This window comes from Sus scrofa, chromosome 7 (genome assembly GCF_054392235.1).
Source record: "Sus scrofa isolate SSC_HxYL_T2T_F1_AM1 chromosome 7, Sscrofa_HxYL_maternal_Yorkshire_Landrace_v2.0, whole genome shotgun sequence".
Classification (NCBI taxonomy): domain Eukaryota; kingdom Metazoa; phylum Chordata; class Mammalia; order Artiodactyla; family Suidae; genus Sus; species Sus scrofa.
This window is the reverse complement of record NC_139389.1, coordinates 115,303,509-115,447,687: the sequence shown is the minus strand read 5'-3', so window position 1 is coordinate 115,447,687 and position 144,179 is coordinate 115,303,509. Positions and strand designations below refer to the sequence as shown.

General features: G+C 39.9%; 1 protein-coding gene across 1 annotated transcript; it reads left to right on the top strand.

The window, feature by feature from the left end:
- Positions 1–79,052: 79,052 nt before the first annotated feature.
- SEL1L (SEL1L adaptor subunit of ERAD E3 ubiquitin ligase) lies at positions 79,053–143,492 on the top strand. The gene is made up of 21 exons (XM_021099584.2): positions 79,053–79,233; positions 84,667–84,704; positions 86,286–86,517; positions 105,932–106,099; positions 107,828–107,933; positions 109,009–109,171; positions 111,590–111,643; positions 111,733–111,792; positions 113,967–114,048; positions 114,954–115,108; positions 119,260–119,316; positions 121,705–121,773; positions 123,737–123,814; positions 126,568–126,630; positions 128,181–128,268; positions 128,590–128,738; positions 129,957–130,122; positions 130,850–130,924; positions 131,657–131,829; positions 136,110–136,238; positions 139,280–143,492. Exons 1-21 carry the CDS (start codon positions 79,164–79,166, stop codon positions 139,487–139,489), a joined length of 2,385 nt encoding a protein of 794 aa, XP_020955243.1. The 5' UTR covers positions 79,053–79,163; the 3' UTR covers positions 139,490–143,492.
- The last annotated feature ends 687 nt before the right edge of the window (positions 143,493–144,179 follow it).

The window sequence follows — 144,179 nt, the reverse complement described above, 5'->3', positions numbered from 1 at the left end:
GAGCAGAAAAAGGAGAATTCTTTGAGTACCCTTCCACCACAGGGACACCCTTCAGCTGCACTTTGTTGGCGATCCCTCCCCTCCCCCACAAAGTCTAGGATCTGCCACTGTTCACTTCTAGCTCAGCAACATGTATTGTAGGGTAAATGGTCTTTTCTTCACTGAATGCTGAGTATGAATATGAAAATTCATCCCAGGCACATCCAGCATCATCCTACAAAATGAAGATTTAATATTCATCTACTTATCTGAGTCTAATTCAGCATCAAACATACCCCAATCTAACGGCAAAGTCTAGACCCACTAATGTACCACACGGAACCTCCTGAGTCTTGTTTTTTTTTCCTTCAGCAGTCACTACAGCAATAAAAGTTTGGAGGGGAGTATAAATATTTAAGGGCAAAAATAAATCTTTAAATGTTGAATAAGGGGTTATGTGACGGGTAAACTGGAGACTGGTCTTGCAATGGCAGCTCCTCGAATAATGATAGAAAGAGCAAACCCTTGTCCATTCCTCTCCTATCAGTACAGCATTAGTGGATGTCAGGTCTGTAATAGTTTAACTGGCTAGAGCAGCAGATGGTGTTTTTATGGCCCTATATAAACAGTATTAAGTCATTTTAACTCTTTCTCCATAACTCAGGTTTCCAATGTAGGTTGCACTTGTCCCCCTCTTTCGCCCTCTGAGATGCATGTGAGGAAGAATACTAACATTTATTAAGCACCCATTATGCACAAGACACTTCTCATAGGAATTTATTAACCTCATTCTACAGAGAACAACCACTGGGGCAGAGCCAAGGTTTGAACTGATTGTTTGATTTCATGGCTGTGGCTCCTCCCACCATTATCCTCTCATTTTGAACCTCTATTTTCATTGATTACATGCAGCACAGCAGAGATAGGGGCGGGGGCTGGGGGGTGGACAGCCGAAAACTGTTTGCTGAATGATTATCCTCATAGTCCATGACTAAAGACACGCACAATAGCATGGTTTGTGCATATTTGAAATTATCACTCCTTTGGGTTTCTCACAGGATATTTGATATAGCAGTTATTCTATTTTACACTTGCAAGAAATATTGTCTCTTTAGATATGAAACTTTATCATTGATTTCTTCAATCCAATTAATTTAACCATGCATTGATTAAACTCCTATTTAAGCACTTCAGCATTTGGAAACAGTTTTAAAATAGGTAAAAATATGACTTTTATTCAAAATCATATATGTCAAAGATATTATGCAACTCATTGATTAATGAGAGAACATTAATTATTTATTAAATTGGATATATATATTTAATAAATTTGTATTATTAAATATAAAATTTAATAATATAAATAAATGTTAAGACACGTTTGCTGGGTTACATACAAAATTGACTGTTTCCTTATAGGGCAATAACCCATAACCTCTGGGGTTACCCCTTCCAATAGACAGGTATTATTTGCATTTCTACTGGACAAAAATTGACAGGTATATGCCCATATGGAGTTGTAAAATAGAACAGTCAATAGGAAATCAAGCCCAGGTCTGGGCTTAAAAACATTGTGATATCATTTGCTTACTTCCAAATGTTTGATGACTTTTCTGACAATGCTTGAGACACTGAAGTAGAAATATGTATATACAGTGACTAGAAAGATATAATCATTGTCTGCAAGGCCCTACAGGGGTTCGAAACTTGGATGCATTCATAACTTGAAAGGCATCTATACGTAATGTAATGTAAGTTGTACACATTTGTGCTAAAATAAATCAAAGTTAGGGAAAGATTATTGTAAGCTGAGTTAATTAAGAAAGGAAGGCATCTTGGAAAAGGAAAGCCTCTTTTGAGAAGAGCTTGATAGATATTGTAGGATGTGGTTTAACGAAGACGAAAAAACAGAGTAACCCAGATCAGCATTAGAGTAAAAGTAAGCTCAGAGATGAATCCCTTCAACCTTGGTTCACAGCCTTGGCAGCACAGGCGCGCACGCGCGCGCACACACACACACACACACACACAAACATTGGTTTTTTTTCTGGGTCTCAAGCCTTCTGGCCTTTAGACTGGAACTAGACCATCAGCTCTCCTGGGTCCCCAGATTGCTTACTGCAGATCTTAGGACTTGTCAGCCTCCACAGTCACACAATCCAAACCCTTATAATAAGTCATATCTGTAAAATATATTGGTTCTGTTTCTCTGAAGAAGTCTAATACACTGGGTAAACATTGTGTTCAGTTTTAGAAACAGTGGTTGATTATTAAAAGCAAATGTGGAAATAAATGAAGACTAATCAACTGTGATAGAGGTTATTTACTCAGAGCTTGCTCTAACAAAGGAGTCAGCCACCATCACTTGCATTTGGCAGAGACCTAAGATAGAGATGTAGGAAAGAATGAGAAGACTTAAGGTATGCCCTCAATGAAGGGTGTTAGCATGCGGAGGCAGAGGTTCTTCTAACTAGAAGCAGGGTATCCAGATGATTGATCTGAGAAGCATATTTGTCTCTCTTATGTTGGTTCCAAGTTGGAGACAGAGGCAAAAATTAAGGAAGCTAACAGTCCTGACAGTTCTGGGCTAAATGATGCAGAGCCTGTGGGTCAGAGATCAATTGTCAAATACAGTCTGGTCCTTGTCCATTTATATATTCACTTTCTCATATGTTAAATGAACACACTACTATTATCAGGTCCCCACTTCCCAGACTTTTTTTTTAAATGAACTTGTTTATCTAGTTCAACAGATTCAATACTATTTGGCCACATCCCCATGCACAGTTACACATTTACATCATTCTAGGAGTTAATCTTATCAAGACTTTGAAAAAAGGGAAGTGTTTCCAAATGTAGGCTTTATTATTATCTGTTGGCAAGACCAACAAATCAGGAGACAACTGTCATTGAAAAGGCAAATTGTTATACTCACAGATTCCGAAAGATGGGGCCACGATATTCCATGGGGGCTGGGGAGCAGGGTTGTGCTACACAGGAAAGCATGGGAGTTGGTCAAGAGGTTCAGGCATGGGCAGACCTGGGCAAGAGCCTTTATTGTGGCTTCTCCAGGAAGCAACAGGAAAATTAGAGTAAAGCAGTTTAGAATTAGCTAGTTTAAATAATTTCAGGAGACTCTGGACTATAGGGACTGTCATTAGGTACACAGTACCTGGCCCTGAGGTGATTAGGGCAGAAGAATAGCAGCCCTGAGTATGAGAGCCTGATAGAGGAGGTGGTTGGTCTACATTGAAAAGGTGTACTTGAAGGAGAGTGGTTTACTGTGTCCGGGAGCTGGCTAGCCCTGGAAAGGGCAGTTCCTCCAGCATCAGCAAGTCCCCAGATAGCAAAGCATCAAATGCAAAAAAATTAAAACATGGTTAATGCAGGAAACATAATTAGAAGTAGAAATTCAGAGCCCCCATTCTCCATAAACTGCTAACATCACAACAGTTATGATAGCAACTAGAAATATTTAACATGACACTGCAAACTACAAGAGCATTTGACACCACCGTGAATCACCAGGGCTTTGTGCCCAGGGCATTAGCAGCGATACTGAGACACAAAAGCCAGAAGCCCCATCTAGTAAGGCTTCGGTTCAAAGTCTTTCTGAGCTTTCTCCCTTTCAGAATAAACAATGGACAGACCTCTGTTTTCCCTGGCAGCTGGGACACTTGAGAGCTGATTAGACCCTTGCCTGTCCATCATATTCTTTTCCATGGCCCTGAAGGTGGTGGAAACAGTGTATGGCACTGTTTCTGCAACACCTCCGGGATTTTCCATTAAGACAACACTTCCCTTGGTCCTTTCTAAGTGAGAGTCAGGGTCAGCACACAGCTCATTTACCTGATGCTTATTTTTTTTTATTTCTTTGATGCTTAGGAGATTTGCATTCCTTTTAGGAGATGTTTAGAAAAGCTCCCTATAAAAGGGCAATGAATTCATCCCTGCAATGGGATGGAGGACACAGAGCAGACTCTTGGATTCAGATAGGTTTGGATTTGGCTGCTAATTCTGGGCAGCCCATGGCCTGACTGCTCTTTATGTAGCCAAGCATAAAAACCCTGTTTTCTTTTCTAAAATCACTAATTATTTTATAGTATAGTAGACTGTATTTGCCTGATCCCTCCCATCAGTTAAAAATCTGCTTCAAAGTACAGATTAGATCTTAAATTCATTTTTTTATCCCCTAGCTTAACTTTAAAGAATATTTGCTATTTGCGGTGCACGATACAACCCAGCTACCTCTGGAATACTTAAAAATGGTTCTTCTGGGAGTTCCCATCGTGGCGGAGCGTAAACAAATCCAACTAGGAACCATGAGGTTGCAGGTTCAATTAAGGATCTGGCGTTGCTGTGGCTGTGGTGTGGGCCAGCACTTGTAGCTCCAATTCAACCCCTAGCCTAGGAAACTCCATATGCCTAAAAACAAACAAAAAAAAATTGTTCTTCTGGCTAAGGTGCCTTGCTCCCCAGCAAATAGGAAATAAGAGAAAGAAATACTCAACCTCAGGAAAGAGACATTCCAGCACTCTGGACAGAGTGAAGAAAAGGAACCAATACTAGCAACAGCAACAACTTTTATTAGGTTTGATGTGTGCCAGGCATGGTTCTTGGCCCTTGATATGGATTAAGCACCATCAATGAACCTCCCCAGAAACAAATCTTCCAGTCACCCCTGTGGACCATACTTAAGTTTGAACCAGAACTCTTTTCTTGCTCATTTCTAGGTTTCCTTGTATATTGTAATTCCTTTCTCAGAAGTCCCTTTGAAGAAAATGCAATCATGCCTAAACAAACAAACAAAAAACAAGTCTTTGTTTGCTCCTTGTTTTCCACCTGACATGGATGAAGAGAGATGAAGAGCCAAAATGATTCTGAAGCCTGAGGGTGGGTTGGAGACAAGGAGAAGGGAGTAGTTCCCTGCAAAGAAGTACCTCCAGGGCGGGACTGCCCTCAAGCTTCATCCTCGCCTCCCAGATCCAGCAGGTGGTAACGACGCCTTTGCTTATAAAATGCCTGGCCCCTTGCTCTCGATGCCAATGTTCTTCCCATTCCTAAACTGGAACATAGCACAGAGAAGGAAAATAATCTTTTAAGAGCAGGGTGCAGATGTGAGCTAAACAATTCAGCCTCTCTTCAGTGCTTTGCTCTGAGCAGGTACATGTTTTGCAAACAATGCCTGGTTCAGCCTTGCTGCAGCATCCTAAGGCAAGTGTGTAGTATGATTCTGCTTAACAAAATGGAAAGCAGAGGGGCTTGTGGCAACCTGAACGATTCCACCAAGGTCACAGGCACGGCCTGAGTGTCTGAGGTGGAAACAGGGCCTTGGGAGTCTTATATCTGTGTTTGAATCCCCTATACATGGGAATGTGCATTTAGTATTGAATATTGTACCTGCCAGCTGAAGTTCTTTAAAATCAGTACAATGTAAATCTGAAGAAAAGAGCTCATATTTGTCATTTCACACACGGATACAACCTTTATGTAGACTTTCCACCAAGAAGTATCCACCAGTACCTCTCGGTCAGTGTCATGTGACAAGTCTTAATATTCAGCACCTTCACCCATCCTCCTCCATAACTCCTTCTTTAGAGGAGGTTAATTGACACAAAGCTGGTCACAGTATGGAATATTTAATGTGACAGATATTTCTCCTATCACTGGATTCCCTTGCTGCCTCTCCTGGTGCTATGGTTAACCCCAGCCGGCCCCTTCAATAAAGCATGTCAGTGGCACAAGAAGAATCTAGGTTAATAGCTGAAAATTTGCACCTGTTTTTCCACACACACCAACAGTCCTCCATAGGCCGCAAAGAAATCCTTTAACCTATTATGAAAACTCAGTCAACAGAAGCAAATGGTAGCCTTTTGACAGAACCCAGCATGGAACAGAAAATTGCATTCCCAATACCTAGAGATTTCGCTGATGCAAAACACAGTATTCAGGAATGAGGTGACAAGTAGAACACTGGTGTTTGACAAGAGACATAAATGGTCTGTGTTCTCTCTGAGGCAATAAAAGCTGTTTAATTCTGATCCGCTAGAGCTACAGACTTTCCCTATTTGCAAATCATCATCACCATCTTTTTTTAGGGCCACACCTGTGGCATATGGCAATTCCTGGGATAGGGGTCAAAATGGAGCTGCATCTGTGACCTACACCACAGCAACACCAGATCTGAGCTGCATCTGTGACCTATGCCATAGCTTATGGCAATGCTGGATCCTTAACCTACCGAGTGAGGCCAGGGATCGAACCCACATCCTCACAGAGACAAGGTCAGGTCCTTAAGCCACTGACCCATAACAGGAACACCATTGCCATTCTTAACATCACTCTCACCAGAAGTCATCTGCTTTCTGTGTAGGACACTGAAAGAAGGATCTGGGTCCCAATTTTGTTGGATCTTACCATCTTAGCTTGGCTGTACTGACACCAAGAGACTTAAAAGTACATCAAGCAGGAAAACCTGGAACAGCATACACAATTACAGGAATACAAATTTAGGATCAAAAGACTTGAGTGATGGATGATGAAGACAGAATTGAGAAATTCTCTCTATTTTCAGACTAATAATACTGCACAGCACCAAATGTACAGAATGAATACTGAAATCCAGTTGATTATCCAGTGTTGCCATATATTCAGAAGAGTGGCATCAAAACATCTGAATGATAGACACAAAGATGTCAGAACAGTAGAATTCATCCAAACATGTCACTTTGAAAATCAGGTTTTCAAAAAGATTATGTTTCAGGAGTTCTTCAAAGGCTAGAAAGAAGAAATGATTAAGACTAACGCCCACAAAGCAATAGTATAAAGACACATCCTGGGCTGTCTGATAAGGAATCCGTAGGAATTCATCCATAGGAATGAATTTAGGGGGAGAGGGCTAGGGTAGGGGCTCTAGGCTCAGAAATGTCAGGACATAGGATGTTTGCAAACTGTGGTCAAGTTTTCAGATTAATCAATGTTTATATCAGTGCAAGTAAGAAAGCTAGTTCTATTCCCTGCCCAAGGGCACTATTGTCCTTAATGACCAAAGGAAAACAGAAGGGCCAGAGGTGCATCCAGCTGCACCTTGCCCAGCTAGGGCTACCTACTGAGATGGACAGGTAATAATGGCCCATTGAGGAGGGGAGAGGTAGAGAAGGGAGCATGGCAGAAGCACAGTCCTAGTCCAGGATGCATCCCCAGCTATTACCGGGACAATGTAATCTAGTCACCCTTCTGTCAGAACATTCTCTATGTGCATCCACACATATACACATACTTTACAAACCAGACACTTTAAATTTCTGGGTTTCAGTCCCAAGCAAAAACAGCTGAGTGGAAAGGAGTGACTCTGTGGACATTTTTAATTTTTTGGGCTGCCCATATTCCAGGCCCTTCACTTCCTAATATACTTAAAGGATGTACACCCAAGGCCCCTGTGGTGTCATAGACACTACCCCCCACTACAGAAGCCGAAGGAACTAGACCCTCCCTCCTTCCCATCCCTGCACACCTTAAGGTGGACAAATAACGTGGGTCCATCTCCCAAAACATAGCCTCTTGAGTGGTTGTCACAAAGATGTCATAAAAGTAGAAGTCATTTTTTATGACAAAAGTAGTAGCAAGAAGCAGACTAGCTTGTTCTTCCAGCTGGATCAGGAGCTCCCTTCCTGTCCTCCCAAGCTCATTCTGTTCCTCCCCATTTTCCAAACCCGCTCTTTGAGTCTCTCCTCTCAAATCTGAAAGACGCAGCTAACCTTCCAATAAATGTCCTTACAGCTTATATTAGCCAGAGCTCATTTCTGCTACTTGCAGCTAAGAATTCTGACAGCACTGCAGATTCTACGATCCCCCACACATACCCCTCTGACCCTTGCCCAGCCTGGCAAAACCACTCCTGATAGCAGCCTCTGAGCCAGGGCTCCCAGCTGAGTGGGAGCAACATCACAGCAAGTGCAGGCTCCCTAAGGTCTCCTCCACAGTTCTTTGCCTTCCAATTCCTTTTCTGCTGTACTTAATGCCTGAGCGATTTCTCTCAACTCTACCCCTTGCTCCAAACATCCCTGCAGCACAGAAGTCTTAGGGAATGATCTTTAGGAGGCACTAAGGAGTTTATCACTGGACCAAATGCAAACTTTTTCTTCCGACGCTTTAAATTCAGTGCATTCTCATCATGTACCAGAGCTATTTCATCTAGTTAGGGTTTCAGGGAGTCCAGCTTCTATTTGTCAGGTTTACTGTGTGGAGGCTTCCTTCTCTCACTGAGGTGTTCAGAGTCTTAATTAGAGAGCGAGAGTAAAGTGCTTTGACAGCATCAGATGAAAAGGGCTAGAGAAATCCCTAGGGAATGTCTTCATTTTGGCTCAAAAGACACAAGAAAATTAGAAAGCTTTAACAAGCAAGCTAAGGTTTCCAAGTAAACTTTTGGGTGTTGTTTTTTTAAAGCATCTGTATGTGGTATGGAACAAAGATCAAACGTTCTTTGTTTTCATTTTTATTCTCCTAACTATAAATAAAAAGCCATGTTGAACCCCTCTGCAGGATACATTAAGATCTCCATGATGAGTCCACAGGATGTAAAAAACTCAATTATTGTCTGTGGATCTAGAATCTTTTGAGCAAAGAGGAAACCTGCCCAGACTCATATATTTAGTTAACACTTCTACAGGGATATCTGGGATCCAAATTTTAGCAGAGTTATGAAAGGAAATGCCTCCTAAAATACGCATCTCTGGAATAAGGGGTCCCCTCTCTGAGATGGAGACAATATTCATTTGTTTCTTCAGGTTTGGACAATGAGTTAATTGAATTACTTCTCAGGAAGCCAAAGCCTCTGCTTTGAGGCAGACAAACAATGGTTGAGTAAACCAGCAGTATGCCTGGATCAAAAGACTCTTCAGTTAGAATGAAAGGATACGTGTAGATGGGGCCCTCACCACTGGGCCCAATACCACAAACAGTGACTCACGGACTTGCCTGGGGCTTGGGGTCGGAGGGGGGCAGATATTGACCCAGGAGTTGTGTGCCAGCAGCAGACTGGTGTGCTTGCACTGAGGGTAAGGCCAGACTAGAGTGAAGAGAACCCCAGCAGTCCAGCAGCTCTGCCCAAGATCTGAACCTCTGCCACAGCCATTTTTCTAGGGAGGCTTTTTAAAATGCAAAACTCACCCAGTCTCTCCTTACTACCCAAACTGTTCACAACTATCATTTTTCCATTTCTTATCTTGTGATAAGGTTGGCTTTAAAAAAAAAAAAAAAAAAATCTTTGGAGTTCCCTGATGGCTCAGCAGGTTAAGGATCCGGCGTTATCACTGCTGTGCCTCAAGTTACTGTTGTGGCACGGGTTCAACCCCTGGCCTGAGACCTCCCCAGTGCCACAGATATGGCCAAAACAAGAACAAAAAACAAACCAGCAAACAGTAACAACAAAAAATCTCTTATTCCATACTTGAAAACAATCCCAAAGAACTCACTTAGGGAAATTGGAAACACATTTGTGCAGCAGTATACATTTGGGAAAGGATATGTTGGTCTCCTTTAAATATTGCTATATATCTTCACAAGAAAAACAAATATTTATTCATTCTATCTAAAAAGATGTCATTTCAAATCCGTGAGGGAAAGACAGAGCTGGGACAACTGGCTAATATTTTGGATAAAATAAATCTGGATCCCTATAGGATTCTTTGTACCAAAATACATTCCAGATGGATCAAATATTTCAATATAGTCACTAGCATATATCTGTTTTAAAAAAAAGGAAAGAAAGAAAGAGGAGGAAAAAAAGTAAATTTTGTTTATAATCTTGAATGGCAAAATCCTTTCTTGGCATGACTCAGATTCGGAAGTATAAAGGAAAAGATTAGTAAATTTAACTACATAAAACGTTAAAATTCTTTATGACAAAAATATCATAAAGTTAAAAGATGTGACAAATTTTGACAATTTTTAACACATGAGACAAAGAGGTAATGTCATGAGAAAATTTAGCTTCCTTACAAATGCATAAAGAGAGAGAGAGAGGAGTTCCCATCATGGTGCAGCAGGAATGAATCCAACTAGGAACCTTGGAGTTCCCGTCGTGGCGCAGTGGTTAACGAATTCAACTAGGAACCATGAGGTCGCAGGTTCGGTCCCTGCCCTTGCTCAGTGGGTTAAACGATCCGGCGTTGCCGTGAGCTGTGGTGTAGGTTGCAGACGCGGCTCGGATCCCGCATTGCTGTGGCTCTGGCGTAGGCCGGTGTCTACAGCTCCGATTCAACCCCTAGCCTGGGAACCTCCATATGCCGCGGAAGCGGCCCAAGAGAGAGCAACAACAACAACAACAAAAGACCAAAAAAAAAAAAAAAAAAAAAAAAGACAAAAGCCAACTAGGAACCTTGAGGTTTCGCGTTCGATCCCTGGTCTCACTCAGTGGGTTAAGGATCCGGCATTGCCATGAGCTGTGGTGTAGGTTACAGATGCGGCTCGGATCTGGCATTGCTGTGGCTGTGGCATAGACTGGCAGCTACAGCTCCGATTAGACCCCCAGCCTGGGAATCTCCATATGCCGCAGGTGCGGCTCTAAAAAGACAAAAGAAAAAAAAAGAGAGAGCGTGAGAGAGAGAAACAATCCAATAAAAAAATCAGTAAAGGACCTGAACAAGTAGTTCACAGAAAATAAAATGAAACAGCCCTAAATTTGGAAAAGGTTGACACTTGCTCATAAACAGAGATACAAATTGAAAAAAAAAAATTCATTTCTCCCACTATCCTACCAAAAATGAAAGCATTTGCTAATCCTCAGTGCTACCAAGAATGTGAAGAAATGCACACTCACATACAGTACTGATGAGACTGGGAATTGGTGCAATTTTTGAAAGGTAACTGGCAAGATCTAATAAACTTAGACCTCTAGAAACCGACCCCACAGATATACAAATATAAACATAAGGAGACATTTGCTACAGTATTATTTGTAATAATCAAGATTCTAGCAACATCTATATGCCCATCATTAAGGAATTGGTCATATAAATTATGGAAAATCTATACAATAGACTGCAGCCATTATAAAGACTAGGGTAGATCTATACGCACTACTATAAAGATACTCAAGACAGACGTTAACTACACAAAGGCCAGTTGCAGAAATGTGGGTGTGTATGACCTCACTTGTGAAAATAAAAAATGCGCTTGAGATGAAAGTTCACTGGACATTTCTAGAAAGAGGCACAGGAAACTTCCAGTGGTGATTTTTTTGTCTGCATTGTGGAAATTTCACCCTTTACTCCTTTTCACTCCTCATTCTTACCATGGACTTGCTTGATTTTTTACCATAAAAATCTAGTTTCCAAAATAAAAATAAATGGGGGCTCATCTGCCACTTAAAATTAATGAAATTGAGACTTTTATTCAATGAATAGATTCTGAGAGTGGACTATCCATCAGACTCTAAAGACTCAAAGATGTCTACAATGTCAGCCTTGCCCTTCAGGAACTTGCCTCAGGTCTAGAAAGGTAGAGAAAGAGCCAGGCACCCAAATAAGTAACTGCCCACCTAGATGAGTGTGGTAAGACCACCTCATCCTTTGAGATACCCAATACCTTCTCAAGCAGGACTCCACAGAAGCCGACACTGGACTCACTCGCACAAACCACAGCCTTTCTTGTGATCCAGACACCAGCATAAAAACCCCAGGAACTGGAGTCTTCACAGCTCCCCCAGGAACTGGAATACAGCCATCCTTTGTAAGGCCTTTGTCAGTCACTCCAAATATTAGCCTTTGGAACTCCTCTCTCAGACGGCTTGGGTCAAGGGCTCCAGCTCTCAAATGTAAGCCCACTCTCCACAGGAACTGTAGGTCTATTAAGCCTTTAGCTATGGGGCAATTACAAGGAAAAGGGATAGTGAACACCTGAGGCTTTCATGATAGCCAAGGGGTCTGGGCTACAGCTGCGTAACAAGGGTTAACCGCAAAGCGTCATTGACCCTTCCTCCAACCCCGCTTTAGTGCTAACACCCGGCTTGTCAGAAAGGCTTGTTTGATAGTAAGGAAATCGCTCAGAAGTAGAGTGATTCCCTAGCTCCCCACACTTCCGAATGGCAGGACTCTAAAGTCTGCGTTCCTCCCCACACAGCCCAGTTGTCAGAGGGAAAGACTGGGGTCAAGGAACCATCCAACATATAAAAACCAACCCAGCCCTTCAGAGCTTTGGGGCCCTGGCAGGCCTTCCACTCACAGCTCCTGGTGAGCACACACTCTGCTGTGAAGATCAGAAAATGGGACTAATGAGGGGCTGTGGTCTGACCCAGCTGGGACCATGCCTTATGCAGAGATTCACATCAAAAGATTTCACGTATTGGCACAGCAATTAAAGATGTGCAAAGTTCTGCTAGGTTGGGCAGAGGAAAATGGCAGCATGCAGCATCCCAAGTGAGCCCAGCTTTCAGAAACACCCCTGGACTCCTTCCCTTCCTTCTCTGTTATCTCAACAGGACTCCGGAGGGGGGCCTCTGTACGTGAATGGCATGGAATAGCCCCCCGCCTACAAAACCGCTACCCAGAGAGCCACACAGAAATACTATGAATGCCACAAATCAAGGGGGAAGTATCGGCAGAGTTCTCATTATTGTCCACCACCAGCACAGCAAAAACCCCTCGGCAGGTCAGGACAGAGGGCTGGAGAGAGGGAGTCAGAGGAATGGTATTCTGAACCAATGTGGCCAGACCCTGGACAAAGCCCAGTCTCTCTCGAACACAGTCACCTAATCTGCAAAATACTGCCTGCCTTACAAACTATCAGGGTAAACTGAGGCAACATCGGTCATGAGCTTCGTGAAGGGAGTTCATAGAGCCCAGGCAGCTGACACACACATTCCCTACCCTGGGAAATAGGAGCAAACCTCTCTCGGCTATCATTGCTTCATTGTCCAGAAGAAGGGAAATGCAGGGTGGTGAATTCCTGCAGAATTGCTGTGCAGATTTTATATATGTTTTTAACTTGTGGGGAGGCTCAGCAAATAATAAGAGACTTAATTTACATCTGTCCTCACAAAGAGCTTAATTCAACCTCACAATTATTATTTTATTTTTCAAGAGAAAATACAGAGTGAGAGGAGAGAGATGTGGTACCATGACAGGCATGGCGGTAAGAGCCTCGGGAAGTCACTGTACCACCCAGGGCCTCAGCTTCCTCACTCGTAGTAATTTCTACTTCTCGGTCTACAGGAAGCAGGTAGACAATGCCAAGCACCTAGGATGCACTTGTACCTGCTCCATTACCAATGGCCCCATTTTGTGTTGGGAAAAATGAGGAGAGATGATAACTTCCTCTTTCAGGAACAAGAAAGTGGAGCAGTTTCCAGAGAATGGCTGATTCCCCAGTCTCTCTCAAACCTTCTCCTTTTTCTTCATTTTCTACCGCGCAGGGACATAACCTCCCTCCTGATCTCCCTCCCTTCTTGTCCTGCTCCTGTCCTTCCTTACTGTTTTTATCACATCTCTCTACTTCAAAAAGACCAGGTCAAATGTTACATTTTTCAAAATGTCCTTCACTTCCACTTAGCATTTACACACTCAGTTAGGTCCCACCCCTCAAGCTACCTCCATTCTCAGGGCCCACCCACCCTAGCCCCCTCCTACTATTAGGCTCCACTCGTCCTCCAGCCCCTCCCACTTGGGAATAACTCCCACACATAGAAGTTCCTACTCTCGGAGTTCCCGTCGTGGCGCAGTGGTTAACGAATCCGACTAGGAACCATGAGGTTGCGGGTTCGGTCCCTGCCCTTGCTCAGTGGGTTAACAATCCAGCGTTACCGTGAGCTGTGGTGTAGGTTGCAGACGCAGCTCGGATCCCGCATTGCTGTGGCTCTGGCGTAGGCCGGTGTCTACAGCTCCGATTCAACCCCTAGCCTGGGAACCTCCATATGCCACGAGAGCGGCCCAAAGAAATAGCAACAACAAAAGACAAAAAAAAAAAAGTTCCTACTCTTTCATGGGTCTGAGTCAAGACAATTACAAATTTTACCTTCAATAGGCCGTGATGGAAAATAATATTTTTTAAAAAGAATTTAAGTGTATGACTGAGTCACTTTGTTGCACAGCAGAAATTAGCACTCTGTAAATCAACTATACTTTAATAAATAAAGAAAAATCTAAAAAAAAAAAAGTATCATTTTCCACAACATGTTGGAGATCAGGATGTAATATTTAACATGATTTTACTCTAGGTTCAGTGACAAATAAAAACATCAGATATATGGAAAAACTTATAACTCCTAGATATGGCTATCTGTAGGAGTCCAAGCCTAGCCCAGTCTCAGAAATCCCCCCTGGGACTTCTCTCCTCAGTGGGCTATCTTCCCTTTACCTTCTAGAGTGTTCCCAAAATGTGGCTAGTCCATGACCAGGACCAAAGAACAAATATCCAGAGATACCCCAGTCAAAGGCCCACCATCTAAGTATTTATCTCCTGCTATTACTCAGGACCATTGAAAATGGAACAACTTCCTCTCTCCAAAGGAAATCCGTCTCTACCCAATAGGACAGACATGACCCTCAGTCACCAACTGGAAGACTGTTCCAGACGTGAGTCTGAGGAACATGCAGCATTAAAGGTACAGTCCAGGAGTTCTCATCATGGCACAGTGGTTAACGAATCTGACTAGGAACCATGAGGTTGCGAGTTCACTCCCTGGCCTTGCTCAGTGGGTTAGGGATCCGGTGTTGCCGTGAGCTGTAGTGTAGGTCGCAGACGTGGCTCAGATCCCCGCATTGCTGTGGCTGTGGCATAGGCTGGCAGTTGTAGCTCCGATTAGACCCCTACCCTGGGAATCTCCATATGCCGTGGGTGCGACCCAAGAAATGGCAAAAAAAAAAAAAAAAGGTACAGTCCAGGAGGCACTTCCCCATCTCAGTCCAGCAATTTTTTTTATTGCACCAGTGCAATGTAAAGATCACTCTTCCTGTCCTTCCTTCCACCTTCTAGTTTATGTACCTTCACAAGAACAAGTAGCACTCTTTAGCCACAGTCCATTCTAAATCAGTACACAGAAAAGAAGCATGTTTCTAGAAGAACAAATCTTCAGAGATGCAAGAAACCAACAATATAAACATGCATTTAGTTCCTTTAAGTCACAGTTTCTCAAACACATTTTTAACTGCGGTGTGCATTACATTTGTCAAATAAAAGTATGTATTTAGTTTCTTCCCAGAACAAAGAAACAGGCTTCCTTCGAAAGTATACTCCAGTCTTTATTTTGTGTGCGAGAGAAAATTGCTCAGAGCTTTGAAATGCAGGTTTATCCACTTCTTTCACTCCCCTCTAGGTTTTGAGAATCTTAGGGTCAGATTTCAGCCGAGAATCAGACTCACAGCTTCTCATCTTGCCAGAATCCTCTGCTAAACAGAAGCACAGAGCTTAGGAATGATGACTCAGACTTGACATTATTGCAGCAGAATATCTATTTTCCTCCCCACGACTTGCTCTGTAGATTATTGCCTTTTCGCTCTGCAATCAACAACTGAGCTTTCTGGCAAACCCATGCTTAACCTCTTCAGCTGGAACTGCCCATCTTACCTTATATAGGGATTCAGAACAAGCCTCCTAAAATGTGTCACTTCTGTATGACAATTATTTTTGAGTTAAAGGCAATTGAGATCCTGTAGGTTCAAGAGAAACCACTGCCCCTTCCTTAACTACCCAGAACTTAAATTGGGGGTTTTTCCCAGAAAAGAGTTATTACTGAAGGTAACTTTTATCTAAGTGGCCCCATCTATACGGCAGGGAAAACAAGTAAATAGACAACATCTACTTTTCTTCTTATCATCCTGTGAATGGCCTTTCTATCCTTGAAAGTCCCAGGCCCCTATCCCATTCCTTAGCTCAGTAACGGCATATATGCATCCCTCATTTTATCTGTCTTTCAACCCTTTCATGTTTCATGAGGTCTCTGACCCTCTCATGTCTGTGGGAGTCCCATATGGATGGAATTAAATTTGATTGTCTCCTATACTCTGTCTCAGGTGCATTTCATTCTTAGGCCAGGCAGAATAACCCAGAAGGGTTCCTTCCCTAGAAAGGAAAGTTTTCTCCCTCCCCAACACCTCCTTCCGAGCCCAGGAAGTGTCTGATGACACCAGCCTTTGACATTTCCAGACATAGGAAGGACAAAGTCTTCCTATCCTCCTACACAAAATATCTTATAGAAATGTCCAGGGAGTTCCCGTCGTGGTGCAGTGGTTAACGAATCCGACTAAGAACCATGAGGTTGCGGGTTCGATCCCTGCCCTTGCTCAGTGGGTTAAGGACCCGGCGTTGCCGTGAGCTGTGGTGTAGGTCGCAGATGCAGCTCGGATCCCGAGTTGCTGTGGCTCTGGCATAGGCTGGCGGCTACAGCTCCGATTAGATCCCCAGCTTGGGAACCTCCATATGCCGCGGGAGTAGCCCAAGAAATGGCAAAAAGACAAAAAAAAAAAAAAGAAATGTCCAATCTCTCTCCCAGCAAAGTGCTTATTTTGAAACAAATTATATGGAAGGAGAAGGGGAAGGTCTCGAAAAACAAATGAGCAACTTTTTTCAAAGCTTTCAGAATCAAATGTAGAATTCATTAAGAAAAGTAATGGAAATTTTATGGCTGGTGCACAGATAAATTCATTGCTGCCTCTTAATTCATCAAGCACACATACAAGAGTGTATACCAAATTAATTGGAACTAACAGCCTCTTAGAAAGTCTAACCAGCTGCAGATTCAGGGTAAACTAGTTGGAACAAAACAAAGAACTCTTCCTCCCCCTCCCCTTCTTCTCCCAGGTGCTGACTGAATTCAAGGCTAAGTTTGCTCAACTCTAAAAATGTTGAACAACTTTGTTCTTCCATGACTGCCAAGATCTCAGCTGCTGTTCAGGCCCAAGCAGAGTCAGAACTATCATAAGGGAGTTTCTTTGGATGTTAGGGAACCCAGTTCTATTTCACCACAGCTGTAAGGGCAAAATTGAAGAATTCTTAAAAAGGAAGATGTTCTACCACACAATGTGAAATATTATTCTGATCCAGGTGCACAAGTTAGGGGAAGTTGAATATTCACTTTGTTACTTTCTAGGATAACTTGGAAAGAAAGTTCTTAACCTCTTTCTTCAAATTGGTGCTTTAGTTCTGGGACATGGTTTCTAAACAGGCCATTCAGCAAATCCAGTAAGAAAACCAAAGGAAATTATTTGTTTAAAAAAAAAATAGGGGAGTTCCCCTCATGGCTCAGTGATTAACAAATCCGTCTAGGAACCATGAGGTTGTGGGTTCGATCCCTAGCCTTGCTCAGTGGGTTAAGGATCCAGCATTGCCGTGAGCTGTGATGTAGGTCGAGGATGCAGCTCTGATCCCCAGTTGCTATGGCTGTGGCATAGACCAGCAGATGTAGCTCTGAATGGATCCCAAGCCTGGGAACCTCCATATGTCGCAAGTATGGCCCCTAAAGAGCAAAAAAATAAAAAACTTGGTAGGCTACATCCTCCCGAAAAAAAGTCAGCACTTCCTACCTTAACCTAAAATAAATTCTTGTCAGTCGAAAATATTATTTTATTAGTAAATATTAACTATTCATAATTTAACAATTTATAATATTTATTTTAAGGTTTAGTTTATACAAGGTGCTTACTAAGTCTTATACATGTACTACCTCATTTAACCACCATAACAACCTGATGAGATCAATAATATAATTTAATTCCCTTTTTTTTTTGTCTTTTTGCCTTTTCTAGGGCCGCACCCGTGGCATATGGAGGTTCCCAGGCTAGGGGTCCAATTGGAGCTGTAGCCACCGGCCTACGCCAGAGCCACAGCAACGTGGGATCCAAGCCACGTCTGCGACCTACACCACAGCTCACAGCAACGCCGGGTCCTTAACCCACTGAGCAAGGGCAGGGATCGAACCCGCAACCTCATGGTTCCTAGTCGGATTCAATTCCTCTGTGCTACAGCAGGAACTCCATGCCTTTTCTTTTTATCTCTCCCCCTCCATAGGAAGGTCTCAGGCATCTTCCAGAAGACATCTTTGGGATAGCAACATCCTGGGCCAATTTTGTCCATGGACTGGGGCAGCCTGTTAAAAGTTCGAGTAAGCTTTCCCAAAAAGGGATAAAAATGAACAAATCCTGTATAAGAAGTTATGTTTATTTGCATGATTTTATTAGTTTATCAATATGATAAACACTTGTTGATTGCTTTCTAAACGTCAGGCTCAAGGGAAGATCTGGAAACCCAAAGATGAGCAACCTTAAGTGATTTTTTTTCTCCTTCAAATGAAGAGAGTGACGACTTGAATAGGAAATTATAGTCATTTTAAATAAGGGGTTTCTGGGCTGGAATATAAAGGTAAATGATTTGATTAGTCTATACCTTTTCAAAGATATATCCAATTAGGTCTCTGGAGAATTGATAACTTCAGACTTGCAGTGCTTTGTGTATTTGTTTGTTTTAATTGTCTTTCTCACTGCTAAATTAGCCACTTGTTGGGGGGGGGCAAGAAGGCAAATGCATACTGAGTTTATTTCATTGGTGATTTTGGCAGGGCCTCTGTATCAGACATAAATTCATTTTTATGGAGGTATAAGTGGGTAGGCAATGAGATCCAGCTGTATAGCACAGGGAACTATACCTAGTCACTTGTAATGGAACATGATTGGAGGATAATGTGAGAAAAAGAATATATATATGTAAGACTGGGTCACTTTGCTGTAAGCAGAAATTGACAAAACAATGTAAATCAACTATAATACATAAAATAAAAGCCTAAAAAAATCTAATTAACAGAGGCTTAAACATATAAGGTATTTGTCTCACGTGACAAGAAATCTGAAAGCACTTCCAGAGCCAAGAAGCTCAAAATTGCCATCAGATACCAAATCTTCTATCTTTGTCTCTACCATGCTCAGCATATTGGCTTCATCCTCATGCCAAGTGCCTCCATGCTACCAAAGGGCTACTACATTGCCAACTATCACAACTGAGTTCCAGAACAGAATGAGGAAGACACCCGATTTTAGCTCACAACTCATTGGCCAACTTTAACACACAGCTGCCCACTGACTTCAAAGATTATAAAATTAATGTTTGTTTTTGTTGTCTTAACTCCATGGTTGTTGTCTTTAATAGGGTCAGAAACAAAAAGAGAAAGAGATTAGAAAGATTAGTCAATTAAGAGTATCTGGTCTCTTTCTTTTATGTGCCACAGTCCTTCTGCAAATCCTGCCTTCATTATCCACCCACAGTCCAACCATTCCTGCCACATCCATATTATCGCCTTAAATCAAAGTGCCATCAGCTCTCACCTGGATCATTGCAAAGGCCTCTGAGGGGTTCCATTCTTGCCCACCCACTCCCCTGTTCCCCCAACTCCAGCTCTCCATAGCACTCCTCTTTTCAAAAACTTTGTTTCCTAACACGTCTGGAGTTGACTAGCTTTTTACTTATTCAAGGATCATTTGTTCTTGAGTATTTACTATGCGCCAGGTACTGCTCTCAACACTGGAGATAAACAGTGAACAAACACCTCTGCATTCCCAAGTTGACACTCTCGCAGAAAGAAGAGAATAAACCAACATATAAGTAAAATATACAAAAAGAAAAAAAAAAGAGTATATGTCACTCCTCTCATCTATAAAGAGGGCCCATTTTTTAGAGCTCCCACATGTGTTTTACAGAAAGAAATACCAAAAAGGGGGGAAGTTGCAAGAAATGTAGCATAGTTTAAATGTATATATTATTTTCACTATCTAACAAGTAAGCTCTCTTTTCAAGGCAGTAACTCTAGGTATAATCTCATTTGGCAGTACCAGCTTTGAAAGGCCAGGCCAAATGGTGCCCTGGCTTGCCAATGCTCCCCCAGACCTCCATGGTGAGCCCTGGCCAAGGGCCCCATGAGCTGTCAACAATAATCAGTGTTGTCAAGAAAACTTCATCATGACAGCCTGTGCCGCACAAATCAGAAGAAGGGAATCTGACATCAAAAGGACAGAAAAAGTTCCCCAAACGGTCCGTAAATTATAAAGGGAGATCATTTAATAATGTTCACAAAATAAGAAAGGACAAGCCTAAAATATTTGGAGGGGATTTTGACTACAATGCTATTTTGAAGAAAGTCACAGATGTTTGCTTTACGCCATTTTCAAATGAGTGTCCTTCTTATATTCATTTGGGGAATTAAAGAAAACATTGTAAAAGTTAGTTTCCCCTATTTGCTTTGACTTGGTAAGTTTAGCTAATAGAAAATATAAAATTACATATGTGGCTCCTAGTTGTGTCTTACATTACACTTCTCCTGTATGGTGCTGGTGTAGAAGGATATCTTACAAAAATCAATCTGTAATAGATGCTGTTGACGTCCTGCCCCGTGTCCCCTTGGCCCATGTGAGTTCACCAGCAGCCTCCAACGACTGTTACATGCAGGCCAACAGGGCCTCAATACCCCGCTCAAGGACATGTCTCTCCACTTTTCTGACTGAAGGCCTTTGCTAGGGCCTGGGAGCTTGCTCCGGGCAGCTGAAAAGGAGCAACCCTCCACCAAGAGGAGATGATAGATAAAGCCATCTTCAGCAGTCCCTCTGCGGGTCTATCCTGAAGTGTATCCTATCTCTCAGGGGGGCCGCAGCAAGACTGAGCCCCCAGTGCCCACAGCAACAGCTTGCTCTTTAACACCGATTTTATTGGTCTTCTCATTTCCTACCTTTCTTTCCTTCCCTCACTCATGCTTCCTGGGATCACCTCCCAAATAAACCCCCTGCCCCCCAGTGTGTGTCTCAGCTCGACTTCAAGGGGCTCCAACCAAGAGAACAATTTACACATTTTTCACAACCCCTCCTCATAGGACCCCATGCCAAGTATCCTCTGACTTAACAACCCATGCTGAGTTTTTCTTCCTGGGCTATTATCAGAGCTGTCTTTAATTACTATTGTTTTCCATCCATTCATTTAGGATTCCATTGTTAATGGCTTTTTCAAAAAACAAACAAACAAAAAAAGAAATTCTGCTCTAATTAACCAAATAGCGAATCATTTGAAAGAGTTTGCTTATTTTTTTCTTTCCAAGTAATCTGCTTACATTTAAACTGTGCCTATGCAATGCTATCCAATCATTAAGGACATTGATGGGGCCCTTTGAAACATTTCCTTCTGCTCTAGGACAAGGGCAGTTTCTTTATCTGACCGAATCAAACTCCACAAGACTATCAAACACACGTCTCATCTGATCTGCAAAGAAAGTTATGAGCAGTAGGACAGCAGTGCTCGTAAGGCACAGCCACCATTCCCTGGGCTCTGTGAACAACAAACAGTAGGTACATCTGTAGGGTATTCTGGATTCCCTGACCTGCAACACAAGCAGCTCTTATTGTCCAATCCCTTGCTGCTTTGACAACATGGCAGTTTTTTTAAAAAAAGGCTTTAGATTCCAATGCGTCAGGTTCAATCCTGTCTCCCCACTTACTATTGTGACCTTCTTCAAATCACTCATTGTTTCTAAGCCTCAGTTTCCCTATCAATAGTATGGGGGCTATTGCGGAGTGAGCATGAGCAGCATTTAGGCAACATTTAAAAGAGTCTTTAGGAGTTCCCGTTGTGGGTCAGTGGTTAACGCATCCGACTAGCGACCATGAGGTTGAGGGTTTGATCCCTGGCCTTGCTTAGGGGATTAAGGATCCAGCATTGCTGTGAGCTGTGTTGTAGGTCGCAGGTGCAGCTCGGATTCCACGTTGCTGTGGCTGTGGTGTAAGCTGGTGGCTACAGCTCCAATTGGACCCCTAGCCTGGAAACCTCCATATGCTGCAGGTGTGACCCCAGGAAAAGAAAAAAAAAAAAAAAACACAAATAAAAGAGTCTTTAAAAAAATTTTTTTAATTTTAAGAAGGAGTTCTCACTGTGGCTCAGTGGCTTAAGAACCTGACATAGTGTCTGTGAAGATGAAGGTTTGATCCCTTGCTTCACTCAGTGGAATAAGGATCCGGTGTTGCTGTGGCTGTTGTGTCAGCCTCAGCTGCAGCTCTGATTTGACCCCTAGCCCAGAAACTTCCATATACCTCAGATGCAGCTGTAAAAAGAAAAAATAATTTTAAAAATCTCACACACACTCCAGATCCTTAACCCGCTGAGCCACCAGGGAACTTCAAAACACCTACATTTTAATATACTTTCCTGAATTTCTTCAGCCATTTACACTAGCAGCCTTGGATGTATCCTGGACCTCTCTTGACCCAGTCCATGATGAGAATGACAGTTCCTATATGCCCAACAGTCCTTTTTGTCGAATCACAGGAAGCATTAGAAAACATGAGACTTGTTCCAAGCCATCTGCCTTTCTTTCCTTCCTCTCCACATGCACCTGTTCCCAGCACGTTCCCATTGTGGCCTTTCTGCAGTCCCTGGAGGCTCCCTACCCCCACCCTCACTCTGCCTTTTCTGTCTGGCTCTCAAGTGGGGTGTTCATGCTCAGCAGTGAATACTTGGTGCAGCCTCAGGATGTTCTCCCTCTTGAATTTACCGAAAGCCCTGCCAGTCTCTTACCAAATTCCTGAGCTAGACCCTGGGCTCTCTGTATCACTTAGATAAAGTATCCAGCAAAGCCCTTGGCATGCAGCACTCAATCACTGCTAGGCTTTCCTTCCTCTACTTAATACTTTTCTTCTGGTTGAAATCTTCTAGGGAAACTGGGACTTGATTCAATGTTTCACTTAATTAGGAACAATTGTTCAGTGCCTACAAAGTGCAGAGCACTTTGCTAGATTCTGAAATAAGGAAGAAAAAAAAGAGCTGCAAAGAAGTTGAAAATGTAGCCCCATGTCCTTCTAAACAAGTAAGATCTAGTTGACTCTAGTGCAGAGAAACCTATTAGGTCCCCAATAAATCTTGTTAAATGAATAACAGACGTATACACAAGGAAAAGTTTAAAAATTATCAGGGTTTCAATGAAGCTTAAAATGCTCTTGTCAAAGGCACCAAGTAATGCCCAAACCTGCCAGCCTTCCTTCAACATCTTGAGATCCCTCACACAAGGGACAATGACAAATGGGAATTGAAGAACTGTGCTATTTTTAACTACCGGAAATTATGCTCTACACTCCTAGGAGGAGTTGGTTGAAAGCCTGAAGGGCACACACGTTCTACCGAATGTCAAATGAACTTTTGCCCTCTTTGCAACACAAACCCACGTCTTGGGATTTCACCACGCTCTGGCAAGAGCCATTGTGCAGGGCAGGCCCACACTGAGAGAGGAAAGAGAGGGTAAAGCTGGCTGGATCTGTCCAGGGCTGCCTCTCCAAGGGCTAGTTCAGTTATGAGGTCACTGAAGGGATGCAGCAGCTGAGACCTTTTCTTTTTTGCTTTTTTTTTTTTTTCTTTCTAGGGCTGCACCCACAGCATATGGAAGTTCCTAGACTAAGGGTCGAATCAGAACTGTAGCTGCTGGCCTGCACCACAGCCACAGCAACTCAGGATCAAAGCCGTGTCTGCAACCTACACCACAGCTCACGGCCACGCCAGATCCTTAACCCCCTGAGCGAGGCCAGGGATCAAACCTGTATCCACATGGATCCTAGTCAGGTTTGTTAATGGCTGAGCCACGAAGGGCACTCCCCAGCAGCTGAAACTTTTTAACACACAGTTCCCCTGACCTTAGGAAACACAGCCTTGTTGGTGGGCAGAAATTTCACCCCCAATTCCCCAGTTGCTGATATATCAATGATTGATAAGAAAATGGCAGACAGAAAACACTATAAAACTCAAAGAGGAGTGAATTCACTTTGGGCCAGAATAATAAAAGAGGTGATAGGATATTATTTGACTGTGTTGCTTTTGTTTTAAACGTAGGAGAGTTTTTCACATCAAGGAAGGCTAAAGACCAACATGTTCATTCTCTTCTCCCCCTGAACTTCAGCATTCTCACAAGGGGGCTTGCTGTGCCCTTCTTTTCACCCTGTACTATCTCAATAAACACTTGCTCAATGAACAGCCCAATTCTGTGGTCATTACCAGCAAGACCACAAGCTGGTCCTTCTTTCAGACATGCATGTGAGAGGAGAGCTACTTGGCTACTTAATGAAATTCTTTTCACAACTCTTTCCTGGGTATTTTCCATAATTGAATTGTCTACAGACAAAACAAGGATTGCAGCTTCTAATAGCATGTGGCATTTCGCAGGCACCTTTAAATGAAATGTAACGAAGCACTTTAAGCAAATATTCATTAGCTGTGTAGTTCTCTTTGAGGACAACGCAAGTCTAATTTAAGCAATCTAAGCACACTGAGAGTACTGAATAATACCTGTTCACGAAATATCATGGAAAATAGCATCTTTTGAGACATTAAATTTTAAAATGTTGATCTCTTTTTAAATTTTATTTGATTAATGTATGTATACATTTCACATTAGCTATAGGAAAGGCCTTAAAATTTTTGGGACCCCAACCCCCTTAATCGATTCTATCCGATTCTTTTATTTGCATGTCTTTCGACCCCTCAGCCCAGGTCCACAGCCCAAGTATGCTTTGCTCCCGCATCTCTGTCTTCATGGACTTGGAAACAGTGGTAAATGTCATGCAAGCTGTGAACCTACCTATTCCACAGTCATCCAACTACTTCTTGAGTAGTTGGGTCACACCATCAAGAGTCTTTGGTCTTGAAACTTTGGCCAGGGTGGTTAAAAAAAAAAAAAAGAAAGAAAAAAAGGCCATAAAAACAAAAATGAAAAGTCATCTACACGTGACATGTATTTGTATCTATCAATATTTTTGCTATTCCATTATATTGTCTTCTGATTTCAAAAGAAGTACATTGTATAAGAAATGGAGAGGGGGAGTTCCCATTGTGGCTCAATGGGTTATGAACCCAGCTAGTATATGTGAGGATGCGGCCTGGCCTCGCTCAGTGGGTTAAGGATCTGGTGTTGCTGTGAGCTGTGGTGTATGTCACAGACACAGCTTGGATCTGGCACAGCTGTGGCTGTGGTATAGGCCATCAGCTGCTGCCCCAATTTAACCCCTAGCCTGGGAACTTCCATACGCTGTGGGTGCAGCCCTAAAAAGCAAAAAGCAAAAAAAAAAAAAAAAAAAAAACTAAAGAAAAGGAGAGAAAGGGCATTGAGCCACTGGAAAACTCAGGTGCTCCAGATGGCGTCAGCTTTTAATTCCTACCTATGGAATTTGGGGAGATAACCCAAAGTACATGTATTACTTTTCATTTTTTTATATCCAAAAAGATTCTGAAGAATTTTGATATTTATATATTTAAAGCACGGGAGGTCCCATCGTGGCTCAGTGGTTAACGAATCCGACTAGGAACCACAAGGTTGCAGGTTCGATCCCTGGCCTTGCTCAGTGGGTTAAGGATCCATCCAGTGGTGCTGTGAGCTGTGTGGTGGGTCGCAGACATGGCTCGGATCCCACCTTGCTGTGGCTGTGGTGTAGGCCAGTGGCTACAGCTCTGATTAGACCCCTAGCCTGGGAACCTCCCTATGCCACGGGAGCAGCCCTAGAAAAGGCAAAAAGACCAACAAATAAATAAAGAAATAATTTTTAAAAATTAAAGTACCACACTTTGATGTCCCCCAAAACTGGCAGGTATATTATACAAATCTTTGCCAGTGATATATTGATTAGGACTCTAGTCTTGGAAAGCTAGTTAGGCTAACAATTGATAAATATGCAGTCCAATGACTCCCATATTTTACCCCAATATTTGACTCATTGGCTGGTACAGTAGAAACTTAAAGTGGGCAGCTTAAGTAGTTATCACATACTAAAAAAAATAATAATAACACTGTCCTATTAGATTATAGGGAGCAGGAAGTGAGAGGAAGGAGACAAAAATGTTTAACCTTAATAATCCAGACCATCTATCGAGATCAAATGCACTAGATGATTATTCAACTTACTAATTTGCTTGCTGCTATGATATGCTAAATAGATGGACAAAATCAACAGCAGGCATGATGCTAGATTCTAGGATTCAAAGATAAATTAATTAAAGCACCGGTTCTTCACAAGGTCAGAACACAGTGGGGACAACCATGGAAGGAAGGAATGGGGGAGGAATGAGGGAGATAGAGAAATGAAAGGGGAGAGGACATGATTCTACCGGGGGCAGGTAGGTATGCTTAAGGAAAGAGGAGATGATGTTTAAACAGGCTCTAGAAATATTTGTCAGCATTCATCAGAAGACAAGATGATAAAGGTATTCCGGGCCATGGGAACACTTGGGCAAGATATTTGCATTTTCTGTTCTGTAAAATAGAGCTTGCAATCTGCATCTACTTTCCGAGTAATGAGAAGAAGAAAGACTGTAAAATTAGTACGAACATTCCTCAAAAACAAAAAATACATTTTAGCAATTGCCTTTTTAAATAATCTGGAACAGTAGTTTGCAAAGTGTGATTTCCAGGCCAGCAGCATGAACATCACCTAAGAACTTGTTAGAAACACAGATTCTTGCCCTCCACCCACGCACTGACTCAGAAACTCCAGGGCTGGAGCAGCAATGTGCTTTAAGATGCTTTCTAGGGGATGCTCATTCTGAATTGTGAGAATAGCTGCCGCAGATCAAGTAACTTCAAATCACCCTGTGATATGCTTTCTGTATCTTACCAGTGGGGGGAAAAAAAAAAAAAAAGAAAGAAAACTTTCTTATTCATAGAAATGCATCACATTGCTTGTTCCTAAACTTCTGTCCATGTACAGCATCAATACCCATCTTGACAAAATTTTTCACTGATCCTGAACAAAATGAAATAAGTGAAATAACCAAAAGTTTTTGATGAAGCTAATTTTTTTATTCATTGAATAGTTTGAAAGACATTTCTCGGAGTTCCCGTCATGGCGCAGTGGTTAACGAATCTGACTAGGAACCATGAGGTTGCAGGTTCGATCCCTGGCCTTGCTCAGTGGGTTAAGGATCCGGCGTTGCTGTGAGCTGTGGTATAGTTGGCAGACGCGGCTCGGATCCCACGTTGCTGTGGCTGTGGTGTAGGCTCTGGCGTAGGCCAGTGGCTACAGCTCCGATTCGACCCCTTGCCTGGGAACCTCCATATGCCGTAGGAAGCAGCCCTAGAAAAGGCAAAAAGACAAAAAATAAATAAATAAATAGATGAAAGACATTTCTCATGAGATTATATCCTTCTCATAGTTTTACCATTAAATCTTCACTCTTTTATGGAATAATAGTAGTAAAAGATTAGTGACTTTTTTTCTCAAATAAATTTAACAGGCAAAACAGACTGCAGTCCTCTGTTGGGCCTCAAAAGATTTATTTAATGTATTAGTCCAAAAATCCAGACAATATAAACCACTGAAATTAACAGGATAAGCATGCCTTTGCCATGAAAAAAAAGCCATAGAAATGTATTTTTCTAACTGAGAGTCAATAATGTCTTACTGAGAATTGCATCTATTTGTTTTCCCAAAACATCTACATTATGTTTGAGATTCATAAAACCAAGTTTTGGTGTATATAAATTTAATAAATGTCCATCATCTCTAATGAATTTTATTCTAGGATTACGCACTTTTCTTTATGCACTGTCATTTGGAAGATTTCTTATTTGTGATATAATACATATTATATCTGCCATGTATATGAGTGTGTGCAGGTGTATTTGGTAGCTTTTTTGATATCCCCAAGCACCTTGCTGGGAGAATAGAAAGGGTGAGTAGAGACAGTATCATAAATAAACTATTATTATTTATAATGTACATTCTTCATTCTCATGCACTAATGCACAATGTTATTTATTAGTTTAATCACGGTTGTGAGAATTGTTATTATTATTTCCTGACATAAAACTGAAAATGGAAATTGGAAAAGAGGAAAGAGAAAAATACATTCTACCTTAAAGACATGAAGATTTACTTTGCCTAATCTGTACATTGACAAACCATATTCATTTCTATTACAATACCTTATTCATCAGTATGTGAAATTGCCTTCCACTCCAGTAACCACTTGAGCATTAGTGACCACTGAAACACAAACCTCATTTCTTCTTATCATCTCCCATGTCCTTCCCTTCTTATAGTCTTACTACAACCATCCTAGTCCCAGACTTTACACCTCAAGCCTGAGATTACTGCCAGGCAAAGTAGCTGCTTCTGCACATCCTGAGGGTTCAGAAGGTTCTGGGGATTAAACAATTTTCAGTGAATCAATTGAGACATGCCCATCCCAAGTCTCAGAGTCCTCTTTCCTCCCAGTCAAGGTCATGACCTAGTAAGGTGCACCTGCTAGGCTGTGAGTCAACCTTCTCAGGAGATATGCCGTTTTTGTAATTAAGCACTGAACCTGCTCCTTAGCTTTAAAGAATATTTATATCTACCATTAAGGCTTTCACTAGTCAGTGGCCTTAAATGGGCCATTCATCATCCTCAGTCTTTTGCCAGTGCATAGATAGCCCCCAGCAAGGGCAGTTGAGTTAGCAGTCCTTACAATGACCACTTCCCCCAAACCTTCCCTGAGCCTAAGCTATTGAACCCACCAGTGTGCTCTCTTTCACTGGTATCCCATCCCAGTTCACCACTGGTGAAAGTTTAATGATGGCACCATTACTGCACACCAAGGACTAGCATTACTCAACCTGCCACCAGCAAGGGGTTTTCATTGCAAGCACCTTTCTTAAAAGTCTGCTTTCTAGAATAACTTCTATCTCAGCTGGCCTAGGGCAGGTTCCCAAGAAACAGATATTGAGACAGTAAATTTGCATGCAGAAAATGTACTGGGGAGTGCTCTCCTGAAGCACACCTGCAAGAAAGTGAGGAGCAGAATTGGGCAGAGGGAGACCATGAACTGAGGCAGAGATCTTGGAAGCTCAAGAAGTCAACACCGCTCTTAAGATTTGGCCCACCTTAGGGCAAAAGGACTTTTGTAGCAATACCCCCATCAACTAGTCATTGGCTAGAGGGCAGAACCTTGAATGAGAACACTCCCTTCCTGGGGATGGACTCAGACATGAGCCCTCAGCAGGCAACACTCCTGGTAGCTGGCAGAACACATGTTTGGTCTCAAAGGAGGCACCTAGGCAGTGTACACATCACAGCATCCACTTAATCCCTGAGAACCAAGAATGCGAATGATAACAATGGTTAGTGCTTCCCAGCCCGGCATTCTCTGGCTTCTCCAACCTCTTCTACTACAGCACCTCTCCTCAGGCTTCTTTAGCCAGCTAGTCTCCCAGATAGATATTCCCTAAATCAACCACAAACACCTTGTTGCTCAGCCTTGGCTCACGGCTGGCCTCCGGCCTGGGATACCCTGGTCCCCCACCTCTTCTCACTGATTCTCACTCAATCCAAACCCCACCTTTTCCAGGAATTCTTACCACCCCCAACACTGAACACCCCATACTAATCATGGGACACGGAAGATACCCTGCATCCACCAGTTCACTATTCTTACATGCAATTTTCTTGACTTCACCCAGACTTTCAGTTCTGCTACTTGCTAGGATGCAACATTGGAAAGAGGGAGGAGGTCCCTGAGCCTCAGCTTCTCCATTTGTGTTAAACGTAGAACCTAGTTACTTATTGAAGAGAATCTGAGCACCTACTATGTGTCAGGCCTAACAACCATCCCTTTCTTCAAGAGTTGGGGGTGAGGGATGGCAGGGTGATCTTGTTGATGGAATTTTCAGCTCAGAATATAAAAGCCATGGAGACCAAAGGACTTGCCACAGCCTCAGGAGGAGGACAAAAGGAGAACAAATTAAGGGAAAGGGAAATTCTGGAGAAAATGGACCTGGAGATAAACAAACACAGTTCCATACCCACTTTTTCCATCTGTGAGAAACCTTCTCTGAGAGTCACTACTAAACCAATGACTATAACTACTAGTTTTAACCCAATTCTCCCAAATCCCCAAGAACAGGCTCCTCTCTCTCTCTCTAAACATAACAAGTTCAGAAAAAAAAAACAGCAAAAATAGAAAATTAAAGTCAGTGGGGAGAAAAGAGTAACTTTGAGAGTTTATCTTTAAATCTGTGCTAATTCCTTTAGATTTTAGGGCCCCAAAGCAATGAGCATTTTTAATTCCTACTTTACTTTAAGCATCCAGCTCCTTCACAGGTGTCTGTCTCATCAGCTTTAAAACTGTGCCCTTCAAATGAACTTCTCTGGGGCTGGAGTAAATAAGCATGCCCCTTCTATGAGATCATGTCTCCTTTTCATAAGGTATCTTTGTTCCATTCTCCTGGAATTTCTAAATGTGTGCTTTCTTGATTTTGCAAGTAGGAAGAGCCTGAAGAAAGAAAAAGATTCAGGAGAGAAGGGGGCAGGTGGGCCTGAAGATTAAAAAAAATGCAGCAAACCACATATCTCAGCCCAGTGCTATCAGAGCGTCTGCCAGGGCCTTGTCTCAAAAGAAGAACAAACTTCCAAAACAGAGACTTCCAGTCCTACAGGAGGGAATCGCCATCTGCCAAATCCACCTACTGCAAACTAAAGACCCACATCTAAGAAGGTGGAAGAGGCAGTAATTCCTGCCAGCCCCTAAGCTTCCATGGACCAACCATTTATTCCCTGCACTACCTCATCACTGACCCTCTCCCTCCTGCGGTCTTAAAATAAACCCACAAGTGACACTTCAACAGTTATGTACAGGGATCCACCCTGTTTCTGACTGTGCTGCCCCCAATTCCCTCACTGCCAATCCCACCCTGCCCTTGGCTCCTTGCTTCGGTGTCCAGGAGCACTCCTGGTGCCAACTCTGGCTTTGTTCCTCTACACGGTCTTCTTAAACCTCAGGATTGCTCAAGTTCATGACTATTCCATAGACACATTACGGGGAACAGTTATTGACCCATGGAATTGGACAATGTGCTGATCAGCAGGTGAACTGAGGAGAGGGGAAAAGATGGCAGTGCTTCCTGGCAACAAGAAAATCACCATTTTACCACAAGGACACATGTGCTGGTGGAATTACAGCATCCTCGTGGATAGCCCACAGGCTATGACAGGGGTGTGCAGGGTCAACTCTTTTTCCCCAGTATAGTTAGTTTCTAAGCGTCTGTGCTTCAGAGATAAGCCAGTCCTCCTATTCAAAGTCCCCTGCTGGCCCAAAGTAGAGTTATTTATTCTAAGTCAGGATATTGAGTTTGGGGGGCTTTTTTTTTTTGGTTTTTTTGGCTGCAACCATGGCATATAAGTTCCCAGGCCAGTGATCAAACCTACACCACAGCAACCCAAGTTGTTGCAGTGACAATGCCAGATCCTTAACCTGGTGCACCACTAGGGGACTCCCTGTTTAGTTCTTTTATTGAAACACTTCTACTAATTAGTAATAGGTGAAGGCAAGCTTTCTCCCCTCTGGGTCTCAGTCTCTTTATCTAGGAAGTGAGGATGCTGAACCAGCTCATCTCTGCACTCCCTCCAGCTCTTGGTACCCAAGATAACACATGGGCTTCACACACATGGTCTTCTCTTACGGCATTACAGCTATCAGCTAGAATATCCCACCTCTCCCTCTGAATAAACTTTAATTCATGTTTAATTTTGCAGGTCGCCCAGTGGACTCCATGCAATCAACTTTGAAATAAAGAGAGAGTGTACCTTTCAGGTAACAGCTAGTTAATGGACATTCCAGAGAAGAGGAAGAGGTTTGCCCTGGTTATCAACATGCTGCAATTGCAGTCACCTCCCTTGAACAACACATCACTCTTTACACATGGTTCATAGAATCAAACCTGACAATGTTGGTCATAGGATCTCCACTTCCTAGAGAAGGAAACTATAGGTAGAAGAGTGGGAACCTGATTTTAAACGCTCTTTTGACTTTGCCATGCATACCTGTCTTAGAGCACCAAGGGAGGCATCAGATCAGCATGGTTTACAGACATTATAAATTGCACATTTTACCTATTGTTTGGGTATCATATCCTCTTCCTATTAATATAGCAAAAGCTACTCCTATTTTTGGTAGAAAACTTTTATTTTTTCATTGATATATTTCTCTCTGTGATGAATGCTTAATAAGTAGAATAAAATTCCATTACAAAGTCAATGAAAAAATTAACACTTGTGAGTGTTCCCAGACTTTACTAGGTGTTATGCTTCAAGGGGAAAATTGAGTCATGCCATATTTAAGTGTATGCAATGATGAATAGGTCTGACTGTTCTCTTGAAATTTCTATGATTCTCCCAATACCTTGAAAGACATTCCTAGTACCCAGACACGGTCACCTTTCTACTGGACCACCCAAGAGTGGCCATGTGCCACACCAGCCCGTCATCTGGGGCTTAGTGTGAAAGATCCTACAACCCATTCTGGCCAGCCAGTCCAATCAACCCGTCCTAGAATGTCTTAAGCAGCCCATAAATGACACTAGCATGATTGTTATTCAGTTGATATAAAGCAGATATTCTTAACTTATCCTTCTTTTTATCTTTATCTCTACAAATTTTTTGAAAATTAAAAAAAATGCAGAAGAGTACAAAGAAAAATCTAATAATCATCCAATTTCTGCCCACCTAGAGTTAACCACTGTTAATACAGCAATATTGATTTCCACTCTTTTCTTTGATTTTTAAATTGAAAAATCTCTCATTTTAATAAAAGTGGTACATACCTATTAGAAAAAAATGTAAAAAATGTGGAAAAATCACAAAGCCAAAGTTAAAAAAAAATCCAAATACCACAGCTGGGAATAAGTGTTCATACTAAGTTAAAATGATCACATATTTCTTTCTAGTTATAAATACAGAAAGAAGGAAAGATAGATAGAGAAAGAGAAAGAGGGAAATGTATTTTTTAAAATGAGCTTATTCTTAAATATAAATTTTTCCATTAAAAAGTATTAGTTTTTTGTTAGAATAGGAAAATCTACTCAATAGCTTGTAATAACGTAATAGGGGAAAAAATGGATTTATTTATACTTATGAGTGATTCACTTTCCTGTACCCTGAAAATAATACAACATTGTAAGTCAACTATACTCCAATAAAATTAAATTTTAAAAAACGTTTAAAAACAAAAAATCAACTTTTTAAAAAAGTATTAGTTTCAAACTTAACTTTGATTTTACAAAGGTAAAAGAAACTACAGTGAAATAGAAGGAACTCTTGAATATCAAACAAATGTTTTCTCACTTTAAAAAAAAAAGTTGTAAAAAGATCTCTCTGAGGTTAAGAAATAAGTTTATTAAAAACATCAGAGGGAGTTCCCGTCGTGGCTCAGTGGTTAACGAATCCGACTAGGAACCGTGAGGTTGCGGGTTCAATCCCTGGCCTTGCTCAGTCGGTTAAGGATCTGGCGTTGCTGTGAGCTGTGGTGTAGGTCGCAGACGTGGCTTGGATCCTGTGTTGCTCTGTGGCTCTGGTGTAGGCTGGAGGCTACAGCTCCGATTGGACTCCTAGCCTGGGAACCTCCATATGCCATAGGAAGCAGCCCTAGAAAAAGGCAAAAAGACAAAAAAAAAAAAAAAATCTGAGACTTGCAGTTTTTTAAGGCTGCCTATTTCAGCAGAGTTACTGTTCATTCTGCTGTTTGCTCTGAAAGATAAAGACCTTCACATTTTCACATTTCTTCCTCTTCTTGTTATTTGCTATTTATTATTATTTTTACATTGTTCTTTATAACATTCACATTTTGTCCTCCACCTATATTCCCCGTAGTTGTTTAATAATAATTCTACATTTAAATGAAGTCAGTTTCACCAGTGTTTACCAGGGCTTCTAACATTCCTACATTCTCTTGATTCACGCATTAAGTAGCTGGTTTTACTTGCATGCAATTTTTTCCAAGACATTCCAACAGGTGCTATTAAGCTCTTTCGTGCTTCAAAAACCCTTTGCACCTTAACGTCATCTTAGACAGGTAAAAAAGACCAAGGTCAAATATTTTCTCATCAGGATTTTAGGAGCTCTGGATCCATTGCCTTCTGACATTAAGTATTGTTGTAGGGAAATCTGAGACCACCCTGGTGTTTTTTTTCTCCTTATAGAGGACTTGCTTTTTCTCTCCATATTCCTAAATAATTATTTCTTTAGCACCGAATTTCAGCAGCTTCTCATCTAAAATATGTCTTAGTGTTGAACTTTTGCTTCTAATTTTTCTAGAACATAGTATGCCCTTTGGATGTCTTCACTTCAGAGAACAGTTTCTTCAATATTTCCCTGAATACTTCTTCAGAGATATCCAACCCCTTTATGTTGAATTTTTTGGCATTTTATTTCTATTGGTTTCAATTTAATTGATTTGATTTTTGTTTTCTTAATTACATTTATCAGGATTGTCTAAGGCCTTTCTTCTATGTTAATAATTCAAAGTTTCAGGAGTTCCCGTTGTGGTGCAGAGGAAATGAATCCGACTAGGAACCATGAGGTTGTGGGTTTGATCCCTGGCCCTGCTCAGTGGGTTAAGGAGCCGGTGTTGCTGTGAGCTGTGGTATAGTTCGCAGACACAGCTTAGATCTGGCGTTGCTGTGGCTGTGGTGTAGGCTGGCAGCTACTGCTCTGATTAGACCCCCTAGCCTGGGAACCTCCATATGTCACAGGTGTGACCCTAAAAAAAAGATCCAAAAAAAAATTCAAATTTTAGCAATGTTCAAGTTTTGTTTCTTTGTTGTTACCAACTATTGTGACCATAGTGACATCATTTACTTCTTGGATTTAATTTCACAGCTCTTCCATAACTCTTTGATTTTACTTTCTTGTTTTATTATCAAGTTATAATTATCATTATATTATAGTACATAATGGTTCTAATATAATTATTATTATATTATAGTATATAATTATAATTATCATTGATTATATTTATTTTCTTATAACAAATAGTTCTATAATATAAAATGACTGCAGAGAATTTTCTTTGTTTCTTGAGTTATTTTTTTTTCTAAAATGGAGTCTGTGTAATATACTTCTTGCTTGCTTGCTTTGGTTCATGGTTTGGTTGTGTTTCTTTTGCTGTAGTAGGTTTGCATTGCTGCCATGCTATTTATACTTTGCTCATACTTGACAGCCCTGAGTAGACCTTCCATCTGACCCAGACACAGTGGGCTAACCACTTTTTGCACTGTATCTGAGACCAATTTAGTTTCCTGTCCAACACTCAGATGGAAGAACTCGCCTGAGATGCTGGGAAGAGTGGATCTGGCTGGGAAAAAAAATCTTGCTCTCTTCCACTATTTGACATCTGTATTGCATGAAGGACTACCCCACCTGAATTTGTGCAAATGGCAATGTTGTACCAAACTCCCATGGCTAGGTTATCTTGGGCTTCAGCAGATGACCTTGGGCTTCAGCAGGATTCTCCAATTATATGCCTAACCATACAGCTACCTCCACTCAACACTTTCTTTCAGTATCCACTCCCACTATTCCTCAAATGAAGAAATATAAAGGTCAGTTTGCTTCTCTTCAAATTTGGGGCTATTAGTGAGAATTCTCAGAATTTTATTGTCTCACCAGTCTAGCTTCAGAGGGTCCAGGTAAGTATTCTACTCTGTTCCAGCATCTTCTATCTTCCATAGAGGATAGTTTTTAAGTTTATTGTATCTTACATCTATAAGTCCATAACTAGATAGGCAGATAGACATAAAGATATTAGATAAATAATAGATAGATAGATAGATAGATAGAGAGATAGATATTGTCTATCTATAGAGAGATGGGGTATTACATATCTATAATCTTACAACTATATTATACCTCTTTCCCCTTTGGTTACTTTTTTTTCTTCTTTTACTATTTTTTGCCTTGCTTCATTAGGTTTTGGGTAAAAGATGCAGTTTGAGTCTTCTATATTAACCCAAAGTCCTCAAATTTTTCTAGAAGATGTGAAATCGCACAATACACACCCACCTGCACTCAGAGTTGTGAGAAAGTTCTGGCACACTAGCTGTACCTCTCATTTTTCCTACTCAAGAAGGCATGTAGGGAAAGCAAGTGAGAGCCACCCAGTGGTTCAGGAAACACTGGCTGAGCAACTGCTCTGTGGTGTACACTGACCTGACACTAAACAGCAATGCGGACAACAGGGCACAGTCTAAGTCTCATAGAGCCTAGAGCCTCCTGGAGCACACAGATATTAACCAGAGAATCACAGAAATGACTTAAAACCACTTTGGTTTTGTAAAATGAAAAGAATTCTGTGGATGGGTTGGTAGTGATGGGGGCACATGAACATGAGTGAACTGTACACTTAAAAATGGTTAAGGTGGCAAATTTCATTATGTGTACTTTGCCATATTTTTTAAAAATGAGAATAAGTATTAAGAGAAGGAGAAAAATAGTGCTATAAAAGTATAGATGAGGGCAGGTCAGAAGACACTTCCCTGAGGAAGAAATAATTGAGCTGAAATCCAAAGGAACAAGAGGGTGGCAGTTATTATAGGATAACCTTGAAACCACTTCAATCTATAAAAAAGATAAATCATTCACAAATGTGGGTGCTTTATTATTGGTGTGGCAGGGTAATGTATTTGAAATATTAACCAATATTTTTCCCCTGTATTTCCTTTCACCTTTCTATCCTTCTCCTCATGCCCACACCTAAGCAGCAAGTTTAGCCTGTGCTTATTTTGTGGGGAGAAGGAGAGCAGAGAGACACAGCCAAGAGAAAATCCAATAGCCTTTAAGACTTATTCTAGATTTGGGTTTTTCCACAAGACTAGGAATTTAAGGTAAAAAAAGAGAGAGAGAGAGAGAATTGGGGGTGTCAGGGTTTTGTTTTGTTTTGTTTTTCTTTATGGACACACACTTGGAATATACATGGAAGTTCCCAGGCTAAGGGTTGAATTGGAGGTGCAGCTGCCGGCCTACAGCTTCAGTTGCTACTGATATTTTTAGATAACTTGGTCTTAATCTTTACGACTCAAAAATTCACAGCCACAGCAATGCCAGATCTGAGCTGCATCTGGGACCTATGCTGCAACTTGTGGCAATCTTGGATCCTTAACGCACTGAGCAAAGCCAGGGATCGAACTTGAATCCTCAGGGATACTAGTCAGGTTCTTAACCCACTGAACTACAATGGGAACTCTTGGGTATCCATTTTTAGAGAAGAATCATGGATAAAAGAGCAAGGATTTCCCCGGTCCTAGATTTAAAAGAACTTTTCAAGCTTGAGAGAGTGTAAGAGGAAGCAATGGGATCACAGAAGCCAGGGATGCTGAGGAACAGGCACTTTGGACTGACCTGAGGGAGGCACTAAAATCCCCGGGCAGGCATGAGATGAGGCATCTGGGAGCAGGAAAGAGGATTTCCCGTTCTTGGAAAAGAGTTTTGGGAGGAGGCAGCAAGATCCAAAGAAGAAATAGACTACCTGGTGTTTCTGGGACAGCTAGACAGGGCCACGGTGGCCTCACAAAGTGTGACAGAGCAATTCCTGTGCCCCTAGGGCACAGGAGGCAGTAGAATGAGCTAATGAGTCTGAAACTTATGGGAGATGATAGATGTCTCCTTGGCAACCAGAGTGAATGGATAACCAAGAACCAGATGAGTAATGGACCTCTCTGCAAAAGCCTCTGTCCACAATGACATTGAGGACTCAAAGAACTGCCCCCACACACTCACAGGTTTCTTCACACCACCCCCTGCTGCACCAGGCACCCCAAATTAGAGACAGGGCTGACCCTAACAGAATCAGGGAACAAAACAAAATTAGAATGACTCAGAGGAGGATAAAGCAAGCTACAGTTTTTGCTACCTGATTTCCAGGCTGAAATTCATTGTGATGGCAAATCTCCCTTCAAGTACTCTTGACCGTTCTCTGTGATACATCTGTGTGCTGTGGCAAAAAGGTTTAGAATCACTAATACAAATGTCCCCTGCTGGGATGTCACATTGTCAAAGTCCAGCCCCTCAGCCCTGGGCAAGGGCCACTTCCACAAAGGGATCTACAATGTTCCCAGGCCAGGGGGTGAGACCAGGCATCCCTGCCCTATTGTTCCATCACACTGTGCAGCTTCTTCCTTATTTGTTACTTTCATTTAGGAATTTGATAAATCTCATATATTGCTGATGGACCATGATGATGTCTTCATTTGTCTTTTTCTTTAAGCTCCTGCTGAGTATTCAACATCTAAAACAGCATCTGGCACATAGTAGGTCCGCAGTAATTATCTGTTGAATGAAAGATTGTCCTATGCAGAGTAAAGAATTTATACAAACTTCAAATGAGTGCCAGGAGGCCCGGGTTGAACAACTGGGCCTACTCTCCATAGAAATTCTGTATATACCCACAGACAACCTGATGCTTTTAGATAACTTGGCCTTAATTTTTAAGCCTCAAACATTCAGTTCCAGCAGAGTCTTAACTGCAAAAATATTCTCAACATCTGGAACGTGGAATACTTAATTGATCATTCCTATCGATACCCAGTTGAATAGAAGCCTGGAGGTTAGAACCTGCCACTGTTAAAATATTATACTAAGCTGTTTAGGCCTTTAAATGTTGCATTAAACGCACAGTACGAGAATAACTGTGTTCAGTGCTGAGAGCCATCTGTGTGGCGAGAAAGGCGAGTTCCAAACAGCGTGCCTATGCCGCCCTCTCGTGGTGAAATGCCATAGCTTCTGAAACATTGCTGTGGAAAAACTGCCTACACCGACCACATTCTGTGACTCTGTACACTCAACAGATTTTATTTACTTCATTTGATCTTCCTAACAATCCTACTTTCAAGGATGCTGCTAATATCCCCACACCACAGATGAGAAAACTGAGGCTCAGAGCAGTCAGCACGCCCAAGTTCGCTTGGAAGGTAGTAAGTAAAAGAGCTGGGATGCAAACCCAGGTATGTTGAAAGCCCACATGCTTTCCACTATAACATATAAATGATTATTGTTTGTAGTTGTAGCTCCAGTATCCTACATACAGTGGATAATCACAAAATATTTGTTTGGTTGAATGAATAAGAGTAGCAGCAGTTGTAGCTTGGCAATAGCAGTTATATATAATGTGTATATATAATTACATATCATGTATTGAGTGCCTGCCATGCACACATATCATTTGACTATGCTCAAGCAGAGCAAAGTTGACTTGCTCTGATATATTTTTTAGCTTGTTATTTACAGACATTTGGTGGGGGAGGGATGGACTCGGGGGTTGGGATTCATTATGCACACTGCGGTATATGGAAATATTGGCCAACCTATGGTTGGTATAGCACAGAAAACTCTACCCAATATTCTGTGATAATCTACATGGGAGAAGAATCTGGAAGAGAATGGATGTGTACATGTATGGTTGAATCACTTTGTTGTACAGCCAAAATAATCACAACACTGTAAATCAACTATACTTCAATAAAACTTTTTTAAACATGAGAAAAAATTTAAATAAAAGCATTTAAGCACCTGCTTTTTATACATTCACCGTTCACCAAGTATCTGTTAAGAACCTACTACGTGCCAAACAGAGTTCAAATGGCATTGATGCTTGGGTGCTATGCCTTGAGCCTCATAGTCAACTGACAGCTTCCACCTCATTTCTCTAAGAGCTGGAACTGGACCACAATTCTGCATCAATTTGTTGTTTCGGAGCATCCTAGATTACCTAATTTACTTAATAGTTTGAGCATATAATAGCTTTTCAGAAGGGGAAAGGATGTGGGGAGACGTGCATTGTATTTTTTAATTGCACTCATCAGAACAGCCCTGGCAAAATTATCCCTATTTGTAAATCTGAACCTCAGGCAGTTTTTGTAGCTGTCAAGGGCTCCCACATCCCCCCACCCCCTTCAGAAATCAGGAGCCCAGGGCAAGATTTAGAATTAAAGCATAAAGACCCCAAAGCCACAGCCTGCTTCCCAACTTAATGAGCCACTCGACAGCCTGACATTCAGCAAGCTTCAGCAAGGAATGGGAAATTTGAACGAAGAGCTGTTTGGGTATCTATCCAATAGCTATTGTATTCAATTCAAAAATGAAGCTATTTGAGTATACAGTGTTGAACCAAGGTTCAGACAGCGAGAAATTCAAGTCATTAAATCCCTATTTGTAAAACAACAAGGAAACCGAATAATCACTATGATCCTTTTCATCTCCAAAATATTCTGATTGAAATTAGAGGAAAATTGCCTTTCTGTTTTCTTTCCTCTGAGATCAGAGAATCAGCGTTAAACATACCCCCACCGTGTTCTGAAATCGCAATCTTTTTTTTCACCTGCAAATGTATTTTCAATCAACCAAGATCTGTTGAATAATGCCAGCTGAACATAGCTGTGGGGTGGGGTTTGATAGGGAAGTAAAGCTGATATCATTGCTTCGTACTCTCTCCTCAGTATCACTCCTGGATGTATTTTTCTCTCCTACTTAAGGGGAGGGAGGGTGCACAGTAGGTAAGCAGCTTTCTGAGGCTGAAAGGCCTCTAAAGTGTGGCAGAGAGGGAATAAGGTAGGTGGCGTTGATAGTAAGTTCCACCCTGCAAAGACCAATCCTGCCTGAAGAGTGGTCATGAGAAGGGGACAGGGGAGGAGGTCAGTCTTGCAGATTCAGCTGAGCAATTGTAGGACACACTGACCTTCACCTTCTCAAATCGGACATCCCAGCCTCTGAAGGTGAATCCTCCCTTTTCCCCAGTGTCACTGCACACAAGTGACAATTCCTGAGAGACTGCATGCAAATGACACTTCCTGAGAGATTGCTAAGGAAAGAGAATAACACTCAAGCCTGCGTGTTCTCCTGGCTAGTTGGCCACGCAGTGGTGGTCAGAAGTACATAGGCAGTTCATCCTCTTTTCCAAGTCACCCCAGGGGTATCAGGGAAGCAGGGGACTCCCGCAAGACCCACACATGGGGACAAGCAGGTGGAAGGATTTAAGGGCACCCTCAGGAGATCCTGCTACCCAGCATGTCACATACACCCCACAGATTCCCCAATTTCCAGTCTTATCTGAGCATGGCCAGCTCTTGTTTGATTGCTAGCAAGGTCTTATTATCTTACCTTCAGATGGCCAGCTCTTGTTTGATTGCTAGCAAGGTCTTATTATCTAACTTTAACCCTGCTATCTTTTCTAAAATAAGAAGGTAGAATTCGATAATATCATGGGACCAATCTAGCCCTAAACATTCCTCTTAAGAAAGTGAAAGTAAACTGCCATCCTAGTTTGCCCCTAAGTCTTCAAAAGCGAACTTTCAGAAGCTGCAGATTTGCAAATACACTCCATCCTCTTACCTGCTTCCTTGTAAAACTGCCCAAGACATGTAAAATTTGCTTGGCTACTACCTACATTTTTGAAGGCCACTTTGTCCCTTTGAAAATGGTCAGATTTATTAGATCTCCTACAATAGCCTAGTAAAAGCAGAATCTAACATAAATAGAATCTAGATAAATAAATAAGGAATAGCTGATGTGTACAGACTGGCTTACATAGATATCCACTGCCTGAGCCTTATATAGATCATTTTGCTTTGTGTGCAGAGATGTCTTCTTTTACATAAACCCTATTGAGCATTCACTCAAAACTCCACAGAACCTTGAAATCGAACTAGTGTTGCTTAAAGTTTAAACACACCCAATACTCTTCTGCAGGGCAGCCTGCAGAAACTGGTGAGTTCTGTAAATTTTTTTTTAATCTTTTTAGGGCTGCACCTGAGGTACATAGAGGTTCCGAGGCTAAGGATCAAATCGGAGCTGTAACTGCCAGCCTACACCATAGCCACAGCCTCACAGGATCCGAGCTGCGTCTGTACCCTACACCACAGCTCACGGCAACGTCGGATCCTTAAACCACTGGGCAAGGCTTTACATTCTTTTAGCAGTGGCTTTTTACCCAGCTCCCCTCAGAGAACAAGCTGTTAGTTTTTGCCCCTAGCAGCAACCCTTCAGGTGAGCTGCAGCATCACAAGCTTCACCAATTTCATTAGAGGTAATGGCATTTTTATTTCATTTAGAGAAGGGACAGGGACTCTAGATATGTATTCCATATGTCTTCTATCTCCTCTACCTTCCACGACCAGGTTCACCTCCACCCGGTTCCCTCCCAGGCCCAGCCAGGTCTGATCCTTCCCTGTCCACAGCCTCACTCCAAGCATCAATCTGACTTTGCTTACTCACCTTCGACAAATATGTAAAGTTTCTGCCCTGTCTGCACATTCACTCTGAGCTACCCTCATTTAATTCTACTGGCTCCCTTCTTATCTCCCTCCCAGTTCAGGGTCCCAGTTACCTTATACAACCTTACTAACTCACTAACTCTTTCAAGCCGTCTTTTCAAGAGGCGCAAGAATTGCAGGCTCTTATTTAAACCGGAGACTCTAGGACGCCTGCAGACTCAGAATTTTGAATCTTGGTGGTTCCCCCACCCCCACACCATTCCCCTTCCACCCTAAATATCCATCTCCATCACCCGGAGTCCAACACGCTGAGAAAGAAGGGCCCAACTGTTGGAGGAGGTAACTGAGAAGACTTGACCACTGGCAGACCCACCAACTGGACCCAGACAATCAGATTCCCACTCCCTCCCCGGTACCTGCTACCCTCTGGTCCCACCATGGAAGCGGTTTTTAAGGATACGGCCTTGAGAGAGTTAAGGTGTTGCTGAGGGCATCTGGACAGAGCACAGGGCCGAACCTTGTGAAGAGGCCTCTAAATACACAAAGATTCTGGAGGGTGGTCATGGGGCTGCCCAAGACCTGCCTCCTAGGTAAGTTCCCTTGCTTATTAAACCTGCCACCTACATGTCTGGAGTTGCAGTGTCTCCATATCCTCCTGGTAAGAGCCGGGGGCAATTTCAGATTTCACCCGGAGAACTTGCCAGGTTGTGAACTAACATCAGCAAACACCTTGCTAAAACCCGTATTTACAGCTTCCACATTCGAGCAGGTGCCCTGCACTCCCTTGCATTCGTGCACAGCATCCCTTCCCCAATCCTGTCCTGCTGCTGCTGCAGCAATCCTAGGACCTTCCTCTTGCAATCCTACTCCCAGCCAGCCAAATGCCTTTTTTGTTGTTGTTAAAAGAGATTTGCAATTAATTTTTTATGTGATTTTTATTTTTTCCATTACAGTTGACTTGCAGGGTTCTGCCAATTTCTACGGTACAGCAAAGTGACCCAGTTTTATATATATATTCTTTTTCTCACATTATCCTCCATCATGTTCCATGATAAGTGTTGAGATACAGTCCCTATGCTATAAAGCAGAATCTCATTGCTTATACAATCCAAATGCAATAGTTTGCATCTATTAACCCCAAACTCCCAGTCCATCCCACTCCCTTCCCCTTGGCCACCACAAGTCTGTTAGCCAAGTCCATGAGTTTCTTTTCTGTGGAAAGGTTCATTTGTGCAGTATATTAGATTTCAAATGTAAGTGATATCATACAGTATTTGTCTTTCTCTTCCTGACTTCACTTAGTATGAGAATCTCTAGTTCCATCCATATTGCTGCAAGTGGCATTATTTTGTTCTTTTTATGGCTGAGTAGTATTCCATTGTGTATATATACCACATCTTCTTAATTCATTCATCTGTCGATGAACATTTAAGTTGTTTCCATGTCTTGGCTATTGTGAATAGTGCTGCAATGAACATACGGGTGCATGTATCTTTTTCAATGAAAGTTTTGTCTGGATATATGCCCAAGAGTAGGATTTCTGGGTCATATGGTAGTTCTATATTTAGTTTTCTGAGGTATCTCCATACTATTTTCCATAATGGTTGTTCAATTTACATTCCCACCAGCAGTTCAGGAGGGTTCCCTTTTCTCCACACCCTCTTCAGCATTTGTTATTTGTTGACAGGTTAATTATGGCTGTTCTGACTGGTGTGAGGTAGTACCTCATAGTAGTTTTGATTTGTATTTCTCTGATAATGAGTGATGTTGAGCATTTTTTTCATGTGTTTGTTGGCCATCTGTATATCTTCTTTGCAGAAATTATTCAGGTCTTTTGCCCATTTTTCAATTGGGTTGTTGGTTTTTTGGCTGTTGAGCTGCATAAGTTGTTTGTATATTTTAGCGATTAAGCCCTTGTCAGTTGCATTGTTTGAAACTATTTTCTCCCATTCCATAGGTTGTCTTTTTGGGGTTTTTTTGTTTTGTTTTTTTGTTTTGTTTTGTTTTTTAATGGTCTCCTTTGCTATACAAAAGCTTGTCAGTTCAGTTAGATCCCATTGGTTTATTTTTGCTTTTATTTCCGTAGCCTTGGAGACTGACCTAAGAAAACATTTGTAAGGTTGATGTCAGAGAATGTTTTGCTTATGTTCTCTTCTAGGAGTTTGATGGTGTCTTGTCTTACGTTTAAGTCTTTAAGCCATTTTGAGTTTATTTTTGTCCTTAGTGTGAGGGTGTGTTCCAGTTTCATTGATTTACATGCAGCTGTCCAACTTTCCCAGCTCCACTTGCTGAAAAGACTTTCTTTCTCCAATTTTATATTCTTGGCTTCTTAGTCGAAGATTAATTGACCATAGGTGTCTAGGTTTATTTCTGGGTTCTCTATTCTGTTCCATTGGTCTTTATGTCTGTTTTGGTACCAGTACCACACTGTTTTGATTACTGTAGCTTTGTAATACTTTCTGAAGTCTAGGAGAGTTATGTCTCCTGCTTGGTTTTTGTTCTTCAGGATTGCTTTGGCAATTCTGGGTCTTTTGTGGTTCCATGTAAATTTTTGGATTGTTTGTTGTAGTTCTGTGAAAAATATCATGGGTAAGTTGATAGTGATTGCATTGAATCTGTAGACTGCTTTGGGTAATATGGCCAATTTTATGGTGTTAATTCTTCCAATACAAGAGCATGGAATATTTTTCCATTTCTTTTTTTGGCTTTTTATGGCTGCACCCTTGGCATATGGAGGTTCCCAGGCTAGGGGTTGAATCGGAGCTGTAGCTGCCAGCCTATTGCACAGCCACAGCAACATAGGATCCAAACCACATCTGTGACCAACACTACAGCTCATAGCAATGTCAGATCCTTAACCACTGAGTGAGGCCAGGGATCAAACCTGAGTCCTCATGGAGCATAGTCAAGTTCATTAACTGCTGAGCCATGATGGAAATACCTTTTTCCATTCCTTTGAATCCTCTTTAATTTCCTTGATTTGTGTTTTATAGTTCTCAACATATAAGTCTTTCACCTCTTGGTCAAGTTTATTCCTAGGTTTTTAATTTTGGGGGGTGTGATTTTAAAAGGTATTGTATTTTTATATTCCTTTTCAAATATTTCATTGTTAGTATACAGAAATGCTACTGGTTTCTGAATGTTAATCTTGTACCCTGCTACTTTCCTGAATTCATTGATCAATTCAAGTATTTTTTGGGTTGAGCCCTTAGGGTATTCCATACACAGTATTATGTCATCTGGATACAGTTACAGTTTTACCTCTTCTCTTCCAGTTTGGATACCTTTTATTTCTTTTGTTTTTCTGACTGCTGTGGCTAGGACTTCTAACACTATGTTGAATAAAAGTGGTGAGAGTGGACATCCTTGTCTTGTTCCAGATTTTAGCAGGAAGACTTTCAGCTTTTCTCCATTGAGTATTATATTTGGTGGGTTTTGTCATAAAATGGCTTTTGTTATGTTATGTTAAGGTATACCCACTTTGGTAAGAGTTTTTACCGTGAATAGATATTGGACTTTGTCAAATGCTTTTTCTGCATCTATTGAGATGACCATGTGGTTTTTTATTTTTCTTTTGTTAATGTGGTGTATGATATTGATTGATTGCATATGTTTTACCATCCTCGTGAACCTGGGATGAATCCCACTTGGTCATGGTGTATGTTCTTTTATATATGTTGTTGGATTCAGTTGGCTAAAATTTTGTTGAGAATTTTTGCATCTATATTCATCAAATATATCAGCTTATAGTTTTCTTTTTTGGTGGTATCTTTGTCTGGTTTTGGTATTAGAGTGATGGTGGCTTCATAGAATGTCTTTGGGAGTGTGCCTTCTTCTTCAACTTTTTGGAAAGCTTTAAGAAGGATGGGTATAATTTTTCTTTGTATGTTTGATAGAATTTGCCTGTGAAGCCATCTGGTCCTGGACTTTTGTTTGTAGGGATTGTTTTTATTACATATTCAATTTCATTTCTGGTCTGTTCAGTTGATCTACTTCTTCTTGATTCAGTTTTGGCAGGTTGTAAGTCTCCAGAAAGTTGTCCATTTCTTCTAGGTTGTCACACTTGTTGCTATATAATTGTTCATAGTATTCTCTTATGGTTTTTTGTATTTCTACAGTTTCTATTGAGGTTTATCCTTTTTCATTTCTTATTTTGTTTATTTGGGTTCTTTCTCTCCTCTTCTTGTGAGTCTGGCCAGAGGTTTGTCAATTTTGTTCCTCCTTTCAAAGAACAAGCTCTTGGTTTTATTGATTTTTTCTATTATTTTTTAATCTCTATTTTATTGATTTCCTCTCTGATTTTTTTTTATTTTCTTCCTTCTGCTGACTTTAGGGTGTAGTTTTTTTGTTGGTTTGTTTTCTTTTGTTTTTTGTTCTTTTTCTAATTCATTTAAGTGGTGGGTTAAGTTGCCTATTTGAGATTTTTCTTCTTTTGAGGAAGGCCTGTCTTACTATGAACTTCCTCTAAGCACTGCTTTTGTGGCAGCCCATAGATTTCGAATGGTTTTGATTTAATTATCCTTTGTCTCAAGGTATTTTTAATTTCCTTTTTGATTTCCTCATTGGCCCAGTGGTTTTTTTAGTAGCGTGTTGTTTAGTCTCCATGTAGTCAGTTTTTTTCTCACATCTTTTCCTGTGGTTGATTTCTAGTTTCATGCCATTGTGGTCAAAGAATGAAATAATTTCTATATTCTTAAATTTGTTGAGGTTAGTTTTGTGCCCCAGTATGCGGTCAATCCTTGAGAATATTCCATGTGTGCTTGAAAAGAATGTATATTCTGATTTTTTTTTGGATGTAATGTCCTGAAAATGTTGATTAACATTTCTATTGTGTTATTTAGGATCTCTGTTGCTTTATTGATTTTCTGTCTAGAGGATCTGTCCATTGATGTGAGTGGGGTATTAAAGTCTCCTACTATTATTGTATTCACATCAATTTCTCCTTTTATGTTTATTAGCATTTGTTGTATGTATCTGAGTGTTCCTATATTAGAGGCATATGTCTTGACAATTATAATATCCCCCTCTTGAATGGATCCTTTTATCATTAAATAGTGCCTTTCTTTGTCTTTCTTTATGGACTTTATTTTAAAGTCTATTTTGTCTGATAGGAATATTGCAACTCCTGCTTTCCTGTCTTTTCCATTGACATGAATTATCTTTTCCATGCCCTCTTTATATGTGTCCTTTGGCCTAAGATGAGTCTCTTGTAGACAGCTTATTGTAGGCTCTGGCTATTTTATGCAATCTTCCACTCTATGTCTTTTTATCGGAGCATTCAGTCCATTGACATTTAAGATAATTATTGATAAATGTGTATTTATTGCCATTTTAAACCTTATTTTCCAGTTGATTCTATGTTTCTCCTTTGTTCCTTTCTTTTCTTTTCTTTTCTTTTTTTTTTTCCCTGCTTTTTAAGGCTGTACTCTCTGCATATGGAAGTTCCCAGGCTAGGGGTCAAATCAAAGCTACAGCTACCAGCCTACACCATAGCCACAGCAACACCGGATCTGAGCCATGTCTGCAATCTACACCACAGCTCACAGCAACGCATTATCCTTAACCCACTGAGCAAGGCCAAAGATCAAACCCACGTCCTCATGGATACTAGTTGGATTCATTTCTACGGACCTACAATGGAACTCCCTTTTCTTTTCTTTTTTTTTTTTTTTTTTGTTGTTGTTGTTGGGTGATTTCCTTTTATTTTATGTTTGTGTCCTTTTCTTTTTAGTTTTTGTGAATGTAATGTTTGGTTTTGATTTGTGGTTGCCCTGTTTTTCAAGTATGTTAACCCCTTCCTATATCTGCTTACTTTAGCTGATAGTCATATAGGTTCAAGAACATTCTTTTAAAAAGGAATCTAGATTGTCTTACTTTCCTTCCCCACATTTTATGATTTTGAAGTCCTTTTTTAATATCTTCATGTTTGTCCTTTTGCTGTTCCTTGTGATTATTGTCACTTTTACAACAGTTTTTGTTTTCCTTTTAGATGTGTATACTGGCTTATTTAAGTGATTGTTTTCCAATCATGATTTTCTCCATCCTGTTTCTTCTTATTTCTGTTTTATTTAGAGAAACCCTCTCAGTATTTCTTTTAGAATGGGTTTAGTATTGCTGTACTCTTTCAGTTTTTGTTTGTTGGAGAAATTGTTTATTTCTCTCTCTGTTTTAAATGATATACTTGGGAGAGTATTCTAGGCTGCAAAATTTTTCCCTTTTAGAACTTTGAATTTATCTTGCTACTCTCTTCTGGCCTGTAGTGTTTCTGTAGAGAAATCAGCTGATAGCCTTATGGGGGTTCCCTTATAATTAACACTTTGCATTTCTCTTGCTGCTCTTAGAATCCTCTCTTTAACTTTTGCCATTTTTATTATGCCTTGGTGTGGGCCTATTTGGGTTCAAATTGTTCAGAGTCCTCTGTGCTTCTTGTATCTTGATATGTTTCCTTTGGATTTGGAAGGTTTTCAGACATAATTTCTTCAAATATATTTTCAATCCCCTTTTCTTTTTCTTCTCCTTGTGGAATCCCTATTATGCATAGATTGGCCCATTTTCTATTATACTGTAGATCTCCTATTGCTTTCATATTTTTTCATTTTGTTTTCTACCTGCTGTCCTGATTGTGTGATTTCCATTATTCTATTTTCCAAGTCACTAATTTGTTCCTCTGCATTATTCATTCTGCTCTTTAGTGCCTTTAACTCAGTTTGCATCTCTGCAAATGAATTTTCTAATTTTTCTTGGCTCCTCCTTATATTTTCTAGTTCCTTTCTAAAGTATTACTGTTTATATCTGCTTGTTATTTCTTCATATTCACCCTTAATTCCTTCAGTATTTTCACTATCTCCTTTTTGAACTTGCGTCTATTAGATTGCAGAGGTCTGTTTCATTGTTTGCTGCTTCAGGAGGATTCTCCTGTTCTTTTACGAGGGAATGGTTCCCGAGCTTCTTCATTTTGCTTATATTTTTCTTTTTCTGTGAGTTTAGGGAAACCAATTTCTGTAGTTTTAAAGGACTATTTCTATGCAAGAGCACCCCTTTTATTTTGTGAGGAGTTACTGTTTATTTGTGGCATGGGAGTTTGGATATTTGCTCTCTTTTTCTTCAGTGTGAGCTGTTATTCCCTTGATAGGGTGCTGAGAGTGTTTTCAGGGAGAAAAAGGCAATGGGCAGTGCTAGTAGTCAGTGCCTGGCTGCCGGGCTCTTGAAAGTAGCAAGGACCTGCAGGAAGGTGGGGTAGGCTACTCCTAGTTTGCAGGGCCCTGGGAAGTGGTAATGAGCCTCAGGCAGATTTAGGTGGTCCCCAGAGCATTTGGCAGTGGCAGTGGCAGGGTGAGTGAGTTCCCAGGGGAGTCAAAGCAACAATAGTTGTGGTTTGGTCACAACGCCCTTCTCTGTGGTGACCTCTGAGGTGATTGGGGCCAAAAGTGGCTCCTGCTCATGGACCCCTAGTGGTGGTGGGCTACGCCCACCTCTGGAGTCAGAGATAAGTGGGGTGGTTTGCCCCCCACCACCTGTAGACCATGCAAGAAGCACCCCATCCCACTTAGCCCACTCAGGAGGTGCTGCACAGGCTGCTCCTAGTTGCAGGGTCCTGGGAAGTGACAGTGATCAGGCATGTGCAGGTGCTGCCCAGAGCGTTTGGCAGTGGCAACATCAGGGCAGGTGTGTTCCCAGGGGAGTGAAAGCAACAATTGATGGTGCTCAGTTGCCATGCCCTCTCTTTTGCCGACCTCTGAGGTGACTGGGGCCACAGGTGGAAACTTTTCTCAGATCCCTAGTGGTGGCAGGCCATCCTCCCCTCTGGTTTCTGAGATGATTGCTGTGGTTTGTCCCTGCCACCTGTAGATCATGCAAGATCATGCAAGAGGTGCTGCATTGCACTTAGCCCCCAACTACCCTTAGGCCACACAAGAGGTGCCTGCCACTCATAGCCCACACAAGAGCCACCCAGTCTCCCATAGCCCAAGCTAGTGGCCTCTCACCACCCATAGTCTACACCAGATATTCCCTGCCCTCTGAGAGCCCACATCAGCACAGGGGAAGAGATTCATACAGTGGTCTGCACCTCCTCCTCTTACCCTCTCCAACCAGGCCTTGCTTCTCCTGTGGGCCCAGACCACCTCCCAAGTTCCCTCAGCTATGGCATTCTGCTCCCCAGCCTTTGTCATACCACTCCCTAGCCACTCTTGCCATATGCACACAACCAAACCTAGTCCTCTCCCTGGAAGTGACCTCCCAAGCCTGATTCTCAGCACCCAGCTGCCACCTGAGGGTCTCAGACTGTGGTGTCCAGGGCAGTGGTGCAGATGATCTATGCAGGTATCACTCTGCTTTGCTTTCCTCAGTCTAGCTGCTGCACTTTCCTCGGTGACTTTGAGGTCCCTCCATCTCAGCTGATCTCCCCATCAGTTAGGTGTCTTCCCAGGGTGTGGGTTCCTTTTCTCTTTCATGTTTCCCTCTCAGAGTGTTAGTCCCATCCTGATTCTTCTTCTCTCTCTCTTTCTTTCTTCTTTTTTCCTACCCAGTTATGTGGAGGGTTTCTTGCCCTTTTTGGAGGTTTAAGTTCTTCTGCCAGTGTTCAGTAGATGTTCTGTGAGAATCGTTCTACATGTAGATGTGCTTTTTTGATGTGTTTGTGGGAGAAGGTGAGTACCACATTTTACTCCTCTGCCATCTTGATCCTTCTGCAATTAATTTTTTTTTTCTTTTTAGGGCTGCACCCATGGCATATGGAGGTTCCCGGGCTAGGGGTTGAATTGGAGCTGTAGGTGCCAGCATACACCACAATCACAGGAATGCCATATCCGAGCTGCATCCGCAACATACACCACAGCTCACAGCAATGCCAGATCCTTAACTCACTGAGTGAGGTCAGGGATCAAGCCTGCATCCTCACGGATGCTAGTCAGATTCATTTCCAATGAGCCACAACAGGAGCTCCCACAATTAATTTTTTAAATCTTAGAAATGTTTACAATTTCTCCTGAAAGAAGTGGGAAATGGGGAGTTGTGATTATGGTATAGATCCTCCAAGGACACATTTGAACTTGCGAAAATTCAGACATCGCTCTTTGAATGAGTCGTAATCATCAGCAGGAAGTGAGATTGTCAGGGCAGTGTCATCAGTTACAAGGCTAACTTTTTTTGGTTTTGTTTTTTGCTTTTTGTCTTTAAGACCTCACCCACGGCATATGGAAGATCCCTGGCCGGGGACTGAATCTCAGCCACAACTGTGACCACAGCCACAGCTGTGGCAATGCCAAATCCTTTAACCCACTGCATCATTAGTGGGGGATCAAACCTGAGCTACTTTAGTAAGATTCTTAACCCACTGCACAAGGCTGATGTTTTTAATCTCTGACTTCGGTGTTTTATTTCTTAATGATTCTGAACCCAGAGAAGAAAGAAAGTGAATTTATTATCTTTCTCCAACTCCAAAAAGGAAAACGATTATATATTAAACAGTTAATATAAAAATTAAAAATTAATTATACATTGAGATAAGTGCCATGGAGTATAACAGAGTATATAGGAAATATCTCAAATGTAAAACGGTACAACCACTCTGTAAAATAATTTAGAAGCTTCTTTAAAATTAAACATATATCTACAACATGATCCAACCATTCCATTCCTATTTGCCCATAAGAAAAGTAAATAAATGTCCATACAAAAACTTATACCACAAATGTTCATAGCACTTGTTAGCCCTAAAATGTAAACCCAAGTGTCTTTCAAGGGGTAAAGTATATCCACCCTATGGAACACTACTCAGCACTAAAAACAAATGAAATACTGATACATGAATGAATCTCAGAATAGTAATGTTGAGTGAAAACTAGAGCAAAAACAAGAAATGTACAGTTTGAATCCACTTACAGAAAATCCTAGAAAATGCAAACTAATCTTGTAGCAACAGAAAGCAGATTAGCAGTTGCTCTGGGACAGGAGGTGGGGAGGGGATGGGATGGGACAGAAGGATTAAAAAGGGAACAAGGAAATTTTGGGGGGTGATGGACATATTTATTATCTTGATTGTGGTGATTGTTTCATATAAGGTGTCAAAAATTATCAAATTATAACCTTTAAGCATGTACAGCTTATACTACATCAATTATTCCTCAATAAAGCTGTTGAACAAAAAAACAAAAACCTCTTTTCCTGTGTTTTTCCTTTGTTCTCACATGACCATATTCACAACACTTCTGACACCAGATGGGCAGGGGATTTTTTCCCACACCACACAATTCCCTGACATCCACTGGGTTCTTACAATTTAACTCAATTCGGACACTCTCTACCTGGAGATGGTGTCAGATTCTGCAGGTTGAGGGCTCAGTCCCATAAGACTGCCTCCCCATCTAAGTCAGATGCCAACCTCAAGACCAGGTGGTCACCTGTGCTTTTGACCCATCAGCTACAAGTCAGAGGCTCCCTCGACTCACTCCTCAGGTTTAATTAATTTTCTAAAGCAGCTCACAGAACTCAGAAAAACTGTTTACTTACTGTTAATGAGTTTATTATAAAAGGATATGATAAATGATACAGATGAGCACTCCAATGGAAGAGAGACACAGGGCAAGGAATGGGGGAGGGGCACAGAGCTTCCATGCCCTCTCCAGACCCCACTCTCCCAGCACCTCCACCAGCTCACCAACCTGGAAGCTCCCTGATCCTGTCCTTTGGGGGTTTTTTTGGAAGCTTCGTCATATAGATATGGTCAATGATCTCAGTTTCTAGCCCCTCTCCCACCTCTAGAGAAGGAAATATCGAGCTTCTAATCATGGCTTGGTCTTCCTGGCGATCAGCCTCCATCTGAGAGCCCACAAGAGTCACCTCATTAGAACAAAAGAACTTCCTATCACCCAGGAAATTAATTACAAGCATTTCAGGAGGCCTGTGTCAGGAATCAGGGGCAAAGATGAATTTTTTTTCCTCTATTATTGCACACAGGGAGACCACAGCCTGTTGATCTTTATGCACAAGCTCCTTTTCACTTTAGGATGAATCATTTTGAATTACGTGTGCACTTGGAGCTAGGAAAAAAAGTTGAGCGGCCTGGGAGGGAGATATATGGTCATTTATTTCTTTTTTTTTTTTTTTTTGCCTTTTTGCCTTTTTGCCTTTGTCTAGAGCCTCACCTGTGGCATATGAAGGTTTCCAGGCTAGGGGTCCAATCGGAGTTACAGATGCCAGCCTGTGCCACAGCCACAGCAACTCAGGATCCAGGCCTCATCTGCGACCTGCACCACAGCTCATGGCAACGCCGGATCCTTAACCCACTGAGCAAGGCCAGGGATTGAACCCTCAACCTCATGGCTCCTATTCAGATTCGTTAACCACTGAGCCACAACGGGAACTCCCATATGATCATTTATTTCTTGACAAAAATTTATAGAATGTTTTAGAGTTTTCTGGTGGGGTTTTTTTTGGGAGGGGGTTAGTTTAGTTCTGTGATTGTTTTTGGCCTATTTCTTTATGAGAATTTAAGACCATCTTTGTATTTAACTAACAATATTTTAATTTTTTAAAAAAGATAAAATGAATTCTTAATTCTGAATCTATATTTCTACCTACACTGCTCTCATTTCTGATGTCAGTACTACACTGATTTGAGCAAAAAGAAAACTGCCCTGGACCCTATGTCTTAGGGTATACACACACATGCACACACATACACATGCACACACGCACACTCACATACACTCACACACACCCTCACATACAGAGGCACGTGCAAGTACCAGGAATGCACTCGGGCTCAGAGCAACCTGAAACATAGACATCATTCACAACTACCACCACCTGTGCTGGAGAAATGATTCTACATATCTCCTGCTCTCAGCCCTTGAAACAGAAGGCAATTGTGTCCAGACATTCTAAAAGGCTTTGTGTTGCTCTGCTGCCGATGTTGGAAATGTAGACACATTTTGGAAAGAGACCACAAACATATCCCTCTCAGCATACATGTAATAGATTCTGCTGTGGTCTGAAAATTTGTGTTCCCCCAAAATTCATGCTTTGAAATCCTAAGTCCCAAGGTGACAGTATTAGGAGGTGAGGCCTTTGGCAGGTGATGAGGTTGTGGGGGTGGAGCCTCTTGATGGGATTAGGGTCCTTAGAAAAGAAGCCCAAGAAAGCTTTCTGGTCCCTTCCTGTCAGAGGACACAAGGAGAATCCAGCCGTCTGCAACCCATGAGACGGTTCTTAGCAGAACCCAACCATGTGGACACCTTGACCTTGGACTTCCAGCCTCCAGAACTATAGGCAGTAGATTTCTGCTGTTTATAAGCCACTCAAAGAATAGTATTTTGCCATAGCAGCCCAAAGGGACTAAGATTCTTTCACATACACTATCTTTTCCCAGTATTGCCAAATATCTACTTTCCTGATGTATTTCTTTTTTTTTTTTTTTTTTTTTTTCCGTCTTTTGTCTTTTTGTTGTTGTTGTTGCTATTTCTTGGGCCGCTCCCGCGGCATATGGAGGTTCCCAGGCTAGGGGTCCAGTCGGAGCTGTAGCTGCCAGCCTACGCCAGAGCCACAGCAACGCGGGATCCGAGCCGCGTCTGCAACCTACACCACAGCTCACGGCAACGCCGGATCGTTAACCCACTGAGCAAGGGCAGGAACCGAACCCGCGACCTCATGGTTCCTAGTCGGATTCGTTAACCACTGCGCCACGACGGGAACTCCCTGATGTATTTCCTATTCCAATTCACAATTCTGGAGAGTCTCATGAATTTCATGATGTTCGTTGCAGTCATAAATGGCAATGAAGGGACATTTTGCAATTTTCAATAATTGATATTCCTCTTAAATTTGTAGAAATAGGTTTAGCTGCAACAGGTATGAAGTTTGATACTGATTCTTTACATTGGCAAATGTATGGATATTGAATGCTGGAATTGCAAATAGTTTTATACTTATAAAATATTTAATGTGAATTAATTAAATTTTAATAAAAATTATATTAAAATATTTTAACTTTCATTTTTTTTCTTGTCTTTTTGTCTTTTTATGGCTGAACCCACAGCATATGGAGGTTCCCAGGCTAGGGGTCCAATCAGAGCTACAGCTGCAGGCCTACACCACAGGCACAGCAACACCAGATCTGAGCCATGTCTGGACCTACACCACCGCTCATGGCAACATTGGATCCTTAATCCACTGAGTGAGACCAGGGATTGAACCCGCAACCTCATGGTTCCTAGTTGGATTTGTTTCCACTCCGCCATGACGGACACTCCTAACTTTCATTTTTTAAGTTTAAATTCATAAATTGTAATTTATACATCATCTTAATTTTGAATACTTCAAAAGAAAAATAATTTTTGAAAATATACATAAAATTTTAATGTTTTATTTTTAAATTTATTTACATTTAAATTACATGTATTTATTTACATGTATTTTAGATGAAAATGTGCCTAAATTATATACACTTTGAGTTCTATTGCCTAATGCTTAAGATCATTGAGATCATGATTTTAAAAAATACAAAAGTGGAACTCAGCATATTGCTTAAATATTTTTAAACTGGAAACCAAAAAAAGTGAGCAAATTTCTGTTAAGCATGACTCACATAAAATTCCTGACCAATTTATTATGTATTTTCTACTTAATGAAAATTTATCTTAAAAAATGAAAATGAGCAAATTTTTCTCTATGAATATTTCAGATGAAGTTTCTATAATCTCATATTCTTCACCAAATGAAGATATAATTAAATATCACAAAAAGTATTTTGCACACAGAAAAAAATACAAATTCAATTATAGCACTGAAAAAAGGGATGAATAAAGAGCAATAAATAATATTCAATGAACATAAGTGAATGCCAGCTGAGACCCTTACTGTGATATTCTTAAAAGGATGACATTATGTACCCAAAATTTGCCAAGCATAATGATGCTTTTTGGCTCACAAAAAGCACAATATCTATAGAAAACAATGGGAATGTTTAAAATTGGTATAAATGGCTTTCAATTTTTGGTGCTAAAATAAACAAAAATATGATGCAGATAAACATAAAAAAGCAAATGATCCCTTGCAAGGACAGAAAATTCAAAATGAGGATGCTAATTTCATAAGTAATAAAATGAAGAAAGAAAAAAAATCCAGAAAGAATAAACACTTGTCATAACTCAGTTTAGTCAGGTTGTACAAGCATCAAAATTCATATTAAAAATTTATATTCCGGGGGAAAAAACTGTAACTGCAATGTATACATCTAAGGATGACCTGACCCCCTTGCTGTACAGTGGGAAAATAATAAAAAAAAATAAAAAATAAAAAATAAAAATTTATATTCCAAGTTCCCTGGTAGCCTAAGGGTTAAGGACTCAGCATTGTCACTACCATGGCTCAGGTTACTGCTGTGGATCTGGTTTGATCCCTGGCCCAGGAACTTCCACATGCTGTGGGTGTGGCCAAAAAAGGTAAAATGAAATAAAATTAAAATTAAAAAATTATATTCATTACATGTCTTGCTGAACTACCAGAAGAGGAAAACAAGTCCAAATTCATACATTTAACTGGATGTACATCGGTTGTGAAAACTGGTTTAGACTTTACTGAAAAACTGAGAAAATAACTTTCAATTTTGGGGATTGAATTAAGAGATTGACGAGAAAATCTTAAAGGCTTGCCTAATCTCACTAACACGGCTGGCTAACAAAAAGATGAGTAAACCTGAAATTTTACCAAAAATCCAGAAGCATTTGTTTGTGCTGTGCGTGGAACATAGCTGGAATTTATTGCTGGGAGGAATGGGGTCATCTGTACCACGAGGAATGCTATTCTTTGAAAAAGTTCTAGAGACGAAACACAATGTTTTCTGGATCTACCCAAAAATAGGCCACCATAGAGAACATGAAATTTGACCCCATACAAATTTGACACATAGTGGAATGTGGAATACATGCCATAAAAGCAATTAGATTGCACGAGATCTAAGACATATTAGGAAAGTTTGGCAAAAAATATTCCCAAGCAAAAAGTGAACAATCATCAAAAATGAAATTCATTTTGAATTCATGCTATCTGTATTTATTTAGTATGATCCACTGCTTACTTTAAATTTTAAAGAAACAAAACAGATCTACTATGATATTCCACTTCAAAAGCTTTTAAACTATATATTTTTAATTTGAGAATTTTTTCCAAATTGAAACTGATATGAAAATGCAATAAAATAATATTCCATTAAAATATAAAGAATTTAGGAAAAGCAAATGAAAAATTTTTCATGACTCTATATAAGTATTTCCAAAACAAATTTTTAGAAAGGCTACCTTTTAACAAATCATAGATCAAGGAATATTGGGTTTTTTTTTACTTATTTGTTTATTTATTTACTTTTATTTTTATGCCCATATCTGTGGAATAGGGAAGTTCCCCGGGCTAGGGATCAAATCGGAGCTGCAGCTGAGGCCTGCACCACAGCCAGGGCAACAACGGATCTGAGCCGCATCTGCAACATACGCCACAGCTTGTGGCAACACTGGATCCTTAACCCACTGAGTGAGGCCAGGGATCGAACCCACATCCTCATGGAGACTAACTTGGGTTCTTAACCCACTGAGTCACAACAGGAACTCTCAGAATATTGTTAATTGAAGAGATTTTTAACAAATTGAGTATCTTACTACTATTTGTATTCTCTTTATAATACCTCAGCATTGAAAATTTTGAAATAAGATCCATGAAACAGTTAGTCTAAGGAGCCGTTTATGATACAAAAATAGCAACTTTATGATGAATTAAAATATGTACTATTTTCTGTAATAAATACAATTTATTACATTTATACCTATCACAACATTTGAACGTGTTATGTAGTATTTGGGACGTGTTTCTGAATTTAAATAATGCTTTAAGAACTTTATTGGCAATTCAAATTGCTATAGCTTCAGCAAAGTGGCTTCCCCAAATTGGAATAAAAGACCAAGTAAGAACTTCAATGCCTCAAGAAAGATTACATTATTTGGCACTCCTTGTCAATAGAACCAAATTTTGTGAAAAGTCTTGATTAAACAACCCAGAGATATTGCTGAAATTAAGGCAAGAAAAATTAAAATTTCGGAATAAATGTGTAATTTGTAAATTACACGTCTTTATGACTCACCCAAACATGACCATCCACAGAACACCCAGGCATGTGTGATAATAATTAAGTTCAGCTGTCTTTGATATTTGCACTCGTGTTTATTTAAGCCTGTAACTTTGTGCATTTTTTGTGAAGGGGTATTTGTTTTGGCAAGAGGATAGAACATAATTCAACAGCTGGTTAGCTTAATTTATAACATTTAGTTCTGGAAACATGGTCTCCAGGCCTCCATTTGTACTTGAGTCTGAGCCCTGAAATGCAGGCACAGGCCTGGCAGGTGTGTCCACTGGTGTCCCGGCCCCAAAGGAACACAGGCTCACAACGGTTCGACCTCGCTACTTAGGTATCTAGCTTTATGCAAGTGTACCATCTTCTCTCTGCAAAGCAATCACCTTCAGAAACTATTTACACGTGAAAACGGGTCCACATACAATTTTTTAATGTTCCTTGTACCGCAAATAACAAAGTACTAACGAAACGACTCTGAAGAACACAACCACCGCTGGAGACCCAGGCTTTCTTCATTGAGATTCAAAGGCAACAGAAAGACTTGATACAGTAATTTTCTTAAGAGGAGGTAAAGAATGGAGGGAGAAAGAGTAAACTTCCAATGAAGAAACCAGGTAAACATCGCCTCAGCCAGGTCATCAAGGTCAACTTCAACAATGATTAAGTTGTATTGATTGTACGAACCCTTGACGTGATGTGGTAAGAAGGGCCCTTCACCTCTGTGATCTTTCTTATAAACCCATAAGAAAAGCATCAGACAAATTCCAACTGACAGTTTACAAAACACCTTGCTCGTAACCCCTAAAATGGTCAATCTCAAAAAAAGGTGGGGGTTGGGGGAGGAACTGGGAGGGTAGGATAACACACTGCATAAAATAGATGACTTCCAAGAACCTACAGTATAGCACAGGAAAATCTATTCAATAGTTTATAATAACCTATATGGGGGAAAAGAATGGATAAATTTACATGTTTAACTGATTCACTTGGCAGTACATCTGAAGCAAATACAGCATTGTAAGTCAAAACTATAATAAAATTTTAAAAAGAGAGAGATGAGAAACTCTTACAGCCATAAGGAGCCTGAATGAGTTATGATTAGGTACAATACGGGGTCCTGGATGGGATCCTGGGACAGAAAAGGGACATTAGGTAAAAATGAGGACAAATTGAATTAAATATGGTCTTTAGTGAAGAACAATGTATCAGTGCTGTTCATTCATTGTGACAAAGGTACCCCATTAATGAAAGAACATGTCAACATTAGGGGGAAACAGATGTGGAGCCTATGGGAACTTTGTGCTGTACTACTCTTGCAACTTTTTTGTAAATCTAAAACTATTATAAGATTAAAATTTTAGTCTTTAAGAAATGTAATAGAATGTCAGAAGGACAATATGGCCTCAAATGAGGCCTCCTAGCTGCAAAGGAAAACCTTAAGAAGACCCCAGGGCTCAGAGAGTCCTAGGAGAGACCCAGTCTGGACAGAGCAGGACATTGATTCTAGACCGTCCTGCCTCAGTCATTTTGACACCGTGAACATGCTTCGTAGGAAAAAGTCCTGTGTATGTCACCAAGATCTGTAACCCTGGGAGCCTCGGACCACTTTCCCTCTGAGTGGCCTCTGACCTTACTGACAGAGGAGGCTCCTAAGGAGGCTTAGAAAAGGAGTCTCCCTGCACTGACCCTAAGCGGGCGCCATATCAAATAACCGCCGCAAGAGGGCGCGTGAGACCATCAAGATCAGCAGGCAGGCGCGCAGTGCGCAGGTGTGCAAGTTACACTCTGACCTGGGAAGGCAAATCTGAGTTCCCACTCTCCTAAAAGATAGCAGGCATCAAAACAACCAGGCTTTTGATCTTAAGGTCACTGCAAGGATTTAATGGTGATGGAGAATGTACCAGGAGCGTGTTCCCACAGTCACACCTGTGACTAAAGTGCGATACAACTCCTTTTAATTTCCGATCTTCACGCCAGGGGCCTCTCAGACAGCAGACAACTTAATTTCATCTCTTCCGGGTTAGATCTTCTTCAGTCTAATAAAGCAAATGTTTTTTGTTGTTTTGGTTTAGGTTTTGTCACCCAAACTTGAATTGAACCAACCCAAGATCGACTCATTGGCACACACACACACACACACCCCGCCCCCCACCAATCCCAGGAGGAGAGCTTTCCCTCAGGGAAAGTTTAAATCACAGTGTCATTGAGGTGGGGGAGTATTCCTGGTCCCTGACCTTCTCCCCCGCTCCCACCTTCTTTTTGCCCAGCACTACCTCGGACCTCCCCTGCTGACCTGCTCACACCTTGGGCTTGTGACACAGATAATTCAATAAGATTTCAGCCACCCTCCAGGTCCACCCTCCCTAACCAGCCTACTAGTTCTTATGCTCAGATACCTAAGAATATTCAGAGCCTCTCCAAACCACATTCTGGACCCTCTTGTGACTAGACAGGCCATGTCCATATTTTCACAGATGCCTGCTGGTATGAGATTATAGAGTTAATATCTCCTATGGACTGAGTGTGTCCTCCCCAAATTCATTAGCTGAAGCCCTACTCCCAGTTATGGTATTAGAAGGTGGGACCTTGGGGAGGTGATGAGATTTAGATGGGGTCATGGATATGGAGTCTCATGATGGGACTAGTGTCCCCATAAAATCCCCAGAGAGCTTCCTTTCTCTCTCTCTCTATACATATATCTATATCTCTGTCTCTCTGCCATGTGTGGATACAATAAGTCTGCAGTCTGCCACCTTGAAGAGGGTCTTCATCAGAACCAACTCTGCCTGATCTCCGACTTCCAGCCTCCAGAAGGGAGAGAAATAAATTTCCGTTGTTGATAAATCACGCAGTGTATGGTATTTTGCTATAGCAGCCCAAGCAGACTAAGACAATGCTGCCAAAGGACCAGACACAAAGTGAGATACAACGTCTCTCTATTTCAAACCCAAGGAATTTCAAATTCAAGGAAGAGGTGATGAACTGCAGGGGGAAACGAGGAACGGAGTTCTGCACGACCCACCCGCCTCTCGCCACTCACGACCTGTCCTGGGCGAGAGGCGGGTGGGTCGTGCAGAACTCCGTTCCTCCTTTCCCCCCGCAGTTCATCAGCTCTGCAGACTGAGGCTCCTTTTCCCTCTCTTCCTGGAAGAGAAAAAGTAACTCCTCTCTTCGTGACACATCAACATCCATACCGCCCCATGTTAGAGTGATGGAAATCAAGAACCTGGCATCTTTGTTTCACCGTGGAAATTGTTTCCATGGCTGTGGGTGCACTTTCCTTGAGCTACCCAGAGAGGAAGGATGACAGCTATTCCTGGCAGCTGAGAAATAGCGTGTCAATTAACACTTTAAAAACTATCCCCACCCCATTGACTTTGAAGAAAAGAAAGCTGGAAAAAGAAAATGGCTTTATGCTAACAAGGTCAGGTAAGAGCCAGATTCGCTGTGCTTTCAACATTTAAGAAACTGTGCCCTTGGGGGGTGAACTGTGCACATGGGAATATAGTCAATAATATTATTATAACTTTGTGTGGTGACAGATGGTAAACAGACTTATGGCGATTATTTTGTAATGTATGGAAATATTGAAGCACTATTGTGTGCACCTGGAACTAAAATAGTGCCGTAGGTCAATTATACTTACATTTTTAAAAGAGAAAGGAAATTGAAGCACAGTGTTGTAATTGGTTCTGCAGTGAACAATATTTACATTGTTACAATGTTGAAAACACTAATTATTGATATTATTAAAAGTGTGATAGGAATTCCCTGTTGGCCTAGCAGTTAAGGATCCTGCATTGTCACTGATGTAGCTCTGGTTACCTCTGTGGCTTGGGTTCAATCCCTGGCCCAGGAAATTCCACATGCTGTGGGCATGGCCCAAAAAAACTATGATAAAACTGGGGGAAAAGGATGAGGAAGAGGTGAGGTATTACATCTTAATCTCTTATAAAATTTCTAAACTTTAAATTGCTTTTTTCTTTTCTTTGTATTCTATCTATATGAGATGATAGATGTTCACCTATTGTGGTAACCCTTTCATAATATATACAAATCAAACCATCATGCTGAACTGTCAATTCCTTCTCAATAAAACTGGAGGAAAAAAAGAAATCGTGCCCTTATTTCATACTTAAGATGCTCAAGTCAGACATTCCTGGTTATGTATAGACATGGTAGGATTGAATTGCGCTTTGGCAAATCATGGCCTGGGCTGGGCCATCCTGGAACATCAGGAGGCTGGGTGGGTAGCCATGGAAGGGAAGACTCTTTTATTGAAGTATAGGTGATTTACAACATTGTTAGTTTCAAGTGTACCGCAGAGTGATCCAGTATTTGTAGAGTATACCAAATTAAAAGCTGTGACAAATTGGTGGCTATAATTCCTTATGCTATACAACAATCCTTGTTGCTTATCTATTTTATACATAGTAGTTTTCATGTCTTAATCCTGTACCCCATCTTGCCCCTCCTTCTCCCCACTAGTAGTCACTAGTTTATTTTCTATATCTATGAGTCTGTTTCTGCTTTACATATATATTCATGTATATATATTTTTTGGATTCCACATAGAAGTGATATCATACAGTATTTGTCTTCCCTGTCTGATTTATTTCTCTAAGCATAGTATTCTCTAGGTCCATCCACGATGCTACAAATGGCAGAATTTCATTCTTTTTTGTGGATGAGTAATATTCTATTGTGTGTATATCAACATATACGCGTATGTGTGTGTGTGTGTGTATGTACGCATACCACATCTAGGAAAGACTTCTTGAATACAGCTAGACAGAGACTCATAACATAGCCTGGGGGGACAGTGAATATTCATGAGAAGTCCAGGCACCCACTACCTGCAGAGGACACTTACTCAGGTGTGTCATGGGCTTGTGTGTAGCTGAATCCTAAGTAGCATGACCTGCATTGCTTAGTGCGTCAAAGTCTACAGCCCTTGTGGAAAATAGACTGATGATTGGTGTTAAAATGATAACTACCCCATGGCCCAGTGCAGTGGCCGTGGAGGTGGCAGTGCACCATGCCGAACCCCCTTCAAAATGACCTGCTACAAGAGGCACCTTTGGTCCATTGTGAATTCACCCAGAGCCTATGCTTTTCCCAGCCTGGTCGCAGCCAGTGACCAACACACAGGAGACAAGTCAGGCCACTTCAGCCCAACAAGGGGCCCATTAATTAGCCTTTGCTCTGGGCACCTCATCAGCTAATACTTTCTCAGAACCCCTCCAGGGAAGTGTTTTTAAAGGCAACCTTTGCAATAAGGATTGCGGCTCATGAGCTTTCCTCTGGTTGTTGGTGGTCAGGTAGCAGGGAGACGTTTGGGGGAATTTTCATCGCCAACCCTCTGGTTCCAGTCTGAGGTTTATACACTTGTGGGCAGCAAGTAGTCACCATCCTGCACCTGAATGGAGGTGGGGTGGCTCTTTGTTCCTGCAGAACACCTCAAAGACATGCGTCAGATTGTTGTGTATATTCCTTGAAGAGGAACTAAGACCTGGTTTTATCACTTTCAATAGTTTTCTTGCTTGACTGCTTTTCCTTTGTATCTGCATTCCCTCAATTCCCCAATTAGTAACTGCTTGAGTCTGCTCTTTGGAACTCAGGGAAGGCCTAGGAGACTAAAGCCTTTTTTCTGCAAGCAAGAAACAGAGAATACATAGCCTGAGAATTTCCATATGCCACAGTGCAGCCTTAAAAAAAAAAAAAAAAAAATTTAAAAAGAGGGAGACAGAGAGAGAGACCAGGGGAGATTGGAAGAATAGAGGATGGTAAAACAATAGAGAGACAGACAGACAGATACAAATAAATAAAAGTTATGTATATATCTCCTGCTAAAGATGGCTTGTGATGAAGGGGGGTTTTGGTTCAGTATTTGAGGGGCTGCAAATCCCCGAATCCATATTTACATTTGAATTCAGAAAATGATTACAAGAAAATCCATTTTGGGGGGTTATTTACACTACATCTTTATCTCTGAGTGAGGATTTGGAGAATATAACATTTTTAAAATGGGAAATTCATAGAGAAGATTATAAAAATGATAACAAAATAAAAAAAGAAAGAGAGAGAGAAACAGGGGACACAGAGGGAGTTTTGCATCCAGAAGGTTCTGAAGTTTCCTGCTCAGCTTTGTTTACATATACTAAAACACTTGTTTCAGAAATTTGACCTGACACAATTATGAGAGCTTATTAATTTTTGCACCTGATTTAGAACCCGTCTTTGCACCTGATATTAGAACTTGAAGCCCTCAAGACAGACAGACAGGAAGGGACGATGACATCATGTGGGGAGAGAATAACCTGGAGCCCACAGGGCAGACGAGACTCGTGGCAGTTCTTACAGCCTCCGACCAGGATTATTATGAGCTGAATTGTGTTCCCCACCAGTTCACATGTGGAAGCCCCAATTCCCATGTGGTGATTGGTTTTATGTATCAGCTGGACTGGACCATGAGGTGCCCAGACGAAACAACCTTCCTGGTTGTCTTGGTGAGCCTGTTTCTGCATAAGATTACCATGTGGATGGATGGACTCAGTAAAGCAAACGCCCCTCCCCATAAAACCGACCAATAGGAGTAGGCATCATCCAGTCTGCTGGGAGCCTGAATAAAACAAAAAGTAGAGGAAAGGGGCATTCATTCCCTTCTCCTGCCCTTCTCAGTTCTCAGACTCTAAGTGGGATTACACCACTGACTTTGCTGGGTCTCCAGCTTCCAGATGCAGATCCTGGGACTTCTCAGCCTCTCTAACTGCATGAGCCAATCAATCCCTTATGATAGGTAGATAGATCGCATAAATATGTACTATAAATGGGATGATCAATAGGTAAGTAGGTAGACTAGATAGGTAGTTAGAGAATCTTGTTTTTCTACAGAACCCCCAGCATACCCCAGTATCTCAGAATGTGACTGTATTTAGAGACAGGACCCTTTAAGAGTTAAATAAGTTAAAATTAGGTCTTTAGCATGGGTCTTAATACAGTATGGTAGGTGTCCTCATAAGAAGAAGAAATTAGAACACAAACTCACCCAGGGGAGTTGCAATGTGAAGTCACAGGGAGGAGATGCCATCTACAGGCCTGAGATGAAACCAACTCTGCCAGCACCTTGATCTCAGAAGTCTAAAATTCAGAACCGTGAGAAAATATATTTCTGTGGTTTAAGCCATCCAGTCTGCGGCATTTTGTTATGGCAGCTCTAGCAAACTAATACAATGACGTGGGTGTCCAGCCAGAGCCCCTCCCCATGGAGCTTAAAAAACCTGGAGCTGGAGATGCTGAAGGAGGATTCAAGGAAGCAGAGCAGCGGCAGGTCCAGCTGCTGCTTCTCACCAATGGGTGAGTCACCGGATCAGCAAGAACACGTGTGGTCTATACAATTGTGTGAGTTGCTGCTTTCCTTCTGCCCTCCAAACCTCCCACAAAAATCTTATGCACCCCCACAACCAGGAACATATAGGAAAAGGAATCCTGGGGAAGGCATTTCAGCCCAGACAAGTTGGCATACTTCAAAGTCAATATAATCACCCAGCACAAAACTTAGCCCCTTCTACCATTTCCATTGCAACAATAGTTCTCAGCTGGGGCTGATTTTGACACACACACACACACACACACACACACACACACACACACACACACGGGAGTATTTGGCAACATCTAGAGGGGCACACATCATCTCTTCTGCATCTCCTCTTTTCCTTCTTTTGCTCTTCCCACAACCCCGGGAACTCGACTCTTCCCCTCCAGTTTCAGAGTCGCTTTCTTCTTCTCTGAAATCTTGATGCCATCCAACATCCTGAAACTCAGGACTCCATCTGAAACCCCAAAGGGTTATCAAACTAGTTTTCCTAAACAATCTAACTTCGCCCCCAAAAGAAATTTGAACACCAAGAGGTAAGGTAAAAAAAAAACTTCTCCACCTTGATATATACGTACGTGTATACTCTTACCAAGACATAAAAATCTGGAAATATAGAACACAAACTCTTACTGTGCTTAATTCTAAATCTTGCAATTTGAGTTGACTTGTTTTCTTTTTTCGCTTATCTGTGTTTTTTGATTTTCCCCGATTGAAAAGACTTTTTTTTTATTTTTAATGATCATACCTGCAGCATATGGAAGTTCCTAGGCTAGGGGTCGAATCAGAGCTGCACTTGCCTATACTATAGCCAAGCAACGCCAGATTCTTAACCCACTGAGTGAGGTCAGGGATCGAACCCTCATCCTCACAGACACTATGTTGGGTTCTTAACCCACTGAGCTACAATGGGGACTCCTAAAAAGAACTTTTTAGTAAAGGAGAACTATGTCTGGAGTGTGGAGGAGGGGGAGATATATAGCAACATGTAAAAAATTATTGCAAAATATCACATGAATGAAGTGTCACATTTAGTTTATATACCGTATGACTAATTTTATTTTATATTTTTATTTATTTATTTGTTTGCTTGCTTTTTAGGTCCACACCTACAACATATGGATGCTCCCAGGCGAGGGGGTCCAATCGGAGCTGCGGCTGCCAGCCAACGCCAGAGCCACAGCAACACAGATCCGAGACTTGTCTCCAACCAACACCACAGCTCACGGCAATGCCAGATCCTTAACCCACTGAGTGAGGCCAAGGATGGAACCCACACCCTCACAGATACTAGTTGGATTATTTTCTGCTTCGCTACAATGGGAACTCCTTGTCTATTTTTAAAGTGAAAGAAAAAACCCTAACTGGCACAGGGAACAGCAAAAAGAACGAATGACTAGAAAGAAATACATCATTATGGTGTTTTGTTCAGGAATTCAAACAAGTGACTTAGTTTTTCTCTGTTGCTGCTTTTCCTAATTTTTAAAAATTAACACAGTGTACATACCCTGGCCTAGAGTTTGGGGCAGGACCATTGAATATAATGAATGGCTCTCCCATGATTAGGTTACATCATAAGGCAAAAGTCAAGAGTTTTTTACAAATATAAGGTCACTAATCCGTTGACCTTAAGTTAATCAAAAGGCAGATTACCTGGGAGGGCCTTACCTAGTCAGATGAGCCCTTTAAGAAAAACAAACAAACAAAAAACCATTTGCCCGGTCAAAGGTTTGGCAAAGCACACTCTCCTGCTGGCCTTGGAGAAGCAATGAGTTTGCTGCAATGAGCTTTACAGATTCAAAGACATCAACTCTGCCAACATCCACAGGAGCTTGGGTCTGAGGTTCCTCGGTTGGAATCTTGTGAGACCCTAACCAAGGACTCATTTAAGCTGTGCCAGGACCCCTGAGCCATGGAAACTATGAGGTGATAAATGTGTGTTTCAGATTGCTACATTTGTTGTAATTTGTTAAGCAGCAATAGAAAATGAATGCAACCACCAATGAAAAAAAATACATTTTAATAAATAAACTTTATAGTGGAAACCAAAAGATCAGGGTCCATATCACCATCATTAACTCAATATATGATCTTCAACAAGTCACTTCTTAAGGCAGGAGGTTTTCCAAATACATAATATGAGCAATAAAGTCTAGAAAATTCTATGATTCTAAATCTTGCCATAATAAACTCTCAATTGCTTTTTCCCTGTCTTGCTTATAATGGAGTCTTGCAGTGCTAAAGATAAGTAGCCCAATAGTTAGGCTGTCAAAATCTTTTCATAATAAAGAGATTCTCTTTATAACAGTATTTATTCCACAAAATACGGCACTTGCCTCACCACAACCCAATTATACTTTTGGAATAAAATGTGTAGCAAAATGCTCAAGATCAAATACATACAAACTAAAATAGCACAAAGGAATATTTTATGAAAAGGGAAAAAGTCCAGCAAAAGAAGGATTAAACTGGATGTATGTGTCTTAGAATTTAGAATAGTTTTTTTGTTTTTAGAAAAGTAGACTATCAGAAAACAAGGGCAAGCAGTCCAGGGAGAGGACAAATACAGGCAAGTGCAGGAGAGTACAGCATTTTAATTGCATCTGAAGCAGAATGTATGTGCTATGGACTGAACTGTAGCCACCCTCCCCCCAAATTCAGATGTTAAATCTCTAAACCAACAGTGTGGTGGTATGTGAGGATAGAGCCTCCGGGAGGTGATTAGGTTTAGATGAGGTTAGGAGGGTGGGGCCCTAGGGTAGAATTAGTGCCCTTATAAAGAGACATCAGAGTCAGAGAGCAAATCACTCCCTCTCCCTGCCTTTCGAGGACACAGCAAAGAGGCATCTGTCTGCAAGAAAGCTCTCACCAGAACACAACCATGCTGGCGCCACCATCTCAGACTTCCAGCCTTCAGAACTGTGAGAAATAAATTCTGTCTTTAAGCCACGCAGTCTGTGAGATTTTGTCATGGCTGAGCTGCCTAATACATATATATTAGGAGGGAAAATTAAAGCGGGAGGTGTAGAGGACAGGAGAGAAAAAGGATGCGTGGTGGTCACGTGGGGACTTTGAATTCATTGCCCATGATTATAGGGAATCCTTATAACTTTTGTTTTTTTTAACGGAAGTTCCCAGGAGAGGGGTTGAATCAGAGCTGCAGCTGCTGGCCTACACCACAGCCACAGCCATGCCAGATCTGAGCCACATCTGTGATCTACACGGCAGCTTATGACAAGGATGCTTAACCCATTGACTAAGGCCAGCGATCGAACCTGTATCCTCACGGATATTATGTCAGGTTATTAACCCACTGAGCCACAGTGGGAACTCCCCTTATAAATTCTTGCGCAAGAGAGTTTGAGGACAATGAGTCTGATGATCCCATCAGCAGGTTTCTGTGACATGATGTAGTGAGGGCCATGGCTAGGATGATGACCATGGAAATAGCAAAGGAAGCAGAACTTTCGAGAAACAGTCCAGAACAAGAATTGTCTGGATTGTTTTGGAAATAAATTTAACTGTTACTATGCAATGAACTCAGTTCTTAAGCTGACAAGTGAAAAGGGTGGAGACCTGGCTAATTAGTGTGGAGGAGCTGATGTAGGAACCTGGCCCTCACGACTGGAGGCCAGGCACCTGTCCTTGTCTGCTCCTGGGTAAACTCCTAAGATCTTTTGGAGAATCCATAAATAACCAAAAATGGTTTTTGATACTTTTTGTGAGATTGCTCAAGGACAGAATACCCAGGTAGTCCTCTTTCTTAGTCGCCAGCTAATCAGCACTTTTTAAAAAATTGCTAAAAACACTTACTCTTTCCAGATGGTCTCCAACTTTTTGTCTCCCCATGTTACTTTATCATAAATCCTGTTTTGCCTTTTTTCTTTGACTTAGCACAAAAATCACTCCCTCGTATGTGCACCTGCACCCCTTTTGCATGTTTATTTGTCTACAAAATAGAGAAATGTCTCTAAGTGATGTGATGGACATCTTCTTCATCTTTATGTTTGGTCTCTGAAGTCAGGTACCAGGTTGAAATATTGGTGCCCACACTCTGAGCTGTACTTGGGGAAGTTACTAAACATTTCTATGCCTTAGTTTCTCTGTTTACAAAATAGAGAAAACTGAAGGGCCGCCCTCATGTTATTATTAACATCAAGCTTAAGTGACAAAGGCATGAGGGAAGTGCTACCGAGGGCTGGGGACACTGGATGCACACAGCAAACCTCAGCTGCCATAGTTAAGAACTCAGCACACCTAGCAGCCTTCCAGAATGCTAGCAGGAGCGAAATAAGTAGAGAGACTAATTAGCACCTTTTGAAATATTTTGCAATGTCTTATGAGTCTTCAAATATTTCAAAATAAAAAGTTATTTTTAAAAACATGAACAGGAGTCCCATTGCAACTCGGTGGGTTAGGAACCTGACTAGTATCCATGAGGAAGCAGGTTCAATCCCTGGCCTCACTCAGTGGGTTGAGGATCAGCGTTGTCATAAGCTTCAACATAGGTCACAGATGCAGCTCAGATCTGGCATTACTTTGACTGTGACGTAAGCTGGCAGCTGCAGCTCTGATTCAGCCCCATGGCCTGGGAACTTCCATATGATGCAGGTGCAAACCTAAACAGAAAAAACACATTGTGAACAAAGGACAGCCTGATAAGTTCTCCACAGGACCTTTGCCCCTCTGGTTAGCTTTCACACAAAAGGTGTAATTCAAACTGCCCCACCATACTTGGTCATTCACGCATTTGCGCCAGGTGAAAGTCCGGCATAATAAGACCTTACTCTTTGGTCTTCTGTTGTTAGAACACTTTCTTCTTTTCTTGCTTTTAATTTTCATGATAGGTCTGAGAAGTAAGGCAAGTTTAGTGATTCTGACTTTGTAGATTAAGAAACTGATCCTTAGGGATGTTGCGTAACTTGACAAAGTTTTCCCAGCTGAGCAGGCAGGTGATATAATCCAGGACAAGTGGGGGGTCTGTTCTACAACATGGCTTTTTTCTTTTTTTCTTTTTTTTTTTTTTTTTTTTTTTTTAGAACATGGAACTGCTGTTTTAAGAAGCATAGACATTTTTTTTTTTAATTTTATGGCTGAACTCGAGGCATATGGAAGTTCCTGGGCCAGGAATTAAATCTAGGCTCTGGAGCTTCGGGAACGCTGGATCCTTTGACTCATTGTGCCAGGCCAGAGTTTGAACCCACCCCTCCAAAGTGACCCAAACCACTACATTTGGGTTCTAATTCACTGCACCACGATGGGAACTCCAGAAGTGTGTGTGTGTGTGTGTGTGTGTGTGTGTGTGTGTGTGTGTGTGTGTACACAGTCTTTTTTTGCCATTTCTTGTGCTGTGCCAGCAGCATAGGAGGTTCCCAGGCTAGGGGTCCAATCGGAGTTGTAGCCACCGGCCTATGCCAGAGCCACAGCAACAAGGGATCCGAGCCCCCTCTGCAACCTACACCACAGCTTACGGCAACACCAGATCCTTAACCCACTGGCAAGGCCATGGATCGAACCCGCAACCTCATGGTTCCTAGTTGGATTCGTTAACCACTGAGCCACAACGGAAACTCCTCCAGAAGTATATTTTTAAATATATTTTTTGATGAGGTAAATATTCATTTCCTATTGCTGCTGTAATGAATGGCCTCAAATTTAGTGGCTTAGAACACACATTTATTTTCTTACAGTTCTGGGTGTCAGAAGTCCAAAAATAGGTCTTCCATGGCTAAAATCAAGAAGTTGGCAGGGTTCTGTTCTCTCTGGAATTTCCCGGCCTTGTCCAGCTTCTAGAGGCTGCCCACATTCCTTGGCTTGTGACCCCTTTCAGCAGTGGCCTCCCCCCAACTTCTGCCTCCATCATCACATCTTTCTGACTTGGAGCTTCCTGCCTCCCTCTTGAAAGGATGCTTATGGTTAAATTTAGGGCCACCTGGATAATCCAGGAGAATCTCCCCATCTCAAGACCCTCAATCACTGCAGCAAGTCCTATGCCTTCTAAGGTGCCATAGTCACCCATTCAATGATTAGAACATGAACACCTTCCAGGAGGTCATTATTCTGCCTGCCACGAGGTATCATTCACATGCAGTAAAATATATGGATCTTAAGGGCACAGTTCTATGAATCCTGACAAATGTACTCATGCGAACCTCACACTAATCAACTATAGAAGATCACGGTTATCCTAAATTTCCCTCCGGCCCCTTTCCAGTGGTCCTACCCACCCTCACCCCAAGAACTGCTACTCTGAGCGCTGTCACTCTCGATTTGTTTCACCTGTTCTTGAGCTCCATATGAATTGAATCATAAAGGATGTACTCTCTTTTGTGTCCGGTTTCTTTCACTTGCCATAACATTTTTGAGAGTCGTCCATGATGTGCACATACCAATCATTCTTCCCCTTCTTTGCTGAGTAGTATTCCATTGTATAAATATATCATCACTTGTTTATCCCTTCACCAGAAGGTGGATATGTCAAGTTAAAGATTGTCCCTACTGTGAATGCAGCTACTGTGACCTTTTTTGCGCAAGACATTTTGTGGATATGTGATTTCATCTCTCTTGAGTCAATACTTAAAAATGAACATGCTAAGTTACACAATAGGAATATATTTCTATAAGAACTACTATCAAACACTTTTACACGGCAGTAGAAACCTTTTACTGCCCCACCAGTTGTATCTCTTTAAAATATTTTGTACTACAAATATTTTCTTCTATTTTCTCTATGGCTCATTTGTTCATTTTCTCAGAGGTTTTAAGATACAGAAAGAGATAAATAGATATAGAAATGGGTTTAGATGTGTGTGGCTCTGTATATATGTTATGGATATATGCATGCATATATATGTATATACACTCACACAAACATATGCATACATGGACATGCTCACACATACACCCTCCCAACGCATGCACACACACACACACACACACACACACACACACTCACAAGCACACTCCCCAACTCAGTGTGCTAAGAGATTTTAGAAGCATTAGCACCACAGTAGCAATGAGTGCTCCTGGAATATAAACACCATTTTCCACTGAAAGAGAGCAGGCTTCCTTGGAGAAATGGCTCATTCCAGGACTGAGTCAGGAAAGATAGAAAAAAATATAAATAGTTCAAAATGTAAGAATATGCTAAAAAAATTATGGGAACATGTCAAAAAAGACACAGGGGTCAGTTTGAAGGGGTACCCACCCACTCGCCAAATCTGAGACAATCTGATCATCAAAATAATAATAATAATAGGATGATAAGCTGTTGAATAAAGAATGCATGTGTTTGGGAGTTCCCATCATGGCACAGCGGAAATGAATCTGACTAGGAACCTTGAGGTTGCAGGTTTGATCCCTGGCCCCACTCAGTGGGTCAAGGATCCAGCATTGCCGTCAACTGTGGTGTAGATCGCAGACTTGGCTCACATCTGGCGATTGCTGTGGCTGTGGCATAGGCTGGCACCTACAGCTCTGATTAGACCCTTAGCCTGGGAACCTCCATATGCCACGGGTGGAACCCTAAAAATACCAAAAATAAATAAATAAATAAAAGCGCCCATGTTTGCGCAAATATAAATAAATAAATAAATAAATAAATAAATAAATAAATAAATAAGAACAGAAAGCTCTGCCTACACTAGAAAGCTAGTAATAAATGTAGAAAGAATCATGGAATTAGGAAATAATCTGGCAACCATCATAGCAATTATGGCAAGAATCATGAGCACACATGGTAAAACTAGTAGGTGAATGTTTGAGGGATGAGATATTTACATCATTTCAAAGGGTCCTCTACAAGAAACACTTTAGTTACAAAAGGTAAATACAGTGGAAACATCTCTCCATAGCCAACTGATCAAAATTAGCATTGCTAGGATTTGAACCAACCAACAGCATTTGGCTCCTGATGCACTGAGATGAATTCAGCATCACTTCCTGAATCTAATCCTGACATGAGCTGAAATTAGGGCCCACCCCATGAAATAGCTTGCGTATACACTTTTAAAATGTCAGTATCATAAGGTTTAGGAACATACACGCACACACCCTCCAGAACCATTCAGGTTAAAGGATACTAATGTCTGTAAATCAGAGGATAGTATTTGAATCAGTGCTAAATTCCTAACTTTGATAACAGTTCTGTGATTATGTTAGGGAATTGTTTGTTTTCAGTGTATTTTAGGGATAAAGAGGCATTATGTCCACAACCTATTCTCAAATTTTAGGAATAAAGAGGCATTATGTCCACAACCTATTCTCAAATTTTTTAATCACATATGTGTGTGCCTATGCATACACATTTTTTAATAAATTTATGAATGTACATTTATTAATGTATATTTTAACATTTATAACATGTATATTTCTTTTTTGTCAATGTACCCCTTTAAGTTGGATTTTTTTTTTTTTTTGGCTACACCCTCAGCATGTGGAAGTTCCCAAAGCAGGGGCTGAACCCCTGCCACAGCAGCAACCTGAGCTGCTGCAGTGACAATAACGGATTTTTTAATCCACTGTGCCACAAGCGAACTTTGTGAGTTGGATTTATACAAAGTCAGCGCAGCATAGGTAGCAACGTATTCAAGTATAAGAAATGATCAAAAACCCTATTTTACTTTGAAAGGAGTTGCATTTATAATATTATTTGAATATTGTAAAAATCCTTATTTGAAGATCCTTCTCTTGACAACGGCGATTTTGCCATTTCAATTTCTAACCAGTATGTGGACTTACTCTGAATCAAACTTTTGTGTACAATTATTTTAATTGGTTACTTTAGCATTATGTTCAATTTATAACGAGCTTTGTGTAATTAATTTGGTCATTCTGGTGCAACAGAAGGGAAATCTTCAGGCCATTATCCAAGCCATGCTTCAAGATAGTCTCAGACTATTTAAAAGCATTCTGATCACCCCTTACTATTGACCCCAAATCCCTCCTAAACCATTTTACCCCAATCTCCTCTCTAACCTCTCCAGCCCCCTTTCTGCTAGCCCCTCGCTCACCTTCTTCTGCAGCCAGAGGCCTCTTTGTCAATCTTAGAACAAAACAGATAAGCTCTTCCCTTAGAATCTTTATTTGGGTTGCTCTTTTTCTCCTGAAGTTTCTTCACTCCACATCTTCCCGGCTTTGCTCCCTCATCAATTTGTCTTTGTTCAAAAGTGTGTTCTACAGGGAAATTTTCAGACCTCCCCACTTTAAATTTAAATGGTTCCAACCCTCCCTTCAGTGTCCTCATTCCTCTCTTTATGTTTTTCTCTAGAGCACTTATCACCTTCTAATGTCTTATCGTTCACTATTTATTTTATTCTTTTTTCTCCCCTGGCTATAATGTAAACATTATTTTTGTCTGTTTTATGGATTGCTGAATCCCCAGCATCAACAGCCTCACAGGAGGTGCTGAGAAGGAAAAACAAAGAGCAACCCCTGACAGTCAGAAGCTAGCCTGGCACTCACACCCAGGCCATGTTATTCTCTTATTGGACACAAACAATGTCACAGAATACCAACCACAGACAGGTTACTCTGAGACCAAAATAAATGAGACAAAACCATGGAAGGGCCTGTGGAAGTTCCCCAGTCAGGGATCCAACTCATGACCAAGCCACAACAGTGACAATGCCGGATCCCCAACAGGCTGCACCACCAGAGAACTCCCAAAGCTTATTTATTTTCATTACTAATAGTGTACCGGTCATGTACAATCCTGGAATTCTAGGTGACACAATGAGATATAAAGCCATTGTCCATTTACTCAAGGAGCTCAGAATGTACACCGAGAGGTATCAGCTTCTATCTCATAATATGGTGCGAGGATTTATATTTCCATTTATCCACAAAAAAGAAAGACAAAAACAATGACGTGAATGCACCTCTTCTACATCAAAGAAAGTACTCTACCTTCTTCTCCAAACCCTAAGGGGAAAATGTCCTGCTCCTTGCTTCTTCCTAAACCTGCCCTGGCAGACCTGGTGCTAGCAGCCTTTGCCCATTGCCAACTCAAATAGATCTCTAATTAATAGCACGGGCAAAGATACTCCACTAGAGGTGGTGACAATCACTCTATTCTCAGGAAAAGTCTTCCAGGGTTATCTCATCACATTTAAATGAAGAGCAAGCTGGATTCATATCCTCAACACTTTCAGGAGCTTCTCAACATTTGCTCATTATTTGATTAATTTCAATGGAATCAGGTCACATCCTTGTCAACTGCATAAAAAGGCACTTATTATCTATCTCCATTGGGTCCTATGCTGTGTTGTAATGCAGAGCAAACAGGTTGTCTGCAACTTGGAAATCTATGACAATGACCCAGAACACTGATAGAGACAAGCAGAACAGAGTACAGACAGCTGAACAAATAGTAAGGAAGTCTGTGAATTAATAAATAATGTTAACATTTGGTACAAGTAGAGTGAGTACATAACTTTAACTGGGAATGTTGGCAAGAAACCTGGAGGGGTTATGCTCAGACTGGATAAGGCCATCGAGAATTCATAACCTTTTCACTAATTCACCATCATGCAATGTAGCAGGCTGACAAAATAAATCTAGCTTTTCCACACTGCATTCTAGACCTGCTCTGGATACCTGGAATTTCCCCCAGGAAGTCAAGGTCTCAGAACACGTCAATTACTCATTGCTGGCTAAAGACAATAACTCTAGCAGCTCTAAACCCTTTTCAAATTAAGGCAATAAAACTAACTGTCTTTAGTAATCTTAATAAAAGTTAATTTTTAGTTTGCTTTGCTTCTTTGCTTCAACCAAGCAACCAATAAGAAATAACATTTGCAGATTGTTCTACAATGAAGAAAAAACTTTTATCCCCTGTATATCTCTTTCGAACCTCATAACAGACCTGGCAAAGTCAGTATTATTAACATAACCAACTTTCAGATGAAGTGAAGAGGAGAGAAGTAAAATTCGTGTATAATCAGGGTTCAAGTGCTCCTCAATATTTTTCTGTAAGATAAAACTGTGGTAGGTATTTTAAAATTAAACTATGGTAGACAGCACGTGCTTTGAAAATATTGTCAAAACATGTTATAGGTAAGGTGTAACTATTAATCAACAAATAGCTATCTAGTGCTGGTAGGTGACAAGTCCAATGCTATATACTTATACACTGAATTATATAATTGCCTTTGGCCTCAGCAAGCTACAATCCATTTAGAAAGCAAGTTTGTGACTGTTCTCTAAACACTTGTAGAAATGAGGATTAATAAGGACTGGCCTGAGCAGAGAAGGCTCAGCCAAGATGAAATGCAAGTAAAACTGGAAAGATGACAGGGTTGTAGCTAAGAAAAAGGAGCAAGCGCAGTGGGAGAGGATAAGGGAGCCTCTGAAAAGGCAAGTGAGCGTTAATTTGCAAATCTGGAAAACAGTAAAAGAGAAGTTAGACATTAGTCTTTGTAGTACAGGATTTTTTTTTTTTTTTAAGGCTGCACTGGAGACATGTGGAAGTTCCCAGGCTAGGGGTCAAATTGGAGCTACAGCTGCCAGCCTATATCACAGCCACAGCAACACCGGATCCAAGCCATGTCTGTGACCTACACCACAGCTCACAGCAATGCTGAATCCTTAACACACTGAGCAAGGCCAGGGATCAAACCCACATCCTCATGGATACCAGTCGGATTCTTTTCTGTTGTGCCACAAGGGAACTTCTGAAGCACAGGACTTTAAGGATAAGAAGGACTCAGTAAAGAAAAAGATGAAAAAAAAAGTTGGGTCTTAACCAAGCAGTGAAATTTCCCAATCTTATCAATCAAATAATCACTGTTTTGGGAGTCCCCATTACGGCTCAGTGGAAACCATGACTTGGGTTCAATTCCTGGCCTGGGAATGTCTGTATGCCTGAAAAAAAAAGAAAAAAAAAAAAGGCAGAAGGCCTTTTTCTCTGGAAGGCAGAAGTTTCTTCCCCAGTACTTCCCCAAGAAAGTAGAACTGTCAGCACAAGTTCCTGTTTTGTCAATATAAGTCCTAGTATTTTTTGATTCTGTGGCAAAGGTGGCCATTAAAATTTTTTGAATAAGAATATGAAAGCAGTGTTTAAGGAAAGTTAATGTGGCCACAGCGCACGATTTAGGTTAGAATGAAGAAAGAATGGTTTGGGTGAATATGGCTAGAACTTGGGTGCACCAGGCAACTAAGGGAAAATTAGAGCCAGCAGGGACGTTTTCGTGAGAAAGAGGAAAATGATCACATAATATACCAGAGTTTACTCTATGATTTAAAACCAGAGGACCTCTTAGGAAGCAGTGTTAGTGATAGAAAGAGAGATGAGTGCCAAAGAGATAGTAGTGAAAAAGAGCACACTTCTTCACGGGACAATATTTTTCCTTCATCTCCTCCATTGTGAATGTTGAGTAATAGTTTTTTTAATCCTCTTCTATGAAATAAGGTTGGGTATCAAGACATGTTGGCCAGTGTGGACTTCTCCAAAACCCTGAACTCAGGCTGTCTAGGTTCCAGATCTAAGAGCTGACTGTGGCTGGATACTAAGCAAAGCAAAATGACACAAATTGAGGAAGGGTCAGGAATACCAAGCCACTGCCCTACTACATAGTGGGAGCATGCCTGGAGTTGGTACTTGATAACACAAGACTATTTCCACTCCTGCACTGCAATCGCTGTCACCTTTATCTCCAAATACATCAATCTAGACTTCTGAACCTAGTCAATGTAGGATCTAGGTAGTCAATGTAGGATCTAGGTAGTCAATGAGGAAGGGAGCAATGTAACTCGGAATGCAAGAGAAAAGGAATGCGTACAGGCGTTTGAAAGGGTTTTGTAAAGACTTTTGACCTCTTTTTCGCAGGCACTTATTATCTGGTAGCCCTCCGTTAAAATGAATACTAGCATTGACAAGGTCTGTACGAGGTGGGGTTTATTTCCTTTTGTTTAGGGAAAAGGAAAACCAAGTGAGTTCCATCCTGGTATTGTTTTCGTTTACGATAAAAAATACCTCGAATTCAGTCTTGTTGTTGTATTTTTCCTCAGTACTGATATCTATATCCAATACAAATTTTCTAAATAAAACAAAGGGGAAGAAAAGCTGAATACATTACAAACTCTTAACCTTATAATGTGTTTCATTATATTTATTTGGCTCAAAAACAAAAAAACTGCGAGTTCACGGCCTTGAGTTAGTGTCTAGCCCAAGTGTTTAAGTTTTCTTAACTTGAAGAGCCACCAGCGCTTTTAAACATTGCCCCCCCCCCCCATGGACTACGATTCCCAAGAGAACACACCGAGAGAGGCCCATGAAGTGCATTGTGGGAATTGCAGTCCTGAGTGACGATTTTTTCCCAACCCTGGACTCCTGCTCGGATTCCGGGAGGGTAGGACACAGGAGCTACCAATTAGCTGGGGCCATGTCGGTGAGACCGTGGTCCAATTGGAAAAGCCGGTGTGAGGGGCTCGCATAATGATTGGCCAATGCCTGACCCCGGAGGCGGGGCAATAAGGTGGGCGGGAAGGTCGCGGCGATTGGGCGAGGAGCCCGCGGCGGCGGGCGGAGATTGGCTGCGAGCTGGGGAAGGGAGGCCTGGGAAGGGGCGGAGGAAGGAGGCCAGAGCAGGAAGAGCAGCGGCGAGGCGGCGGCGGCGGCTGAGTCGGTGGTGGCTGAGGCAGAAAGCGACAGCTCCAGGGGGTGCAGCGGCCCTGAGAGCAGGATGCGGGTCGGGGTCAGGCTGACGCTGCTGCTGTGTGTGGTGCTGCTGGGTTCGGCCTCGGTGTCTTCGGGTCAGTATCCGCCCCCTCGGACTGGAGGCCAGGAGCCACCGCCCCCCGGCCTCCATCCCGGGGCAGGGCCGTGGGGGCTCCGGCTGGAGACTCCACTCTCTCTGGTCACAGCTCGCATTTGCTTGTCACTTGCTGTCATTTCTGGGGCTTGGGTTGGCCTGGGCCGGAGCAAGTGTTTAGGGGAGCGTGAGAGGGGAGGAAAAGAAGGGGCGGTCACCCTGCCTACACCTCTCCTCACTTCACAAACTTTACACGACTCGTCACGAGTGAGGAATTGGCTTCATGGGAATGATCCGGACAGCTGGCTTAGACCTCCAGTGACATAGGAGCTCTACCGGAGCTTCCACGAAGCTCGTGTAGATTGTGTGCTGCATCAGTTTCGAAACTCTGGATTTGGGATTTGTAAATTTAGTGATTGACACACCTGGGGTTGTCACTGGGCAGAGCCGGATCCATCAGAACCAGGATGTCCACAGTTTTTTGGTGGGTTTGTTTAGCAACTGAGGTGGTCTTGTCTCTGTCTCTCTAAAAACGAAGACTTTTTATTTAATTGTGCCTACTGTCTACCCATTTTAAAGAAATACTCCTAAGAGAGTGGTTTTTACCTCTCTCACAGTTTGAGTTGCCCCATGTTTTCTGAGAGTAACTACCATTTCTGAAAAAAAATCTTGGTGCTTAATAAATGTAAAGTGGATAGCATCTAGTTTTAACTTTTTACGTAGGTACAGAAATTCGTATGCTTTTGAATTGATTTTCCAGTTAGATGATTTATACTCTGGTCCTGAAATGATCATTTCCCTTTTTTTAATAGTTTAATCTGCCTACACTTGAAAACGTCTATTTTGAGAGTGTTGGTAACGAAATACTTAGTGTTTCTAACTGTTGGTAGAGAAACAATTAGTACAATAAAGCTTTTGAATTTTAATCAGTTTCAGTTCACAAAACAGCTGTTCTGTGGCTTTAAATTTTTTTGGAACAAGGCAGGGTATAAATGTCAACTTTTTTTCCAACAGAAAATTTCCCAGATGGTTATTTGAATCCTCAAATTATCTGTCCTAGTTGTAAGTCAATGCTGTAACGTCATTCTGCTTCTAAAATAAGAGGTCTAAACCTAAAATTTTATCCATAATGTAGCTTAAGATACCATTTCAAAAGCAACGAGCATATGCCAGTTACTTTCCTGCCAACATCATGCTTTGAGGTCTGCTCCCCACCTCCCCTTTTAGTGTTGATTTGTGTTTATGACCATATCTTTAAAACACTGTGTAACTTCTGAAGCACTGCTAGCTAGCAGTTTGATCTAAGAGGTATGGAATGAAACGGTTGAGTGTAGTGAGTAAAGTACCCTAAGGACTGTGAGCCACCTGCCTCAGAATTCCTCTTAAGGGTTTGTTATAAATGCAGTTTTAGGTCTGGAACAGGTTGGGGCATCTGTAGTTTAACAGGCTTCACAAGTGATTCTTCACACTAAAGTGTAAGAACTACTAGTTTTAAAGAACATGGTACATATCCTTCTGAATTCAGTTTGCAGAATTTAAAGAAAGTCAAAACATACATTTTCTTGCATCTTCATTTGACTAGATTTCATACATCTAAAGTGCCATGTCAGTGGAGATGATACTTGAAGTCTTTTAATCAGTTGGAATTCTCAGTTTATTGTAATAGGAGACTATTAATACCCAAGTGTTAAATCTTTGGTTGTGTTGATATAAACAGAGGACTACGTTCATGAAACGACTGCTCTGATTTCCATCAGTTGAAACAAATTTCTAGAGAAAAAACATTTCTCTGGTAGAGGCAAAAATCTTAACCAGAACTAGAACAATATAGATGTTAATGCTGACAAGTGATAAAGGCACTACTAACCTCACATGAAGTACAAATATCATAAAACTGTTATATGAGATAAAGTTGTATAAATTGAGTAAATGGATTTTCAGGACTTTTTTATTGATTAAATTGCTTATTTTTATGGACTATCAGCCTCATTTTTACTTTGGATTTAAAGGTTTACTCCTATTTAAAAGTCAACTCTTGGGTCATAATTTTGTGTCAACTTAATGTTTGAATGTTAGTAGGTACCCAGAGCAAGTTGCATGTATTGCCAGCTAGGACATGATTAAACAACAAAGAAAATCTTGATCCTTACATTGTTAGTAGCTATTATCTAGTATCTTGTCTTAAAGACATGTAAGAATATAATACTTTTATTAGAAATGTGTATAAATTTAAAGGAGATTTGAAAGATATTTCTTTATTTTCTCAAGATAATAATGAAAAATGCTATAACTTTTTCTCTCAGAAATACATATTTTCTTATTTTTGATAGGAAGTGGGTTACTGCTTAAAATGGTTTACCTTTTTTTCTTTATGCCAAATAATATTATAAAATCTTTTAAATTAGGTCCACTGCTAGGTATTTCAGGTAACAGTTGCATTAATTAGCACCATATTGTCAGAGAATAGATTGCAGATCACAGAGGATGTTTCATGTCATTCTTCTTTTGTTTCTTAAAACTTTATTGAGAATCAACAGGGCAGATGATATTCCCCTTTGACACATTGAGAAAAAGGAGGCTCAGCAAGCTTGCCATATTGAACCACGTGTGTTAACATTGGTGTGTAATTAAACTAGGTTTTGAGCCCAGTTCTCCAGGCCTTGGATTTGGAGTAATTAGGAAATAGTAATTAGAAATCAGCAGAATCCTAGAATCTGCACAGATTCAGTGGCAAAGCTGAAGACAGGGTATCTAGTCTCTTCACTAAACTTTAAAGATTTTCTGTGTTTGAAGGTGTATTATCTGTTTAATTTACATGACAAGTTGGAAAGTGAATTTGTAATGATCACTTTTCCCTGAAAGAATATCCCTGGTAGTTTGCAGTTTGTTAGCTAATATAATAAAAATGAAAATTGGTCTTTTTCAAAGGAAGGTATATGATTACCAGAGTAATGTAAACCGTGGCATTTTAGATATGATACTGTTGAATGAGAAATCCGTAACTCTTCATGGAATCCTTTTGCATTTTTTTTGTTGCTTGATGTATGTGTTCTGGTAAAAGCATTACTATATTCTTTTTATCTATGCATAATTTCAGCATTTTTGATCTTTACCTGACCACCCATCAGAAGTTTCTAGATTAGAAGAAACTTCTTTAAAGTATTGTGTGAATGAATATATTGGTTTGAAAGAGAAAATAGCTTGTACTTTCGGATTACCATCTGCAGTAAGCTTTCTCAGTTTACTAAATGAGAAAGAATTCTCTTATTTACCAGTAACCTGAGTATATATCCCTAGGTTGTGAAGAGAGCAAAGAAAGAGAAGCATGATGCAATTCATGTGAAATAACCCTGGTGTCACAAGTTCCTATGTCCCTGGGAGCTGAAAAACACATGTTGCTACTCTAATGCCTAACATTATCTCAGATGTATTATCTCAAATGTACATGTCTTAAAATTTATTTATAGGCATCTATATTATTTATCTATTAGCCACATTTGTAACCTGTTGTGACAGGGTACTAAATTGAGTGATTAGTGATAGAGGAGTTCCACATAATCTAAAGTTTCAGTATTTGGGGATGTACCCTGTACATTTCACATTTAATGTCTGCTCTTGATAATGCTTGTGAATTAAATTCACACATACAACTTTGATATATAATAGAGATGAATTTTTTTTCAACTTTATCCAAAGATTTGTTGAGAATGGTGAATTTTGAACCATATGTTAGAACTTGGGCTTTGGATAATATTTGTAAAGATGTGAGCATGAGGGATGGTTGTTCATTAATTGACATCCCTACCTAAATGGTACAGTCACTATGGGACTAACACATGCTATATCATTCTCCACAGAAATAAAACATTTGGAAGGTAATCTAAAAATAGTGAATGTGAAAACAGCTATAATTTAAGTTTTCTTTGAATTGACAGCACTTTTTTCTTTTAAATGGCTCTACTTGTGGCATATGGGAGTTCCCGGGTCAGGAATTGAATCCAAGCTGCAGCTGTGACCTAAGTTGCAGCTGCAGGAACACCGGATCCTTTAACCCATTGCACCAGGTCAGGGATCGAACACACACCTCTGCAGAGATCCAAGTCACTGCAGTCAGATTCTTAACCCACTGCTCCACAATAGGAACTCCTTGGCAGTGCTTTTATAAATGACGAAACCTAACTAGTATGTTGGTTTTCTCAAATATTTTTTTTAAAAGCCCACAAATACTGTGAAATAGAGTTGGGTATTTGGTACATAAAGGGTTGGTTATACGTCTTAAAGTTAGCTCAGTAATTTGACAACACAAATTCCAAAATATGTTTTTGTTGTACTTTAGAGAGTTACTAGTTACCAATAATATTTAGAATATAATCTTATGAAGTAAAGACAAATGGCAACTGTAACACCAAACTTTCTGGTAAAAATCACATGGTCTTATAGCATTTTGTCTACTGGTTAATTTCTCATATAATTTATGGAGCTGGAAATACTGAAGCTCACTCCTGGATGAAATCAGATAATTTTAAGAGTAAGAAGGAAACTTAGAGATCATCTGACAGATTTTTTTTTTTTTTTAACCAGTCAGAAATACAAAGATCAAATATTTGCAAGTGGCTATTGCATTGTTGAATGTGTTTATATAAGAGCAGGAAAAAGAATAAGAAGCAACCAGAATAGAAGTAGTAGCAGGAAAATACAGAAAGAATAATAGGAGGAAACAATATAATTAGACAAAGCCAAAACAGCCAATATGAATTTGGAAGAAATGTTAACTAGTGGCTGGATTTATTTAATATAAGCTGTTGATTTCTTAATAAATAGGTCTCATGTGAATGAATACACAGTAGTGTGATGCTACTTTTTACCCATATCTGGTTATGTCTTCAGTAAAATTGAACACAAATCCTAAATATCTTTGACAAGTCTGCTGTTAAATAATAATTCCTGGTGTCCTTTTTTAGTAGTCTTAGTGAATCATAAAATGCTAGTTATCATTAAAATAACCTCAAGTAACTTCAGATTCCGAGTAGAGGAAAAGAATGGATGGAATCCTGCAGCTCAAAAGTCAGAGCGCTACTTTTATAAATTTAGTAACTCGTTCTCAGTAGTGGACTAACTGTATACAGAAGAATTGGAAGACAGCTGAAGAACTATCTGCTTTTGGTTGTGGTGGTGTTGGTCTTGCTACCTGTAACAAATGAAGCTAATGTATTTTCCTGGAGAAAAAAAGAAAAAAATACCACCCCAGCATCTTTTTTTCCTTTCATTTAATCTTTTTTGAACAGCTGTTGAATACAACCAATTTTTAAGTAATTCCAGGTTTATTTATCTGGTGTCTGATTTTTATTTGTTGTATTTCAGATACTTTCATTTAACAATACCTGTGATTTCCAAACAAGAAAGGTAACTAAATTGTCTTAAAATTTCTTTACAGATGAAGAAGGTGACCAGGATGAATCCTTAGATTCCAAGGTGTGTACTCAAATTTGGACTACCAGTATTTGATGCCCAATTGTAAGCATGAATCAGGTATCTTAGGATGTGAAATCTGCATCTTTTGAACAACTGAATTGGATTTTTTTTTTTTTTTTGGCTGTCTCATAGCACATTGAGTTCCCAGGCCAGGGATCAGATCTGAGCTGCAGTTGTGACCTACTGCAAGACTGGATACTTAACCCACTGTGCGGGGCTGGGGATTAAACCTGCGACCCAGTGCTACAGAGATGCTGCCGATCCTGTTGAACCACAGCAGGAAATCCCTGAAATGGATTTTTAAAAAGAGGAAAAAAGATAGTTGATATCAGTATTAGTTCTAGTTCTTCCAGGGATAAAAACAATGGCTTACCTACAGGAGAGAGAATAATATATCCATTGAGAGTGTTGCTTATTACATTCATTTTCAACTTAAATGTGCTGTGTGTGTGTGTGTGTGTGTTGAAGAGCCTTGAGGCAATAACATGTTTACCATGTAATGAGAGATTGATTTTTTTTTTTCTTTGTTACTTTTTAGGGCTGCGCTTGCAGTATATGGAAGTTTCCAGGATAGGGGTTGAAACGGAGCTGTAGCTGCCAGCCTACACCACAGCCACAGCAACGCAGGATCCAAACCAAGTCTGCGGCCTTGCAGCTCATGGCAATGCCAGATTCATAACCCACTGATTGAGGCCAGGGATCAAACCCGTGTCCTCATAGCTTCTAGTCACATTTGTTTCCACTGCACCACAACAGGAACTCCAAGAGATTGATTTTTATTCCTTTTCATTTTAGTTTTTAAATTTGAAGACTTAACTTCTGCCATTTGTTTCTACTTATATCCATGTTTTAAAAAATCTATTAAGTTGATGCACTTAAATTGGTTGATTGAATAAATAAGACTGATTATTACATATCCGGTGGGACCAATCAGTTATGATCCGAGTCTAGATGAGAAGGAATGTAGGTAAGAAATAGGAAGCTGGAGTTCCCGTGGTGGCGCAGTGGTTAACGAATCCGACTAGGAACCATGAGGTTGCGGGTTCGGTCCCTGCCCTTGCTCAGTGGGTTAACGATCCGGCGTTGCCGTGAGCTGTGGTGTAGGTTGCAGACACGGCTCGGATCCCGTGCTGCTGTGGCTCTGGCGTAGGCCGGTGGCTACAGCTCCGATTCAACCCCTAGCCTGGGAACCTCCATATGCCGAGGAAGCGGCCCAAGAAATAGCAACAACAACAAAAGACAAAAAGACAAAAAGACAAAAAAAAAAAAAAAAGAAATAGGAAGCTATAGTACAGGGCTATATCATACAGGGAAGTTTGAGGCATATTGGGAACAAGTAGGGGAAGACCTTTACCTAGACTGGCAAGTAAGGAAGGCTTCTTGTGAGGAGGTAACATCTGAGTTGATGTTAAGTGGTGATGAAGGCAAGTGATGGGCACATACCAAAGTCTGTAGAGGTAAGTGAGTAAACACAGTCAAGAGCTAAAGGAGATATATCTGGATTAGTAAAAGTAGTGGTCAAATTAGGTTGGAGGAAGTCTTGTTACTGTTGGAAACTAAAAATACTTTATATATTCTCAGACTTCTTTGCCATCAGATGAGTCGGTAAAGGACCATAGCCCAACAGGCAGAGTAGTTGCTGGCCAGTTATTTCTTGAGTCAGAAGAATCAGAAGTGGAATCGCCTATTCAAGAAGAGGAAGACAGCCTTAGGAGCCAAGAAGGGGAAAGTGTCGCAGAAGAAATTAACTTTCTAGAATCTCCAAATCCAGAAAACAGGGACTATGAAGAACCAACGAAAGTACGGAAACCAGGTAGTCTGGACTAAAAGTTTTGTTTGCTTTTGCCTGATTTAGGAAGGAGACAACTGAAACTTTAAAGCTAGTGTAAAAGGTGCAGAAATCCTGTTCTACTGATTATTCACCACATATAATATATAGAGTATAGTTTTACAGGATTTTCTAGGTGTTAATACATAGAAGTTAATCACTTAGCAGATTTAATTCAAGTTATGTAAACTGAATTCAATAGTAAAAATTATGTTTGATTATATTCATATTCAAGCATTTCCTTTTGGACTCCAGTAAGTAATAATCTGTCAGAGTGGTATGCAAAATAGAAACTCAGGCAGGAAGGGTTGTCTAACTTACTGCTGTATTTATATTCAGAACTGTGTTAGGATTTTTACAACAATAACCTTTCAGTCATCCTAGGTAATTTGATTTAGCTGTTTATCCCTCTGCAGTTGAAGCTTACATAAAAACTTTAATCCTCTTCTAACTTTCATCTTCTTGACATTCTATTTTTATTTTATTTTATTGTTTTTTATTTTTAGGTTTTCTTAAATGAGATGCCATACTTATTTTTTTATTTTAAAAAAAGTTTTTAATATAATGATTTCTATTTTTTTCCATTATAGCTAGTTTACAGTGTTCTTTCAGTTTTCTACTGTACAGCATGGTGACCCAGTCACACATACATGTGTACATTCTTTTTTCTCACATTATCATGCTCCGTCATAAGTGACCAGACATAGTTCCCAGTGCTACACAGCAGGATCTCATTGCTAATCCATTCCAAAGGCAATAGTCTGCATCTATTCACCCCATCCTTCCCACACCCTCCCGATACTCTATTTTTAAATTTACAGCTTGTTCTTCCTCACAATAGAGTGCTAAATAACTATTCTTTTAAAAATTAACATGTCCGCTCTGCACTGTCCTACCACACTTCCGTTATTTAGTCTATCATTTCAGAGATAGTCATCATACCGTATATTGTTAGCCAATCTCAAAAATCCAGATTTTACCTTTTAAAAACATAATTTATTACAAATACTTTATATATGTGTGTGTATATATATATATATATATTTTTTTTTTTTTGCCTTTTTAGGGCTGTACCTGTGACATATGGAGGTTCACAGCCTAGGGCTTAAATCGGAGCTGAAGCTGTTGGCCTACGCCACAGCCATAGCAATGCCAGATCTGAGCCACGTCTGCAACCTACACCACAGCTCACGGCAATGCCAGATCCTTAACCCACTGAGCAAGGCCAGGGATCAAACTTTCGTCCTCGTGGATACTAATAGATTCATTTCCGCTGAGCCACAATAGGAAAGCCCTACAAATATTTTATAATAAAGAGTAGAGAATCCATTTTTTAAAAAATTAAAAGTGCCTTTGGAGTTCCCGTCATGGCTCAGTGGTTAACGAATCCAACTAGGAACCATGAGGTTGCAAGTTTGATCCCTGGCCTTGCTCCATGGGTTAAGGATCTGGTGTTGCCATGAGCTGTGATGAAGGTTGCAGTCTCAGCTTGGATCCCAAGTTGCTGTGGCTGTGGTGTAGGCTGGTGGCAACAGCTCTGATTAGACCCATAGCCTAGGAACCTCCATATGCCACGGGAACAGACCAAGAAATGGCAAAAAGCCAAAAAAAAAAAAATCGAAAGTACTTTAATGTCATTAACTCAATATAACAGCTGTTAACATCATGGAGAATAATCTTTCAGGCTTTTTTCTAGGTATGTGATTTTAAGAAGACTAAATTTGTTCAAAATGCATATTCTATTTTACAGCCTGCATTTTTGCATTTAACAGTTTATGATGAACATTTTCCCATATCATTTGTTTCTTTTTTTTTTTTTAAGGGCCGCACCCGTGGCATATGGAGGTTCCCAGGCTAGGGGTCAAATCAGAGCTACAGCTGCTGGCCTATGCCACAAACACAGCAGCACAGGATCTAAGCCATGTCTGTGACCTACACCACAGCTCATGACATCACCAGATCCTTAACCCACTGAGCGAGGCCAGGGTTCGAACCCACAACCTCATGCTTCTTCATCAGATTTGTTTCCACTGTGCCATAACGGAACGCCTTCCCATATCATTTAACGTTCTTTTACAATTTAATGGGTAATGGCTATAAAAAAATTTTTACTAGTAAATATACTATAAAAAATATTTTTCCCGGGAGAGCCTATAAAATCTGTATCTTTTTGCACATCTCTGAATATCTCCTGAGAGTTCCTAAAATTAAATCATAAAAGTAAAATATGAAAATTTAAGAAATATTTGATACACACTGCTAAATTGTTCTTCAGAAAAGTCTGTTTAGTTCCTTTGAAATTACTTCTTTTCTTGTACCTCAGCAAAGTGTATATTACTATTTTAAAATTTTTACCAAACATTACTGTTTCATTCATTCCTTTTTTTTTTTTTTTTTTAATTTGGGAGACTTATAAACAAGCACAAAAGTAGAGGGTGTCATGACCCCCATGTATCTACTGTCACCAGCATCAGCAGCCATCAACACCCTTGTTCTTGTTTTGTCTTTACCATTCCACATCCGTTTACTTTTTTCCCCCTAAAATATTAAGCAAATTCCATGTTGTTTTACCTGCATACATATCTCTAAAAGTAAGATTTTTAAAAATTTTTTAAATTAAAGTATAGTTGATTTACAGTATGCCAATTTCTGCTGTACAGCAAAGTGACTTAGTCATACATACATATACATTCTTTTTTAAAATGTTATTTTTCATCATGGTCTATCCCAGGAGATTGGATATATCTCCCCATGCTGTACAGCAGGACCTTATTGTCTATCCATTCTAAATGTAATAGTTTGCATCTATTAACCTCACACTCCCAGTCCATCCTACTCCTGCCCCCTCCCCTGTTTCCCTTGGCAACCACAAGTCTGTTCTCTATGTCTGTAAGTCTATAGGTAGGTTCATTTGTGCCATATTTTAGATTCCATATATAAGTGATATCATATGGTATTTGCCCTTCTCTTTCTGACCTACTTTACTTAATGTGATAATCTCTAGGTCTATCCGTATCATTTCAAATGGCATTCTTTCATTCTTTTTTAATGGCTGAGTAGTATTCCACTGTATATATGTACCACATCTCAATCCATTCATCTGTCAATGGATATTTAGGTTGTTTCCATGTTTTGGCTATTGTGAATAGTGCTGCAATGAACATAAGGGTAACTTTTTGAATTACAATTTTATCTGAATATATGCCCAGGAATGGGATTGCTGGATCATGTGGTAGTTCTATATTTAGTTTTCTAAGGAACCTCCATACTCTTTTCCATAGTGGTTTTACCAGTTTATGTTCCTACCAACAGTGGAGGAGGATAACACCCATGAAGTTAATTATTATTCCTTTATCTCCCAATACCCAGATTCTGTTCAGTTTTCCCAGTTGTTTCAAATGCCTTTTTGGAATTGGTTTCAATCAGTATGCACACTAAGATCTTAGGTTTTTCTTAATCCGTAACAATTTTTCCTCTCGTGTTTTTTGGTGTCATTTTAATTGTTAAAGAAAGAATATTCTTTTTGCTACACAATTTCCAACATTCTGGATCTAGCTGGTTATATCCTTGTAATGTAATTGAACTTGTTCTTTTATCTGCTATCTGGACTATGAACTGGAAATTAGTTCTAAAGACTTGGGTAGATATAGTTCCATTTTTTAATTGAGAATAGTCATGGACAGTGTTGCACACTTCCCATTGCACTACCTGGAAGGTATATACTATCTGATGGTTCCACTTCTGGTGATTGATCAGTAAGGTTGGGTGGTGTCCCGCCATTCGAAAGTTCCTTATTGACCTTTTACCTAGAGGTTTGGGGCTTCACTTGTTGTCTGCATCCATTATTTCACTAGGGTTGCAAAATGATGACTTTATGACTTAGCATTCCTCCTGCATTTGTTACCTAGGATCTGTATAAAGAAGAACTGTCCCTCGTCAACTATTTGATTATCCAGAAATACAGTCCATACAGCAGAATAAATGCTCGATTCTTTACCTTGAAATATTTTCAAATAATGATTTTATGTCCTAGCAAAGGAGACTAGTGAATATTTTTTTGTTTCTGTTTGTTTTGCTTTGCTTTTGAGCATCATTACAAATCCATGGGTATTATACATCTGTATTTACTCTTTTGCAATTATTCTTTCGTTTTTATTGCTTACATTATTCCATTTTTAGCCATTGAGTGTCCCTTTAAGTTCATTCCTTTGTCCTTTTGATTAATCAGAGGTAACTTTTTAACTTTTTTCTTTTCAGGCAGGACAAGATGGCCCAAATTCATCTTACACATTTCCTGACCTAAAATTGAATCTCTTAGCCCTTTCTCCAGGGAATCTAAATTCCTTTTAGAGGGAAATTGTATTTATTTTAGATGCTACAATCTAAACACTAGGGATATACATTGCAACTGAGGTGTCCTTACTAATAGGCCCTTTTGATGGTTAATGGTAGGAAATGTAACATTCATATTGATTATTCCAGTTCAAATTAAATACTGTAGGTAAAATAACACAAAGGGTCATATTGACAAATTGGCCTCACAAGAATCACACATTGTATCCACTATCAAATTGAATAAATAAAAACTTTTCAAAGACAAGGCACAAGTCACAGCTCTGACTGCCAGAGCTATCCCCAGCTCCTGTCTTACCTCAATTAGGATATGCTTTGGCCCAGATTTCAACATACGAGGCCTCTGATCAACACATATAAAGTGTCAGTTATGAAACATTTCCACTTTATTCCCTGCTTATTACTTCATGGCATTTGTGGTATTTTCTAGGAAGCCATGCCTGGTAACTACTTACATCCTAGGTTTATGTACAGTGAGCAGTCTAGGCAAACCAAGTCCCACCCATTAAAGCAGTGTACACGTTAAGACTCTGCTGGTGGTAAATACCTTGAGTGTATTTGCCAGAAGGCCTCTTGTTAGCATGTTTCTCAGATGATCATGTCACCTCTCTGTCTCTCTGTTTATTGGGCAGTAAAAGAAGAGAACAGATTTTGGGTCTGCTACTAGTCTTTTCCACCCATCACTGTTTCTGCTTCTTTCTTTTATGTTTGGGTTTCCTTGCTTGATGCTCAAAATCATGGTACCTAACAATGTTACATTGCTTTAAACAAATGAATAAAGTTACATGTCATTTCAAAATAGCAGTGGCAACCTTACCACTAACAATAGGACCACGGAATGAAGTATAAGATTTCTTTGTGTTCTTAGTATATATTTTACTCATAATTTGTAGCATGATGTGTTTTTAAATCACTTCAGTAATTCTCTGTGGTCATACCAACAGTTTTATAAACATTTAGATTCACTTGTTTTAGTTTTTCGGTAATTACTTTTTTTTTCCTTTCATTCAAACTTGTTTTTAATGTATTATTCATACATGAACAGGCTTATGTATGTACACATAACACAAGTTACATAGGCACAACTTTGTATGCAGTCTCAGCTGCATTAGAACTGAGTCCTGTGACAGTTACTTAGAAGTTATAAAATGATGACTTTATAACTTAGCATTCCTCCTGCATTTGTTACCTTCCTTTGTCTCTGTCATATTGATCTTCCATGTCTCTGCCATGTTGATCTTCCTAAAACCCAAATTTGTTCCTATAACTCCCCTGTTTACAACCCCCGCCTTTTGCTCCCACTTGCCTATGAGATGAAGTACTCACTCCTTAGCATACTTCACAAAGCCTTCTGTGTGTACACGCCTGCCCCGTCCTGTGACTTAACTCCCAAAGCTTTCCCCACCTCCCCTTTTCCAGCAATACCAAACCTATCACCCGTCTTCAAATACACCTCTGGGCCTCTGTACAGGTTCTCCCCACTGCTTGGTATACGTTCCTCACCCCCTTGCCCAAATCCACCTATCGTATTTCTACTCATCTTTAAAGATTAATTTAGCTTCCCGCTTTCTGAAGCAGTTCCCGAACTGCCCAAGGGTAGTTAAGAGTCTCTTGTAGGTAAAGACTTACTGTCTAGTGTCCCTATTTTCTCCTTTTCCCCCTGATGCCAGTTATCTAACAGCAGCCAGACTGATCTTCCTGTTCAGAAGCCTCCAATGGCTTCCCGTCACGTTCAGAATAAAATCTAAACAAGGCTTTATATGATCAAGCCGCTCCTACCTGACCTTATCTTCTGTCACTCCCCTTAACTCACATACATAACTCCAAGTCACACTTGCCTTCTGCTGTTTGTTGAACATTTCATACTTATTCTCATCTGTGTCAGAAATCCCCAAGACCACGCCCGCATTCTCAGTGATCCTCCGGAAAGACTCACAGGACTCAGCATATAGTTGTATTTACAGCTATGACTTATCACAGCAAAAGAATACAGAGCAAAATCAACAGAGGGAAAGGTGCATGGGGTGAAGTCTGAGTGGAGCAAGATGCAAGCTTGCAAGGGTCCTTTCCCAGGGGAGTCACACGGTATGGGTTTAATTTCCCCAGCAGCAAGTTGGGACAACATATAAAATGTTGTCTATTAGGGAAGCTTGTTAGAGACGTCATACCCAGACTTTTTATAGGGAGCTGGTCACATAGGCTCTGTGTCTAGTATGTACCAAAATTACAGACTCCCAGAAGGAAAGCAGGTGTTCAGCATAAACCATATTGTTTGTACAGTTGGGATGAGTCACTTATAACAGGGTAATGGGAACCCTTCCAAAATCTTCAGTTCCCAGACACAAGCCAAGGACCAACCTTGTAAGCAGGCCATTTCAAGGTTAGAAGTTTAGGAGCCATGTCCAGCGCAGCAGGGCAACCGGCAATTCTAGAAGAGGGGCAGGGTGGTATAACAAACACACAAGACTCTTTTACATTTAGAAAGTGGGGGACCTGGAGGCACTCTGTTCCACAGAAAAAAGGTGCTGGATTTTAGCCCTCACGACTTTTATTAAGGAAGGTGCTGTATGTAGATTAATGAGCGGGAACAGGGATAGGCAATGACAAAGCTACCTCTTAGTGAATAACAAAGGAAACTATTAGCACTGGTGCATACCTCTAGGGCATAGTGCAGCTGCTTATAGAATAGTATAGTTCATTCATAACTCCCTTATTTTGTCTTTGAAGAAGACCCTGTACTTAGAACTGCATCAGCATATATTTGCCGTCTGCAGAGTTCAGCTGTTCAGTGATCTCCAACATTTAGGCCTGCTATGTTCACTCTTCTCTGTGTGATATACCCGTCGGTCATCAACTACGACCAGGTCACTGACCAGGTTGACTTTACAGTGAAATTATTATCAGTAAGATCCAGACAGCAGAGTGAGACCAACCTGCAAGGTTGATTTTAGTTGTATTCCTCATGTCTTAGCCAGATAACCAGACACTGGCATAGAAAGGCAGTGTCTCCTTCAATTTCTATATTAACCTTTTTTTATCTGGCCTTAAGCATCAGATCAGGCCCAGTACAGTCTGGCCAGTAAGTTGAGGCTGGCTTGAAAGCCTTCCAGGGCTTGAGGCAGGATCATTCATAGTAGTCGAGGTACACATACAGAAGTTCAGTCCCCAAGGGAACTGTCAGGGATTCCAGGGAATCCCAGAAATGAGGGTTCACCATCGTTGGGCACACCAAGCAAGACCTGAGTTAGTATGATGTAGCTGCTCATGCTGGACAGCCTGTCCTAGGAGTTCCCAGTCAAGTTTCAATAAATTAGTTCAGTTCTGGGTTTCAGGAGCTACGAGTCAGTTCTAAAACAGTTTTGTTGTCGATGACGACATTTTATCCACCACACAAATGTGGTCAACACCTGGAGGTTTCCTTTTCTTTTTTCTTTTTTTTTCCTTGTCTTTTTAGGGTCACACCTGCAGCATATGGAAGTTCCCATGTTGGGGGTTGATTCGGATCTTTAGCTGCTGGCCTACACCACAGCCACAGCAATGTGGGATCCTAGCCACATTTGCAAAGTAACTTATACCACAGCTCACGGCAACGCTGGATCCTTAACCCACCGAACAAGGCCGGGGATCAAACCTGCGTCCTCATGGATACTAGTCAGATTCGTTTCCGCCAAGCCATGACAGGAACTCCCACACTTGGAGGTTTTCTGTGTGGAAAGTGCAAGGGCTAGATCCCCTCCTGCTGCCTCATAGTCAGCCCTGCCAGGTATGATTGTAGGCTCGGCTATCTGAGTTCAGAGTACTCTCAACAGCTTGGAAAGGTGCATGGAGAGTTTTCCTTCGGGAAGAGAAAGAAGCTTCCAGAAATAGTTTCAAAAAACAAAGATTGTAATGCCTCTCCCCTCCCTTGTGCCTTTCCAGGTGCAGAGGGTTTTGGCTTATTTTCCTTGGTTGATACAAAATCTGTTTCCATTCAACAATCATAATTTTATATTTCTTCAGTCATCCCCTACTCTCATTCTTTTGTCTGGTGTGAAGGGGTTCAAGACTTCTTCCTAGAAAAACTCCTTTATATTGCTGAACCAGAAAAACGTCATGTTCACCAATTGGTCAGGGCAAAACTCCTGAATTTTCAAAAAAAATCAAGTTTTATATAACCTCCCATCCCTTTCACCCTGATCACTTATCCAGTGAACAGCCTAGAAAAGAGCAGTGGGAGAGGAGTGAGGGGGGCAGTCAGGTATCAGTCCTTGGTCGCCAGTGGCAGCTCCTCAGTAGACCAGGCACAGGGAATAGACCTCAGTGAGACTTGCTCGAGAGGGGGTTATGAGTCAGCTCAACCTGTCAGGAGTGAATCAAAGGTCACAGTTCCTGGGAGGTACCCTCCCCCAAATTGCAGCTTTCAGCAGTAGTCACAAGGGTGTGATCAGTCTATCAGAACTATGCAAGGAATCAGCAGCTTGATTTCAGATGGTCCCTTCAAAGAACAGGTCCTTTCCCGCAGGCATTTGTATAGGACCCAGATAGTCCAGCTGAGCAGCTGTGATATCCTCGCAGGGTAAGCCCCACAGAGAGGTGGCCTAATGTGCAGAGGTCACAAAGTGTGAGTTCTGTTTATGAGCCCATGCCTGCTTTCAGTTCAGCACAGCTCCCACTGAAGCTGGAAGCTTATACCAGATGGTATCAGGCTTTAGCTTAGAATCAAGTCCAGGCAGTTAGGATCTATGAATTAAGAGTTTAAAAAAGCCAGAGGCTGTTCTTCAGCAGCAAAGACTAGATGCTGCAGACCAAAGAGTCCAAGTGGCAGATAAGACTTTCCTATGACCATCTGGTTTTGTCACTCTTCAAGTCCAAATCAACCCATTCACAGATATGCCCATCAGTCTTTAAGGGACAGGCCTCCACTTTCACAAGAGTTCATCAGCCAACTAAAACCTTCTTTTTAGAACTCTAAAAGCAGATCTCCATCTGTAGATCACCTTTCTTTATTATTGTCTCCCTTTTTCCAGAGGCTCCAATAAGTAAAAATCCCTATTTTCCATAGCAGAACTCATCAGTTACAGAGACTTGTTCTGTTTCTGATACTCAATTTAAATTCCAACCTGCCCACTGGCAGCAAAAAGCAAGGGAGTTGTGTCCTACTAACACATTTCTTTGTTGCTGCTTCCCCTGATCAGGATGATTCCTCTAACATGTATGGCATTACAGGCATTTAACATTTTATATCCTTTTTATCATACTTTTAGATGTCAGAGCCACAGAGCATAAAGTCACTAAAAAAAAAAGAAAAAAAATCCTTTTTTTGCCCCCTCATTGCAAATGCACTTAAACTCCTAGCAGTAAATTCTGCATTTGCAATGTGGACATTGCAACTGCCAGGGAAGATCCAGGCTGGAATGCAGGGAAGGAAGGGAGGTACTGCCGCAGCGGCAAGGCTGAAAAAAACTGCCAGGATGTTACCTCCCCCTCTTTTTTTTTTTTTTTTTCTGGTTCATCTGAAATGTTGCTTCAGCCCTGGGACCTGATTTAAACCCCACCCCCACAATGCACATTTTTAACATTTTTGACCTATTTACTTTGAGGCACTGTGGGCCCTTTCTTCTCCCGTCAAGGTCAAGGAGAGAGCAAAACCCAAAGGCATCACTCTAGCCAAAAGCAGCTGGGGGATCCAGCGAGCCCACTCTCCAGGAGTTGGATCTATCATTTTAAATTCCACAGGTAATTTTTATTTCTCATAACAGGTAGCAGCTCACCTGCTACTGCATACCACAGATAACCCCATAATCACCTGGGCACGAAAGATGCATCACATCCAGCCCCTTATCCTTGGTTTCCCAAAATTTCACCATCTTTCCATGACTCGGGATTATTCTAAGGTATCCTGTTTCTGATGCCAGCTGATACTGGGAGTCCCCAAGACCATCCCTGGGTACATAGATTTGCTGGGAGGACTCAGCATCTAGTTGTACTCTCAGCTATGATTTATTGTAGCAAAAGGATACAAGGCAAAATTAACAGTGGATGGGGTCCAAAGGAAACAAGGTGTAGGTTTCCCAAAGATCCTCTCCCAGTGGAGTTACACAGGATGCACTTAATTTCCCTAGCACAAGTGACAAAAATGTGTGAAATGTTATCTTCCAGGGAAGCTTATTAGCTCCCCAGTGCCTGGAGTTTTTAGTGGAGACTAGTCATGTAATCACTCTCTGCCTGGCACCTACCAAAATTGCAGACTCCCAGAAGGAAAACAGATGTTGAGCATAAACCACATTGTTTGTACAGTCAGTTTAGGCAGAGTGAGTCACTGGAGTTAGGGTGGCAGGAACCCTCCCAAAGTCTAGGTCCCCAGATGCCAGCCAAGGGCCAACCTTTCAAAGGATAACAGTCATTTCTGTGGTGGTAACTATTTTCTGCATATCATCCCAGTGAACATTTGTTGGAAATGGATGAATAAAAGGCCACCAAGAGATAATGATAACACTGTGGTATTCCCTGTTACAGAATACTTGTAGTCATTTTAAAAGGAGCGTGTTTTGTTGCAAGTAATAGAAAATCCTTCCAACAGTGGCAGGAGCAGAGGTTTATCTGGCTCATATAACCAGAACTCTGTAGATGAGGTGGCTCAGGGCTTGTGCCATCAAGGACTACAGCTCCTTCTTTCTCTCCTGTTCAGTCTCCTTAGTAAATTGGCTTCATCAGTTTGTCCCAGCTGGGACCTTGGATGTGCCCCCAGGTCCTATATCCTCAGGAAGAAGTGGTTCCTACATAAGAGGAGCAGGAGCCTCCTTCAGAAGTCAATGGTAGAACTGCCAAAAGTGTCACTTAACCATCCCCAGCTCTACAAGGTGAGGAAGGGGTTAAGAATTGATAACCAATCTGCACAGTCTGCCATGTGGAAGAATGTCAGTGGTAAATGAAAATGTCACATTGTAGATAATTGACAGTACAATCCTTTATTGGTCAGGGCTCTCCAGAGGATTAGAACCGAAGGCCATCTGCCGGCCAGTTACATCTTGCTCAGGGGAGGCTGGTCTGTGTTCTCTTCAACCTTTAACTGATTGAATGAGGCCCACCCACATTATGGAGGATAATCTGCTTTACTCAAAGCCCATTGATTTTATTTTTAATTTTTAATTTTTTTTTTTTTTTTTTTTTTTTGGTCTTTTTAAGGCCACACCTGTTGCACATGGAGGTTCCCAGGCTAGGGGTCAAATCAGAGCTATAGCCACTGGCCTACACCACACCCATAGCAATGCAGGATTCAAGCCATGTTTGCGACCTACACTACAGCTCACAGCAGCGCTGGATCCTTAACTCACTGAACAAAGCCAGGAATCAAACCTGCATCCTCATGGATACTAGTCAGATTCGTTTCCACTGAGCCGCAATGGGATTTCCTAACTTTTTAATTTTTTTTTTTTAATCGCCGTATCTGCTGCATAAGGAAGTTCCTGGGACAGATACTGAATCCTAGCTTCAGGTTTGGCAACACTGGATCCTTTAACCCACTGCTCTAGGATGGCAGTTGAACCCATGCCTCTGCAGTGACCCGAGCTGCTACGTTCAGATTCTTAACCCACTGTGCCACAGTGGGAACTCCCAAAGTCCATTGATTTTAAAATCTCCTCCAAAAAAACACCATCACAGAAACTAGAATAGTGTTTGATCAAACATCTGGATGCCCAGCCAAGTATGTTTACAGAATTAACTGTCACAGATCCCTTATATGAAAGAAAGCCATTTTTCCCCCATACATTTGCACTTGAAATGAAAAATGAAACTTTTTTCTAGTAATACTCATTATCTTTGGAGAAAAAGGGAATTTTCAGTGGTAGCTAAAGATGACAGTGATTTTTCTTCAATTTTATATACTTTCACATTACTTAGATTGTCTTTTCTTCAAAAAACACTGTCCTAATGGTCTTAAAATTTTTTTTAATAAATAAAAATTAATCGGCATCTTGCTCTGTTTTGAATGTCACAAAAGAAATTGAGTTTAAGCTTATTAAACATACTTAAAATTGGGTTCTGAAGTAAGAAAGTTGGTTGAAGAATAGGATAGCATTTTTGCCTCGTCACATGCATGGGTACAGGTGGTGGTGACAAGAAATAAACTTTAATTCAGTATTCAGACTAAGCAGAAGATTGATGGTTAAAGAAACATAGGCCATGGTCTGCAGGAGGTTCTGACTTTAATGGAAAGATTTCTTTTGTTATTGTTGTTTCTTTTGTTCGGTTGTACAAGAAATTATTTGTGGAAAGAAGCTTCTTTAGGAGACCATCTTTGTGGAAGAGCGCCCCACAGAACTTTTGAAACTGAAAGAACTACTTTACAGCCATTATTTAGCAAAACGCACTGTTCTTATATAGCCGTTTTCCTGAGCAGATTTCACTCTATATGGTTCCTTATAGTGCCTGACACCTAAAAGTGTCATGAAGCTTGTCACTTTCTTCTGGGCACATGGGCCAGTGTTTGCTTTATTTCTTCTTTAAAATGATAAGTTATTTCTCACGGAGAGAACTAAGCTTCTGTGAACTCTGATCTTAATGTTTTGTTCATTCTCCACGTTACATTTCTCCTCTGAACTATATCTTAATACTTAAAGCAGTGCCTTCCTTGTACTCTGCATGTCTGTCTGTCCTTCCTACATTAACATATGTAATTCTCAGCTGTAGTTAGCAATTCTCAATCTTGGGTGAAAGCAGTCTTCTTGTAGTAAAATTACGTAAAATTGGTATTTTTCCCTAGGAGGTTACTATATCATATTTCTCAGCCAACTGTAAATACTTCTTTATTTGGCCTGTACCTTTTGCTTTATCTCAAGTGTTGCTTGCTTTAAATCATCTTGTACTTGTGTTTTGTTTGTAGTACTTTAGGGATTTTTGGTATTGATTGGTTGGTTGAGTTTTTATCTTCATGTTTACTAAAATTGCCAAATGCTTTATGACAGTTTGTCTTGAGGTTGATATCTTTTTAACATTAAATAATTGCTTCAACTATTTTTGACTGCAAATATATTTGACTAAAATACTACTTACTGCTGAATGTTTAGAAGTACAGGATTGCTTCAAACAAGCAGCATGATTAAATATTTTTTTCTGGGAGTTCCCATTGTGGCGCAGTGGTTAACGAATCCGACTAGGAACCATGAGGTCGCGGGTTCGGTCCCTGTGCTTGCTCAGTGGGTTAACGATCCGGCGTTGCCGAGAGCTGTGGTGTAGGTTGCAGACGCGGCTCAGATCTCGCATTGCTGTGGCTCTGGCGTAGGCCGGAGACTACAGCTCCTATTGGACCCCTAGCCTGGGAACCTCCATATGCCGCGGGAGCGGCCCAAGAAATAGCAAAAAGACAAAAAGACAAAAAAAAAAAAAATTTAAAAAAATAGTTTTCTGATTAACAGGACACACATCTAAACTTACAGGTACAATATCAGTCTTTAGTAGCAGTGTAAAAGCTCATAAAATGACAGAGTTCCTATCGTGGCTCAGTGGTTAACAAATCCAACTAGGAACTATGAGGTTTCAGGTTCGACCCCTGGTCTAGCTCAGTGGGTTAAGGATCTGGCGTTGCTCTGGCTCTGGTGTAGGCCGGCAGCTACAGCTCTGATTCGACCCCTAGCCTGGGAACCTCCATATGCCGAGGGAACGGCCCAAGAAATGGTAAAAAGACAAAAAAAAAGCTCATAAAATGAGAAATTGCAAAGCTAAATCCCTTGCCTTTATGGATCAAGGTGACGTTTTTATTTTTGTTGTTGTTGTTTTGATTTTACAATTAAAAATGGGGAAAAGATGTGAGTATTTGTATTCCAGGACATTTAATTCAGTACCTATAGCAACAATCTAGCCACATTTACATTGTCTTCTCTTGTCAACTAAAGAAAAACACACAACCTAATTGTTGCAAATTATGTTTTATTTGGGGACCTTACTAAGACTATACCTTGGGGGACAGCCTCACAGACAGCTCTGAGGAACTGGTCCAAAGAGGTAATGGAGGAGCCAAGATACATAGGAGTTTTTGCTGGGGGTGGGGGACCCAAAATATGGATATAGGCCAACATCAAAAGATTACTGCTAATCAAAAAGAACAGACACCTTAAGTTAATGATTTGTTTCTCTATGTTTGAGAAGATATAGGAGTTTGGGTTTGTTGAAATTACTCCTTAGATAGGCATCTTAACTATCTAGGGCCAGTATCCTCAATTCCCCTCAGGGTACACTGTTGGAGGGGTGGAGGGTGGGGACCACCTTGATGACTGGATGGCCGGCAACATTCTGCTTACTGAATGGCAGATGGCCTTCTTTGTCCACACTCTTGAATTCTTTCCATCAACATTCAAACATGCTATAATATCTCAAGTTATAAAAACCAAAATCTGGCCCCAGAAATCTCTTCAGCAACCACCTCACTCCTCTACTCCCCTTTATAGCATCATTCTTTGAAGAGTTGTCTCTGCTCACTGATTGCACCCCTCTCTTCCCATTCTCTAATCTGAGGCTCTTGAGGTCCCCCTCCAGAACACTGAATCCACTCTCCTCCCTGCATGTTCTAATTGCTGAATACCTAATCGGTTCTTGGTCCTTATCTTACCGATTCCTCATATAGTTTTCCCTTTTCCTGAAGCTGCTTTCTTCACTTGACTGTAGTTACTTAATCTACTTGATGTTGAAACATACAGTTGCCCCTGAGACTCAGCCTTTATCCTCTGCTCCGTCTACACTACTCTAGTGATCTTTGATTCCTTCTGTGTGGATGCCCAGGTTTCTGTGTTATGGCTGCACTGTAGTGATTTAACCAGCCTACTTTTCATAAACCTTTGAGTTCTTTTCGATTTTATGCTTATAAAATTATGATAATGCACATACTCTCTTGGACATATTTCTTTGTATCCTTGTTGGCAGTATTTCTGTAAGTAACACACACACGTGAAAAACTGAGATCTAAAGGTGTTCAGTTCTAACAGATATTACTAAATGTCCCTCTTCACACTCCTGCCAATAGTATGAAATTTACTCTTTGGCCAATACTGTGGAAGTTCGCATTTACCCATATTCTGGCCAGCACTGAATGATCACAGATTTGGGTAGGGTTTGGGGGTTATTTTAAAAACCTTTCTAGCCTTCCTAAATGATATTGATTGACTTTGCAAGAGCAAATTTCTACTAGTTTAAATATAAAGCAGTCTGTTAGTTATTATAAGTTCTCATATACCCTAAGTTAAATATTTTACTCCCGAGGTCTAAGTAAATTGTGATATTATATCGTTATTGTTGAGTGAAAATATGATTCCCCTTATCTAGAAAATGTGAACTTTTACATGAAGGTGCAAAATTGACTTAGTGACACATTTTTTTCTCCTTCGTTTTAAGTGTCATATTTGATCACTGGCCATCAATTAACTTGAATTGCATAATCAGTCAGCCTCATTATGCCAGAGCAGTGATTACCATTGTTTTTAAAACTGGTACTGTTTCCATGGCAGTTTTTAAAATAATAGTTTTAAATTCTTATAGAATTTCTCCGTGGAAAGAAAATTAACCGAAATTAATCGTATTGTTAAGAATTATCAACTTGAGATAAGTGTCTTGAAATTAGCAAGTCCCAGTCAGTCACTTTGGAAAACTTTAAAACAAGTTTAAAAGGTAATAGCCATTTCCCTCTGGTTCTGTTTGGAGAAGATAACTGAAAGATACAAAATTTCTTTCTACTATCTTACTATTAAAAACACATTATTTTGGCCAAAATATTTCAGTTTAACTACATTGGTGAAACAGGCGTACCCTGGGGGTTCTTCCTGCTTAAGTTGTTACTGAATCAGCAGTGGGTTAAAACCTTTTGTTGCCAAAAACCTTGGGTTCCCTCAGTTTCTTTCCTGCTCTATGGTTCTATCACATGAAAGAGAATTCTTTTGTATTTTTGAACCACCTAGAAAATGTAAGTTCTGGCAAACTAGAATTCTTATGACAACCTGTTTGCTTTTTTTCACTTCATAAATTTCTGTTATAGGAAAAAAAATGTTCTTTGAACTATTGTATGTTATTTAATTTGAAATTTGAGTTTACAAACTTTAGTTGTACAAATACTGTCTTCCCAAGACAAATTTCAATCTGGTGGAGGTACATAGGAGTGCCTTTTGCAGATTCTATAGTCAAAAATGATCCCTCTGAGGTTGTTGCTAAAGGATGCTTTCCTTATGTGTTACATTAAAGATCATTTCTTAAAACATGGACAGATTGAGGGAGAAGTTATTTGCCTCTGGTCACTGATTACCAGGATGATGAATGGCATTTATCTGGTGGCAAACCATTTGAAATTCACTTATAACTTACTGAATTTTTAGTCTTGGGGTACATTCTTCTTTACACTGGAAAGAAGGAGTCTACATTTTCTAGCCTTTCAGAGCAGATATACCAGTAATAATAATAGCACTTGCCATCTCTGTCTCTCTCTCTTTTTTTTGTGTGTGTCTTTTTGTCTTTTTGCCTTTTCTAGGGTCGCACCCATGGCATGTGGAGGTTCCCAAGCTGGGGTCCAATTGGAGCTGTAGCTGCTGACTTTCGCCAGAGCCACAGCAACGTGGGATCCGAGCCGTATCTGTGGCCTACACCATAGCTCACAGCAACACCGGATCCTTAACCCACTGAGCAAGGTTAGGGATCGAACCCACAACCTCATGGTTCCTAGTTGGATTCGTTAGCCACTGAGCCACAACGGGAACTCTGCAGTTGCCATCTCTTAAACTCTTATCACCTTAGGTGGCAGGCACCATGATGAGTCCCTTACATGGGTTATTTCAGCTCATCTTTTTGAATAACTGCAGCAGGGACTGTTATCCCTATTTGTAGATAAGAGAATTATCTCCAGATAACTGTATGGATAAGGAGAGAGATTAAATAACTTAACTCAAACTGCACAGCTAATAATCAGTAGGGTTTGAATTAGGTGTCCTGACTCCAGAACCTATATACTCTTATTTATTGAGCTTTGCTGCCTAATTAAATTTTCTGTGTAAAGGCCACCAATGGACATTGACATGATTGTACTCATACTTACCGAGTATGTTTGGAGTCTAGGCTCAGGCCTGGCCATTTATTATTCTCATCTCACTCAGCATTCTTACGCATACTCTTGCCTTCAAATATATGTATAAATTGGAGAACTTTCTCTTTGGCTACAACTGAAAAGATATCTTCTTTACTTGCTTTGTTTTGTTTAGCCACCCTATAGCAGGAGCAAAGCTTAACTTGTCTCTCTCCTGATCCATTTCATCCCTACCCAGTAACCTACTCCCTTTAGTCTTCTCTATCTTAGTAAGGACAACCACCTACTCACTTCCTGAAGCCTAATACCTGGGAGCCTTCCTTGATTCCTCTCTCATCTGCACATCTAGTCAGTAAGTAGTACCATATCTACTTCCTTAGCATCACTTGAGTATATCCAGTTCTTTCATTCCATTGTCCTCTTCAGGCTACCATTATGTCTCTATTAGACCACTGTCACAGCCTTTAAACTGGTCACCTTGCATCTAGCCTTGCATTTCATCATCCACTCTCTAAATAAAGTATAAGTATGAGAATGTCACTCCTACTTAAAACTCTGAAGTGAGTTTCCATTGTTCTTAGGATAATCCAAATTCATTAATAAGATTTGTCAGGACCTTCCTGGTCTGGCTTCTTCGTGCTTCTTTAGCTTCTCTTGTCCACTTTGACACTCATGCTACATGTTCTGAGATACTGAATGCTTTTTATTTTCTCTAATGTGCCATGCTGTTTTCTTTGATTCCTTTTTTTTTTAAGCTGGATTATGGATGATTTTAATTGAATCCATTTTGCTTCTCTGTGTTTTCCACATTTGCCACAAAGAATATCTATTGATGCTGTAATGAGAAATACTAAATATACGTGGTTTTTCATGGAAACTTTTCCCATTTCCTTTGATTCTTAGCACACACTTTTCCCTTTGTCAGCAATGCTTCTCCCCACCCCACCCCAAAGCATTTCATCTGCCACCTCCTACACATCCATGAGGTTCAACGTGAACTTTGGTTCCTGATGAGGAGGCTTTCCTTTCCATAACATCAATCATGCTTTTGTTTAATGTCTTTCTTCCTTGTGAAGCAATAAGTTCTATATGGCAGAGACCTCTGCTCTGCCTCATTTCCAGCACCTGGTGTAATTCTCAGCACCTAGGAGATACTTGGAAAGAACAGAACAAATTAGAGATATAGTCTCTACACTTAACAAGCTCAAAGTCTAGTGGGAGTTAGGGGATAGCAAAGAAAGAAGCTCAGTGCATAGGGTCTGTACTCTAATAAAATTCTGTGGGATCACAGAGGACTATGTGAGTGATTAATTTTGCCTGGGGAGCATTTTCCTTGTATAAACTTTATTTATTTATTTATTTATTTTATTTTGTCTTTTCTAGGGCCACACCCGCGGCATATGGAGGTTCCCAGGCTAGGGGTCGAATCGGAGCTGTAGCCACTGGCCTACAACACAGCCACAGCAACACCAGATCTGAGCCGCATCTGCGACCTACACCACAGCTCATGGCAACGCCGGATCCTTAACCCACTGAGTGAGGACAGGGATCGAACGTGAAACCTCATGGTTCCTAGTTGGATTCTTTAACCACTGAACCATGACGGGAACTCCGTAAACTTTATATTATTGAAGAAATTGACTTAAACTTTCAGATGGAAAAAAAAAAATAGTTGTGCTGAGCAGTGGAATTGATTCAGTTGCATTTGCCTTACATTTTGCCCACTCATTGGGTAGGAGTTTTATAGTAGACTTAACATTCTGAGGTTAGTATCTCAATACCTTAAGAAATTCTAACCTAGGTATAGAGCTGGGTAGTCAGCTAGCCATGCTCACTAAATTGACTCACCTGCAGATTGTCCCTGAATAAAATCGGTGCTGGCTTTTTTATGTTCCCGGTTGCAAATCACGTATCTGTATTTGGATTTTCATAGTTGAAACTGTTAGTATTAAATCTGTGAATACCAGAGGTGCTGTTCATGTTTAGATTTTTTTTCCCTTGTCTTTCCAGCTTTGACCGCCATTGAAGGCACAGCACATGGGGAGCCCTGCCACTTCCCTTTTCTGTTCCTGGATAAGGAATACGATGAATGTACATCAGATGGGAGGGAAGATGGCAGGCTGTGGTGTGCTACAACCTATGACTACAAGGCAGATGAAAAGTGGGGCTTTTGTGAAAGTAAGTATTCCTCAGTTCAGGAGGCATGTCTGCATTGTTTTATGTCTCAGGTGGAAGTTTAAAGGCCTTTTGGTAGCCTCCTATTTTCCACCTTGGGCAGAAAAGGTCAGCATTGGTGACATGGTTATCGCCTTAAAGCGTGCACGTAAGTGCAGGAAGCATTCGGTGTACTTCCTTCCTTCCAGGGAGTCACTCGGAGAGCTTATCACCCTCATGCCTTACTCAGGGATGGTTTTCCATTGGTGTGCATGGATAGTTTTCAGAACCCTCAGGTAGGCTGCTAAATTAATGTAAAATCATGTTTTGGCAATAAAGGAAACAGAACATTAAGATGAAGGTTAATAGTAGTTAAAAGAAAAATAAGATAATACTTTTTTTGAATACTTTGAGTGAAATGCACTGTGCTAAGGTAGCATTTGACAAATATAGTATATTTTACTGTCCTAAGTGTTTGTATCAGTACAAAGGGGCCAGCCTCTAAAGGTAAGCTGTGTTTTCAGGAAAAACTTTGTATTAGAGAAAACTATAACAGAAAACCTTGAATCTACCTCATTTGATAACAAATAACATTGTCAGAATAATGGCTCTGGTAGAATAGTTAGGCTTTCCTAGAATATAGCATCTAATATAGTCTATCTTTGGATGTAGGCCAGCATAATTAAGTATTCCAATTTAATACATCTGATTTTGTTTTTATATTGCAAGAAGAACTCACTTCTGTTTCTACAAATATTATTCCTAATGAAATACTCACATGTCTCTGGGTGAATTCTAGATTTCTGTTAAAAAGCTGTATTATAGTGGGAGAATAATTTCTGAGAGCTCTGTAACAATTCTGTGACTTTTGGGGTTGTATCAATGCATAGGGAAAAATTAGAGAACTTTGAACATTAAATCAGGATATATATTTAATAAAAATCATTTTTTACAAGTTTTTTTTGTCATGTAATTAATAAAATACTTTCTTCTTATAAAGATATATAGTAGTTTTTTAGGTGAAGCTGAAGTGTCCTTTGACCACAACAGTATTTTTCTGACTGTTATTATTATCCTTCTGATTTTAACTAACCTTAGCATATATAATCATAAGCTCCTACTGAAATTTAAGTTGAAGTATATAAATAAGTATGGATTACTAGCAGAAAAATACCCTCGGAAAAAAGATTGCTAATTGCTTTCTCTGAGAGAAGTGATTTCAACTGTTTTTTGTTTTTTTTTTTTAAGTTTTATCTGTTGTCAGATAAAGGCAACACTTAAGCCTTTATAGCCACCTGTCTTTATTTTATTTTTTTAATTTATTTGTTTTTAGCTACACCCTTGGCATGGGGAAGTTCCCAGGCCAGGGATTGAACTCAAGCCACAGCATTGACAATACCATATCCTTAACCTCTAGGCCACCAGGGAACTCTCAATCATGAGTCTTTAAAATACAGGAAAACTAAACAAAACAAAAAGCCATGTGTCTTTAGAGTCAGGTTTAGAATTGGTAAAAGATCATTAATTGTGTTTTGGAGTCCCCATGTGGCACAGTAGGTTAAGGATCCAGCATTGTCACTGCAGTGGCTCAGGTCCAGTCCCTGGCCCAGGAACTAATACATGCCATGGGTGTAGCCAAAAAAAAATCATTAATTGTGTTTGTATGAACCCTCAAAAGAAGAAATAACTTATGTTTGAAAAATAATGTATGCAGGATTATCCATGTAACTAAAACTGACATTTTGTTTTTAGCTGAAGAAGAGGCTGCCAAAAGACGGCAAATGCAAGAAGCGGAAATGATGTACCAGACTGGCATGAAAATTCTGAATGGAAGTAATAAGAAAAGCCAAAAAAGAGAGTAGGTAGCACGGCTAACTCCATTCTTTCTCTAAGATAGGTTATTACTGAGATAAATAGCTAAGCACCTTTTAACTTGAATGTACTGCCAGAGACAAAGGATTTCTTCTTTTTTTTTGGGTTTTTAAGCCTGCACCCACAGCATATGGAGGTTTCCAGGCTAGGGCTCTAATCAGAGCTGTAGCCGCTGGCCTATGCCACGGCCACAACAACGCCAGATCCGGGCCACATCTGCAACCTACACCACAGCTCATGGCAGCACCAGATCTTTAACCCATTGAGCAAAGCCAGGGATCGAACCCACAACCTCATGGTTCCTAGTCAGATTCATTTCCCCTGCGCCATGACAGGAACTCCAACAAAGGACTTCTTGAAGTTGCATTATAAGAAAACTTAATATGCTATATGGACATTAGGAGCATTAATTTTATCAGATTTTAGCTTGTTGGGATAAAAAGGTTATAAATACAAATCACAAGAATGAACAGTGAGCAATTGGCAGTATTTGATTAAGTCGTAGTAGTTTCTCAGAGCCAGGAGTACATCTACTATTTAAATTCAAAGTGACATAAAACAGAAGAAATTGTTGCTTTCTGTATTTTGTTTTTGCTTCGTAGTTTTCTTGCAAAGTCTAGAATTTAAGAGTGAAAGTACATAAAACAAATGATTGTCCTCTAACATTTTATGTCCCTTTAATTTCAGCTCTGCAAAGATTTTAAAAGACATTTGCAGTGGTTATTGTTGGATTATTTATTGACACCATATTATTACAGTTCTCACATTACAAATCTAGTAAACTTTTTTAATAGCATTTTTTAGGATTACTATTAGTGTAATTAGAATTCCAAGATACTGGAATGGCAGAACTGTGGTACCCTAATGTAAAAACAAAAGTATCCAGAATGTTTTCTATGTATCCATAAGTAACAGAAGTAACACTCCTTTACTAAAAATAAAATATGAGAGGGATTCTATAGAATAAGGAAATCATGCTGCATTTTAGTAGATCTGGAAAAAAATCTTAATGGCAATTCCAAAATATTGCTAATTTGTTTCTTCATTACTTATGTTTAAAGAGCATATCGGTATCTTCAAAAGGCAGCAGGCATGAACCATACCAAGGCTCTGGAGAGAGTGTCATATGCCCTTTTGTTTGGTGATTACCTGTCACAGAATATCCAGGCAGCTAAAGGGATGTTTGAGAAACTGACTGAGGAAGGCTCTCCCAAGGGACAAACTGTAAGTGTACTTTGGATAGAGGATCTCACCCCGCACAACACTGGTTTATTTTAACAGCACGGTACTCTCCTTGCCCTGACTTCTTTTAACGAGTGAGACTGGAAGGTAAAATATCTGTGAATATTAATTTTGTGGCTCACCATTTTACCAGTCTTCTTGCACAATTTTTCCCTCGTTTGTGAACATTTATAGTCACTTGAGGTGTTTTTGCAGTTGTACCTTGCCAAAATTATATTTGTAGTTTTCCAAATTGAATCTGTAGCGAATGAAACATGAAGGTAATTGTTTTTCATCTAAAATTACTCACCATAGCATTTTTTTCGAAAGGTCAGATGCTCCAGCTCTTGTTAATCTTGTTTGTTTGGTTTTTTTTAATGTTTTATTACAGAGACAGTGCATGTACATTATAGGAAACTAGAAATACAAACTAAGAACACTGAGGAAGTTATCATCACATATGTACTCCCCAGACATAAACACTGGTAATACGTTAGTGTATGCATACCCTTCTAGGACCTTTCTCTTCGTGTACATTCTTTATTAAAGTAAAATGTCATTCTTTTTCTCTTTCATAACTTGCTCTTTTCAATCAATAGCCTTTTCTATTCCATTCTAGCAAGTTTTTCCATCATGTAATACCCATACCATATTCATACGGTGTTGAACCGAAATATTTTCTTTATACCTGTTTTGCACAAACGAGTTTCTGGTCCAGGACTACACTTATATTTGGTTGTTATTTCTAGCATAGACCCCACCTTTCTTTTTCCATGTTAGAGATAGGGCCGGTTTTTCTGAAAAATATTCTACCTCAGTTTTGTCTGTTTGCTTCTTTATTGTATCCTTCAGTTTGTTTCTTCATCATCAGTGTTTTCTAAAACTGGATTTTGCAGCTAAAAGCTGATGAACTCAAATAGAATATTTTTAGCCAGACTGGGTTATAGCAGGCAGTTATATGATTGCATCATGCCAGTTGATAAATATTATCATATTGCATCATGCCAGTTGATACATAATATCTGCTCTACTTCCCATTAGTAAAGGTAAGATTGACACCTGGACTTGGGGGGGGGGGTCACCAAATTTATTTTAAAATGCCCTCAATAATAAAGATTTGCTTAAAGATGAAACAAAATTTCTCATCGAGGAGTCTGTTGTTTTCAGACTCTGTAAACAATAACAGGCATTGTGACCATTGTTTTCTAAGGACTGATCCCTAACCAGCCTGCAACTCTTATGTAGTCTTGGTTTTGGTCTATAAACGAGTTATATCTTAATTGCTCCCCTTTTTTTTTCAAAGCTGTTTTCTCCTTCTCTACATAAATAAGTTTTTGTAAAAGTCACACATATATTCTTTATCTTTGGATGTCTTCTGCTCTGAGGAATGCTTACTTTTAAGGCATCTTTTCCCTCTAATAATAGAACCTTACAATGCCACAGTGCTTTACACTCTGCAAAGCACTCTCTCCACTGAAATTAATTCTAGCTGATGAAACAAAGGGCCAAAATCACAGTCACTTAATGCAGCAAGGAGTTATTTCTTGTTCCTGCCAAGTTATTTTCCATGCAGCTCTCCTACCTGCATCACGCTCTTTAGATGGTGCTGTGAGCTCAGGGACTGCCTCTATCATGTAGCTGTTTCAGCCATCATGAGAGGAGAAGAGGGGACTGGGGGATTCTCTGGGATGTTTTTAAGGGCCAAGCCTGAAAATGGCTTGCATCCCTTCTGGTCATATCTCAGGCAATGACCCTATCTAACCACAGGGAGGCTGAGAAATGTAGAATAGCTCATGGATTTTGATGAGAATAGCACCTGTCTTTACAACTTTAACTCGTGCTTTCATGTCATCAAGGATGATCCTTAGAGGGCAAAGGGTAGAACCTTACCAATGTATTGTTTGGTTGGTTGGGTTTTTTTTTTAAGAAAAGTCTGTATGCTCTAGCATTATAAAGTGACCTTTCTCCCTTGACAACCTCAACTTAGCCCCTTCTGCCTCTTTTTATTCTTGAGACAGTGTATTTTGGTAATCTTTTTCCCATTTTCATTGTGTATCTCACTTCACATAGATAAGATGTTGATGTATTTATTAAAGAAACCATTTTATTTTCATAATAGCTATTCACAAGAATCAAATAAAAGTCATATTTGTGTTCCGATTTGGCTTTCCAGTTAATGTTTTATTGTCTTTACTCTTCAAGCTAAACTTTTTACTTGTTCAAAGTTATACTTTATTGTATAATTTGTAAAAATTTGAATGCATTTCTGGGCCTTTTTAATTCTACAGTTGTGCATACTTGCAACCACTCAAATCTTCTAGCATTTAAAGATTCTTCCATCTTTTCATGGTTCATAAAACTATCTGTCTTGGATAAACTTACACCAAAGGAAGAATTTTGACTTTCATCATTTTGTTTTAGGCTCTTGGCTTTCTCTATGCTTCTGGACTTGGTGTTAATTCAAGTCAGGCAAAGGTAATACTATTAAAACTTTATGCATTCTACAATTTGAATTGAATAAATATGTGCCTATGTCCAATTAAGAATCTTTTGTTCTTTCATAGGCCCTTGTATATTATACTTTTGGAGCTCTTGGGGGCAACCTAATAGCACACATGGTTTTGGTAAGTAAGACTTAAATGGAAGGCTGATAATACTGAGCGGCAGAAGAATTTTTGATTTACAAGTGGCCACAACTTTTCTAGCTTTCATGATTGAAATTTACTTATATTCATTAAGACCAAATATTCAATAGAATATCCTTCAAATTTGTGTTAATGGATATAGCAATTGAATCTACATGTGGATGGAAATTGAGAGAGTCCATAATTTTTCATTAAAGTGATTAGATTACCTGATTGCCCTTAAAATAGAGATCTGATAAACTGCTCTTTTTTTTTTTTTTTTGTCTTTTCTGGGACCGCACCCACGGCATATGGAGGTTCCCAGGCTAGGGGTCTCACCAGAGCTGTAGCCACGGGCCTACACCAGAGCCACAGCAATGCGGGATCCGACCATGTCTGCAATCTACACCACAGCTCCCGGCAATGCTGGATCCTTAACCCACTGAGCAAAGCCAGGGATCAAAACCCTCAACCTCATGGTTCCTAGTCAGGTTCGTTAACCACTGTGCCACGACAGGAGCTCCAGTGGCTCCTTTTCAATTTTCTGTAAGTTGGAATTGTTTATCAGAATCCTTTTTTTGATTGGGTTATGACAGATTTTACATTTAAATTGATGAGAGACTAACTGTACAAAGAACCAGTATCTTATAAAGTTCATTACAGAGTATCTCTTATGTGTTATCTAATAGCATTGATCACTTAAATGGCTTGGTGGTAAAATAGAATCCTTCCACCAAGTTCTTTCCTGCTGAGGTGTTTATCTTCTACTGTGTAAACCAACTTTGGGTGAATCATGTGACCTCTGACCCATATTACTATATTCCAAATGAATAAATAAGTTCTTGCAGAAAAGTAAAGAATAGATTGAGCCAAAATGAGATAGAAAGCAGGCAACCAGTTCAAAATCTGGAAAGAGTCCATAGGCCTGGTCATTGTTGGCATATAAGATTTAACAAACAAGGTAAATCTAGTTTTCTGGCCAACTGGGTAGACCCAGGGTAATTTTCTCTATGTGTATTTCAAAATATTTATTGAATACTTACATTGGGATTCCAAAGATCAATAAGGTATGATTGCAGCCTACAACAAGCTTTTAATCTAGAAAGGTAGACAAGCGTTAAGGAGATTGTTAGAGTACAGCATGAGAATGTCACAGCATCACAGAAAAGGCACCTGACCACACTGGCATTGGATGGAGAGGGATTTAGGGAGATCCTTGTGAGGAAAGAAGCAATTAAAATGGTTGGAGAATAGAATGTCAGGTAGTTCGTCAACAGGACGTGTAGACGGGAACCGCGTAAGCAGCCCTATGTCATGCCAAGGAGCTTGGACTTTGTTCTGTTGCAGAGGTAAACCACTGAAGGGTTTCAGCAAGTGAAAAAGGGTGTTGTTCTAACTTTCGGAAACATTCCTCACTAATTTTGAAGTTTTTTCACTTGTTTGACCTCCAAGAACGTTTATTCCTCAAATAGTAATTGAAAAGTTCCTTTTAGGTGAATTTTCAAGACATATGAAATATTTTGACAGAAATCTTTTAAAAAATACTTACAAGTCTTCTTAAATAGTGGCTAAGGTATAAGAAAAATGAGTCTTATACATGTTATAGAGTCATTACCTCAGTATTGGTTGAGTCGGTAAAGTTATTTGAGTCTGTGCTAAATGATTTCAGAAAGCTGTGCTTTCTGTTCTCTGCTTTTTATAATTAGCTATATTCCCCCTTATTCTGAAGTCATTTATTGCTGGCATTACTGTGCCTGTTTCTAGTTGTCTCTTGTCCTCCTTATTTTGCTAATTTGTTGCTTAAGAGCTTCTTTGGAAGATTAACCTATTTTTGTTAAAATTGTATCTAAAGTAAGATTAGAATCTATTTTAAGCAAGAACCTAAATAATTTTCTCTTATAAGTAAACACACACGGCATACATAAAGTTGATAGCATCTATTTTGATTGCTCTCTGAACTTTATTAATTTCCTAGTTCTTACCTGTAGTCGAGTTGTTGAAGTTGCTGAATAAATTACCCCAGAACGTTAAAACTCAGGGTACACGAGGTGGTCGTGTACTTGGATCAAGGATAGCAAAATTACATTCTGTGTATGGTTGGTTTTATTTGTTCCCATAAGAACACCACTGACCTGTGTGAAACTGCCCTCTTCTCACTTGAAGTTGTGTTACAGGGTTACCGATACTGGGCTGGCATCGGAGTCCTCCAGAGCTGTGAATCCGCACTGACTCATTATCGTCTTGTTGCCAATCATGGTATTTATTTTCTTGCCTTTCACCTTACCCAAAGAAAAAAACCTAAAAAAAAAAAAACCCAAAACCGAAAAACAATTAATTTTATGTCTTTTTTTTTTTTGTCTTTTTAAGGCCACACCTGCTGCATATGGAGGTTCCCAGGCTAGGGGTCTTATCGGAGCTACAGCTGCTGGCCTATGCCAGAGCCACAGCAACACCAGATCCGAGCTGTGTCTGTGACCTACACCACAGTTCATGGCAATGCCGGATCCTTAACCCACTGAGCGAGGCCAGTGATCAAACCCGCAACCTCATGGTTCCTAATTGGATTCGTTTCTGCTGCGCCACCATGGGAACTCCAAAAACAATTAATTTTAAATAGATCTGTTTTTATTGTACTACTTGAAATACTGTGACTGGCTCTCTCAAGTGGAATCATCTTTACACTAGTTGATTTAAGAAGTACATTTTGGGAGTTCCCGTTGTGGCTCAGCAGTAACGAACACGCCCTGTATCCACAAGGGCACAGGCAGGGTCAATCCCTGGCCTTGCTCAGTGAGTTAAAGATCCAGCGTTGCCGTGAGCTATGTGTAGGTCACAGACATGGCTCAGATCTGGCATGGCTGTGGCTGTGGCGCAGGCTGGCAGCTATAGCTCAGACTCACCCCCTAGCCTGGGAACCTCCACGTGCCACGGGTGTGGCCCTAAATAGACAAAAAGAAAAAAATTTGCTTTGGGTTCCACTTCTTAATATTATGTGGGGGAAAAAACAGTGGATTATGATTTTGTACTATATAGCCCAGTATAGAAATAATGTCCTTTAACGTAGTGTCTGTCAGCAGTGTTTGGCAGCTGGAATTGAACTTCTCTCTGTGGGACCATCCCTCTGACTTTCTTCCCCATTATTACTTTGTCCCTGTTTTCAGTTGCTAGTGATATCTCACTGACAGGAGGCTCAGTAGTACAGAGAATACGGCTGCCTGACGAAGTAGAAAATCCAGGAATGAACAGTGGAATGCTCGAAGAAGATTTAATTCAGTATTACCAGTTCTTAGCTGAAAAAGGTGATGTACAAGCACAGGTATGTGTTTAAACATCTCGTGGATGTTTACTTACTTACTGCCTTGTATAGTACAGTCTATAGGGGCAAGCACTTAACATCTATAAGTAACGTTTTTCACAGAGCCCTTATTAGCTATGGATTAGTCCCACACTCTCAGGACCCTCCATTTGGATTCATCTATAGGATAGATTCCAGGCATTGATGGTTCCTTAAAAGCAGGCTGGATGACTTTCTGTGCACCACAGTTGAAAACTGCTGCTTAGGGAGTTCCCATTGTGGCTCAGCAAATAATGAACCTGACTATATCCATGAGGATGCAGGTTTGATCCCTAGCCTTGCTCAGTAGATTAAGGATCCAGTGTTGGTGTGAGCTGTGGTGTAGGTCTCAGACGTGGCTCAGATCTGGTGTTACTGTGGCTGTGGTATAGGCCAGCAGCTGCAGCTCCAGTTCAACCCCTAGCTGGAAACTTCCATATGCTGTGGAAGCAGACCCTCCCCCCCCCAAAAAAAAAGAAAGAAAAAGAAATAGAAAACTGCTGCTTAAATGGAGCGGCATCACAGTGGTGATGGAGGCGCTCTCGTGAATCACCAAGGACAGAAGCTGTCACCTCCTCTAAACAGTCTCTGGAACATTTGGAATTTCAGGTGCTCTTCACAGCTGTTTACTATTCATGTTTCCTTTGCTTATCTTAGACAATAATTTTCTTAAGGTCAAGGTCAGAAGTAAGCTTGTTTAATGTAAGCTGTATGATATATATCAAAGTAACGTGTATAATCTGTTGTTTCCTGGATTGTCTTGATTCTAAAATAAAGAGCTTGGGAGTTCCCATTGTGGCTCAGCAGTAACGAACCCGACTAGCATCCATGAGGATGGGGGTTTGATCCTTGATCTTGTTCAGTAGGTTAAGGATCTGGCATTGCCCGGAGCTGTGATATAGGTCTCAGATGCAGCTGGGATCTGGCTTTGCTGTGGCTGTGGTGTAGGCCAGCAGCTGCAGCTCCAATTCAACCCTTAGCCTGGGAACTTCCACATGCCTCAGGTACAGCCCTAAAAAGACAAAAATAAATAAATAAAATAAAACAAAAAGTTTCAACCTCTGTCCTTTTTTCTGTTAAGTGTACAGTTCTTTCTGATTTAGAAATATATAGTAATGAGCAATAAATAACTTTTAAAACTAATTGAAGGGAATCTTTAAAAAAACAAAAATGAAAATCAACTTAAGCCAAATCTTAGCTCATGGAAATTGTAATAAAATCGTCTCTTCTGATTAGACATCTTTCTTTATATGAGACAGTTAAAACTCAAAACAATCTACATTCTTAACAGTAGGGAATTATTTAGCTCAAATATGACACTCCAATATAAAAATTCTGTGCAATCACTAAAAATTATGTAGAGTACTGCTTAACACTAATGTAGAAAGCTATTTCAGTATATTGAATGAAAATCTCAAGTTACAAAAAGTATAGTATGGTATGTCATTTTCTCTTTTTTTTTTTTTTTCTTTTTACTTATCATGACATGAATACAGGGGAGTACACAAAACTGAAATGTACAGCTTGATGCATTATCAGAAAGGGAGCCTCTTAAGGCATAACTAACATCCCAGAAGCCCCTCCTGGGAACTTTTCATCACTAACTCTTTCCTTTTAACCATAGGTAACCCACTGAACTGGCTTCTAACTCTGTGGATTGATTTGGCCTGTTTTTGAATCTTACGTGAAAAAATACAGCATTTTGCTCAGCATTACGTTTCCTAAATCAATCCATGTGTTCCTACATAGTTATAATTCATTCAGTTGCATTGCTATATAGTATTTCATTGTATGAAACTACTGTAATTTATTTATCCATTTTATTTGTCCCAGATTTGGGCAGTTGCAAATAATGCTCTATGTAATTCCTTGTACATGTCTTATGCAAATACTATCTCAAATTTTCATAGCTTTACAGAACTTGATATCTGTATAATACTTTCTCCTACTATTGTATTTTCATTCTATTTAGCTCTAATTTTTATTGGGCTTTTTTTTTTTTTTTTTTTTTTTTTTTTTTGTCTTTTGTCTTTTTTGTCTTTGTTGTTGTTGTCATTGTTGCTATTTCTTGGGCTGCTCCCGCGGCATATGGAGGTTCCCAGGCTAGGGGTTGAATCGGAGCTGTAGCCACTGGCCTACGCCAGAGCCACAGCAACTCGGGATCCGAGCCGCATCTGCAACCTACATCACAGCTCACGGCAACGCCAGATCGTTAACCCACTGAGCAAGGGCAGGGATCGAACCCGCAACCTCATGGTTCCTAGTCGGATTCGTTAACCACTGCGCCACGACGGGAACTCCGGGCTTTTTTTTCTTGATCCATGTGTAATTGAGAAGTGAATTGCTTAGTTTGTCACACACTAGCGACTATTAACATAGTATTTACAACTATTAACATGCATTTACATTAAGTATCGTAAGTAATCTAGAAATGATATGAAGTACACGAGAAGTTGTACATAGATTATATTCATGTACTGTATCATTTTATATAAAGGACTTGAGCATCTGTGGATATTGGTATCTATGGGAGTCCTGGACCAATCCCCCATGGATACCAGGGGACAACTGTGTGTGGGAAATTTTCTACTTATCTTTGTTGTTGTTGATTTTAGTCAGAATATGTTCTGTATGATTTCAATTGCTTGAGTTTTCTTGAGACTTGCTTTATGGCCCATCACTTGTCAGTTTGGACAAACATTCTGTATGCTAAAAAGAATATGAATTTCTACAGTCATTGGGTGTAGTGTTCTATATGTGTCAATTGAGTCATGTTTCTTAGTCCCATTGTTTAAATCTTTTGAATCCCTACTGAATTTACTTTTTCTATCCAATGCTGAGACAATACTGTTGGAATTTTCCACTCTGTGGGTTTGTCTCTTTCTCCTTTTAGTTTTGTTCATTTTGACTTATATATTTTAAGATATGTTGAGTCCATACAGATTTAATGTTGTTATCTTCTTGTTGAACTAACTTTTGTATCATGAAATGTCCTCATTTATATCCAGAAATGTTTTTTGCTTTCCATTATATTTTGTGGCTTAGCTGTGTTACTTTCTTTTGGTTATCTCATACTTGCAACCTTCTAACATTTTAAGGTTCATCTTTTGTAAGTATCATATCTCTAGTTTTGTTCATTTTCTTAACCATTCTGACTTTTTTTTTTTTTTTTTTTTTTTTTTTTTGGCTGTACTTGTAGCATACGAAGAGTCTAGGCTAGGGGTCAAATCGGAGCTGCAGCTGCAGGCCTACCTCACAGACACAGCAACACTGGATCTGAGCTACACCTGCAACCTATGCTGCAGCTTGTGGCAATGCTGGATCCTTAACCCACTGAGCCTTAAACCATGGATACCAAGGGGGATTGAACCCACATCTTTACAGAGACAATGTCAGGTCCTTAACTCACTGAGCCCCAATAGAAACTCACTGACAGTCTTTTGATTAGAGTAATTAATGGATTTGGATTTTAATTTTGGATTTTAATTTGGATTTTAATTTGGATTTTAATTTTCTATCTTACTTGCTTTTATTTTGCTTTTCCATGTTCCCTTTTCTCTCCTTTCTCACCCTCTTTTGGTTTAAGTTTATATTTTCAAACAAGAAATTATTCTGTTATATAATCCGTACAATTTAGATTTACTCATGCATTTACCTTTCTGTCGTTCTTTATTTCTTACTGCACTGCCAAGCTTCCCAGGGTAATTTTCCCCTTTCCTAAAGAACATCCTTTAGTTCAAAAGACTTGAACTGTTCTTTAGTTTGTATAGAAATGCTTTTATTTTACCTCTGTCAGAAGAATGCTTTGCAACTAAAAAGAAATATCTTTAGGAGTTCCCTGGTGGCTCAGCAGGTAAAAGATCCAGCATTGTCACTGATGTGATGTGAGTTCGATCCCTGACCTGGGAACTTTTATATACCTTGGGTGTGTCTAAAAAAAAAGATATTTTTAGTTGTTAAAAAACTCTAGGTTAAACTAGAGTAGTATCTTAAGGAATGAAGACTAAATGCTTAATTTTTTCTATTATGAACAGAAACCTTTTTGTGATCAAATAAATGGTTTCTTGTTGGTCTAATTTAATTACATGCTAGATGCTACCATATACTTTTGCCTCCTTTTTGTTAATTTTCAGGTTGGCCTGGGACAGCTGCATCTGCATGGAGGGCGTGGAGTAGAGCAAAATCACCAGGTAACTTTCCTATCCTTAGTGCTTTGTATTTCATATTATACCAAGAAATGATGCTCTAGATATATTTCCTTTTTTTCTTTTTCTTTCTCTCTCTCTCTCTCTTTTTTTTTTTTTTTTTTTTTTTTTTGCCTTTTTTTAGGGCTGAACCTGCGGCATATGGAGATTCCCAGGCTAGGGGATGAATTGGAACTACAGATATGTTTCTAGCTAAATAAGTTAGTAACAGTATCAAATTTTGTTACTAAGACAAAGATCACAAATGAGCTGTCAAGATCTAATCCCTGAGGAAACTGAAGAATAAAAATGTGATCATATCTCATAGTGATGGGAAAGGTTTTATTCTAAAACCTAGTTCTCAGTACCAAAAATGCAGAAATGATGTCTTGTTTTTCTCCAGGTGTGTGATAGAAGTATGTCTTACAATTCCTATTGGAAAATATTTCATAATACTGAGGAAAATTTATGAAAAACCAGGAGTGTACAACTCTAGCAGTCAGGTCTATATCCAGCTACCAACTTTGTCTGCTTTTTGTCCAGTGTATTCACTCACCTCTTCCCTTCTTTCTGTCAGCACACCTATCACTTGTGTGAATAATTTCCTGCTTGCATTTCCTAAGCAACAGTCTGTCTTTGTAAACTACATCTGATCATGCAGTCCCTTGCTTAACTCTTTCGAGTGGTCTGTGATTTCCAGTAGCTTGAAAACCAAAACCTTTAACATGACCTCTGTGGCCTTTTGACAGTCTCTGTTTACCTCACCAGCCTCTTGCTTTTTGAGTCACAGGCACACAGACCTTTTCTCAGGTCTTTGGAAATTTTAAGAACGTCCCTGTTTCAGGACTTGTGGAAGCCTAGTCTGTCTGGAGTGAATATTACTATCCCACCTCCTTTCTCCACATAGCCATTCCTACTCATCCTCCTGAACTCAACTCCAGTACCTTTCCCCCTCATGTCCCCCCTCATGTCTCCCCTGATTACTACCCGGCTCTAAGATTTGGTCCTGTACCACCAATTCTTGATTTCTGAAAATCTGTGTTCCTACAGCCCTAATCTACTGTAAAGTAGTTAATTATGTAACTGTTTCCCCTGCTAGAATATAAAGTCCAAAAGAACATGGACTCTGTCTGCTTTGTTTCCTTTATTCCCAGCACCTGACAGTGCCCAACATGTAGTAAGTCCTCCATAAATGTTTTCAGACTAATAGAACTCTGCTTTTCTACCATGCCAGTTAAGCATTCTAATTAAGGTTATTTCATACACCATAGTGCATCAGCTTTAATAATTAGATTGTAACAAAATACACATCACTAAAACAATACCAAATGTTGGTACTTTTTTAAAAAATTATTATTCAAACAGTATTCATATCTATAGGTCATTAGATAACTTTCAGTATCTCTAGGTCATAACATTTGTATATCATTGGGGCAGTGAAGCATCAAATGAACTGGTTAATAAAATGTCAGGTGAGAGAACAGAATTCTGGTTAAGAATTTGCTGCATACTTTTTACACAAGTTTGGGGACATTCTTCGTGTATGCTGACTACACAATGATAAATTTTCACAGAAGAAAAGGCGCTCCCAATACATAATTGCATTAATTCAGCCATTATTTGGGTACCACCTGTTGCATTCACTGCAAGGCATTCAGGATACAGTGCTGAACCTTTCTTCCTTACCTTTGCAGAACTTCAAGTTTATAGAATCATTAGGTATTTTTTTAAATGATCACACCAACAAATACATAATAAATTGTGATTGTTACAATGGAGAATTAAAGAGTCCAAAGACAAGTTAAAGAGTGGGAGGGCACACTTGTCCCTGAAGAGATGTGTGTGACATTTTAGTTGAACCTTGGAGGTCAGATCATTCCAGGCCAAAAAGCATGTCTGTAGGTCCTGAGGCAGGAAGGAACATAGCTGATATACCCAGAGTGCAGAGAGCAAGATCAAACAGAAGTCAGATAGACAGTGTCTAATCACGTCAGTGTGGTCCCTGCAACACTTACTTCCAGGGGCTAGAAGGACCAGGGTGTTGAGATTTAAGAAGAGTCGCTTTGGATGACCCCAAGAATAAAAGCAGAGAAATCAGAAAGGGACACATTCCAGGAGCTCTGCTGAGAGATAATTCAGCTTAGACTAGAATTGTGGGAATGGAGGATAATAGATGGATTCAAGATGTATTTGGTGGCAAAACTTACATAGCATAATTAGATATGAGAGGGAAGTGGGGTGGGTACTTTGGGCAACCAACAGATGTCTTACCATTTACTTAAACTGAGATACTTCAGTATAACAAGATTTTTTTTTAATGTTCATAAAGTATTTTTATTAAAAGCCACAGATTCTATTAATAACTAATTATTTTCATAAATTCCTTTCTCACAGAGAGCATTTGACTACTTCAATTTAGCAGCGAATGCTGGCAATTCCCATGCCATGGCCTTCTTGGGAAAGGTACTGTGATATTGTGTAATAGCAAGATGTGTTTGCATGGTAAGCAAACACATTGTATTGTATTCATCATCTACGATTTACCAAAAATAAGCTGGAAAAAAAATTTCCAATGCAAGCACTTAAGATAAGTACTATTCTGGGAGTTCCCTTGTGGCACAGTGGGTTAAGGATCTGGCGTTGTCACTGCAGCAGCTCGGGTCACTGCTGTGGCACAGGTTAGATCTCTGTCCCAGGAACTTCCACATGCCACAGGTGCAGCCAAAAAAGAAAAAGAAAAAAAAAAAAAAAAAAAAAAAAAGATCTATTCTGAGGCATTTTCTTAGGAAACTTAAAGGTAACATAGCATTTGCTTATCAGTATGTTAATTCTCCATTGAAATTAACTCTATCTGCACTCTTAATGTTTTATGTATCACACACAGTAAGGAGTTTATGCTGTTTGTTTTTTTGCTAAGTCTGGCATAATTGCCTGTTCACTTTCATGCTGAGTTGAAATTTGTCTGCAGACCTTTTAATTGTCCCCATTATGACAGCTATCACCCACTTCTCAGTGCAGTTCTTTTCTCAAGCAAGGAAATGTTTAAGTCTACAGACTTAATAGATTCCATGTGTCCTGGCATTATCTCAAAACTTTCTTTTTCATCATTTTGAAAACTAACACAATGTAAACCAATGGGTATTTTCACCTGTAACTAAGTCCTAAGGTTAGGAGGCTCGAGTAGACTGTATCTCAAAAAAGTTTTTACAAAGAGAAGAATATAATCCTTCTTTGCCACATGATTACAACTAGTCAGTTGGGGCCTGAGAACTTTATATTTAGATATTCTAACTATTACAGTGTAGAAGTTGGTATCATCTGTCTATTTTTGTTAGCATTTAAGAAATTTTCATTCCAGTCTTCTCAGTTCTTGCTCTGAATTACTAGTTTTCCCTACTTGAAAAAAAGATTTCCTGGAGTTCCCATCATGACTCAGTGGTAATGAACCTGGCGACTATCCATGAGGATACGGGTTTGATCCCTGGCCTTGTTCAGTGTTAGTCTCTTCAGTAAGGAACCAGCATTTCTGTGAACTGTGGTGCGGGTCATAGGCATGGCTTGGATCCCCTGTTGCTCTGGCTGTGGCATAGGCTGGCAGCTGCACCTCCAGTCCCTATCCTGGGAACTTCCATAAGCCACAGGTGTGACTCTAAAAAGCAAAATATATACATTTCCTTTACTTATTTCCTTAATATGTATATGGATCAAAACAGTACTACTGGTCATTCTGTTTTCCTTTCTCTAGGCCCTTTTATCAGGTCCCATACCTAATATTCTATAATTGTTTAATGACTGAAACCATTTAAAATAACCTTTTAGGAAGTTCCTTTGTGGCACAGCAGGTTAAGGATCTGGCATTGCTGCAGCTGTGGCACAGGTCATAACTTGTGGTGCAGGTTCCATCTCTGGCCCAGGGACTTCCACATGCCACGGGCTTGGCTGAAAAACAAACAGACAAAACAAATAAAATAACCTTTTATCTATATCTTTTCCTGAATTTAAAAACTTACCATGTGGGGGAAAGCAGTGGTAGAAGAGAAAGGAAAATGGACATTGCTGTTGGCTCTCCTTTTCCTCATTAAATAGCTGATCCCAAGCAACTAATTAACCATTTGAGGGCCCTGGGACAGAGTGAGAAGAAAGATTTGTCTTGAGGTTAAGTTTCTTCTCCTGAGATTGATCAATGAACTGATTTTATATATTCATGTTTCTAGAGAAGTTGTAAACTTGCTATGACATAGAATATATAATATTAAAATGTCTACTTTTAGGGTTTTGCTTTCAAGTCTAAAATATCCTGTGAGAAATTTTAAACTTTGTTGAACGATTTCATGAAATCTAACAAATGACAAAATGAGATGAAATAGGGAAAAAAATGTACCTGGAAAGATTATAGCTAATACCGAAATTGGGGTCTGTTTTCCAGATGTATTCAGAGGGAAGTGATATTGTACCTCAGAGTAATGAAACAGCTCTTCACTACTTTAAAAAAGCTGCTGACATGGTAAGACTTCATGACTCTGTATTGAAATGTGTACCATTTATTTTATTAAAGGATTAATCATAATTAACTTTTACCATAAATTATTGAAATTGCTTTTGTAAATATGATTCATGTGGATGAATTGACTAGAAAAAGCCTTCTCAATAAAAAGCAATATATCAAGAGTATACGGTGGAGAAAAGACAGTCTCTTTAATAGGTGGTGCTGGGAAAACTGGACAGCTACCAATAAAAGAATAAAATTAGAACATTCTATAACACCATACACAAAAGTAAACTCAAAATGGATTAAAGACCTAAATGTAAAGTCAGATACTACAAAACTCTTAGAGGAAAACATAGGCAGAACACTCTTGGACCTAAGTCGCAGCAATATCTTTTTTGATGGACCTCCTAGAGTAATGGAAATAAAAACAAAAATAAACAAATGGGACCTAATTAAACTTGAAAGCTTTTGCACAGCAAAGGAAACCATAAACAAAATGAAAAGACAACTCGCAGGATGGGAGAATATTCGCAAATAAAGCAACCAGCAAGGGATTAATATCCAAAATATACAAACAGGTCATGCAGCTCACTATCAAAAAACCCAGTCAAAAGAATGGGCAGATCTAAATAGACATTTCTCCAAAGAAGACAGACAAGTGGCCAAAGAGCACATGAAAAGGGCTCAGTATCACTAATTATTAGAGAAATGCAACTCAAAACACAATGAAGTATCATCTCACACTGGTCAAAATCACCATCATCAAAAAGTCTACAAACAATAAATGCTGGCGAGAATGTGGAGAAAAGGGAACCCTCCCAAACTGTGGATGGGAATATAAATTGGTATAACCACTATAGAGAACAGTATGGAAATTCCTTAAAAAACTAAATATAAGGAGTTCCCATTGTGGCTCAGTAGGCTAAGAACCTGACTAGTATCCATGAGGTTGTGGATTCAATCCTTGGCCTCGCTCAGGGGGTTTAAGGATCTGGCTTTGCTGCAAGCTGTGGTGTAGGTCGCAGATGTGGCTCAGAATCTGGCATTGCTATGGCTGTAGCATAGGCTGGCAGCTGCAGCTCTGATTCAACCCCTAGCCTGGGAACTTCCATATGTCACAGGTGCAGCCCTAAAAAGCAAAAAAAAAAAAAAAAAAGAAAGAAAAGAAAAAAAGCCTAAATATAGAACTACCATATGATCTAGCAATCACACTCCTGGGCATATATCCAGGAAAAAAAGCCATAATTCAAAAAGATACATGCACCCCACTGTTCACTGAAGCGCTATGTACAATACCCAAGACACAGATGCACCCTAAATATCCACTGACAAAGGAGTAGTTAAAGATGTCTATATATATATGTTTATATATATATACACACACACACACATACACATACACACACAATGGAATATTAGCCATAAAAAATGAAATAATGCCATTTACAGCAACATGGATGGACCTAGAGATTGTCATACTAAATGGAGTAAGAGAGGAAGACAAATATGATATCTCTTTTATGTGAAATTAAATTTTTTAAGATGGTACAAATGAACTTATTTACAGAGTAGAAGCAGACTCACAGATCTCAAAGTCAAACTTAATGGTTGCCAAGGGGGAAATGTGGGGGCAAGGGATAAACTGGGAGTTTGGGATTGACATATACATACTGCTATATATAGAATTACCAATAGGGACCTACTGTGTAGCACAAGAAACTCTGCTCAGTATTCTGTGATAACCTAGATGGGAAAGGAATCTGAAAAAGAGTGGATATGTGTATATGTGAGGCTGATTCACTTTGCTATACACCTGAAACTAACACAATGTTGTGAATCAACTATACTCCAATAAAGTAAAAATGTATAGATACCGCTTTCATTTAAGAGGTGAGATTATTGAATATTAAGTCTCTGTATCAATTTCACTGAGACATTTCCTGATGAGGGAAATAATGATTTTAGTAATGGAATTAGGGGTATATAGTTTATCCTATTTACATTGCAACTTGAGGTTTAAAGCTTATGTAACTGGATAGTTTTGATAATTACAATACATAAGTTAGACTTTCTTTGTCCCAGAGAAAGCTACATATGAATATTCAAGATCCTCTGTCTCCAGTGTGGACCCTTATCTCTTTGTCAGCTAGTACTTGCCACCGTAGTCCCAAATGCCAGTTGAGTGTTTCCCAAAGGGGCACTGTGACACATTTCTTAAAAGACGCCTCTGTCTCTATGAGTTTAGGTGAATACTAGATTTTTCTCTTTTAGGTCTCAAAACAATGATTATCTTTGCTCCACAACACGCCCACAGTCTAAGCATATCCTTACCTCCTGATCCAAATATTAATTTGTTGATTCAGCCCCATGGTGGCAGCATCTTTATTGGGGTGGGGTTACCAATGAAAAACTACCCCCCCCAAAAAATAACATACTTTTAATTTTGAAAAGAGTAAGTAGTAGAGAATAAATAGTAAAGAGTAAATAGTCATGTTTTATATCGCAAATTTATGAAACAGATAGTCACAAGGTAGGTCACCAAAACTTAATTCTAAGTAAATTTACTTGTTACTCTTTTTTAGCAAATTACTGAAAATCAACTTTCTAAAAATCAGTATCATGTTTAGTCTGATAGGAAGGGGAAACTTTCATTTTGAATTGAAAAGTGTTAAGATATGTTTTGAATATGCTTGGAAATTATTTCTTTTGCAGCCATTTATTCTTGCCTAATTTTTAATGAATCCTTTCATTTTGTCTCTGGTTGGCAGGGAAACCCTGTTGGACAGAGTGGGCTCGGAATGGCTTACCTCTATGGGAGGGGAGTTCAAGTTGTAAGTTTTTTTGTTTTTTTGTTTTTGTCTTTTTGCCTTTTTTTCTTGAGCCGCTCCCGCGGCATATGGAGGTTCCCAGGCTAGGGGTAGAATTGGAGCTGTAGCTGCTGGCCTACGCCAGAGCCACAGCAACGCGGGATCTGAGCCGCGTCTGCAACCTACACCACAGCTCACGGCAACACCGGATCCTTAACCCCTTGAGCAAGGCCAGGGATCAAACCCACAACCTCATGGTTCCTAGTCAGATTCGTTAACCACTGCGCCATGACGGGAACTCCTCAAGTTGTAAGTTTTCTGTCTAACCTTCTGGTCAGCTGGTGAGGTAGGGAAATATTCAGTCAGCCCAGCTGAGGCCATTTCGTTATGACCAAAGCTGAGCCTGTGCTGTTGTCTCTGAGTTTGGTTCCCTACCACCCTATGCCCACCATGGCCACTGCCTTCTTAGAACAGCTGTGAATCTGGGACCTTCTCCTGAAGCTGTGAAACTGTTTCTCATTTTGTCTGTGTTGTCTACCCCACCTACTCTTCCATCCCTCCTGACCTTAAACCCCTTTCTGTTCCTTCTTCACCCAAGTCTAAGAAAACTCTTTTAAGTCCTCCCATGTAGATGCAAAAAAGCTTTCTGATCTACCCTTTGCCCTTCTAGCTACCACCTCTTTTCTCTCTAGCCAGATTTCTCCAAGAGATGGACTCTGCAAGCAGCTGCCTTTCAGTCTTCAGCTGCCAGCAGTCAGGCTTCTGTCTCATGTGACTGCTTTCCACAGCTCACAGTAACCTCCTCAACGTCAACCCCAGTTGGCACTTTTTGGTCCTACCTCACTTGCAATCTTTCTTCCCTGGGTCTGTCTTGGTTTTCCTGGGCCACTGCTCCTCATTGTTCTGTGCTGCTTGCTCATGTTGGATACTCCTGGATCCTCATCACTGTCTGATCCTCTTCTCTGTCTGATTCCTCCAAGTAATATGTTTTCTTAAGCTGGGCCTGAAACTAAGAACTAGATATAGAATTCTGATCAAGGTATTCCCTAGCACAGAAGATAGCAACATGGTCTCATTTTTTCCCTTCTAGTCCTTTTAGGATACTAAAGTCCAGTAGTGACTTTGGTTTAATTTTTCTCTAGGGATGTGTATGATATCTGAAATCTATTAAACACATAATGTTTGATAAGCCACCCAGGGAAGGAACAAATAAGGAGAGAATAATGTTTCTTATTCTTAGAAAAATTGAGGTTTAAAAATTAGAAAAGATAGGACTGTTTCTTAATTTCTGGCCTGCTGTCCTAGTTTTGTTTATGCTTTCTGAAAGCAGACATACCAACTGCTTCACAAAACACTCTATTGATTTTTTCACAGTCTTAAATATTAATCTCTCATGACTTACAAAATATTGCCATCTGTACATTGTAAAAAATTAGAAGATCATCCCTTGAATGACTCAAGAATATTTTATGTGTGCTTTGTTAATTCTTTTTATGACTGCATCTCCTAACTTCTGAGTGTATCAGCCTTTTGAGATTTCTCATCATGTGACCATGTGACCTCTTTTTCTACAGAATTATGATCTAGCACTGAAGTATTTCCAGAAAGCTGCTGAACAAGGCTGGGTGGATGGGCAACTGCAGCTTGGCTCTATGTACTATAGTAAGTAATATTGAATTAATGATGGACACGCCAAATCTAAATCACCTATTTTCCACTAGATGCCACTGTGATATGGAAGTGAGAGCAATTGAATTTCTAGCTGATTCATGTCCTTCCAGCTCAGTGATTTGTGTATCTTGCATTTCATTGTAGATTATATTTTCTATATTAATGTAAAAATCTATATTAATAAGATTCACATCTTTCTGGAGTAAGAATTCTGAATTTCATTTAGTTTTATTCCTGTGGAAGTCTTCTCTGATGCTTCTATTAAATCTTATTTAAGAGTACTCCTGACCTTTCATGTGATTTTCCTTACAGATGGCATTGGAGTCAAGAGGGATTATAAACAGGCCTTGAAGTATTTTAACTTAGCGTCTCAGGGAGGCCATATCTTGGCTTTCTATAACCTGGCACAGATGCACGCCAGTGGCACAGGTGTGATGCGGTCGTGTCACACGGCAGTGGAGGTAAGGGCTTTTCTACCAATTCATACATAGGAAATCATTTTGCCCAGAGGAAATTCTACCATTATAATTCTGGTTTTCTTTGCATGATTTCTTCTAGAGTAGAAACAGACTCAGCCTACCAGTATTGATATACTAACGGAAGAATCAGGGGCTGTGTGTTAGTGTCATAGTTATTAATTCGATTTGTCTTTTCCTTGGGGAAGCAGCTTTTTTTTTTTTTTCCTGTCTTTTTAGAACTTCACCTGCAGCATATGGAATTTCCCAGGCTAGGGGTTGAATCAGAACTGCTGCTGCCAGCCTACACCACAGCCACAGCAACACCAGATCCATGCTGCCTCTACGACCTACACCTCAGCAACGCTGGATCCTTAACCTCCTGAGTGAAGCCAAGGATCAAACCCACATCCTCATGGATGCTAGTCAGATTCGTTACCACTGAGCCACAACAGGAACTCTGGAATCAGCATTTAAAGGGCAGATATTGTTGTCTTCAGTCTCTCTAGCACCTAAGACAGTGTCTGAGACCTAGTTAGTTTCAGAAAGTGTATGTTGGGCATTGTCTTGTGGCTCAGTGGGTTAAAGATCCAGCATTGTCATTGCTGCGGCTCAGGTCATGATGTGGAGGGGATTCAGTCCCTGGCCTGGGAACTTCCACATGCTGCAAATGCAATTAAAAAAAAAAAAAAAAAGTGTATGTTAAATGAATGTTGCAAGAAGAATGATTCTTCAAGAATATTTTATGTATTCTTTGTTAATTCTTTTTATGAATGAGTCTTCTCCTAGTTGGAACTTTTCCTCTTTAGCTTTCTCATAACTGGCACTTTAGAGTGACAGTGTTAAATGCTTAGCAAAGTTTCTAAACCACTCTGTGCTTCAGTTTCTTCACTTGTAAAATGGGGGATTTAATAGGATTTTACTCTTAAGAGAATGGTCCCTCATGGGAGGAATATGTGAATTAAAATAGTATTATACATAAATCACTAGGACAGTGCCTGGCCAGAGTAAATGGCATATAATTACTTGCTGTTGTTTTTATACATCTATTCTAAAGACTAAGTGAAAGCTTCAGATAAATATTGCAGACTTTTATATATATTTAATAAAACTGCCAGAGATTCAAAGAGCAAGTTTAACAATCGCTTGTAGCCAAAAGTGCAAAGATGATTTTCTGACATATCTTTCTTATTTTGTATTGATTTTTTTCCCCTGTTCTCACAGTTGTTTAAGAATGTATGTGAACGGGGCCGGTGGTCTGAAAGGCTCATGACTGCCTATAACAGCTATAAAGATGGTGACTACAATGCCGCAGTGGTCCAGTACCTCCTGTTGGCCGAGCAAGGCTATGAAGTGGCACAAAGCAATGCAGCCTTCATTCTTGATCAAAGTAAGGTTCATTTCAGTCCTGCCCTGGGTATAGAAAATACAAGGGTTCACATTGGGTTAACCTGTCTAATAAGAAAAGCCACAAAGACACTTCTTTATCATTGTGACTAGAACTTAGCATGTGCTTAAGTTATTCTGCCTCAGATCTATAAGCCACCAGAAGATGGTTTCATTGAATTGACAGTTGAAGTGGATTTGACATTCATCATAAAATTAACTGCTTTACATTTTTCTTATTTTTTCTTTTCTTCATGGCTGCACCTGTGGCATGTGGAAGTTCCCGGGCTAGGAGTCAAATCACAGCTGCAGCTGCCAGCCTGCACCACAGCTTTGCTGCAAGGTCGAATCCTTAACCCACTGAGCAAGGCCAGAGATCAAACCCACATCCTCGTGAAACACTATGTCATGTTCTTAACCCACTGAGCCATAATGGGAACTCCTAAATACATTTTTCAAAAGTGGTGTGTACGTCCCTAGTGATTCAGTAATTAGTCTCACTGTTTGTTAGTTTTGTGGATAAAATGTCTCAGGAAGTAGTGGTATCCTGAATGCAATGATTCTTTTGAACTCAGTATTTTATTTCAATTCCTGTTTAATTTCAATCATTTTTTTTCATTTAATATTTCTTATATCCCAGTTCTTACTTAAATTATGCTCCATGTAACTACCCTAGTTTGCAGATGAAGTCTAGCTTTCCTTCAATGCCTGAATTTTGTCTTTCCTTGTAGGAGAAGCAACCATTGTAGGTGAGAATGAAACATACCCCAGAGCTTTGCTGCACTGGAACCGAGCCGCCTCACAAGGTAAGTGATTGGTTAATTCTAGGATAAGAGTTTTACTGAAGGGCCTTTCTTTCTTTTTCATTTTTTTGGTTTGTTTTTAATCTCCCATAAAGATTAGATCATATCATTCACCACTTTAAAATTAAGCAGAGACACTAACTGTTACTTAAACTTGTTTGCATTTATGATTGGTATTCATTCTTAAAATGGAAGTTCTAGTCCCTGCAAGGTCTTTGTGTTGGACATTTTTATCATGCTGAGGTTTACTCTTTGGCAGTTAGTTTGAGGCTGGTAAGTTGTATAAAATGAGAATTGAATGGAGTATGTAATAGAATGTAGATGTAAAACCTAAAAGATTTTAACCTTTACCTACTCTTTTTCATTTGAATATTTCTTTCTCAGCCATACTGACAACATTGTCTGCCTGTCCTTTCTCCAAGCCTAAACAACGGTCCAGTTGAATTATTTTAAAATGTGGTGACACGATAAAGTAATCGTTTGAAGTGTATTATGAGCAAAATAAGGAATACCACTCACTTTATTTTGCCTCTTCCTGAATATTAGAAAAGGAAGAGCAACATGTCTGCTACACTTTTACTAAATGTATAGCTTGGCTGGAGAATTTGTGGTAAGAGTTTGTATATTACGAATTAAAATTGTATTCTATGTAAGCATGTTAGGAGGAGAAGTAAGAGTTTGGCCTGTTTTAAACACTTTATTTATTGGCAGTTTTGCATTTAACTTTTGTTGAAGGCTATACTGTGGCTAGAATTAAGCTTGGAGACTACCATTTCTACGGGTTCGGCACTGATGTAGATTACGAGACGGCATTTATTCATTATCGTCTAGCATCTGAGCAACAGCACAGTGCACAAGCAATGTTTAACCTGGGATACATGCATGAGAAAGGACTGGGCATTAAACAGGTAAGTGTGACTTCCAAACAAATCTGTGAATAATGTAATTGTAAGTTGGGGGAAACGACTTTTTTTTTTTTTTTTTTAATAGGAGATAGTCTTCCTTTGGAATGGTCTCAGATTTTAGGTGCTAAGTTAGGAGACAAATTTGCAATGTTTCAGAAGACTGCCCTGCACCTCTCATTCTGGAGCACATGCACTGTTATATTTAGAATATTAAGCCAAAGCCAGATGAATGAAAATGGAAAAGTAGTGCTGCCTCTCCTGATACCTCCTGTTTAAGAAACTGTCCACCAGTGGCCAAATTCTGTCATTTCTAAATTATTTTGAAATGAATTAAAATATTTGCTACTGATAAACTTACTCTTATACCTCCCTCATGAAGTCTTTATTTTTTATTTTATCTTTATTTATTTATCTTTATTTTTTTATTTTTTAAATGATTTTTATTTTTTCCATTATAGCTGGTTTACAGTGTTCTGTCAGTTTTCTACTGTACAGCAAAGTGACCCAGTCACACATACCTATATACATTCTTTTTCTCACATTATCCTCCATCATGCTCCATCACTAGTGACTAGATGTAGTTCCCAGTTCTATACAGCAGGATCTCACTGCTTACCATTCCAAATGCAAAAGTTTGCCTCTATTAACCCCAGATTCCCAGTCCATCCTACTCCCTCCCCCTCCCCCTTGGAAACCACAAGTCTGTTCTCCAAGTCCATGAGTTTCTTTTCTGTGGAAAGGTTCATTTGTGTCGTATATCAGATATAAGTAATATCATATGGTATTTGTCTTTCTCTTTCTGACTTAGTATGAGAGTCTCTAGTTCCATCCATGATGGCTGCAACTAGCATTATTTTATTCTTTTTTATGGCTGAGTTATTCTGTTTTGTGTATATACAAAGTCTAATAATCTTTAGAACCATGGTCTTAAGGCTTTGCCTTTGTACCCTTAAAATAATTTTGACATTTAAAATTTTTCATCATAAGTTTCAAGGGGTCTAAATTCTGGCTATTTAAACACAAGTTGGTAAATAAAATGACCAAATTAAATACCAAAATAATTTGATAACTTCATTATTATTAACTTTTAAAAAACACCATAGCAAATTCATGAAATAGAAGTTGTATCTTTTCCTTTTCTCCCTGTATTTATATTTTTAGTCCATTATTACCACAGAATTGTGATCATTCTACCGTGCTTATCTGAAACAAAAAAGTATAAAATTCAAATTTGAATTTATTTCCTGTGATTATAGGCTCTTACTGTTAAGAAAAGTTCTTGAGATATTATTAGTCATAATTGGTCAATTATTAATACAGTATTGATCTCATCAACATTATGATATAAAATTTTACTCTTTGTGGTAATTATTAAAAATGCATCTTTTAATGAGATGAAAGGAGCATCTTTTAAAATTAGTCTAGGAGTTCCTCTTGTGGCTGAGCAGTAACAAACCCAACAAGCATCCATGAGGATGCAGTTTCGATCCCTGGTCTCGCTCAATGGATTAACAATCCGTCACTGCCATGAGCTGTGGTACAGGTCGCAGACATGGCTCAGATCCCACATCGCTGTGGCTGTGGTATAGGCCAGCAGCTGCAGCTCCAATTCGACCCCTCGCCTGGGAACTTCCATACACTGCACATGTGGCCCTTAAAAATAAATTAGTCTATTATTTCATAGATTTAACTTTAATTCTACTTTCATTTTAAAAACGTATGACTGGAATCATGTTCACATAAAAAAAGTATATGGAAATGAGAAGAATTTTACTGCAGCAAGGTCGCTTAATTCTTTAAACTGTCTTGGTTAGCTTGGGCTACTGTAGCAATGCAATAGATGTTTATTTCTCATAGTTCTGGAGGTTGGGAAGTTGGAGATCAAGGCACTGGCAGATTCGATGTCTGGTGGAGGCCCTCTTCTCTATGTGTCCTCATGTGAGGAAAGAGCAGGAGAGAAGCAGCACCCTTTAGGGACTCTGATGAGGACACTAATTCCCTTCAGGAGAGCTCTGCCCTTATGACTTCATCTAGTCCTAAGAACCTCTCAAAGACACCATCACATTAGGGGGTAGGGCTTCAACATAGGACTCTTAGGGAGACACAAACATTTAGTCCCAAACATATGCCAAAAATCAGACTTATCTCTAATTAAAATTATTTCTAATGATCTGTGACCTGGTAACTTGGGTAGCCACCACCCCCCTTCAATTCTGTTGAAAGCAAAGAATTGGAAACTAGAGACTTGCAAAAGAAGGTGTTCCCTGTTCACTGGACTGATACTTTCTTAGTTTCCAGGAGGAATACCTGAGAGGCTTTACCAAGGTTTATCAAATAGCTAATGAGGATACCCCCTATCATTCAGTCACTTAGAGACACTTTGTGGCCTCATGTGCCTAAAAGAGGGTTGTTCATTTCATTTTGCTATTTTTTAATTCCAATATGTGTTTTGATATTTTACATTTATATTAATATTAGATACTTGAATATAGTTTTATCAAGGATCTGGAGCTGCAGGCTGAGTGCATTCTGTTCATGGACAGTCTTTGCCATGTAACGTAGTTGTTGAAACCTCCCTGCATTGTCGGACCAGTCAGCCAAATCAGACTTAGTTTCTATCAGAAATTCTGATTTCATTTTTTTTTTTTTTTGGCCATGCCTATAGCATGCAGAAGTTCCCAAAAACCATGCCACAGCAGCAACCCAAGCCACTACATTGCCAATACCAGATCCTTAATCTGCTGAGCCACAGGGGAGCTCCTTATTTTTTAATTCAAATCAAATTAGTATGTATTTGATGCCTAATGTAAAGGTCACACCTAAGTTATGGTTTTATACATAACTGGTAATAATTTACTAAAGACAGAATTAAAGTGATATAACTCAAGCAGTCTTTTTATAACAGGCTATAAAATAAGAAACTTAATCTGTGCTTTTCTCATAATAATTTAATTTGCAGTATAAAGCATTTATACAAATCCTTGTGAATAAAGACTGTGATGAGAGGCATAGTATTTCTTTGATTAGGGTCAAGGGAGGAAACCCTGGGATTCAGCTTTTAAGAACAATTAATTGGAGCTCCCGCTGTGGCACAATGGGATAGCGGTGGGGGTGGGCGGGTCTTGGGAGCCCTGGGACACAGGTTTGATCCCTGCCCTGGTACAATGGGTTAGGGATCTGGTGTTGCTACAGCTGTGGCTTAGTTCGCAGCTGTGGCTCAGATCCGATCGCTGGCCCGGGAGCTCCATATGCCTCGGGGCGGCCAAAAAAAAAAGGACAATTAATCATGTATAAAAATCAGAATAATTTCATTAGTCTTCATAAGACATTATGATCAACTTTTCCTGTTGGCTTTCTGCTTTTTTAAGTGAAAGAGATATTCAGTCTCTAAAAAACTAATCATCCAGCATTCAGTATAGGTAGAAAAATGTTAAGTATTAAATAAGATGAGGATTGGTTATAATCAGAATAAATCAGGATGTGATTGATAGATATGATTGATAGATAAGATTTACTTACTCTGTTGAACCATCCACACATAATCTATGGATCACATAAAGGTTGATCCTGAAAAATCATGCTCAAATAAAAAATGGCAGTACAAATAAAATTCATTACTTTTTTTTAAAAATTGAAGACACTAATCATACTGTTACTATTATTTGAAGGTCCTCTTCTTTTTAACTAATAACACACCTTAGGGACAAGTATAGCAAATAGCTGAAAGTAACTGCTATATTTAAATATGTGGAAAAGGTCAGTTTTATGTTCAGCCTTTCTTTCCCATGTCTCATGGAATCCTTACCTATGAATTTGGAATTCTTTGACAGTAGTCAGACACTGTCCATGCAAGTACCCCTTGGAAAACCTTGAGTATGTCTACCCCCATTGGAAGATCATTGCTCCAGACTGAAACCAGGATTGCTTTCATTGACTGGTTTTAGGTAGGAAAAAATTAACTTGAGACTTAACGTTTCATTCCTAGAAGTCTCTAGGTTGATAGATACACAAATAGCTGTGGCCAGCATAACTGCACAGCAAATAAGACGTTAGGTTGGGGGAACATGAGTTAACTTTTACATTCTTTCCATTAAATTTTTCAAAATTATAAGCAGTTACATAATTAAAGAAATTTTATAATTAAAGCTTGAGTTTTTTCTTTAGGTAAGCAAAATTTTAAAATGAAACTTGGAAGGTAAAGTAAACTTCCCTAATATATAAGTAGTGATTATTTGTACTTATTTTAAAAAGAATTGAATTCTGGTTTGTTACCTATATTATAGGACATTCACCTTGCAAAACGTTTTTATGACATGGCAGCCGAAGCCAGCCCAGATGCACAGGTACCAGTCTTCCTAGCCCTCTGCAAATTGGGCGTTGTCTATTTCTTGCAGTACATACGGGAAACAAATGTAAGTAGTCCATGATTCTTTTCAATAAAATACAAATGATGTAATTTTCTCAGTCCACAGGTTTGTTTTAGCAAAGCTGGGGGAGAGGGGAGGAGGGACGGACCGGTAAGTGTCTGATCTCTACCCCCAACTCCCTTCCAGGGGAGGTGCAGGCAGACCTCATCAGTGAGGGCTGAGTGTGGCCACAGAGCACTGACTATCCCCAGGTAGTATTTGACAATGGTTCATAGTGCTAAAGCATTTTTCATTGAATCAGATGACTGCCTAGCAGTGACTCAGACCAGCCCCTGAAAAAGAGAATTTAAGTCAAGGGAAGAAGAAGTAGAACCTGAGAACCTTCCCAGACTGTTGTACTTCAGAGGCTTCTGATAGTGAAACGTGTTGAAAACACCACCAGAACTATGTTCTCTAAAAATACCTTGAATTATTTAAAGGCTAATGGTAGAACCTTGCCAGGAGATGAGTGGACTGCCCATTCTCTTTAAAACTGCCAGCTTTTTAGTTACAATATAGTATGTGGGTGCTCTTGGGTTCTCCAGTTTTCTATTTTGTTTACAGTACCTGTTGTTCCTCATAATGGAGTCACAGTGTAGCATTTCACTCTGAAAGTCCTCAAATGTATGCACAAAGAAGGGCTGTTTAACTTTAATTTACTCCAGACCAGAAAAGGATGATGTTTCAATCTTCTGTTAACATCTTTCAAAACAAGTTGATGCAACATTTCAGCATTAGATTCCAAAACAGGATTTCCCTCTTTGTTACACAGATGCGAATGTAGTCCGTGCTGCTTCAGCATCTATACAGAGAAATTCAACAACCTTTCCCTTTTGCAGCCCTAGAACTGCACCGAGGTCCTCCGTGCATAGGGCTCCAGAGGGCTGCAGATATTGACCCGTGTCCTCCTGATTGATCATAAATTTGTCAAATTTGTAATTGTTCAGTAGCGTGAGGCAGGTATGCTGTACACTCTGCTAACTGAAAGGATCTTTGTTGCTTTAATTAAAAAGCTAGCATTGTGACCGCCTGCTCTTTCTCTCTCAGAACTATTTCAGGCCCTTGTCTCACAATTTTTATTACTAATAAACTATTTATCACAGCCTAGTATTTCGTCTTATACTATGCCTTCTTAAGTTTTTTTTTTTAATACAGAAGTACCCCCAAAAAAATACTAAAAATGCCTCATAATCCTACCACCTAGATATTCCAACTGAAAAAAGAAGCATAATAAGTATTGACGGTAAGAAAGTCAAACACTACAGAAAAACAAAATCCCCTACCCCAGGGAATACAGTTAATAGTTTCTTGTAATTTTCTTCCAGAAAAATTTTAGTACCTATACCTACAAATATGTATTATGGGGACAACTTAAATGAACTTTTATTTAAACGTAAAGGATTATACCCGTATTTACTTTCTTTATGGGTAACAGAAAATGCCAGGAATAACTTAAGTGACATTAAAAAGCTGAAATATCATAGATGAAGAACATTTAAGTTCAGTTTCAGCTGTTAAAAAGCATTATTTGCTCAGCTATTAAACATTTGAATTCCTGCCATCTTCAGTTACTTGAGAGAAGTAAAATATCCTTGCTCTCATTAGAATAGAGCTTTTTAGCCAGTATATCATCACTAAAAATAGGATATAAGTATGGCAACATACTGATTTTTTTTCTCCCCTCAGTCGTCCATTGTCCCCAGTGTTTGTTTCAGATATTCCTAGGAAAAATGGTTGGAAATTAGTGCATTAGTTTACTGATGGAAAGCAGCTTTTTAAGACACTTTATATAGTCAACCGTTAAGAACTAATGGCTCAGGTCCTCAGATATAATATTTTGAGTTTTGGTTGAAGGCTTTAAAACCTTTTTTGTTGTTGTTCTTAATTTTATTAGATTGGATCCTTTGTTACACTGGATCCTTAACCCACTGAGCCACCTGGGAACTCCTTTATTTATTTATTTATTTATTTTGGAAGTATGGTTGATGTACAATACAATTTTTAGAGGTTACATTCCAGTTTTAGTTTTAAAATGTTTGCTATATTCCCTGTGATTTGTGATGTACAGTATATATCCTTGTAGCTTATTTTATACCAATAGTTTGTACCTCTTAATCCCCTACCATTCCCCTCCCACCTTCCCTCTCCCCACTGGTAACCACTGGTTTGCTCTCTATATCTGAGTCAGGTTCTTTTTTATTATATTCGTAGTTTGTTGTATTTTTTAGTTTCTGCATATATGTGATATCATTCAGTATTTGTCTTTCCCTCTCTGACTTATTTCACTTAGCAAAATGCCCTCCAAGTCCATCCATGGACTTATTGCATGTTGCCACAGATGGCAAAATTCCATTCTTTTTTACGGCTGAGTAGTATTCCTGTGTGTGTGCGTGTGTGTGTGTGTGTGCACGCGCATGTGTGTGCACATGCGTGTGCATGTGTTTTTACCATATCTTCATCCATTCATCCCATTTTTGTTTTTCTTTTTAGAACTGCATCTGCAGCATATGGAAATTCCCAGACGAGGAGTCAAATTTGAGCTTCATCTGCCAGCCTACACCATAGCCACAGCAATGCCAGATCCAAGCCGCATCTGCAACTTACACTGCAGCTTGTGGCAATATTGGATCCTTAACCCACTGAGTGAGGCCAGGGATCAACCTCACATCCTCATGGATACTAGTTGGGTTCATAACCCACTGAGCCACAGTGAGAACTCCTATCCATTTGTCTTTTGATGGACACTTAGGTTGCTTCTATACTTGGCAATTATGAATAATGCCGCTATGAACATTGGGGTGCATGTATCTTTTCAAATTAGTGTTTTTGTTTTTTCAAATATATATATACCCAGGAGTGGAATTGCTGGGTCATATGGTAGTTCAATTTTTTAGTAAAACCTCTTTTTTTAAAACACATTGAAAAATGTTACTAAGACCAATTGTTGTAATAAGTTCTATATTTATCTCTAATTTGTGATGTACCTTTTCTAGCTCCTTCTGTTACATTTTAGTGATCATAATGATTTTTATATTATTTTCATTAAGATTCGAGATATGTTCACTCATCTTGATATGGACCAGCTTTTGGGACCTGAGTGGGACCTTTACCTCATGACCATCATTGCATTGCTGTTGGGAACAGTTATAGCTTACAGGCAGAGGCAGCACCAAGACATGCCTGTACCAAGACCTCCAGGGCCACGGCCAGCACCACCACAGCAAGAGGGGCCACCAGAGCAGCAGGCTCCGCAGTAACCCACTGTGTCCAGCCTTGATCAGTGACAAACAAGGAAATGGTTTACTAAGAACACTTGCATTTGATTTAGGACTTTGGATCAGTGGTCACCTCCTGGAAGAGGCACACGGAAGCGTTGAATTCTTAAAGCTGCTTAGAATCTGATGCCTTTATTTTCAGGGATAAGTAACTCTTACCTAAACTGAGTTGAATGTCTGTTTCAGTGCCCTATGGGATAACAACTCTCAGTGCCCCCTCCCCCATTTCTTTTCCTGGAAACATATGTGAGACACTCAAAGTAATGTCTGCTGTATCCAGCTATCTTTTTTGGGTCCTTTTGGTCATTCTCTCAAGGTGCATAAGTTCTTCTGTCCGCCATCTTTAAGGTCTTATGCATCGACACTAAAAACTGATCAGTGTAAAAAGGAAAACCCAGTTAGTTACAAGTTTAACCTTAACACATTTGAAAGTCTGAAAATAGAACTTGCCTTTTAAGTTAAAAAAAAAGTCTTCAAGTGTTTCAGAACTTCGATAACCAAGGAACTTTTAACTGTCCACATGCAAGTACACATATTCAGCATATTTCTTAACTTTAAAAGGTAAGGTTGGGAAGTTTCTTATTGGTAATTGTCATACTTTATACCATACTTCTCTCCTTCAAAGACTGAAAGGCCTTGTTAAAGAGTTGTATGTGAACTTCATTTCTTTGGAATGGAATATATAGAAAACATTGTGAATTGACTTCTTGAGCTAACACGTGAACTTGCCCCACCTACTCAATGTAATTTGCGTGTTTGTTATGAATATATGGAGCCTTTACCAGAAGCCAGAGGATGGACTAAATGGGAGAAGTTAGAGAACAATATTGAAGCACTCTGGGTGGGGTATCAGGATCATAGACACTTCCCCAAAAGTTGAAGCATCTGTTCCCAGGATTTATTTTACTGTGCATTTCTTACTGGAAAAGAACAGACCACCCTCGTGAATTCTTTAAATATGAAATGTTGTTGCCAGGCTATGGCTGACAGTAACCACCGTTACAATTCTAAAATACAAGATGCATTAAAATCAGTGGTTGAGGAAACCAAAGCCTGTTTGTACTGTTCAGGTAGATTTTTCTCTCCGCAGTTTGATGTTCCAGTAAAAAATCAACCACTTGCTTAGGTATCATATTCACCACCCTCCCACTGTTAACATTAGGAAAATCAGGGCTATCACATTGCAGCATTATCTGATTAAATAGTATGGAAAACAACAGCCATGGCAACAGCAAAGAAAACTGAGACCGTCACAAATCAGACAAATGAAAAAAGTGAAACTTCAACCAGATTTGTATTTGTTTTTATTGTCGGATGGTGGTGTTCACAGCCTGTTTCTGGTCTGGGACCCTGTTGGTGTCTGAGCAGGCGTGCTGTGCCTCTTGACCTCAGTCTGTTTATATTAATCTTTATACTCTTTTTCCATAACCCCTCATCTGCCAGAAAACTTGAGGAGTTTGTTACATGTGTAAGGAGTTGTAAGACTGGTTTTTAAAGTGGGGATTATATTTAGAACTAGATTTAATTAGTCCGTAATGAACATGAAGACTCTAAATGTGAGGTTGTGTGCTTTTTTGGATGTTTAGTATATTATGCAAAACCTGGTGAGCAAACTTTTCTCCCAGATAATTGCTTCTAAATTTAAAGAGGTAGTCACGGCGAGAACCATGTATATAACTGCTGATCTGAAAGGTAGGAAATTTTACCCTCAGAGGTGTAATGTCGATTTGGCAGCTCTTGTAAATAGTAAGACTTGTTTGATCTCTGACATTAGAGATTTGAGTGCAGTTGGTCCAGTATGTTGGTGTCTTCACCCCTACATCTTCTCCCCACACTTCAAACTAAGTATGATCCACCATAGCAGCCACGATTCATTTCAAAGGAACTGTTTTAATTTATTTAAAAGTTTGAAGACCAAAACTTCCATATTTTTCTACCATCCACTTAATTTCTCCTTTAGCAGTATCTTTATCTCTATCACTATTTCCCTCTGTTAGTACTTTGAAAACAACATTTCTTAAAACAGTGTGCACACCCCAAAGACAGATGGGGAAGTGCAGTCTTGTTCTCCAGGCAATAACAAACTTCCGTTAGTGTACCAGTCACCATGTCCTTCTTATAAATCTTCTAAATATCTTTTTCTTGGCTTTTGTCCACCTCCTGTTTTACCCTGGGTCATTTGCTACTGGAAATTTGGTAAATTTAAAATAACTTAGTTCCTATAGCTTCATTTGAAGACTAGCTCAAAATACTTTGCTCCCTTTTTCATGCTGTACAAGGGACATGATATCTAAGCAAATAGGAACTGGGTTTGTTGTTTCTCCTAAAATAATGCTCAATACTTACCTAATCAAATGGCATCCATTTGAATAAAATGACAGTAACTAAAGCTAGTTAATGTCAGTGACATTGAACTAACTCCAGGATTCAGGAGTTTTAACGTTAGAATTTAGAGTTAGCAGATAAAGTGCGGCTTCACTTCTCCACGGTCGCCCTTGTCTCCCGATTCCTTTCAGAGTCTGTCTTCGTGCCTTCCAAGGTGGTGACAGTAGTACTCTCCTTAGCTCCTTTTCTCTTGTGTGTTCACTTTGTTGGTTAGTCAGCTGCCCCAGAATCTTGACGATCTGTTTTGTTTCTGTTTTTTGTTACAAAGGTAGCATAGGTATTTGGGTTTGATTTTGTTTTGTTTTTCCTTTTTCTTTTTGAAATTTTTGTATTTGTTTTCTGGGTAAGGCTTATCTTCTTTTTGGTTACTATTCAGTGGCACAGAAAAGTCAAAAGTTTCCTATTTTTCGAAATTCATTATTTAGCTCCTAAATGAGGTTAACTTGTGAATCACTAATCTTAATACTCTTGAGGATGTGTTACCCTTCTGCATATAAAGTTAATTTGTGAGAGTTTTTACTGCTAAATCATTTATCTCTGCACCATTGGGAAGTTTTAGAAACTTCTGCCCATGATCTGATGCTTTATTTAATTAAGGAGCTGCTGTTGCATTCAGGAACCTTAAGTATTTTGTATAAGCTTTTTTTCTTTTTCCCTCCTTTCTTTGCTGTTCATGTTTGTTCTTCAAACCAGTGTTTTGGAAGTATGCATGCAAGCCTATAAACGAAGACCGCAACTCTTCATGTGTGTAGCATGTGTATTATATTGTCTAGCTACATCTGCAAAAAACTTCTTTTTCAGAGGTTTGGACTAACATTTCACATGCACCTTTCAAAACAAAAATGCAATGCTTCAGATAATAAACAGCCCCTTTACCAACCAAGAAGAGCAATGTGGGGTACATTTGCCCCAGTAAGAGCTAGTGTTTGCTTTGAAAGTGAATTTAATTATATGTTATACAATATTATGACTACAGCTGTGCAAGAAATAAAGCAAAAGAAACTTCTCTTTTCGTGAAAATATTTTTCATCAGTCATTGCTCTCAAATATAAATGAAAATACAAAATTTCTGAATACCATATTGTCGGAGACACTACCTAATTTTTAAATGTGCAGTAGTCCTCGAAAAGAAGCTAAAATTTATCCTTCCATTTGGTATTTCAAGAACATCGAAAATATTCCAAGCAAAAATGATTTGTATTTTTAAAGGGACTCTTAGCACAAGTAAAAATCTGACAAGTTCATGAGCAGGATGTCTCGGTTATGTGCAGGGAGTCTTCTCACATGCACCGGTTTTCCAACTTGGAATGACAAGATGACACTATTCTCTTTGATCGAAGAAAAATCATAATGTTGATTTGATCAAGGTGTAACCACTATCAATATTTAGGAGACATTTAAAAAGACCATAGACTGGCATTGGAAGGAACAACACCATGGTAGACTTTTTGTAAATTTATTTTGTATTTAATTAAATGCAGTATAAAGGCTGGTGAAGTGTATTATAATTGTGTAAACAAATCCTGTTAATAGAGAGCTGTACAGATTCATTTTGTACCATATCTTGAAACTTGTGAAATAAAGATTCCACCTCTGGTTATCCTGTATGCTATAATGTACCATGGCCAGGCGCCTCTCCAGGTAGGCTTTTTAAAAGATCAGAATCACTAAACTCTTAAATGAACTTTTTTGGAATTTCAGAAACTTCTGGAAAACATGCGTTAGGGACAGTCTGAATCCACCTTATGTTTAACTGTTGAAATTCATATTTCTGTAAGGGAGAATATATAAATTTGCTTAAGAAATGTTTCCATTTTTAAATCTCTGAGGTCTTTGATCTGAATCAGCCTGTGATATAAAGAACACGATTCACTTTAACACTGATTATAGTAAAATGTAGCTAAAGTTTGTTTATACATTGCCTTTTTGCAGGAAGTTTTTAAGAGGGCTTAACAGAGCTACATACAGTAAAACACAATGAAATTCATGTAGGATGAATAACATCTAAGTAAAGGAGAAAACAATATTAAATCATGAGTGAACTTGGAACACAAAATGCATGATAGAACCTGGCTAAAATCTGGCCCTAACTTCCTAGCAGCTGACTCAAAAGAAATTGTGTTAAAATGTTCAGCTTAGAAGCATCAGATCCTTGAAGAAGTCTGGATGATGCAAGTTATGGCAAGTGAGAAATTGGATCTCAACTTTTACTTCTGCGAGCCCAGACAGCCACCAAAGATGACCTTGACTGACTTTGACTAAAATAGCAGTGGTGAGGAGGTTGGAC

Excerpts from the sequence above, each read along its gene's own strand:
- SEL1L (XM_021099584.2), top strand. The coding sequence starts at position 79,164 with ATGCGGGTCGGGGTCAGGCTGACGCTGCTGCTGTGTGTGGTGCTGCTG. Across the intron at positions 111,644-111,732 it reads TTAATTCAAGTCAGGCAAAG|GCCCTTGTATATTATACTTT; the intron begins GTAATACTATTA and ends GTTCTTTCATAG. Across the intron at positions 136,239-139,279 it reads AGTACATACGGGAAACAAAT|ATTCGAGATATGTTCACTCA; the intron begins GTAAGTAGTCCA and ends ATTTTCATTAAG.